The 144179-nt window shown below is 42.2% G+C and overlaps 1 protein-coding gene and 2 pseudogenes across 5 annotated transcripts; all 3 read left to right on the top strand.

Moving 5' to 3' along the window:
- The first annotated feature begins 38790 nt into the window (after positions 1–38790).
- LOC101698913 (phosphatidylcholine transfer protein pseudogene) lies at positions 38791–39429 on the top strand (annotated as a pseudogene).
- A 40566-nt stretch (positions 39430–79995) lies between these two features.
- Positions 79996–80086, top strand: LOC147825700 (U2 spliceosomal RNA; annotated as a pseudogene).
- Positions 80087–88100: 8014 nt separating this feature from the next.
- On the top strand, positions 88101–135903 carry Ppp2r2d (protein phosphatase 2 regulatory subunit Bdelta). Of its 5 annotated transcripts, XM_087185138.1 has the most exons (10): positions 88238–88378; positions 88462–88554; positions 89325–89457; positions 115076–115173; positions 120265–120430; positions 120904–121016; positions 123785–123962; positions 125700–125864; positions 127515–127776; positions 134119–135903. In XM_087185138.1, exons 7-10 carry the CDS (start codon positions 123803–123805, stop codon positions 134396–134398), a joined length of 867 nt encoding a protein of 288 aa, XP_087041264.1. In that variant the 5' UTR covers positions 88238–88378; positions 88462–88554; positions 89325–89457; positions 115076–115173; positions 120265–120430; positions 120904–121016; positions 123785–123802; the 3' UTR covers positions 134399–135903. The 5 variants fall into 5 exon arrangements, with proteins under 5 accessions (XP_004838774.1, XP_087041264.1, XP_087041265.1 ...); XM_004838717.4 differs by lacking the exon at positions 89325–89457 and having other exon boundaries at positions 88101–88378; XM_021253254.2 differs by lacking the exons at positions 88238–88378; positions 88462–88554; positions 89325–89457 and adding exons at positions 88639–88833; positions 112521–112622.
- Positions 135904–144179: the final 8276 nt, after the last annotated feature.

Below are 144179 nucleotides of genomic sequence, written 5' to 3'. Positions count from 1 at the left end.
TTCTTGTCTCTTTACAAAGTACTTGGATCCTTTTCAATGTTAATCTTTTCAGCAAACATGCTCTCCTTTGCCCCAGAATTGCAGATACTTCATTTCTGATGAAACTGAAAACTTTTTACATCTGCATTTTGCTCTTACTTCTCACTGTAGATCTGGCTAAAAGCAGCCATCCATACCCATGCCATAACCTGAACACGGGGCTACCTTGAAATTTCTTCCTAGAGGTTAATTAGTCAGTCCACTGCCATTAATCTCAGTATCCCACAGCCTCAGGATATGGGCAAAATGTAATACATATGGTCTCTAGTCCAGTTTACACATGGTCTCTAGTCCAGTTTTCAATACAGTCCTTGTTCCCAACTAAAGCTTCCCAAGCCCAGGCCCTACTGTCTGCATTTCTGTCAACATATTGGTCTTCTGAGCTCCAACCATAATCTCCCATCAGGCTCTATTTATATCAATTTAGGACTTCTGTAGCCTGTTTCTCTGAACATTTCCAAACTCCTTCCACAAACAAGTTCCAAAGGCTTTTGAATCACATGTTCAGGTACAGTCATAGCAACACCCTCACTCCTGGTACTGACTCTCTATATTATTTTTCCTGTTGCTGGGACAAAATATACAACACCTGTGACTCAAACGAGGAGAGATTTATTTTAGCCCACAGTTTCACTGGATTCAATCCATGATTGGCTAGCTCCAAGGCAGAACAGCATGACAGAACAGCACGGTGAGGGAAAACTATTCACTGCATGACAGCTAGGAAGCAGAAAGAAGGGAGGTGCCAGGGACAAGAATACACCCTCCCAAGTCATGTCTCCAATGACAGTCTTTCTGACCATGCCCAACCTCTGAACAGGAGACTTTGGGGGGATATTTTAGATCTAAACCTCAACATCTCCCAAGGCACATGTGTTGAGGGCTTGGTCATAGAAGCAGCAGTGTTCAGAGATGGGGACTGTATCATGAGAGTTTTAAATTCATCAATGGACCTCATAACTCAATGGGCTTATTAGGAGATGTGGTTTAGTTGAATGAATCAGGTCACTGGGGGTACTCTTAAAGTGTATTCTTTCTCCTAGCACCTTCCTTGTTCTCTCTCTCTCTCTCCCCTCTCCTCTCCTCTCCCTTCCTCCCTCCCTCTCTTTTTCTCTCTTTCTGTCTCTTTCCTAACTGTGATGAGCTGAGTGAGCAGTTTTCTTCTGCCATGTCTTCCTACCTTGATGCTTCTGCCTCACCACACACTTAAAAGCAATGGAGCCAGATAACCATGGAATGAAATCTCTAAAACCATGAGTCAAAATAAGCCTTTCCTCTTCAAGTTTATTTTCTCAGGTATTTTGTCACAGTGATGGAAAGATGACTAAAACAGATATTGATCCAAAATATAATAATAAATGTTTTGAGATATGAACTAGACAGGTCAGCACCTGGTACACAAACTGGACTATGAATAGCACACATGGGACAGAATACTGCAAAAGCTATGAAATCTGAACTGACTTTAACACTACAGCTGCAGGATGTGGGTCAGTACATATAGCCTGAACCTAACAGGGCCAATTTACCCCTATAACAAACAGAAATGAACATTCCCCAGAAGATTTTAATAGCACTCAGACAATACTCATGACAATACTCAAAGTGGCCAGGATACAATAAAAAATTAATTAAGATACAAAAAAGACAGTAAAATATTAGCAACTTGAAAAAGAAAAATACTATCAATAGACACCACTCCTAAAATGTTAGAACTATTGAAGAATTTACACAGCTAATATATCCATTCTTCTATGAAGTAAGGATTAACTATCATAAAAAGAATGGGGAGAAATTTTCAATAGAAAATATTGAAGCATATTGAAGAATCAAATGCAAATTTTAGAACTTAAAAATGTAATCACTGAAATAAAGAATTCAGTGGATCAAAAGATAACAGAATGGCAATGATAGAGGAAATTATTGGAAAATGTGAAAACACATCAACAAAAACTATACAATCTGAGCAACAAAGGAAAAGTGAAAAGAAAAATAAACAAAATCTCAATTAACTCTGGAAAAAATATCAAAAGGTCTAACACATCATTGAAGTTTATCAATGATGAAATATTGGTATATATGTGGCATATAATGAATATATATAGTAAATCAATGAAATGATAATGAAAACTTCCCAAATTGGACGAAAGAAAAAAGAGAGATTCAAGAGTCTCAGTAAATAGTGGAATAGAAAAACTCAAAAACATCCCAGACACACCATAATCAAATTACCAAAAACCAAGGATAAGAAAAAAATATTCTAAAGTACAGAAAAATGACAGATTACATTTAGGGAATAGCAAGATGAATAACTGCACATTTCTCATCAGAAACCACAAAGGCCAGAAGATAGTGGCATATTTTAAAGTGCTAAAAGAAAAGAAAAGGCTAGAGATATAGCTTAGTGGGGCCGCACCTGTCTGGCAAGTGCAAGGTCCTGAGTTCGATCCCCAGTACAAAAAAGAAACAAACAATCAATTTAGAGTTCTATATCCAGATAAAACACCCTCAGGAATGAAAAAAATAAAAACATATTCACATGGAGGAAAACAAAAAAAATTGATCACCAGGAGACCTGCTCTAAAAGAAATGATAAAGGAAGTTTTTCAGGTAGAAGGGAAATGAGACCACAGGGAAAAGTGAACTTTTAAGAATTAATAAAGATGGGGCTGGGGATTTAGCTCAGTGGTTCCGCTGTCTGCCTCGCAAGCGCAAGGACCCGAGTTCGATCCCCGGTACCAAAAAAAAAAGGAGAATTAATAAAGACAACAACAGATGTGAAATGCATATAAGTAGATATTTTAAGATGTTTTCTCCTCTCATATTTCAAAATATATAATATATATGCTTAAAGTGAATATATGTGATTAGAACATTGCTCTGTGGGGAATGTAGCTGTACTATATAGTATAACTATAAGACAAAAGAGGAAGAGTGAAAGGCCTCATGTGGCTGTACAATTTCTACATGTCACCTGGAGCAGTAAAATATTAATTTTCAGTGAACTTTGAAGACATAAGTATGTATATTGTAATCCCTAAACCAATCACTTAAAAAACTGTACAAGCACACATAATTAAAAAGCAGGGCTGGGGATTTAGCTCAGTGGTTTTGGCGCCTGCTGCACAAGTGCAAGGACCCAAGTTCGATCGCCGGTACCAAAAAAAAAAATTAAATATAATTCTTAAAACTTTTAACCCAAAAGAAGGCAGAAAATGGAAAGAGGAAAAAGGAGAAGAAATAAATAGAACATAAATTATAACAGCAAACCTAAACAAAACCATAACAATAATGATAGTAAGTTAAAACTTTCAAAAATAACAATTAAAAAACAAATATTGTCAAATTGTTAAAAAAAAGATTTGACTACATGCTATCTAGAAGTCCACTCTAAAATATACTCATAGGTTAAGAGAAATGGATAATAAAAGATGTATGATTAAAACATTAATCCAATGAAAATTGGAATGGCTACCTTAATTTCAGATAAAATAGAATTTGAACAATGAACATTACTAGACATAATGAGGGATATCACCTGATCATCAAAGTTTAAGAAGACATAGCAATACTAAATGTATACGCATCTAATAACAGAGCTGTAAAATACATTAAACAAAGCCTTACTGAACTGAAGGAAGAAATAGACAAATCCAAAATTATATTTGGAAATTTAGAGAAAATCAGCAAAGATACAGAAAACTTGACCAAACTGACATTTACAAAACGCTCCACCCACAAAAAGCAGAATGCAAATTCTTTTAAAATACACAGAAAACATTTGCCAATATAAACTATATTCTGGATCATAAAATACCCTTTATGAATTTAAAAGAATAGAAATCATATAACATATGTTCTCTGACCAAAAGAAAATTACACTAGAAATTAGTACATAGGTATCTGGAAAATCTCTATATACTTCAAAATTAAACAACATAATTCAAAATAAACCATGGTTCAAACAAGAAATCTCAACAAATATTATAAAACATTTTGAATTAAATGAAAATTAATACACAACATATTTAATTTTGTGGAATATAGATAAAACAGTGGTTAGAAGAAATCTTATGCCATTAAAGGAATACATTAGAAAAAAATGCTCAAATTAATAATCTAACTTCTTCTGCACTACAAGAGAAATCACCAACAGAGCTAACAGACAACCAACAATGTGGGAAAAAATTTTTAACAGCTGTACCTCAGACAAAGGATTACTATCTAGAATATATAAAGAACTGAAAAAAATCAGACCCCCCAAATTCAAAGACCCAATCAAAAATGGTCATTTGAAATGAACAGGCATTTCTCATACAAAGAAGTAAAAGCAGCAAATAAACATATGAAAAAATGTTCAACATCACTGGTCATTCGAGAGATGCAGATGAAAACAACATTGAGATTCCACCTCAACCCAGAAAGAGTGGCTGCTATCAAGAAATCAACCAATAACAAAGGCTGGCAGGGGTGTGGGAAGAAAGGAACCCTTCTCCATTGTTGGTGGGAGTGCAGACTGGTGCAACCACTATGGAAATCAGTGTGGAGATACCTCAAAGAACTAGGGCTGGAGGTCCCATCTGACCCAGCTATTCTCCTGCTGGGTATTTTCCCAAAAGAATTAAAAGAATCATACCACAGAGATATATGTGCACCCATGTTTATAGTAGCACAGTTTGTAATAGCTAAAGCTTGGAAACAGCCCAAGGGCCCATCAACTGGAAACTGGATAAAGAAGATGTGGTTTTTTTGCAAAATGGAGTACTACTCAGCCATAAAGAATTAAAAACTAGAGTCACTTATAGCTAAATGGATGCATATTAGGCCATACTCTTAAGTGAAATAAATAGGATACACGTGTAAATACCGAATAGTTTCTCTAGTGTGAGAAACTGAGAGTGTAAATAAGGATTAAAAGTATTAGTAACAAATAATTGATACTTTGAAATAGGAAAAGGTTCAAAGGGGTAGGAGTTGTGGGAGGGGATGGGGAAAGGAAAAAGGGAAAGGAAAAATTATGAGAAAAGAAAAAAAATGCAAATGAAGTCTATGTAAATAGGGAAGGGTGGAGGGGGTGAGGGGCGCACAGGTAATGGGGGAAAAAAATGAAAACCAAAATACATCATGTACAGGTAAAAACACCCAATGATAAATTTAAACATATTGTATACCTAAAATGTACCAATAAAAGAATTTAAGGAAAATAATAATAATAATAATAATCTAGCTTCTATTTTAAGAAATAGAAAAAGAGTGAAATAAAACAACCAGAAAGAAGGAAAAAATGCAGATTAGGAGAGAAAATCAGTGATATCAAAAACAAATAATATTGCAAAAATCTGTAAAACCAAAATCTGATTCTTTGAAGTCAGTAACACTGATAAATTTATAGCCAGTCTGAACAAGAAAATAAATGAGGAAAAACACTAATTGTCATTATTAGAAATGAAAAAGGGTATATCACTGTGAACTCATAGATACTAAATCATAGAATCATAAGAGAAAGCTCAAAAACAACTTAATGTACATAAATTCAATAATGTATATGAAATAAGCACATTCCTTCCAAAGCACAAATTACCAAAACTCACTTAAGGAAAAAAAGGCAATCTGAATCATCCAAGATACATTAAAGAAATTGATATTTAAGAAGTAAGGAGGCAGATCCTCCCAAAAAAAGTAAATTCAGGACCAAATGGTTTCCCTATAGATTTCCACCAAACATTTTAAGAAGAAATAATACCAAAGTCAACCAAGCTTTTCCAGAAAATAGAAGAGGTAACTTTTCCCAACTTATTTTTCTGAGGCCAACATTACCCTGATATCAAAATCAGGCAAAAACAATACAAAAAAATTAAAGACCAATATTCCTCATGAACATAGACAGAAAATCCTTAAAATAATATTGGCAAATTGAATCCAGCAATACATAAAAAGAATACTACATCAAAACCAAGATGTTAAGGGCCAGGCATGGTGGTGCATGCATGTAATCCCAGAATTCAGGAGGCTGAGGCAGGAGGATTGCCACAAGTTCAACATCTGCCTGGGCTATATAGCAAGACCCTGTCTCAAATAAAAGGAAAGAAAAAACAAGATGCTTATGTTAGGAATACAAAGTTGATTCAAAACATGTAAATGAATCAGTGGAGTCTACCATATTAATAGACTTTAAAAAGTAAACTCATATAATTATAGAGACTGAAGCAAAAAATCTTGGCAAAATTCAACACTTGTTTACTCTCAGTGAGAAGAAAAAAGAATTTTATCTGATAAAATAGACAGATAGATAGATAGATAGATAGGCAGGCAGATAGACAGATAGATGATAGGACTATACTTACAGATGAAAGACTAAATAAGTGCTCTTGGTATAAGATTGGAGACAAAACAAGGATGCCTTCCTAACACTTCCCACTCCTCCTCATCATACTGGGTCCTTGCCAATGCAATAAAACAAGAAAAAGAAACAAAAAACATAGATTAGAAAAATTAGAAATAAAACTGTCCCAATCCATGTCTAAGTAAATGTAAATGAATTGAAGTTACCCCTTGTATATTATCAGACCATAGTGCAATAAAATTGGAGATCAATAACATAAAAAACTGCAAAACCCCCACAAACACATGGAAATTGAATAACACCCTCCTGAACAACCAATGAGTCACAGAGGAAATTAAAGAAGAAATTAGACAGTTTCTACAAGTAAATGATAATGCCAGTACAACACAGGAATCTACGGGACACAAGGAAAGAAGTTTTACTTGGGAAATTCATAGCAGTGAATGGCCATACTAGGAAAACAGAGAGAACTCAGATAAATAACCTAATACAGAACCTCAAGCTCCTAGAAAAAGAAGAGCAGTACAAACCCAAAGCTTATACAAGAGAGGAAAATATAAAGATCAGAGCAGAAATCAATCCAATGGAGACTAAGAGAATGATACAAAAAATCAATGAATCAAAGAGTTGGTTTTTCAAAAGAATAAATAAAATCAATGAACCTTTGGCCAACCTTATCAAAAAAAGAAAAGAAAAGACTCAAATCCATGCAATTAAGAACAAAAATGGTGAAGTCACAACAGACCCAGCAGAAATCCAGAGGATCATCAATACCTACTTTGATAACCTATACGCTAACAAAATGGAAAACAGAAATGGACAGATTCCTAGATAAATATGAATTGCCAAAGTTAAATGAAGAAGATATAGAAATTCTAAACACCCCAATTACAATGAGTGAAATTAAAAATGCAATAAAAAATTTCCTAACAAAGAAAAGCCCAGGTCCTGATGGCTTCACTGCTGAATTCTACAAAACATTTAAAGAAGAACTATTGCCACTACTCTGTAAACTGATCGGTGAAATTGAAAGGGAAACAAGGCTTCCAAACTCCTTACTGAAAGCAAGAGTTACTTTGATTCCAAAACCAGAGAAAGACCCAACCAAAAAGAGAACTTCAGGCCAGTCTCCCTAATGAACATAGATGCAAAAATCATCAACAAGATACTGGTAAACAGAATACAGAAGATCATCAAGATCATACACCCTGACCAAGTCAAATTTATCCCAGGGATGCAAGGATGTTTCAACATATCTAAATCAATAAATGTAATACACTATATTAACAGAGTCAAGGACAAAAACCATATGATCATCTCAATAGATGCAGAAAAGGCACTCAACAAAATCTAACACCCATTCATGATAAAAACCCTACAGAAAATTGGAATAGAAGGTCTTTAGCTCAACCTGATTAAGGCTATCTATGAAAATCCAACAGCCAGCATCATACTAGATGGTCAATAATTGAAAACTTTCATGCTAAAATCAGGAACAAGACAAGGATGCCCACTATCACCACTTCTGTTCAATATAGTTCTGGAAACATTAGCCACAGCAATTAGAAAAGAGAAAGAAAAAAAAGAAATAAAGATAGGAAAGGAAGAAGTTAAACTGTCATTATTTGCTAATGATATGATCCTTTACTTAGAAGACCCACAAAATTCAGTCAAAAGTCTTCTAGACCTAACTGACAGATTCAGTAGAGTAGCTGGATATAGGGTCAACACTCAAAAAACAATAGCCTTCTTATACACAAATAGCAGATTTATTGAGAGAGAAATTCAGGAAACAATTCCTTTTACAATAGCATCCCAAAAAATGAAATATCTAGGAATCAACCTAACAAAGGAAGCAAAAGACCTCTACACTGAACACTACAGCACTCTGAAAAAGGAGATCGAGGAGGATATAAGAAAATGGAAAGACATCCCTTGTTCCTGGGTAGGAAGAACCAATATAGTGAAAATCACCATACTTCCAAAACTACTATATAGATTTAATGAAATGCCAATTGAAATTCCAACAATATACTTCACAGAACTAGAGAAAACAATCCAAAAAATTCATTTGGAACCAGAAGAGACCTAGAATAGCAAAAGCAATTCTAGGCAACAGAGACAAGGCATGGGGTGTCACAATCCCCAACTTGAAACTATACTACAAAGCTACTGTGATAAAAACAGCATGGTACTGGCAGAGAAACAGACCCGAGGATCAGTGGAATAGATTACAAGACGCAGAAAAAATTCCAGACATACTCAACCACTTCATCTTTGACAAAGGAGCCAACCACCATCATTGGAGGAAAGATAGCCTATTGAATAAATGGTGTTGGAAAAACTGGATTTCAACCTGCCAAAGATTAAAACTAGACCCATATCTATCACCATACACTCAACTAAGATAAAAGTGGATTAAAGATCTAAATATTAAAACAGAAACACTAAAATTGCTGGAAGATAAGTTAGGTAGAACTCTTGAATACATTGGCCTAGGAAAAGACTTTATGAACAAAACCTCAGTAGCATGGGAACTAGCACAAAGAATCAACAACTGGGATCTCGTCTTATTAAAAAGCTTCTGCACTGCAAGAGAAACCATCAACAGAGCTAAGAGACAAACTACAATGTGGGAAAAAAATTTTAGCAGCTGTACCTAAGACAAAGGACTACTATCTTGAATATATAAAGAACTGAAAAAAATCAGACCCCCAAATTCAAAGACCCAATTCAAAAATGGGCATCTGTTGTGGGATTTTTATTAAATGGAGTACTACTCAGCCATAAAGAATGAGAAACTAGAGACATTTATAGCTAAATGGATGCCTATTGAGGCCATCCTCTTAACTGAAATAAATAGGACACATATGTGTAAATACCTAATAGTTTCTCTAGTGTGAGAAACTGAAAGTGTAATTAAGGATACACATGGATGAAATGGCCGAATAACATATTTCTCGGATTGTGTTTCCATCATGTGTCATATGACTGTATCGAAATTTAAATTAGGGAGCAGTTTGGCTTATATGGAGTCCTCTAACTAATGGGAGTTTTTTTCCAGATCATTATTTGTTCAGTGTTGGTTTTAGGAAACTTTCTGAAATAAATCACACCCTCTGGTGTTTTGCTGGTGCTTGAGATGCTTTTTTAAGTTATATGGGAAAATGTTTAAGTGCTTTTCAGTTTCGGTTTGGTTGAGTTCTACTGTATTTGAATATTACTGTAGTTTTTTTCCCCTTGCGTTGCTCTTCTTTGAATGGTTTTAATTTGTTGTATGTGTGTATGTGTTTGATAATAAAGTTATTTTAAATTTTTTTAAATGGGCATCTGAAATAAACAGACATTTTTCAGACGAAGAAGTAAAAGCAGCAAATAAATATATGAAACAATGTTCAACATCACTGGTCATTCAAGAGATGCAGATGAAAACAACACTGAGATTGCACCTCACCCCAGAAAGAATGGCTGTTATCAAGAAAACAACCAACAACAAATACTGGCAGGGGTGTGGAGAGAAAGGAACTCTTCTCCATTGTTGGTGGGAGTGCAGACTGGTGCAACCACTGTGGAAATCAGTATGGAGATACCTCAAAGAACTAGGGCTAGAGGTCCCATTTGACCCAGCTATTCTCCTCCTGGGTATCTTCCCAAAAGAATTAAAAGAATCATACCACAGTGATATATGTGCACCCATGTTTATAATGGCACAGTTCATAATAGCTAAAGCTTGGAAACAGCCCAAGTGCCCATTAACTGGAAACTGGATAAAGAAGATGTGGTTTTTTTATAAAATGGAGTACCACTCAGCCATAAAGAATGAGAAACTAGAGTCATTTATAGCTAAATGGATGCATATTAGGCCATAATCTTGAGTGAAATAAATAGGACACACATGTGTAAATACCAAATAGTTTCTCTAGTGTGAGAAACTGAAAGTGTAAATAAGGATTAAAATGAATAATTGATCATTTGAAATAGGAAGAAAAGGTCCAAAGGGGTAGGGGAAGTGGGAGGGGAAGGGGAAAGGAAAGAAGGGAAAGGAAAAAGTATGAGAAAAGGAAAAACTGGAAACAAAGTCTATGTAAATAGGGAAGGGTGGAGGGGGTGAAGGGTGCACAGGTAATGGGGAAAAAATAAGAACCAAGATACCTCATGTACAGGTACAAGTACCCAATGATAAATGTGAACATACTGTATACCTAAAATGTACTAATAAAAGAATTTAAGCAAAAAAAAAAAACCTGTCCCAATCTGTAGATGACATGATTTTCCAGATAGAAAATATCAAGCAATCTATCCAAAAAATGAAGTCTTAGAACCAATATAAGAGTTATAAAGTTTCTCACAGAATATAAGTCTAATACACACACACACACACACACACACAAAACTTTTCTATATACTAACAATGAACAATTAGAAAAGAAAATGTCAAACACAAAGCCATTTACTATGACTCAAGAAATGCAATATAGGCATAAATCCAATGAAAAAAGTAAAATAAAACCAAATCTACAAAATTCTTGTGAAAAAAATCAGAGGCCCAGATAAATGGAAAGACATACCTTGTTCATACCTCAGTGCTTAGAGCACTGAATTTAGTTAAGATGACAGTTCTTCCAAAAATGATCTGTAAATTTAACACTATCCCAAATATATTCCTACCAGAATTTCTTCTAGACATATGAATATTACAGACATATAGATGCTGATTCTAAAATTTTTGTGGTAAGGCAAAAGAACCATAACAGCCAAAATATTTTTGAAAAATAATAAAGTTGGCAGGCTCATGCTGCCAGATTTACTTACTACAAAGCTACAATGGTTAAGATGGTATAATATTTGTGATAGACACGCAGATCAATGGAACAGAACAGAGTTCAGAAATAAGCACAAACAACAATAGCCACTTGATCTTTAATAAAAGTGTAAAAACAAGTCAGTGGAGAGAAAAATAGTCTTTTCAACAAATGTTTCTGGACATTCCCAAGCAAAGAAATAGAACTCAACCTACACCTTACACCTTAAACAAAAAATTAACTCAACACAGATCACAGGATTAAATGTAATATGAAAGACTATAATACTCAGAGAACACAGGAGGGAAATCTAATTCATAATCCCTAAAAAAGTGATAAATTAGACTTCATCAAAATTAGTCTTTGGCGCTGTTAATGGAACAAAAAGACAAGTCATAGACTGTCAGTAAATATTTTCAGGGCCAAGGATTTAGCTCAGTGGCACTGTGCCTGCCTTGAAAGTGTAAGGTCCTTTTTTTTCCAAATCATTTATCTGATAAGGAATTTATATTCAGAATATATAACTCTCTATGGCATAGGGATGCATAACAAGCACATGAGCAGTGACGCTTTTCCTGCTTTTTCACTGGAAGCTGCTCTTCTGAGGGCAAATGGGCAGCCATACAGTCTGAGAGTGCCTGCCCTGGGAGCACCTCTGTGCCCCCAGATCCCCCAGTTTTGTCTTTGGGCATCAGTGCTGCCAGGAAGTTCCACAAGAGGACATAAAGGGGAAAAAGTCACAGTGAGTCAGGAGCATGGCCTGTGAGCTAAGCACATTGCTTAAGCACTTTCTTCAATGCCTGAAATGGCATTTCCTGCTTGGCCTTTGATCTGATGAGCTGGATTTATGAGTTTTGGTAAAGTATATCAGCAAGAAGGCCAAGTTTATAAAACACAGTTCCTTTGTTGGAGGACACCAGCCTTCTGGACTCATAACTCTCGCACTACACACACCTGCTGCCTTCCTGGGCTCACATTTTAAACAGAAAGACACCAGCACAACATCCCCCACCGACTCCCTCACTCCCTTCCACTCCTATGCAATGTGGCTCCTCCCTGGAGTGACACACCAAGCCTCCAGCCCAATGCAGTTTCCTGGCAGAAGGACACTTTGCAGCACACATGGGGACCTAAATTATACTGTGTTTTGGCTCAGGCTCCCTGATCCCTTCGAAGACAACTTGGTAGTGGGAAGACAAGGCACAGATAGCTTTCACCTGAACAAGTCAACCAACAGGCAGCAACTGTGCCAAGACCACCAGGCAGGTCGCGGGTTCTCAACACTACCACAGCCCTCAACTATGTGCATACACACACACACACACACACACACACGCTTATACACACAAACATACAGAGCAAACACATTACACATACACATATATACATATACAACATATGTGCATACATACATATATAACAAACACAAAGAGCTATGCACAGCATAGTTCACATACAAACACATACACATGCATGCATGCACACACATAGAAACAAGCATGTGCAAGCACGCAATCACATATACACACACACTGTGGTTCCCCACAGGGGCCCATTCCTTCTTCTGCAATGGGTACTACCCCTCCTGCTAAGAGAAGCTGATGCTCTTCCCACCCTAAGCCCCTTCTTGCTTCCACAAGCTATGGCTTCCAGGCACTGCCCTAAGCAAAGACTAGGCTTGGATGGACACCAAGGTGTTGCCATCATGAAGATCAGAAAAATGTCAGCCTGTGGCTTTCAAGCACGTCTGTTTGGCCAGGACCTGAAGAGGTGGGAATATGGCCTATGTATGCTGTCCCTTTCTGAAAGAGTCCCACTTGGGCATGCTAGGCCCTAGGGATATTTGGTGCAAAGCTCACTTGATCTTTCCCTGGTTGTGCACACAGAAATACATGCTTCTCTTGGATAATCCACCAATCATCCGGGCTCCTCCAGCCGGGCATTGTACTAATGTCACCAGCCATCATGCAGCTTTGCTGCCTCATGCTCTGGTCTCCTCCTCTCCCCACTCCCACCTGTGTAACATCTGCCAACAAAGGCCTGAGGGTCTTGTGGGTGTGCTAGAAGGGAAAGGGTACCTAGACCTCACTCATAGACTCAATACCACTATTAACCAGACAAGACAGCTTTATTTTCCGTGTACATTAGAGATGCAAAACTTTGGGCAAGAGAAGTAATCTCAAACAACCAGGTTTTGTTTTCTTGTGCCAGTGAGGAAAAGCTTTCCTGGTATAAGATAACTGTTCCATGGCTTTCTTCTTCCCCATTCCAACAGAGGAGAGTAAATGGCATTTACCAAACAAGAGTAGCTACTACACCCCTGCTTAACCTGGCTAAGACAGGCATGTGAGCAGCCTGGTTCACCATTGGAATCAAAGACTGTTGTGAATTCAAATTAGTTCACAGGCTTCTGGCAACAATGCAGCCTCCTTCGTGGGTTTCCGAGGATCCCTGATCTTTTTCATCCTCCTTGTCTATGCCTGCCTTAGGCAGTTTTATATTGACAAGCCCAGTCTGCTCCTAAAAGTTATGCCCTAATTCAGTGTGGGGAAGAAGGGGTGTGTGCAGCATTTAGCAGAGCAAGCTTCAGCTGGCTTGTAATTTAGAGAACGTTTATTGCAATAACACACCAAGATATGTTTCGTCAAGGGTGTTTGACAAGCAATCTCTAGAGACCGTCTTCCCACATCATTTTTCCAGCAAAAAAAAGCACAGTATTTATGTCTTTATTCTAGCAGAGGAAGATTTACTTTCTTAATAATGGAAATCTTGATGCGGCCCAGGCTTTGTTGCTTGCTGGAGTTAATGTTTGTGTTTGTGGTGTCGTTCCATTGTAAGAGGGTTTAATTGACAACTTGAGATTTACCATAGTGCAGCCATGAAACATCTGTGAAACTTGAGAGATGCACATTTTTATAGGCTTAAGGCTACTCTCAATTTGATAAACATAAGATATGGATAATTTAAATGTTTAAGCATTTAATTACTAGTAAATGGCGATGCTTTGTTTTATGTTGTGTAGTTTATTCTTTCATAAGTTTTCATTTAAGCATCCGGTAACAGAAGCCAACTTTCTGTCCTTCAGTCTGGCTCAGCAGCCATCCTTTCTCTGAAGGAAGTGCAGGATGCACCCTGGGGAGACCTGGCCAAGGTCCAAGGCAGGATTTCATCCTCTGCCTCCAATGCTTTGAACAAGACTTTCACGGCCTGGCATATCTACCAGTCTTGCCTCTGAGGGCATTCATGTTAGCAGCACTGTCAGCCTTCTCTCTGGTTCCCCTCCATTTGTGAGCCTTCTCATATCTGGCACCTTAAGAATTCTTGAGGCTGCTGCCAATAGTTCAGAGATGACACAGCAGAGGGGAGACCGGACACCCCCTGAGTCTCAGGGAGAAATGTCAGCCTTCCCTCAGCTAGGCACAAGCCTAGGCTTTATACTTGATCAATCAGGACATTAAAATCCAATTTCAACATAAGTTTTTAAATGTCATTATACATTTATCCATAGATGTATAATTTAGCAAAATTGCATCTGTTTGCTTACATCATACAAACTTTATTTTAAAATCCAGTTCTTTTCTCACTGTTTTTCCCACCTCTTCCCTCCCTTCTGATTCCTCCCTCCACCCTCAGCAGCTCTTCCATCTGCTCCCAAGTAACCCAGGTAAAAGTGACATCTTAATTTGTCATATTCATCCAGATATAAATGTATGCCTGGCTGGGCAAATATACATTTAGAGAGGTTTTGTCTTTTCTTGTTTTATAAAAAGAAGAACACGACACACAGGTTTTTTTGAGACTTGCTTTCCCCACACACACATACACAAGCCCTTGGCTGTGTTTCATTCATAGTGTTCGCTGGCTAATCCTCATGCTTGTGCCGGTCTCTGCCTGAGCACTGGTGCAAAGGGCTCCACCTCCATGGGCAGCATCTGGCTTACATCCAGAACCAGATGCCCTTCTACAATCAGTACTTTGCATTGGGTAACACACATTCCCAGTGACCACATTATTGGGCCAAATAATACATGTATTTTTGATGCAGACAGTTGTTGCAAGATAAAGCAATATTCTGAACTGACTGTGAACAGTGATGCTGACATGTAAGGGGATGACAGTGGAGAACTTGGCAATCATTACTGTCTTAGTGACTTTTCTCTTGTTGCTGAGACAAAATAACCAACACTCAAAGTTAAAGGGGGAAAGGTTTATTTGGCTCATAGTGTGTAGAGGTTTCAGTCCATAATCAATCGGCTCCAAGGCACAGTGGCAGAGGGGCAACAGTTCATGGCTGCGGAAGACAGCAAACGCAGCAAGAGACCTTAACAGCATCTTTCTGCCCCTTTTATTTTATTCAGACTATTTAGGGCAGGTAGCACTCAGGCCCTTAATCCTAGTGCCCTCGGGCCTAGCCCCACCATGAATAAATCACATGCTCTAGATTCAGCCACCTCTGAAAAAGCATGAGGCTTTGGGGGGGACATCTAAACACAAGCCACAACAGACACATACCCAGCAGCCTCTGGTACAGTACTACAGTCAACCTCTATTGACTCCTAGTGCCCCTAGCACCTGCATCCATTGAATGTAAAGCATGCTCTAATCCCATCATAAAAGGTGCCTCCTTCAAGTCCTCAGTGAGGTCTGTGAATATTCGGTAGCATCATGAAAATAAAGTAATTCTAAATTCAAGCCAACAGAAAAGGCAGGAAAATCTGAGTGGAGCTCTTGTTCTATGCAGGTAAATAGTTCTCACCAAGCAGGAAAGTGCCAAAGGTGGTTTTTTAGTTTGAATTTCAAATCCTAAGATAAAAGAAACAGCTCTTCTGCATTTTGTAACTTATTTTGTGTCCTTATTGTAACAAATGCTATGGAGGGTAAAATACTAATGCTAAATAACTAATGCTGGCCAGGCACACACCTGTAATCCCAGCACTCAGGAGGCTGAGGCAGGAAGATCACCATGAGTTCAAGGACAGCCTGCATAATATAGTGAGTTCAAGGTCAGCCTGAACTGCATAGTGAGACCCTGTCTCAAAAGAGAAAGAAGGAAAAAAAGAAAGAAAGAAAGAAAGAAAGAAAGCCCTCATAATGCCAAAGCTGCTGTTGAAGATGTTGTGATTTTAGATGATAGAGCCAGGCATCCATTCACCCATGATTTGGAGATGCTCAGCAGTAAGCCACACTTCTCGTTGTGTCTGTGAGGGTGTTTCCAGAGACCATTGGCATGTGGGACATGTGTCATTCAGAGGCCAATGGCTCTCCTGTGGGGTGAAGGAATACAAGTCATGTGCTTTCAGAATGTACATTCCCAAGTCCAGAAGAGAACTGAGCATATGGATCTATGGCCTCTTCACCTTGCTTTAGGTAACTCAACATCTGATGCCAGGTGAAAACTGTGAACAGAAGAGGGTTGTCCATTTGGACTGAGGCTGGAATGAGCTGAGGTGACAGAGTTACTACCTCCCCTCAGCCACTAAGAACAGCAGGAGGATGAGGGCTAGCTCTTTCCAACAAGGCCCATCCCTGGCAGCAGCACGTGGACCTCATGAACCCAGGAGGCTCCTTGCATTCCTGTATAACCCAGGACATGGGGCCACCCTTGCCATCCTTCCCCATCTGGCACCTGGAGACTTGGCAGGCTCCAGGGACCAGTTTGGAAGGCAGGCCTATTTACAGCAGAAAAAAGCCCCACACCTTGAAGAAGCACATGCTATACACAAATGCACAAAACCACAGGGGATGCTCAGTTAGAAATGTGCCTTATGTACGTGAGAAAATGTGGGGGAGGAGGCAGCTGTCACTCTTGTTCCAGACTGAAAGATGCAGAGTGCAGAACCAAGCAGACAATGTTCCTGGAGGGAATAAGAGAAAGGGCAGAGGGCAAATCTGAATGGCCATCCTCCTCGATCTTGCTAGAACCAGGCTGCTGTGTAAGGTCAGGTTGCTTGACCCTTCATCCATCCCTAGAGCTGCACTAGAACAAACAGAAGGATCATTCTTTGTGGCAGCACTCACTCCATGTTGGCCCTGCATGGAGAGTACCTGATATATAAGACAGCTCAGAACATAGTCTGGGTCTGTGTGAATCCCAAAGATGACACCTAGATTTGAGCTGTGGGTTGTAGGCTCAACTTGACAGCCAAAAACAAGCATCTACTCAAGTCAGCTCCAGTGGAAAACCAAAGTTAAGCCTTGTCAGCTGAGACCCCCAGGTCCCAGCTGGGTATTTCTGGTCCTGGGCAGCCTTGGGACCTTTGTGTAAGGGCCAGGTCTCCCACACTCCCTCTCTTGATGTGCCCCTGTTCTCTTTGTGACCTCTGCCTCCTGAGCTCTACCTGCAAGCTTGACTCAGCTCCCCACAGAGCCCCTTACACCAGCTCTCCAGGCAGAGTGCCCAAGGCTGTCTATCCCTCTTACATCAAAGTCACAGAGCTGGAGAGTCTGACAGGCCAGATAGTCTCCACACCAAGCTGGAAGTCAGAGGTAACTGACAACCCTGGGACTGGCCACCCTCCACCAGGTGCCATTAACTCATATCTGTGATCAAGGAGTCCTGGCATGGCAGGTCCTGGCCCTGGTCCTACAGAAGCAGGGAAAGGAGTGGAGCATGGCCAACTTCACACTTCAACATGATCACTCAAGCTGAGTTAGACACTAAAAATGAGAAGCAATGGGGTTCAGTCTCCCAATCCAACCTCACTGTCCACCCTGGAGTATCTGACTGCAGCTTGATCTCATGTGCTACCCTTAAACAGGTGCTTGTGAGAGCTAGCAGGTGCCAAGGCCCAGATAGAGTTACCAGCCAGGGACCAGGGGCTGTGAGAGTCAGCTGCCATTGCCCACCCATCCTCTATTCCTGTTGAGTCACTCACTAGAGAACAACCCTCCGAAGACCACCCCCCCACACACAAGATCCCCGGTCTGCTCTTGAGAGCCCAGCTGCTGTCTCACATTGTTACCAAGATCATCTGCCAGGAAGTCCTAGGAAGGATTTCAGCCCCATGGGCTGGTTCAGGAAAAACCTGAGTGGCTTGCAGCTCTGGGATGGTTTAAAGGACAGACCATAGAGGAAAATGAACCCTTGATTCTACACATTGGCTGCTGTGCAAGTGTAGTTATTCCTCTGGAAAGTGTCAGTTCTGTGTAATCCTGTCAAACAGTGACAAGCAGGAGAACCTCAGCAAGGGACATGCTTCTGTAAACACCTCATCATAAGGCCTTTATCACATGGAAAGGACACTGATTTCATCGCACTGAAATGCCTGTCTGACAAACATCCTGTCCTGATGTATCTCTCATCTGCAATTCAGGAGGAAGGAGCCAACATTTCTGCAGTGCCCCTGTCTGCTGACCTATGCTGGCGATGTTGTCCAGAGACTGAGAGCTGCTGCAGTGGTATACCTGCCAGTGAGGAGCCATGCTGGGTGCATCCCAGACAAGGCAAAGCTCAGAGTCCCCTCCTACTCCCCATGCCAACTGCTCTAAGAATAATAAGAAGTGACTAAAAGCTTCCAGAAATCACACGATACACACACAAAGCAAAAAGAGTTGGAGGAATTGAAATGACATCAAAATTCTTAAGAAAAGCTGTGGAAGCTGAAAGACAGTACAACTATACCTTCATTGTCAACCTGGATTTCCAACAAATAATTCAACAAACAAATGTTCAACAAGTGATTTCTAGCCTAGCTCTGTGCCAGCCAAACTGCATTATGGACTCAATGATAGAAGGATAACAATTGCACGCATGCACGCACACACACACACACACACACACACACACACACACAGCATCCACCAACTCACCTGCCACACATCTTTCTCAAGAAGCTCCTAGAAGATAAGATCCATCAAAACTAGGGCCAAAGCCAGAGACAGAAAAACAGACAGACTGAGACAGAGAGACAGAAAGGAGATCCAGGAAACCAGTGATCCAACACAGCAAAGACACGAAAGGATTTCTCAGGAAGATGGTAGGGAGGAAAGTCCCCAGACCACAGCTGTGTATCTAAAAGCAAGAGCTAAGTTGGACCAGGAGGCCGCAGAGCTCAGAAGGGTTATCTCAACCAAATAAAATTCACATTAGGCCCTGCAGATACATATAAAAGAATCCAAAATACAAAAGTGTTGGTTTCCTAGGGCAGAAGGATAGGAGAAGGGAACTGAGATTTTGTTTGTTGCCTTAGAATACTACTAAGCTTTTCCAAATATGTGCTTGAAATGGTTTGATAAAAATGAAAATCAAATTTAAAAAATAAAATGAATGGCTGGGGATATCAGCTCATGTGGAACATGTGTTGACATGTGCAATGTCCAGGGTTCAATCCCCAGTGCCCTCCCCACTAAAAAGAGTAAAATGAAAGTCACAAAGACAGATCTATAAGAATCTATAACACTGCAGTGATGTTTATCAATCTCTAAAAAGCAGTCTAAATATCCAGCCACAGAAGTAATGCTATGGACAACCTTAAACACACTTATCATTTATTAAATCAGGAGGATTTCAGAATCATTTAAATATCAGGACAAGAAGGAGGGACCCATGAAATGCACCCAGAGGGCTTTCCTTTGTGCCTCCACCCCATCAGACTGTCTTTTTCCCAGAGTCAGCTGTCAGGGTTGATGGCCACTACTCAGCACCAGGCAAGAGCCACAGTATCTGTAGATGACTGAGAGTGATTGTGTCTACAGCAGCACACACTCCAGGAGCCAACTCAGGGCTCCAGAAAGACCAGGAACAGCCTCAATGTACTCAGCACCTTGCATGGTTGGTCATTACACAGTCCGCATTATCCCAGTTGGTGACATAGCCTTGCTCTGTGGCTGCCAGGTGATAGGTGCACCCAAATACCGTGCAAACCATTATTCTCGGTATAGCACCCCTCCTAGCCCCACAGTCCAACTCCTAGAAATTTTCCCCCAGAAATGCTGGGAGGAGTGTGCAAATGTGAATGTGCAAACACAGTTTCCATGCTGGAACACTGGGGCAGTTTAAACATCCACTCCACACACAGCAGGGGTGTTCATCTCTGGGAGACATTGGAGGTGAACATTATAGCTCCCTTGGTATTTTCCTGAATTCCACATTTTTTACAGTTACAACACATGACTTGTGCAACCAAAAGCTATTTCCAAAAATGTGTTCAGTTTATATATTTGAGAGGTCATCCCATGTAAGGTGACATGTAAAGCCCCTCGTCCGCAGGGCCAGCCTGGAGCTTGTCACACGTTAGAGACTTAGTCTGGTCTCGGGGAAGTAGAGAAAATTGTTCGTGGACATTGTCCCTCCCTGTTGAGGATATAAGGAAGAAAAGGTCTGGCCCGCAGCCAGCATCACGGAGCCTTCCTGAGGTGCGCCAAGTACTCCAGGCCCTAGGGCACTCGAGCCTGATCCACACGGAGCCGTGCTTTACACAGGAGCGTCTCGGGGACCTTCTCACCGCTTTCCCAGGACCCGGGGCGCTCCAGCTGGACTACTTTTGATTTCCAGCCTTTGACGAATGGAAGCAGCTACGGGCTCCGCGGTGCCGCTGCCAACTGCGTCCAAACACTTCCCTCTGTCGCCCACTGGGTGAACTGCGCTGCTGTTCCCGGCGCGCGCAACCAGGCTGGCCGGGCCCCTGGGACCCCTCCCGTCTTGTGCACCACGGACCCTCTCGTGCCGCACACTCGCCCGGCCTGAGCCCAAGACAGCCCAGAGCCCCGTCACCGCATTCCCCTCAGGAGCCCCCCACCCTCTCACGAGCGGCCCTGCAAGGCCGAAGCAGGCGAGGTCTCAGCACAGTTCCCAAGCGGCTGTGGCTGGATGCGGAGCCCGCGGCTACCCCACGGATTTCTCACTCACCTCCCGCTTTGACCTGTCCAACGGAGGAGATGTGACCTTGAGCATAGAATCAGTGAATGGATTAGGCAATGACGTATATCTTGTCCCTCCCCAGCCTTCCACCTCAGGGACGTCAGCCATCACAGAAGGCTGCTGAACCCCTTCCTTTTTCCTGGGTCTCTGGGTGAATCTACCTCCTTGGGTATGTGACAGTAAAGTAGATACGAGTTTTAAATTCCATCAAAGCTGAGAAACTAGTGAGAACATCCATGGATCCAGTCCTTCCACTACTCTGAATAAAATCTAAAGGACAGTTATGAAATATTCACCACACTTTAGGCATAAAATGTTCCTTGTACTGATGGGAATAACCTCATGAACAACTGAAGGAATTCAAATATCCTCCTGCCTGGATGGATATTAGTTGTTATAAACAGGAATCCTGGGTCCTGCCACAAAGATTGACTAAACTGTGGTAATTCGGTACTGCACTGTACAGTCAGTAGAAAGAGGTTAAGCCTTTATGTCTACTTCAGTAGAGTTGTCCATAATGTCTTAAGTGAAATACATCGTTTGCAGAACCTTATGTATAAAATGAATAAAAGATACAAAAATAGAGATTGCAAGTGTAGCTTAGTGGTAGAGCACTTGTGGTGTGATCAAAATATGTGGTGAATGTTTAAATTTTTTAAATGTATTGCAGTAAAAGATACCTTGCCAGTTATCCCCCTCAAATACTCCCCCTTTCTTTGAACACACTTATCTGATAATTCTTGCCACTTTTAGAAGCAATTCTGGAAGTCCTCTCTCATGAGTGTCTTTACAAAGTGTGATCAAAAATACAGTGAATGGAAATGTGTCTTTTACTATAATAATTTTTTTTCATTTAAACAAATCATTAACAAGGGCTGGGGGTTTAGCTCAGTGGCACCATGCCTGCCTCACAAACGCAAGGTCCTGAGTTCGATCCCCGGTACCAAAAAAAAAAAATTAAACAAATCATTAACAGTATTTTTCTATCAAATCTCACATATATAATTTTTAAAATGGGGAATATAAAATAGTACACATATTTAATTACAAATATATTAAAATTATATAAGAAAATAAACTGGTTCTTTTAGGAAAGCGTGATAGTAGTTTTTCCTCCTTTCACCTGGCTTCCCAACTGCTATAGTAATCTACACATAGAAATATATGAATTTTTACTGTTGATAAACTGATACCTTTAAAGCTTCTGTCCAAAGAAGTCACTTGGACTGACTTCATGGAAAAGGTCTCAGCCAGAGGCCCTTCGGGAGCTGCTCAGGCTGGAAGGCAGCAGAAAGGGGGCCATTGACAATCAGCATAGAAGGCACCTATCCTGGCCCTCAGGTGAGATGCACAGGAAACTCTACCATCTGAAGCCAGGCCCCATCTCAGAAGCCCTCAGAAAGTGCACATCCAGGATATGATGAACACTTGTGATATGGACCCAGTAAGATACCAGCAAGACCTGGGGAACTCACCCAACAACTGCCAGGGTCCTGCAGCAGCCCCCCGGCAATCCAAGAGCCTCTCTCTGATCTCACACACCTCCCTCATGGGGCTTCCTTCTGAGAAAACAGAAAGTACATACAAAAGGCCATTTGAGTGCTACCAGGGAAGGCAGTGATGAGGGACCCACAGCCAACAAGTGACACTCAGTTAGCTGGGAAGCAGCAAGGCCAGAGCTGGTAGCCTCCCTAGCAGCAACTTGGCCCAATAGCTGTGCCCATTCTAGAGAGGTTGCAGAGGGACAGTCCTCAGTGTCCCCAATGAGGCTGAGCTGCCTGTGAGTCACTAAAAGTGATGGCCACTCTGTAGGTGCTCCCAACACGAGATGGTCACTGTGGCCTTGTGCTCAGAGGCTGAAGGGGACCAACTGGTGGGACCCTGGCTGTGTGAAGCCCACACAGAGGGTACATTCATTATCTGTCACTGCATAACAAAACACCTTGAGCTTGGAAGCTGGGCATTAGTCATTTGTTGGCTTGCAGTGCTGTGACTAGCAGTGCTCACACAAAGCTTGGATCATCAAAGCCTGAGTCAGGGGTTGCAGGCTGACTGGGACCTGCTTCCTCCGGCTTGCTCCACCAGCTTGCCACCAGGACAGGGTGAGAAGGAGCCCCCCCACCGGCACGCCCATGAGCTGACAGCTTGGTCGCACAGGCGCCTCCAAAAACAGGGCTCTCCCTGCTGGCCTCTGGCCTTTTGGTTGTGCAGCTACTTGGTTACACACTGCAGAGGCACAGGGAGACATAAAAGCCATTGTCCTGAGTGGCAGAAGTGAACAACAGAGAGAGGGCCTGTCTCAGGCTCCCTGATGAAAACAAGTCCACTAGAAAAGTGAAGGGAATCTCTGCAATAAAGGCACACCACACCACCATGATTGATAAGTTGGAGGGATCATCAGCTCCCATCAAAACCTGGACTTTCTTCAGGGGAAAAGCAGCTGAAACCTGCAGTAGAACCTTGCAGAGTACAACCCTGCAGGAGGACAGGGAGCTCAACTTGGGTCTTGCAACCAGAAATCTGCCTGAATCTCACAGGTCTGGGAATAGCTTACTGAGACTCATTGACTTATAATTGCACACTGCTGCCCACATTGTCTATTGTGACAGCAGAGACATTCCCTGAAGGAGCCCCTTCATTTTTAAAGGTGATAGATTAATAACTATCACAAATTGTCATTCTCTAAGATGTATTTGATGCTATGGTGTTGCTCATTGTATCACTTGGGCTAAGGTGTTCTGATTGATCTAAACAGTTGTCCTTCCTGGTATAATGAAAATGAGATAGCCTCAGAGTCATTAGAGACTCAAAACCTAAAGACCAGCTATACCTGGAAGACACCTCTGAGAAGCAATCATTCCATAAGGGTTTTAAATACATCAACAAAGATACTTACAATAAACAACTTCAAAATATCAACCCGAGAACTAAACCAAGGACAGTATCAAAAACAAAAATGAGAAGACATTTAAGCAAGTCACAAACCCAGACTTCCACCCCACAAAAGGCAATTTCTGGGGGAAATAAGGTGGAAAAGTCTGATAATCTACCACCTGGACACCCTGAACTGATAGCACAGGAAGTAACAAAATAGATGAATGAGGCTCTAGAAAAATTCAAAGCAGAAATAATCTCCCAGATAACTACAGAGATGGTGAGCAGAGGGAAAGACATGATTAGAGACTCTGAAACAGAAACTGATAAAAAAAAAAAAAAATAGGTGAGCTCAGAAACATGCTGGAAGCCATGAATGCCCAACATAAGAAAGAAATGGAAACCATGATCACCCAACATAAGAAAGAAATGGAATCCATGAAACAGATTCAAACAAGGGATTAAAAATTCCATTGAAAGCAAGTAGTGCAGATTAAGAGAATCTGAAGATAGAATATCAGATACAGAAGACAGGATTGTGGTTAAGGACCATGAAAACAGAGATTTCTTAAAAATAGTAAGGGATCATGAGAAATCAATTCAGCAGCTGCTAGATGATGCAAAGGAGAATAACATAAGACTGATAGGAGTCCACAAAAAAAACAGGAGAAAGTACAATTGACATAAAAAAACAGTTCAAAGAAGTAATAGTAGAAAACTTCCCAGACAGAGGTGGAGAATTGGACACACAGATAAGTGAGGCATATAGAACTCCACCCAGCCACGATCAAAAAAAATCTACACCTAGACATATAATAGTCAATGAAGGACCCTAGTTAGCAAGACAGACTCCATATTGCTGCTTGACCCACCTCCCTGCCCTTTAGATGAACTCAGAAGGAGGAAGCTTAGAAACCTCCTCCCCTTAGAGAGTCTCTTAGAAACAACAATTAATCAACTATTGTTTTACAAATGTTCTAACAGCAGGACGTTACGCTTCTGTACCTTTTGCTTGCTTTACTAGTTCTATCCCATAGGGGGCCTAGAAACTGTTGGCCTCAAAGGTGTATAAAACATGTTTGTCTCCCCCCAGTCGATGCTCAAGTCCGATGCTCGGCTCAGGTCCTGGCCGGTAATAAACTCCTGTGTGGATTTAATATCGGTCTCTGGTTGGTTCTTTCTCACTGGGTGCAACAGTCAAGATCCCAGAAACCCAACAGAAGAACAAAATCCTACAGGCAGTTAGAGAAAAGAAACAAATCACCTATAAAGGAAAACCCATCAGAATCACAGCAGACTTCTCAACACAAACCCTCAAATCAAGGAGAGCCTGCAGTGAAGTATTTCAAGCCCTAAAAGAAAATAACTTCCAACATAGACTGTTGTATCCTGCAAAATTATTTTTCAAAATCGATTGGGAAATTAGATACTTCCATGACAAAGAACACCTGAGAAATTTCATGAACACCAAACCAGCACTCCAAACAATTCTAAACAATATCCTAGAAAAAGGCAACGAAGGTCACAACTCCATGAGGCTCAACAGAGGGAAGCCACCAGACAAGGTAAGAAACTAAAGGGAAAGGGGGAAAAAGAAATAAGAGCCAAAAACAGTAAAACATCATGACAAGGATGAGTCAATATCTCTCAATTATAACCCTCAATGTTAATGGCCTCAATTCACCAATCAAAAGAAGTAGGCTGACAGAATGGATTAAGAAGCAAAATCCAGCAATATGCTGTATACAAGAAACACACCTAACTCAAAAAGAAATTCATAGACTGAAAGTAATGGCTCTCCATGCGACAGGAACCCAGAAAAAAGTAGAGGTAGCAATCTTATTTGCAGACAAAGTAGATTTCAAACCAAAACTAATTAAGAGAGACAAAGAGGGTCACTACATCCTTGTGAAGGGAACAATCCAAGAGGAAGAGATGACAATCTTAAATACATATACACCAAATATGAATGCACCCAACTATACAAAACAAATATTAATGAACATGAAAAATCAAATAAGCACTAATACAATTGTAGTGGGGGACCTCAATACCCCACTATCACAAATAAACAGATCATCTAGACCAAAAAAACAATGAAATTCTAGAACTGAAGCAAGCTATTCAACAAATGGACTTAATAGATATTTACAGAGTGCTCTACCCCACAAAATCAGAATACACATTCTTTTCAGCTGCACATGGGTCATTCTCCAAAATAGACTGCATGCTAGCTCACAGGACATGTCTAAGTTAATGTAAAAGAATTGAAATTACCCCCTGTATATTATCAGACCATAGTGCAATAAAATTGGAGATCAATAACATGAGAAACCACAAAACTTGCACAAACACATGAAAATTGAATAACACCCTCCTGAACAATCAATGGGTCACAGAGGAAATTAAAGAAGAAATTAGACAGTTTCTACAAGTAAATGATAATGCCAGTACAACATACAGGAATCTATGGGACACAATGAAAGCAGTTTTACTTGGGAAATTCATAGCAGTCAATGCCCATATTAGGAAAACAGAGAAAACTCAGATAAATAACCTAATGCAGAACCTCAAACTCCTAGAAAAAGAAGAAAATAACAAACCCAAAGCTTGCACAAGACAGGAAATTATAAAGATCAGAGCAAAAAATCAATGCAATGGAGACTAAGAGAACGACACAAAAAAATTAATGAATCAAAGAGTTCGTTTTTTGAAAGAATAAACAAAATCGATAAACCTTTAGCCAACCTTATCAAAAAAAGGAAAGAAAAGGCTCAAATTCATGCAATTAAGAATGAAAAAGTGGAAGTCACAACAGAACCAGCAGAAATCCAGAAGATCATCAATACCTACTTCAAGAACCTGTACTCTAATAAAATGGAAAACACAGAAGAAATGGACAGATTCCTAGATACATATGAATTGCCAAAGTTAAATGAAGAAGATACAGAAATTCTAAACAGCCCAATTACAATGAGTGAAATTGAAAATGTAATAAAATTTGCCAACAAAGAAAAGCTCAGGTCCTGATGGCTTCACTGCTGAATTCTACAAGACATTTAAAGAAGAACTAATGCCATTATTCTTTAAACTCATCAAGGAAATTGAAAGGGAAGCAAGACTTCCAAACTAATTCCTGGAAGCAGTGTTGCTTTGATTCCAAAACCAGGGAAGACCCAACCCAAAAAGAGAACTACAGACCAATCTCCCTAATGAACATAGATGCAAAAATCCTCAACAAGATACTGGCAAACAGAATACAGAGGATCATCAAGAAGATCATACACCCTGCCCAAGTTGGATTTACCCAGGGATGCAAGAATGGTTCACCATTCATAAATCAATAAATGTAATACACTATATTAACAGAGTCAAGGACAAAAACCATATGATCATCTCAATAGATGCAGAAAAGGCATTCGACAAAATCCAACATCCATTCATGATAAAAAAAAAACGCTACAGAAAATTGGAATTTAAGATCTTTAGCTCAACCTGATTAAGGCTATCTATGAAAATCCAACAGCCAGCATCATACTAAATGGTCAATAATTGAAAACTTTGACGCTAAAATGAGGAACAAGACAAGGATGCACACTATCACCACTCCTGTTCAATACAGTTCTGGAAACATTAGCCACAGCAATTAGAAAAGAGAAAGAAATAAAAGGAATAAAGACAGGAAAGGAAGGGCCAGGGATTTAGTTCAGTGGTTTCACTGCCTGCCACACAAGCACAAGGACTTGAGTTTGATCCCTGGTACCAAAAAAAAGAAGAAAAAAAAAAGATAGGAAAGGAAGAAGTTAAACTGTCATTATTTGCTGATGATATGATCCTTTACATAGAAGACTCGAAAAACTCTATCAAAAAACTTCTAGACTTAATTGACAGATTCAGTAGAGTAGCTGGATACAAGGTCAACACTCAAAAAACAATAGCCTTCTTATACACAAATACCAGATTCACTGAGAGAGAAATTAGGGAAATAATTCTTTTTACAAAAGCATCCAAAAAATGAAATATCTAGGAATCAATCTAACAAAGGAAGCAAAAGACCTCTACACTGAAAACTACAGCACCATGAAAAAGGAGATCGAGGAGGATATAAGAAAATGGAAAGACATCCCTTGTTCCTGGGTAGGAAGAACCAATATAGTGAAAATGGCCATACTTCCAAAACTGCTATATAGATTTAATGCAATTCCAATTGAAATTCCAACAATATTCTTCACAGAACTAGAGAAAACAACCCAAAAATTCATTTGGAACAAGAAGAGACCTAGAATACCAAAAGCAATTCTGGGCAACAGAGACATGGCAGGGGGTATCACAATACTCAACTTGAAGGTATACTACAAAGCTACTGTGATAAAAACAGCATGGTACTGGCAAAGAAACAGACCCAAGAATCAATGGAATAGATTGCAAGATGCAGAAACAACTTCAGACATACTCAGCCACCTCATCTTTGACAAAGGAGCCAACCACCCTCATTGGAGGAAAGATAGCCTATTTAATAAATGGTGTTGGAAAAACTGGATTTTAACCTGTCAGAGATTAAAACTAGACCCATATCTATCACCATGCAATAAACTAAGATTGAAGTGGATTAAAGATCTAAATATTAAGACAGAAACACTAAACTTGCTGGAAGATAAGTTAGGTAGAACTCTTGAAGACATTGGCCTAGGAAAAGACTTTATGAACAAAACCTCAGTAGCACTGGAACTAGCACAAGGAATCAACAACTGGGATCTCATCATATTAAAAAGCTTCTGCACTGAGAGAAAGCACCAACAGAGCTAACAGACAACCTACAATGTGGGAAAAAAACTTTAGCAGCTGTACCTCAGACAAAGGACTACTATCTAGAATATATAAAGAACTGAAAAAAATCAGACCCCTCAAAATCAAAGACCCAATTCAAAAATGGGCATCTGAAATGAACAGACATTTCTCAGACAAACAAGTAAAAGTAGCAAATACACATATGAAAAAATGTTCAACATCACTGGTCATTCAAGAGATGCAGATGAAAACAACACTGAGATTCCACCTCAACCCAGAAAGAATGGCTGCTATCAAGAAATCAACAAATGCTGGTGGGGTGTGGAGAGAAAGGAACCCTTCTCCATTGTTGGTGGGAGTGTAGACTGGTACAACCACTATGGAAATCAGTGTGGAGATACCTCAAAGAGCTAGGGCTAGAGGTCCCATTTGACCCAGCTATTCCCCTGCTGGGTATTTTCTCAAAAGAATTAAAAGAATCATACCACAGAGATATATATGTACCCATGTTTATTGTGGCACTGTTTGTAATAGCTAAAGCTTGGAAACAGCCCAAGTGTCCATCAACTGGAAACTGGATAAAGAAGATGTGGGTTTTTTATAAAATGGAGTACTACTCAGCCGTAAAGAATGAGAAACTAGAGTCATTTATAGCTAAATGGATGCATATTGAGGCCATACTCTACAGTGAAATAAATAAGACACACATGTGTAAATACCTAACAGTTTCTCTAGTGTGAGAAGCTGAGAGTGTAAATAAGGATTAAAAGGATTAATAACTAATAATTGATACTTTGAAATAGGAAAAGGTCCAAAGGGGCAGGGGTGGTAGGAGGAGATGGGGAAACAAAAGAATGGAAAGGAAAAATTATGAGAAAAGAAAAAAATGGAAATGAAGTATGTAAATAGGGAAAGGTGGAGGGGTGAAGGGCGCACAGGTAATGGGGAAAAAATAAGAACCAAGATACATCATTTACAGGTACAAGCACCCAATGATAAATGTAAATGTATTGTATACCTAAAATGTACCAATAAAAGAATTTAAGCAGAAAAAAAAAAAAAGAAGATGTATAGGATATAAGATGGTAAAAGCAGAAACACAAAATGTTAAAATACTGGGAGATCTGTTAACATTTACTTAGCATTCTAAAATATAAACTAAGAAATTAATAATGAGCATTTCATTTGATTTTCACAAAGAGCTGACATTACCCTTATATTAAAGATGAAGGAAGCAACGTTCTAGAGCTGGGATATAACTATCAAACTTATGAAATAGGAAGAAAAGGGGCAAAGGAGAAGGGGAAGTGGGCGGGGTAGAGGAAACGAAAGAAGGGAATGGAATTAACATGAGAAAATGAAAAAAATCGAAACAAAGTCTTTGTAAATAGGGAGGGATGGAGGGGTTGAAGGGAGACCAGAAGAATGGGGAAAAAATAAGAACCAAGAGAGATTATGTGAAGGTACAAATTTCCAATGATGAATGTCATTATATTGTACACTTAAAATGTACCAATAAGGGCCGAGGATTTAGCTCAGTGGTTTCGGCTGACTGCTGCGCAAGCTCAAGGACCCGAGTTCGATCCTCGGTACCAAAAAAAAAAAGAAATTCAATTCTGGCCCAGGGATTTAGCTCAGTGGTTCTGCTGCCTACCTTGCAAGCGCAAGGTCCCAAGTTCAATCCCCGATACAAAAAAAAAAAAAAGTGCCAATAAAACTAATTTTTTTTAAAAAAAGAAGCCTGAGTCGGGGGACAGTACAAGCTTTTGTCTGTAGCTCAATCAGGGTGTCAGGGACCAACCATGGGCAGAACCTGAGCCTTGGAACAAGCCATGCTTGGGCCAGCTTGGTTTCCAAGAAGAGGCCTTTCCCTCAGGGCCCTGTCACCAAGAAGGGATCAATGTGGCCCTTGCACTGACATCCTATTTCCAACAGTGTCACTTCCAGAGGAAGGTGCAGAAGAGAAGCTATGTCACATACAGCACCACCCCTTCGCACTGGAGGATCCTCCAGAATGCAACAGAATAAACGCTATGTTTTTAAAGTCCTAATTGTGGTTTTGTGCTTTTTTTACAGCAGCCATGGGAGACCAATGCACAGCCTCAGGGGCTCAAAGCTCTCTTTGTGCTGCATGTAGTCTGCTCTGTGCAGCCTGGGCAACACCTGCCCCAAGCACTTGAGGCCTAGAGTATCCTCCTGTCCATCTGGACCAGCATCCCTGCAACTGACAGAACTATGACAGCAGTGACCTAGGGGTAGGAGTGCAGGGGACAGTGCCACTTCTGGCTCCTTCATTCCACAACTAACCTGCCAGGTATGGAGCAAGGAGGAGGGGGACAGCCTCCTTCCAGCTCTAGAAGAGGCCCATCACTGGCTCCGACTCCTTCGTCTATCTCAACAGTGACTCCAGTCTAAATAAACAAGATAAAGACAGAGACAAGAATCACTGTTGTAATTGGTTTCTCCCTGAACTCATTGAAAAAGTACTTGTGTGTTTCCATTCACAATCCAGAGTTTCCAGAAGTCACTGATAAGATCTGATCCTGTAAAAAATAAACTCCCTTCCTGAGGTGGTAGAAAGGTCTTCTCAGATGAAGTCTATGCTCTCAAGATTCACCTTTCTGGGAAGCGGCACTGGGGGGTCTGGTTGAACAGTGATTGCGCACCAACACTGTCACTGCAAGGGGGTTCCTTCAATCTTGGGAGGAAAGGGACAAGCTTTCATATAGGCCAATGGTTGTATAGGCTTTCAAGAGGCATACAAAATGAGTCAAGGGGCTTCCTGGTGAAGGCTCCCTGGTCACTGGGTGTCACTAAAGTGGAGAGAACACTCTTAGCCATGGAAGCCAGGATCAGCCACAGCCCTACAAAATTGCTGCCGCAGGACAATGAAGGAACAAGGAAGCAGGAGTGGGGCCCAGAATGAGGACAGCACAGCACAGCCACACAGAGCAAGCAGGCAGATGACTTGCAAATGACAGGAAGGACACTAATGCTCCATGTAGGCAATAGTAGCTGCTAGGACTCAGAGGATAGGAGGCTCCAACCCCTCCAGGACTGCTCTGCTACAATCGCAAAGCACTCTGGGGCCAGGGATTTAGCTCAGTGGTTCTGCTGCCTACCTCGCAAGCGCAAGAACCCGAGTTCGATCACTGGTACCAAAAAAAAAAAAAAAACACATAGCACTCTGGAACTACACACACCCTAACTCACAAAGGCAGCTGTGAGGATAAGCTGAGGGGTACATGTATGATTGTTTAGAAGGCTCCCCCAAATTCACATGTTGGAAGCTTGGATCCCAAGGCAGTGGTTTTGGGAAGGGTGGCCTAGTAAGAAGTGACTGGGTCATGAGGATAGAGCCTTTGTAATAAACCAATGTCGCTGTGGCAAACACGGCTGTTAGAAAACTGAGTGTGTGCCTCCTCCCTGGCACATAGTTGCCTGCTCTTTCACCTCCACCATGTTCTGACACACATGAAGGCCCTCACCAGGTGCTGTGATGACGCCCTTGCACTTTCCAGCCTCCAGAACCATGTCTTAAATAAATTTCTTTATAAATTACCCATGGACTAAGGCAAGATGAAAGGTGTCTGCCCTTCGGTCTTATCCACCAAGCCATTTGGGAGCCTCCTGCAGGTCACACCCCGCTCCAGGATTGAATGAAGGAAAGAGAACAGTAGATTCAAACATCTCTTTCCTTGAAGTTTATGTTCCAATGGGAAGGAGAGGAGAACCCAAGTTAAATAAGGAGAGTAGAAGATACCAGACATGATAAGAAGTTTACCAAAAGATTAATTACTGAAGAGGGAGGGGAGGGAGCAAGAGGTGAAGAATGTGCAAGGTAGATGGGATGGCCATGCTGAGCAAGGTGTCAGAGAAGCATGAGGGCTCAGCTTCCAGGAAGCTGGAGGAAGATTTTCCAGGCGGGGAAGCAGGTGCTAAGGTCCTGGGGCCCCGGGGCCCTGGGTCCTAGCAGATAGCAGGAACTGCCTGCAAGCTGGTATAGTGGAAGAGAAGAAAATGAAGGTAAAAGGGAAGTCAGAAGAACAGGGAATAAGGGGCCTTACTGGCACAAAGGACTGGCTTTGGCTGAGTTTGAGATGAGACGCATCAGAGGGTTTTCTGTGTACAGTGGCCTGGGGCAGAGGTGTATATTGCATATTGGTCAGTCACTGATCCCTAGAATGATGATCACAGCCCAGGCAGAAGGAGGAAACAAAAGAATCAAGAAATGAAAGCTCAGGCTCCCAGAGCACTGGGTGACAAGGGATCAGTGTCCAGAGGCAGGAATAGATCAAACCTTCGAGGAAAAAAATGGAACCTGAGGTCCAGGTCTGAAGGCAAAGGCTGCTTGACCAGAAACTATTCAGAGCAGGTGTGAAGCCATGATGGAGGGTTTGCGTGGAAAGGGAAGTCAGCAGGAAGGTGCAGAGCGGAACGGGGTGGGGTCAGTAGTCCCAGATGCTGCCAGACACAGCAGAGTGAAGAACACCATTCTCTTGGATTCTAACCTGATAAGAGTTTTACAGAAAGATTTGTTACAGAAGAGGCGGGGGGAGGGAACAAGAGGTGGCCAGAGCAAGCCCCTGGCAGTTTGCTCACTGGTGCCTGCATGAGTTTCCCGTAGCCGCTGTAACAAATCACCACACAAGTATTTTAAATAGCACAAATCCATCTCTTTACAGCCAGAGGTCAGAAGTCTCAAGCCAGTCTCACTGAGCTAAAGTCAACACATAAGCAGGGCTGGTTCCTTCTGGATGCTCCAGGGGAGGATCCATTCCTCGCCTTCTCTCACTTCTCCTTGTCTCAGGACCCTTCTTCCACCTTCAAGGTCAGCAGTGTCCAGCTGAGTCTTTCTCATGCTGCATTGCTCTGGTTCTGACTTTACCACCTCTCTCTTCCCCATTTATCTACTTTTGTGGCCCACCTGCATGATCCAATCTCCTCTCCCTGTGTCAAGGTCAGTTTCCCCTTTGCAATCTCACATGCTCACAGGTCCCAGGGCAGAACAAGGATGTTATTGGAACCATTATTCTGCCAATCCCTGAGCCACTCTCCAGTCTGCCATGGAGGGAAGGGATGGGGGCAAGGACTACACAGAGGCCTGCTCATGGGCACAGTACAGACCTGCATAGTTAGATGCAGAAAACCAAAATGTTCTAAGCACCTAACAAGGGTGAGAAGTCAGGAGGTACTAAGTAGGGAGGTGCTGGGAGTCTTTTCTGAGAAGTCTGTGCAGATCTAAAAATGGAGATTCATCCAGCACCTTGGCCCCACTCAGGTCTGTTGGGGCATTTGGCATGGCTGTAGAAACAGCCAGGAGCTCTCCAGTGAGTAGGCACAGCTGGTGACAACCCAGGCCCAGGTTGGCCCAGGGAGGAGATCTAGCAGCCTTACAAGTCTGTCAGGTCCATTGGCTGCACCAGGTGACCTCAAGTAGAAGCAGAACACCTCTGCATCACTGGTGCCCATCCAGCCACAGCCCTCTCCAAGGATAGCACCACAATCTAGGATGCCCTGGGGAGGGGAAGCCAGCTTCAGTCACCCCCACACCACATCTAAATAGGAAAGAGACAAGGGATCACACCCAGACAAAGGATGCAAACATTGGTGTGGGTAGAACAAGCAAGAGGGTAGAAAAAGCCATCTTTACTGAAGTAGCTGTGAGCCCATTGCTCCACCCCAGGGGCCTGAACTGACCTCAAAGAACCAATATATGACGTCAAGGGCAGCAGGGATGCTACAAAACTCAGAGGGCTTTATTACAGCCATGTAAAAGAATGTTTCTGAAATGTGTTGACTTTGTACACCAACCACTGAGTGATTACAGGAGGAACAATGGGCATTAGAAATACTGGCAGCATGGCAGCAGCACCTGCACAGTGCTGTTTCCGGGTGGCCTGGACAAAGAAGAGAGGGAGTAGATGAGACATCCAGATACAGGCAGAAGAGACCAAACATTTGCTCCTCCAGGGCAGGAAAGCGGCTATGGAAGAGAGCTATGGAAGTGTTGGATACTAAAATACTCACAGATTTCTGATCTTTAGACTGTGGGGCTCATTAGTCAGGGTTCCCCAGCAGCCTCCCCACCATCCCCACAGAGAGACACCACATGGGGGGCGGTGAGGTGTACCAGGTGTTACTTGCCTGAAGCCTGCACAAAATAGTGTCACTCGGCAAACCCTTATTTAACACTGGATATTAATGTCATTGTGATGTCCTTGTCCCTGACTTCAAAAGTTGTTTTGTTTTTCTCAAAATCTGCATTTTTATCGTAAGTGGGCTAAAAGGAACTGTTTCTTCCTGTGCGAGCCCATGCAGACTTCAAGAGGAGTCAGCCCTGTGTTTCTTAAAGCCTGTTTTAATGTCACTTCTGGCCCTTCAGCCATGCTTCTGTCAAGCAAGGTGAATGAAAAACCGGCAGTACCCATACTGCTCAGCAGCTCTGCCTCTGAGACAGGAAAGTGGGGCACAAGAAGGCCATAGGATTTCTCAGGGTTCCACTGCTGGATGGTAGAAGAGAGTTTGTAGGCCCTAAAAGCAAGTAGGAGATCGATGACAACAAAAAAGCTAGCTCTGTCTGAAGGAGGCCACAGAACTCATTACTGTGAGCTCCTTTCTCAGGGTATTAGAAATGAGATTAAGCAAGTGGAGGAAAAAGATGAGCCAGTCACAGAGCATCCAAGCCCAAGCCATCAGGCAGGTTCCAAAATTGGCTCCAGGCTCTTATGACGGCTTCTGTACCTCAGCACTGGTTTCTTTGTAGACGGTTGACTGTACCACATGAAGAGGTGTTCAGAACTGCCTTCAGAATGCTGTGCCAGGAGAGAGCTCAATTTGCCATTAGGAATTACTGCAGACAAGCCCCATCCAAGATGTGATTTGACCATTTGTCATCCAGCCCTGGTGTAGCACCAGAGGTTCACAGATACTTGTCTTTTTTCATCATGTAATTAACTTTGAAGGGGTGTCATGAGCAGCCCCTTCCTGGGCCCAGATTGGGCACCAAATTGTTTCCTAAGAAAGCTAGAGCCTGAGGACCCTGACACTTGCACTTTTCACCACTATGATGTTACAGCCAGACACACCTGTGTGGTTCCAGAATGATATGTCCAGTGGAGTCAGTGAAGTGGTTTTGCCGAAGAGCTCCAGCCCCTGAGTTCTAGTTACTTTTGCTGGGCCTAATTTGCGGTCTCCAACTCTAGGCACTTACTGAGCACTGGGAGAATGAACCTCTCATTATCTCTTTACTAGCCAGTGTGTCCCACTGTCTGTGAAATGCCTTTGTGTATTCTATTTATAATTGTGCCTTTTATTTGTATGTAGAAATTGTGCTCGCTTCAGCAGCACATATACTAAAATTGTATGTAGAAATTCTTTACTATATAGGATATTTACTTTTTGTTTAAACTTTCTGTTTAAATGTTACAAAATACACCAGAAGCAAATAATAGAGAAGAGGGAAATGTTGAAACTTACTGCAGAAAGTCTAATTTTCCTTATGCTCCACAGATATCCCATCTTACGGGAGAAGCTTGCTCGCATCCCAAGCATATAGAATGGAATTTTTCAGTTATCTTTTAATATTTTACATTTTAATGCTTTACATTCAAATCTTCATTCCATATTAAGACCATTTTTATGGCTGGCATTGTGAAAGATTCTGGATTCCTTCATAACCAATTATGCCAGCACCTTATGATAAACAAGCCACTGGTTCCTTCCAGCCTGCTTTGAGTTCCCATCGGGACTTGGACCAGCTTCTGGCACCAGTGATCCAGCTGTTCTATTGAGTGTCCCTGAGCTACACCATACAATCACAATTCCATTGGCTGTGTCAGAATTTGAAACACCTGATAATGTGTGACTCCTGGATCACTATTCTTTAAATTTTTTTCAACGATTTTCAGATATTATTCTTCCATATGAATTCAAACAGTTTTATTTCAAAAAAGAAAGTAGAAAAGATCTCTTTAGGATTCCAGTTTAGATGGCATCATATTCACACATTCTTTTGGAAGTACTGATATTTTTAACTATATATATATTTTATATAAAGTCAGAAAAGGAGTAAATAAAGAAAAAATGAAATCTTTTATTTTTCTTATTCTTAATTAACCTAAAAGATAGCTTCTCAAAATACCAGGTGAATCAGATGATTATAATATATGGATAAGTGAAATAAATAAAAGTATTGCCACAGGGATGGGAGAGAGGAATTTAGAATTGTATATTATAAAGTGACAGCACTGTGTGTAAAGTGGTATAGCATCATTTAAGGGTAAACTTGGATTAGTTACAGGTGCATATTGCAAATCCTGTGGAAACCACAAAAAAAAAATTTAAAGAGGTATTATTGATATTCTAAGAGAAGAGATAAAATAGGATCACATATGTTCAATTAAAACCAGGAAAGATAGAAACAATATGAAAGAAAAAAGACAAAGAATAGTTCGGTGAAAATAAAATCATTTCAAACGTGATAGATATTAATTCCACAATGTCAATAATCACTTTAAATCTGAATGGTATAAATATGCCAATTAAAAGACAGAGACTATCTAAATGGTAAAACAAGTGAGACTAGAATAAGTTTAAAGAGAAAGGGTGGAGAAAGTTATACCCAAAAGTAGTGACCAAAACAAAGCTAGATTCATTTTACTGTATTAATTTCAGATTCCTGAAAAAAGTATATTTTTAGGAATAAAAAGAGGGATTCCAATGAGACTATTCTCCAGAAGACACGAAACCCTAAACTTGTATACCCCTGATAACAGTATGTGGTCACACATGAGCAAATATTAATACAACTGAAAGGAGAAGTAGCAAACCTACTATTACAGTTGAAAACTCCAACACCACTCAGTAATTGACAGGCACAGCAGACTGAAAATCGGTGATGATAGAGTGGAACTGACCAGCACCATCCATCAAATGGATCTAATTGATATCTGTAGCACACTTTATCCAACAGCAGCAAAGTACACACTCTCCTTATACCAAAATAAAGACAAAAGCCAGTTATTCTCCAATTCACCAACACTGAGAAAGTAGAATTTGAAATTTTAAACATATACCATTTATAATAACTCCAAAAACTATAATACTTAACCACATGCTTAGGTGTGAAAATATTTGATGATCTTTATGCAGGAAACTATGATGCAGTAGTAAAAGAAATCAAAGAAAATCTAACTGAACAGAGAAATATTTTCAATCATAGATTGGAAGTTCTCATATTGTTAAGATGTCAGCTCTTCCCAACTTGACCTATAGATACAATATAATTCCAGTCAAAATCAGAGCAAACCATTTTGCAGATATTGACAAACTGATTCTAGAGTTTGTGGGGGAAAGACCTAGAATAGGCAATTTTGAAAAAGAGGGGCAAATATGGTAGACTCACTCTACCTTGTTTCAGGAGTTGTTAGAAAGCTACAGTAATCAAAACAGTATGATGTTGGCCAAAGAATAGACACATAGAGGGTGTGAGAGCGATCTGGCTGCAACATCTGTCACCCCATTGATCTCCAGGGTTGATTCGGCTGATCTGGCTGGCTAGGTGGGTGTCCCCTTCCTCCCTCACCATTCCATGCGTGTCGCTCCAGAAGCTGCGTGCTGGGTCGAAGAGGATGACCACCCCTGATAGAGGAGGACCGTTTCCTCGGTCAAGGGTATAGGAGCAGCTGCGTTCCCCTACTAGAACCTCCAATCAAGCTCTCAAGAATAAACACATAGATCAATGAAATGGGATAAAAGTCCCTAAGATACACTGTTTAAATATAGTCCACTAATTGTTAACAAGGTTCAAGGGTAATTCAAAAGAGAAATAATAGTCTTTTGGTGCTGGAATAATTAAATGCCTGTAGGTGAAAAAAAAAAAACTGAAGATCTTAACACATTTCACCAAAAAAATGAGCTCAAAGTAAGTTACTTCTAACAAGGTTTCATTTTGAGGTGATATAAATGTTCTGGAATTAGTAGTGATAGTTGCATAGACCTATGAATTTACTAAGAAAAAGCAGGTTGAACACTTTAAAGAGTGAATTTGTAGTCTCAGCCTACGCTCCAGCTGGAGGATCCCTGGGTGAGGCAGGATGGCAAGCTGCTTCTCTGAGAAGCAGTTCCGGGAGGCCTGTGCCAAGCTCCAGCAGCCTGCTCTGGCCAGGGCCAAGTGGCAGCTGCTGGTGGAGACCTTGGGCATCAGTATCTACCAGCTGCTGGACAAGCAGACTAGACTTTATGAGTATAAAGTCTTTGGTATTTTAAAGGACTGCTCACCAGCTCTGCTCACAGAGGTCTATGTGGATTTAGACTACAGAAAACAGTATGTTAAAAAAATATATATGAAAAAGAATGCGATGGAGAGACTATGATGTGCTGGAAAGTGAAACCCCTTTCCCATGTCCAACAGAGACTATGTCTACATCTGGCAGTGGCGAGACCTGGATGTAGAAAGGAGGAAGATCCACCTGGTCCTGGCCCCAAGCATCTCTCTGCCTCAGTTTCCTGAGAAGTCTGGTGTGATCCAGGTTAATCAGTACAAGCAGAGCCTGGCAAGTGAGAGTGATGGCAAGGAGGAGAGCAAAGTTTTCATGTATCACTTCCATAACCCAGGAGGCCAAATTCCACCCTGGCTCCTTAACTGAGCTGCCAAGAATGGTGTTCCGAACTTCCTGAAAGATATGGTAAAAGCCTGTCAGAACTACCTGAACAAAACCTAAGTAAGACAGCTGGGTTTAGTGGGACATGCCCATAATCCCAGCACTCTGAGATGCTGAGGCAGGCAAATTACAAGTTTGAGCCCAACCTGCGAAACTTAGCAACTTGGTGAGACCCTGTCTCAAAATAAAATATTAAAAGAAGTGCTGGGATATAGCTCAGTGCCCATGCAGTGAGTTCAATCCCCAGTAACACACGCACACACACACACCCAAAAACAAACAAAAAAACCTAAGAAAGAAAACTGGGACCATGCATCCATGGAATGACATTTCTGGAAGTGCCACAGTCCACCGAAGCTCAGCCTTCCTTTCACATTTCCATCTCCAGAGGCCTGCATGCCCTACAGCACATATCCTGAAGCCTGCTTGCCTGGAGCCTTGCTAATCCACCTGCTTCCTTTCCCACTCGCCCTGCCCCACTGTCAGCTGCCTCCTTCTACTACTGAATAAGATGCAGATTAAGGGGGAAATGAAGGAGTGAAATTTGTGATATATGATTATATCACAATAAAATAAAAGTGACTCAAAATGGCTGGTTCATAGACATAAATTTAATATGCAAAACTGTAAAACTTCTATAGGAAAGCAGAGGAGAAATTTATATGGCCTTATTATTAATGAATTTTAGATACAATATTAAGAGCTCAGTCCATGAAAGAAAAAAATGATAAATTGGATTTTATTAAGTGTAAAATTTTCTGTTCTATGAAAAAATCTATAAAGAAAATGAAAAAGTCACAGATTGGGGGAAACTTGTTAAACATGTAAAACATGTTAAAGGCCTTTGTCACAGTTAATTTCATGGTTCTGTCTGGATGTTCCATGGGGTGCCCACAGTCAACATCATTCCTGGGTGTGTCGGTGAAGGTGATTCCAGGTGAGATTATCACTGAATCAATGGACTCAGAAAAGCATATTGTCTTAGCCAGTGTGGGTGCATCATCCAAGCCATTGTGAGATGGATGGAGCAAAAGGTAGAAGAAGAAGGAATTTTCCCCCTTTTTCTTCCTGTCACCCTAAAAATCTACTCCTACCCTTGGGATGGACTTAACACTATCAGATCCTTTGGATCTGTTTACTTGGAGAACAATGACTGATATAGATCTGTACAAAAAGCATCAAAGAATGTTTAAAATTCAAAAATATGAAATCAGCCAGGTGTGGTAGCCCACAGCCATAATCCTAGCACTCAGGGGACTGAGGCAGAAGGCTAGCCTGGGCTTCACAGTGAGTTCAAGGCCAGCCTGACCCTGTCTCAAAAAAACAAGAGGGAGGGAGGAAGGGAGAGAGACAGAGAGAACCAAGTTTAAAATTATCAAAGAATGAAACCCACTAGTCTGTATAACTAATACATACTAATAGAAAAATATTAATGAGCAAAATATCTGAAATGAGACTTCACCAAAGAAGACAAACGGCAAATAAGCACGTGGAAATATGCTAGTATCACTTGTTATTGGGGAACTTCAAATTAAAACAAGATACCACCACACACTTATTAGAATAGATAAACATTGAAAATGAAACTGAAAGCATCAAATGCTACTGGGATGTAGAGCAACTGGAACTCTCCCTCATTGCTGGGGGAAATGGTGCAGCCACTCTAGGAGATAGTTTGATGCTGGGTATGATGGTGCACACCTATAATCCCAGCACTTGGGTGGCTAAGCTCGATTTATCTTCCACATGTAACACTGGCCAAGAGGGCTGGCAGGGGCCATTCAGGAGAGTGATGGGAAGGAAGCTCACTGAAGCCTCACTCGGCCCTCAGGCTCGAGGTCCTGGGCAAGCCTCTCTGACCAGGAAGCCCATGATATCCACCCAAGGGGATTGGCAAGGAACCAATCAAGTGTGCAAGAGGGCTTTGTCAATCTCCAAGAATTAAATAAGTGCTAGGGTTATTATTATTTCTTATCAAATTAACTACCCATATACTATAATTGCAAAGTGCTTCCAAGCAGAATGGATCAGGATATCAGGGCTCATTAGAAATTCCAGGCAACTGCACATCTTTTGCTGACCTTTGCATTAATTCTTGCCTTTTCTCTCCTCATTAAATCTTATTCCTGGAGCTGTTATTAGATCCCCAGTCTCTCCCCTGATTAAATAATGACCTGGAATCACTCGCTTAGGCGTTCCCCATTTCATTACACTGCCAGCCCAAGGCACCCCCACTTTGGATGTGTCTGCACTTGCTGCGGGCAATGGCTGGTGAGGCAGACATCACTAAATCACCCTCGATTTGTGTGCAAGGAGAATTTCTCTCACACCAATTATTAAAAGCTTGCAATTTTCCAGGGGGGAAAAACTGTACTTTTACAAATAATTAGATTGGGACTTGATCTTCCCTGCAGTAAAAGGACACTAATGAATCCCATTCTATCAGCCAAAGTCTCATCTTGAAGTTTGGGACAGTGCAAGGGGTTATTCCTGCTGACAGCCAGGAAGAGGCCCCTCTATTGGTTTCTTCTGCTGAACTGGCTGAGACCCCTCATTAGCGCACAGCTAAGCATCCAAACAAGGCTTCAGCATCTCCCAAAGAAGCATTGCCCTGCACAGCCCCCAGCCCCTGCTTCCTTGAGATTTACTGACCTCAATTAGAAACTCTGGCCCTGATTTCTTGTGGGTACAGATATTAAAGTATAGGTTTTAGAATGAGTTTGAAGTTCAAGGAGGGTCAACAATAAAAATAAACCAATTCAGAAGGCTTGAATAGATCTCTTGACAAAGGAAATATACAAATGGTCAATAAGCCCATAGAAGATGCTGCACATCAGTAATCATCAAGGAAAGTCAAATCAAAAGCACAAGGAGATACTGCCTCAGACCATGTAGGATGACTCCTGTCAAAAAGTGGGAAATAAGGTGTTGGTGAGGATATGGAAAAACGGGAACCCTTGTGTACCTTGTATTGGTAAGAAAATAAAATGGTACAGATCCCATGGAGAACAATATACCAATCAAAAGATTAAAAGTAGAATTGCTATATGATCTGGTATATATGTCCCTACATGCACATCCAAGCACATAGTAGCATTATTCACAATAGCCAAAAGGTGGAAGCAATCCAAATGTCTATTAACACATGAATGGATAAACAAAGTTGTTTATCTTAGTGCATTAAGGGTGCTATAATAATATATCATAAATTAGCTTATAAATAACAGAAAAGTATTACTCACAGTTCCAGCGGCTGGTAAGTCCAAGACCAAGCTCCAGTGTTTCAGTGTCTGGTGAGGATCCGCTGTTGGCTTCATAGGTGGTGTCTTTTACCTGTGCCTCCCATGGTGGAAAGAGCAAACAAGCTTCATGGGAGGGAAGGTGCTTCTTTTATAAGGATAGTAGCCCCATTTGTGAGAGTTTTGCCTGGTGACCTAATCACTTCAAGAAGGGCCTATATGTCTGAAGACTATTGTTTTGAGGATTAAGTTTCAGTACATGAATTGTAAGGGGACACAAACATTCAGACTACAGCAATGGTATATACATACAGTGTTGTATTATTCAACTTTACTAATGAATTCTGATACATGTCACAACATGAATGAACTTGGAAGACATTGCACTAGCTAAAATAAGACAATCGTGAAAGGTCAAACAATGTATGACTAATCAAACTCATCGAGACAGAAAATAGAATGGTGGTGGCTAGTAGCTGGGAAGGAGGAAAGGGAAGTTGTTTAATGGGGATAGGATCTCAGTTTTGTAAGATGAAAAGAGTTTTAGAGATGGTGATGATGATTGTACACCAATATAAATCTACCTAATGCAACTGAATTGTATGCTTGAAAATGGTATATGTATATTTTATTACAATAAAAAGGTAAGAATGAAAATAAATATTCATAAATAGGGGGGAAAGTTCAAGGTAGATCCCTCAAATATCCTTAGACAAAGCCTGGGCACACAGCAGGACTGATTACAAGCCAAACATGTAGCCTCCAGGTTCCATACGGAGCTCTGGCCCTCCACCACCAAACAGTGTTGGAAGAGATGACACCTGTGGCCAAGGTCACCATCATTCCTGCCCAGACCCTTCTGAAGTGTGTACTTGGGTTCAACTTCAAGCAAACACCATAATAGCTATCTCCATGAGGCTGGCCAGTAAGCCTCAACTCATTGAAAAAAGACACATAAAAACTGGGAGACTGGAGAGAAACAAGAACAAAGTGGGCCCTAAGAAGCAAAAGAACAGGGGAAGCAGTCACTGTATGAAATGATGTCCAGAGTACTGGCTAATTTTGTGTGTGTGTGTGTTGTGTGTGTGTGTTTGATGTTTGTTTAAAGATGAAACTTGAGAGAAGCTCAGCCTGTCCCAGAACCCGGAAGGAATCTCCCCACCTCCATCCCAGGCTCCAAGGGCAGAGAAGCTCAGTCGGTCCCAGCACCTGAAAGGAAGCTCCCCCACTGCCATCACAAGCTCCTAGGGCAGAGAAGGTGAGCCGTGTGGGTGCCAGAAGCACCCCCTCCCGTGGAAATGAGAAGACACATAAACAAGTCTCAAAAACAGACTTCTGGATCACCTACAGCAACCCCAAAGGGAAACGAGATGGAACAATCTGATATTCAACCACCTGGACTCTCTGAACTGGCAACAAAAGAGGATCTGGGAAAAATGAAATCAGAAATAATTACTCAGATAACAGCAAAGATTGTGCTCATGGTGCAAGACATGATTAATAAATCTAGAGAGGACACAGATTAAAAAAAAAATAGAGGATCTGAGGAACATGATGGAATCCCAACATAGGAAACAAATGGAATCCATAAAACAGATACAAACAGATTTCCAAGAGATTAAAAACTCCATCAAAAGTCTGCACAGCAGAATGAACCAATGTGAGGATAGAATTTCACATATAGAAGATAAGATTGCAATTAGTGAGGAGGAAAAGTAAAATTGCTTTAAAATTGTAAGGGAACACGAGAAATCAATCCAGCAGCTGCTAGACGATGCAAAGAAGAATAACATAAGACTGATTGGAGTCAATGAAGAAAGAGGAGAGAGTGCAGATGACATAAAAAAACTCTTCACGGAAGTGATGGCAGAAAACTTCCCAAGGAGGGGAAAAGAACTTGACATACAGATAAGTGAGGCATATAGGACTCCAGCTAGCCTTAATCAAAAAAAATCTACACATAGGCATATAATAGTTAGGATTCCAGAAATCCAACAGAAGGGTAAAATTCTACAAGCAGTGAGAGAAAAGAAACAAATCACAGACAAAGGAAAGCCCATCAGAATCACAGCAGACTTCTCAATGCAAACCCTCAAGGAAAGAAGAGCTTGGAGTGATGTATTTCAAGCCCTAAAGGAAAACAGCTTCCAACCCAGATTGATGTACCCTGCAAAACTATATTTCAAAATTGATGGAGAAATAAGATACTTTCATGACAAAGAGCATCTCAGGAACTTCATGAATACCAAACCAGCACTCCAAAAAATTTTAGACAATACCCTAGGAAAAGACAATGAGGATCACAACCCCAGGAAACCCAGCAGAATGAATCCATTGGGCATGACAAATTAAACACAAAGGGGGAAAATCCAACAAAAAGAAAAAGTCATGACAAGGCTTTTAAAACTTTCAACTTCATCTCCCTTATGAGTGTATAATTCAATCTTATTATTGTACTAATTAGTATTTTTCTGATTCTAGAGTTGCACACCATTCCTTGTGCTATACTGGCTATTTATCATCTTCTTATGTCTACATTTTAATTGGGTTGTCTATTAATGAGCTCTAAGAATTCTTTATATATTCTGGTCATAGGTTAGAGGTATTGTAAATATGGTCTGTTTAAGGACTACTTTTCATTTTAATGATGTCATTTAAAGTTCTAAATTTTGATGGAATCCCATTTATCAATTTTTTTCTTTTATACATCATGTTTTTTGTATCCTAGGTAGTTCTTGCCTACCCTGAATTCATAAATATTTTCCCTTATAATTTCTTCTTAAAGTTTTATACTTTTAGGCTTTCTTATTTAGGTTCATAGATCCCTTCAAGTTATTTTCATGTATGGAAAAAAAGGGTTGAGGTTAATTTTTTATATACGGATACCAGGTGTTCTAGTGCTGTTTGCTGCAAACACTATCTCTTCCTCAGCTCTTGAATTGAGTTTATATTCTATAAAATGCTAATGTTAAATAATCTTTCAAAACTCAGTGGACCATATATGTGTGGTTCTATTTCTAGATTCTCTGTTTTATTCCAATGATCTATATGTCTTTCCTTACACCAACACTGCCTTGATTACTGTAGCTTTAGAAGAAGTCTTAAATTTAGGTACTAAACGTCTTCCAACACTTTTTGTTTTTGTTTTTGTTTTTAACTTTTCTAGGTCCTTTGTACTCCTATATAACTTTTAAATTCAATATCCAATTCTTCATTTATAGCAAGTATACACAGACCTGAATTTTTATATATACCTTGTGTTTTCTAATCCTGCTAAATTCAAGTACAAGTTCTAGGGGCTCCTAGAGATTTCTTAGTATTTTCTCTGTGGATGATCATTTCATCTACATACAAAGATTTTGCTTCTGCTGTGCCAATCCTATCCTAGTTGTGTCATTTTATTGTCAGACTATTTTGGTGGGGCCTAGGTTTCAAAGTTTAAAGGACAGATAAAGAGTAAGCATATCTGCCCTTGTTCCCCACCTTAAGGAGAAAGTATTGTATCTTCTCCATTTATATAAGGCATTCTCGCTGGAAGTATGGAGTACATGTCTTTAATCTGTTGAGAAGTTTCTGTTCTACTTCTAGTCTCCTGATAGCTTTTACCATGAACAGCTGTAGAATTTAGTCCAATACTCTTTCTCCAACTAGTGACAGGATCATATGGCTTTTTCCTTTCCTCTGTTAAAATGATGACTTTTGGGGGTGGATCTTCCAATGCTGAACCAACACTGCCATCCCTATAACAAAAACACTTTCTACATCCTGCCAGATCTGACTTCCAATAGTTTGTTTTGTTAAACAAATTTCTATCTATGTTCATACTTTTTTCTTCTATTATCTTTATCCAGTTTTAGGATTAGCACAATGTTGAGTTCCTAAAATGAGGGGAGAAGTGTTTCTTCTTTTTTCTGCTTTAATTGTTTGATATAATTTATCAGTTAAAATGTTTATGAGCCTGCTGTTGTCATATAGGTAGGTTTTCAAGCTAGGTATATACTTTCTTTAATAGGTGCTATTCAAATTTTATATTTCCTCCAGAGTTAGTTTCATTAATTTGTCTTCCAAGGTACTTCTTAGAAGGTGTCAAATTTATTTCAAAAAAGATTTTTGTAATATGCTTTCTATATCCTTTTAAATTCTGTAAAATCTGTGGTAATGTCTTCTAGATCTTAATATTGTAATTTTAAAAATGTATAACTGATATTGTGTAACAGGAAGAAAAGGTCTAAAAGAGCAGGGGAATTGTGAGGGGTAGGGGAAGGGAAAAAAGGGAAAGGAAAAAATATGAAAAGAGGAAAAAAATGGAAACAAGGTCTTTGCAAATAGGGAAGGGTGGGCAAGGGAAGGGGAAAAAAATAAGAACCAAGATACTCATGTAAAGGTACAAGATCCCAATGATGAATGTAACTGTATTTTATACCGAAAATGTACCAATAAACTTAATGGGAAAAAAAAAGATGAAACTCAATGCTGCACAATATAAAAAAAGAAAAGAAGGAAGTAGGCAGCAGCCAGAGATGTGGAATGGATGGCCCCATGCACCATAGTCCTTGTAAGGCTCCTGGAACCAATAAGGAAGGAACATGGGTAAGAGGGGGCTGAAGACCTTGTTTCTGCACGATGTTGACCATCATAGAGAAACCACTGTACCATCTGGCCACAAGAAAGAACAACTACTGTTTTATGTTCTAGTAATGGTAAACTAATAATTTTAACTTGATTAGTTTGAAACTATCTTGTATTTACAACCAAACACATTTTTATCCCATAGCAAAATAGACTCGTAAGAGCTTTTGACATGTGACTCAACAGATTATGCGTCTCTTCATACCCCCAGTCATCCTGGAGCATCCTTCCTGGAGTCCAGGGCAAGGCATAGCAGGGTGGTTCATGGTCTAGCTCTAAAAATGTCTGATTTGGCCAAATGAAGGAGATTCTATTCCCACAGGAAGCCTATGGACTCTTCAACTAAGGCCTTTGTTGTTAAAAATAATAATAGATTGATACCACCTAAAAGCCTCAGAGCAGAACTTTGAGTCCTAAAACATCACATCCAGGGGTTTAAAGTGGTGTCCAACAGAGATGCCATTGCTGAGTAGGGGCCTTGAAAAGAGATGGCTCAGGGTTTCTTAAAAAGCTGAGAGCAAATGGGGTTATAAGTCATGAAGTAATAATTGAAGTGAATTTCATCCTAAATGTACATTAATGGAGATAAGGGAAAACAGATTCATTTGAAGAAAAAGTAAGGGCTGGGGATTTAGCTCAGTGGTTCCACCGCCTGCCTGGCAAGCGCAAGGGCCCAAGTTCGATCTCTGGTACCAAAAAAATAAATAAATATATAAATAAAATTGCTTAAAAAAAAAGTAAAGAGAGGGAGGGTCAAAGAAGGATCCACTTGTCATGAATGTATTGGTCATCCATAGTCTTAGCTTCCTCTGGCCCTTCAAGGCAGCTCAATCCTCCCAGCATGCACAGAAGTGGCCTGGAATTCTTCCAGCATGCATAGCTATGGCCTGAACAACCCCCTCTCTTGATCCTGGGATTCTCTCAGCATGCACAGTGGTAACTTGGACCTTCACTGGAGGGAGAAATACAGGCCAGCTGCCCTAGAGCCTCCTTGCTTTTGTAAAGAGAGATACACGCTCCACACTAGAACTGTGCTTTCCCAACAGTGACCACTAACCATATGAGGCTGTTACATTTCCATTCAAATGAATTACAATTAAATAAAATTTAATGTTCAGCTCTTAGCCATGAGAGCCACATTTGAAGTGCTCAGTTGCTCTGTGTGTTGAGCACCCACTGTATTGGGCAGCAAAAACCTAGAACATTCTATCTTAGAAGGAAGTTCCATTTGTAGAGCTCTCCTGATTCTGACCTGGGGGCCACATGCTCCCTGCCTGGGAATTGAGGCCATTTGGAGAATCAATAGTTTCACGTCTCCTCAGTGGCCCTGAGGCCCTGAGCAATTCCAGCAGCAGAAGGCACTTGGAAGGGTCATCCTTCCTGCTCAGATGCTCAGTGGAAGTCCTGGGATGCTTCCTGTGTTTAAGCAGCAAATTAAGCTGCAGCCATGCTGGTCTCCCAGGAAAATGGAGAGCAACTTCAAAAGGCTGGCTTGAGGAAATAGTATTGTTGTCCCCTACTGGTGAGTAATCTCAGATAACACAAATCCACGTTTACTAATTAAATCTCCAGAATCATCCATTTAAGAAGTAGAGTTGACTTTTCACCTTCTAAAGCCTACATAATTGCTTCTATTATTATGACAGAATTTTATCTCAGTTGAAATTTCCTTTTTTGCATCCTATTAAAAGTGTTAATAAACTGTATTTAAGATCTTACCTCACAGTTATGTCGAGCAGACTAAATAAATCAGCAATGGCTCTTAGTTCATTGAAGGGGGGAAAACTGAGCTGCTGTGAATTTAAATATTTTAAAAGTCAGAGCTGATAAGCATTTTAATCCTGTCCAAAATGAGCATGTTTAATTTATGCTGATAAACGTGTGAGGTTGTTACCTGCAAAGCTGTGAGTGGGAGAGAGCCCAGGAGGGTGGAACAAGAAAGAAAAATCATTTGACTGGATGAGTCTTTCGAGAGTTTAAGATCTTGCTAGTCTATTGTGTCTCTTTCTTACTTACACACGTGAATTTGTCTGAGAAGCAGCATTTTGAAAGCCTCTGACAGGTGCTTGTGTGGATGAGCTTTTTAAGAGCCCCTCAGGTCTCCAGGATGCAACCTGCCAAGCACTTTGCAAAACTCAATTCATTCCTGACAGTACTGCCTCTTTCTCCCCCACCCCCACATGGTCAAATGTGCCATGAGACTAAAATCTAAATTGACTCCCAGATAAAAACTCCCACACACTGAGACTGTCACATCTTGAATACAGAGCAGAAGGTGGTTGAGATCAAAAAGCCAGAATGACTAAAGCAGGGCCTCTCCAGCCAGGCTAAGGGAGTGAACTGCAAGGACAAGTTTCCCCGGGACAAGCATGCACCTTGTCTGTTAGAATCTCACTTACTGGAGGCAACCTAAAAACTAAGGCTGTAGGACACTAAGTTACACTCCCAAGATGACCCAGTGAGTCCACACAGGGTCTGACTCCAAGCCAGGGAGAATCACACCTCCCAGGGCTGCCAGAGCCTCCCAGAGTCAGAGGCAAGTGCATTCCCTAGAGCAGGGATTGGGGATGTGGCCTGGAGAAAATATCCTGCAAGTTTTATTCACTTTTTTAAATGCCAATATTTTCCCATCTTTAATACATTCATTCTTTCCAATATAGAAAATAGTGCTAAAACGAGTTATCTAGAGTAAGATCAGTGTCCTCGGAAGAGGTATCACTTTTCTCCAGATACATGATGTGCTCCCAGAACACCCAGGATAGAGGAGACCCAGAAAGAGAGGTTTGGACTAAGCTCTGCCCAGCAGGTGAAGATTTAGACAAAGACACAGAGAGATGAGAGAAGGCTATCTGTCTTATCAGCACAGATCACACCATAGGAATGAGATAATGACAGCTTCTACAGGACTGCCTACTTTCTCACCTTCACAGCTGCACTCAGAGGCAGACACCTGTGCTGCCTCCAAGTCACAGCAGGGTCGGGGCCTTCGCAGTCTCAGTACAGGTCATCACACATCCTTTATTGCCAAATAATGACACTAACAGGCATCACTTTAGACCAGCAGTTGAGTCCTCCATATTCTGTAAATTATTCATTTATTGTTATTTACGTTATTTACGAAGTCTCCTTTCTCTAGGTAAATTAGTCTCCCTGACTCTGATGTATTGGCTTGAAATGACAAGTGTTAAAATATTGAACAGGAAATGAGCTCCAAATTAAACAGAAATGAATCTCCAGGTGTGGGGATAGAACTTTCTAGAAACCTATTTGAAATCTGTGTATTTATAATATCATATAATCACAAGTGGTAGTAGAATTTAATGAGTTATGGCCTCGTGCTCCTTAAAATAATTCACCATAGGAGCTCTGCTTTCATTATAAAGCACTGGGGACTTCAGGTATTATAACTTGGGGCACTCACTATTTTCAGCTGTGGGTCTGTAAACTCCTCACAAGCCAAGTCTAAATGAGGGCAAGTCAAGTGGACTGCTGTTCAGCCAAGAAAAGAGTCTCCCAGCTCATAGCACAGTGCTCATAGCACAGTCCCTGGGCCCAGGGCCCCAGCAGAGTCTTGTTGTGACCAGCCACTGTGTCCCAATCCCAGGGGAGACTTGAGGGCTCCAGGGCTCATAGCCAGGACCAGGGGGCACAAGAAAGGTGACATTCACACCATGACCCAGCACTCTCATCAGAGACCTGAATGGCCTGGGAGTGCAGAGAGCTCTAGGAAGTCTCCCTGGGATAGGGGCCTAAATTGAGTTAATCAATCCATGATCAGAGGAATCAGAAATCCTCACTGGCTCAGGACCTCATCATGACCAGGTGTGGAGAGGACTCTTGGGAGAGAAAGATACACAATCTTTTGATCTCTAGTGTTAAAAGCGGAACATTTATTCTTTAACTCAACAGATGTGCATCTAATGCCACAGATGGGCACAGTGCACCAAGGGACACAGCACTTGACACTTTGTTTCCAAGCAGCCAGATCCAACAACAAATCCTGGGGAAGCCCAGGGATATCTGCATGCCCAGAGCCCTGTCTGACCCTAAGTCAACTCCCCCAGGCTCATGTAGAGTCCTCTGCACACACACATTTCCATGGTGAGCATCAGGCACTGTCAGAGAAGTCCAGACCCATCTGGCCCTCAAGGTACTCATCGTCTGCAGGAGAAAACTAGACTGAGAGCTTTGCACTCAAAGGTAATCACCATCCCTTTCCTTTTTCTTTTCCAAATAATGACTTCCCAGAAGCCCCTGAAGAAGCCTTCCATCCCCTCCTTCAGAATGTCAGGAACTGCTGTGAGTTCGTTTCTACGTCCAGCCACTATTGTTCTTGCTGCTCCCACCCCTATGTCACTGTTGGAGCAAGACCCTCTGCAAGGCTTTCTCTCTCCACAACTTCTAGGGTGTCTGGTCCTTGAAGGTTCACCACAGTGCCCTTGGACTCTGGGCTGAGAGCTTTTTCAACTCATACTGTGACCATAAGCCATCAGCCCAGACACCCTGAGCAGGTTGGCAACCATGGGGCCCCACGTGTCCTCACACCGCCAATATCAGCCTTTTATGCTCAGCCAGACACCCAGACTCTCCCTTCCCTCCAGCACCTCTGACACCTCCCAGATTCTTCACTGCCTGGGGGCTCTAAATCAGGACCCTTCTATTCCATCAGAAAAGTGGCATAAACCAAATGATCCCTGTCCTCTGAGGGACTTCCAGACTTTATGCCAATCTCAGGGGGCAGTGTTGGCCAGCCTTGGCAGTCCCATTACTGCCCTTTGTGATTCATAGGAAGCCATGAGGGACTAGTGGTGACACTCCTAAGCTCTGTAATGTCCACTCTTACAACCCAGAGGGGGATAGCAGGTCTTGCCTCAACCTCACACACCACATGGAGCAGCCAGGAGAAGAACCCATCATGCCCAAGATTGCCAGTGCACACAGAGCACAGGTCCAATGTCTGTGTCTGGGGACCCTGACTTAGGGTGCCGTCCCAGTTGAGAGCTTTTGCCTGAGCACTGGATGGGACCCATCGTGGTGGGCTGATGATGTGATGCAGGTAAGGTAGCAGATCTGGATACTGACATTAGAGGGGCTAGGTTTGCTCCTCATTGTTCCAAACTCCTGACAACACTGAGCGGAGGCCAGAAAGGACTGGGCTTCTTCTGAGCCAGTGCCCATTTCCTGCTGTGGCTTGGCTGTCTCTTGTCTCCACCTTGCAAGTGCTCCCCACAGGGCTCCCTTTGAAGTCAGAGGTTGCTCCAGGCTCAGATCCACTCAGCAGGCTGCCTAAATGTACTAGGAAACCTGTTACTATAAACAGAGCTTCCTAGAGTCCAGGAGCTCAGTGCGGCCTGAAGGACGGGGCAAAGATGAAGACCAGGTGGCTAAGCGAGGCCTATCACAGGGGTCAGAGAGACCCAGCAGCTCTGACCAAACACTCCATGAGAAAGAAGAGGGGCCCTACCACCCCAGCCCAAAGGAAACCAGCTCAACTGGCTACTCCTACCAGTTCTTCAGGAGCTCTCCTCTGTATGAATAATGGCTTCATTCCCCTGGAGCACTGCAGCCTAGGTAGAATGGAAGCCTGTTGCCCGTCCTCCCCAGAAATGGTCACTTGCTGCTTTATCAGGTTGCAAATTGTGCTGGGCCTTTGGATCACTGTCATATCCACATCTTAATTTATGGACAGGGTTCACAGCATGCTCCATCAATGACACCAAGCTGAGAGACCTCGGAAAACAGTGGGGGTGTCTGTGAGATCAAAATCATATGTGCAATTAGATGATTTGGCGAACTTGCTTCTTTTTTCTCCGTTTAACCCGCCCAATTTTGAAACACGAATGTGAAAGAAAATTTCTAGACCTGTCATCGCAAGACCTTTTTGAAGTTTCACTAATGACGAATTTTTCTTGGTAGTCTAGATGAAATTGAGTTCATATTAAAAATGAAAGAGTGAGCGGAATATTTTCATAACGTTTCCTTAGAGATCAGAACTCTGTTCCCCTTTCACTAACTCAGCAGAAAGATTCAGTATCCAACTCCTGAGAGGCGAGCATTTTCTTCATTTTTTTTCTTTCCTTTAGAGGAAGATCAGAAAGTACCTCAGTTCATTCCCCTTCTCTAAGGCGGTGAACCCTAAAAGAGAATCAGGATGGGAAGGGAGAATGATGAACAGGATAATAATGATGCATTTCCGCAACACTGTCTCTCATTTTAGATGTCCCCTTGTTTATTTTGCTGACAAATTAGCAAAAGTCAAACAAAAATTAAAGCTATCTTGAGCAGATCCCATGGGCTCCACAGCCCTCCAAACAACGGACAGGGCCGCCACCTTGTGGCAAGCCTCCGTTGTCGGTGCTGTCTGCATTTGGTCTAAGTGCCTGTTTCCTTCTGAGTGGGAACAACTGAGGTGGCCAGCACACAGCGCCCAGCTTTCTGACAGGGAAGGCGCTGGACCAAATGCAGGCGCTTCCCAGGGACTCCTACAGCTTGGAATACTGTAGCAACCCTAGATACTGACATTGGCAGGACTAGCTTTGCTCTTCGTTGTTCCAAGGATCCCCTGTGACCAGACTCCTGCCCCGACCCCCTTTACCCCCACCCCACCCCATCCACACACCCCCACCCCCTGCCAAGGAAGCTTGGTGAGTATGAAGTGTCTTTCAAAGCTGGACTCTCTCCAGCCCAGAATGGAGTCTCCAGGCCAGGACGTGGGGTTTTCTCCCCAGTTCCCAGCATAGGAATGTGCCAAGATCTCTCCTGAGTATGCCCAGCCACTCCCACTTCAGGAAGATTAGAAGTGAAGCTCCAAGGGTCCCCAAGTCGATTGCCTGATGTGAGGTCACCAACAGCATCCACTAAAAAGCAAAACCTGCATCAGGGAGAGTATTTGGTTGTTTTGTTTTGTTTTCTTCTCAGCACTGGGAATTAAACCAAAGTCTTCACACTGAGCTACATTCCCAGCCCCTTTGTTTGTTTGTTTGTTGAGACAGGGTCTCACTAAATTGCTAAATTGCCTAAACCTGGGATTATAGGTGTGTGCTTCTTTGCTGACTTTTTAGATGTGTCACAAATCTCAATGATTTAGGGCTTATCTTCACAACCTGCCTCAAAGGTATTTGGGCCCTGCCTGGCCCTCCCCAAGGAGAAAGCAATGGAGTGAGAAGGGCAGATCCTCACCCTCCAATGGGGCCTTATGGGAAACTGAGTCACAGTTCACCATCCCTTCCCCCAGTGCCTTTAGCTATGACTACATTGAGGAAAGCTGCCATCTGCTTCTGCACATTTTATATGTCTGGGGGCCAAGACCAGGCTTAATGCCTGATGCAGGGTCTGCTTCCCAGTCCATGGCTGTAGGCAGCCCCATATCAGGCAATCGGCAGGGGGACCCTTAGAGCCCCATGTTGGGCACACTCAGGCATTAAAATACTGTCCCTAGGAGCCACTCAGGACCTATGTACACAACACATACCTCATGTACTTGAGAAACCAACCAACATGGCCAGGAAACTGCATGAGCAGCAAAGACCCCTGCCCAGGCTCCTGTGGTCACCTCCAGTGCCCTTCCTCTTGGGTAGGATGGGCCCTCAGAACAGTGCTTTCAGCAGAAGCTCTGGAAAGACGAGTGGTTTGACTCACCTGGGTGTTGGACAATGAGGACGTTGTCCCCTCCCCGAGCCCCAGTGTCGATGATGACCAGGAAATGAGACAGCAAAGATCGCAGGCCAGGGCAGGCTGGGGAGCACCCTCCCCTCTCCTCCCTCTACAAAGAAGGTCCCAGGGAAGTTGATCCTGGGCTGGGGTCCTGGACCCAGGCTCAGGAGTAGAGGTCTGTGCTAAAGTGGACCTTCACTTCCCTGCAGTTAGAGAAGACTCAAGCTCCTCAATCCCTCCCCACACTCCACCCCTTTCTCTTCTTGGCCCCCTGCCCTTGCCCTTATGGCCACTCACCTGGCAGTGGTCACTGTAGACACACCCTGCCCCTCTCCCAGCTGACCCAGCCTCCGTCCCCGGAGGGGCAGGGCTACCAGCGGTAACAGTCTTGACAGGAGATGGGAAAGCACTTTTGCCTGCTCTGACTCGAGTTTTCAGGCTTAAGGCCTGGATCGGCTACATATTAGTTGTGTGATTTGGGGGAAGTTACTCTTCCTCTTGCAGTACCTCAGTTTCCTCATCTGTAAGCAGGAATAGTAAGAGTCTAAATCCCACTAGGCCCTCTACTCCTCCACAAGAAATGTTGCTGGATCTCTTCCTGGCCTGTCTTCCTTTGTCTACTGATCCACCACTCTGGAGAGAGGCGGGGTGAGGGGAGGGGACAGGTGTCACTGAGTTCTGGCCAGACACGTGAGTCTAGTTGTCCTTTAAGATGCCCTTTAAGCAGCCAAGTCCGAAAAGGTATTACATGAAACTTAACTTCATTAAGACCTGCTTCAAATGGGCAAAGTTTCCTATTAAAGCAGTTGATTAAACCCAGCTGTGCCACTTCAGTGGTCTGGCAATTTTTCCAGAATGAAGGAAAGGCCCAGAAACTGTTTAAGTGTCAGAGAGAACTGGGCAATTGAGGCCACAGAGAAAAAGGGCTTCTGTGTAAGGCAGGGCTGGAAGTGGGCAGGCAGGAGACAGCGGGTCTGGCTGGAACAAGGAAGGTGCTGGAGCAGAGTGGTACAGAAAGGATGTCTGCCAGAAGTGATGTGGAGAGATGCTTCTAGAAACGTTCCCACCACTAATTCCAGTAAAATAATGTTTTTAATTGATTTTGAAAGAAAGGAACTTAACTCTTAATAGAGTGGAACTTCCTCAAATTGATAAAGAGCATTTAAAAAAAAATACAGCTAGCATCTTACTTAATGGGGAGAAAGTAGATGCTTTCCAATTAAGTTTGGGAAGAAAAGGCAAGGATGTGCCCTCTCACCACTCTTATCCAACATCACACTGGAGGTCCTAGGTTGCGCAAAAGACAAGAAAAAAGAAATAATGGTATACAGATTGGAACAGAAGAAATAAAACTCTATTTACAGATGACATGATTGTCTATGTAGAAAATCCCACCAGGCATGGTGGTGCATGCCTGTAATCCCAGCACTCAGCAGGCTGAGGCAGGAGAACCACCTCAAGTTCAAGGCCAGCCTGAACTACATAGTGAGACCCTGCTTCAAAAAAAAAAAAAATATTTCCCTATAAAGTGGAATCCTCAGCTACCTGATCAGGACCCCTCCTGCCGGCCTCTCAGGAGATATCCTCTTAATAAATATTTTCCTACTCCTAACCTCCATTGTTCCTAGAATTCATTCTTCAGTTTTAGAGAACATGAACTCTGTGTCAGGCATCTAACAGGTTGGGAGATATAATATATTCATCTCCTGGGCCGGGGATTTAGCTCATTGTTTCCGGTGCCTGCGTCGCAAGCACAAGGTCACAAGTTCGATCCCCGGTACCCAAAAAAAAAAAAAAATATATATATATATATATATTCATCTCCTGTATCAGTATTAACCTAACAAAATATACACAAGATCTGTATGAGAAAAACTATGAAACTCTAAAGAAAGATATCAAAGCCTGAAATAGCCCATAGTCATGGATGGAAAAACTTAATATTTTCAAGATAGAATTATTCCCACCTTTATTTATGGATTCAGTGCAATCCCAATTAAAATTTTGGCAAGTTATCTTGTGAATTCTGACAAACCAATTTAAACTTAATGCAGAAAATCAAACTTTCCAAAATTGACAACAAAAGAGAAAAACAAAGTCAGAGTATTGACACTACCCAACTTCAAGTCTTATGATAAAGTGACAGTAATCAAGACAGCATTGTACTAAAAGAAATGGATAGAATAGAATAGAAGAGCCCAGAAACAGGCCAACATAAATATCAACCGATCTTTGACAAAGGCACAAAGATAATACAATAGAGCAAAGGCAGTTTTTTCAACAAATTGCTGAAACAAATAGATATCCATATGCAGAAAAACCTAACTTTAGACCCACAGATCTTCCCTTCACAAAAAAATCAAATCAAAATGGATTATACACCTAAAAGTAAAACTTAGACTAAGATTTCTGAAAGAAAACATAGAAAAAAATATATGTGCCGTTGGTTTTCAAAATGAATTTTTAGACATAACACCAAAAGCATGATCCAGGAAACAAAAATTAAGCTGGATTTCATTAAACTATAAGACCTCTACTCCTTGAAAGACTCTATCAAGTAAATAAGACAAGTTACAGATTAAATGGAAAGAGTTTCAAAACACATATCTGATAAGAGGGCTTCATAATAGACAAGGAAACGCAGAGTTGTGTATTCCTGTGGCTGCTATAAGGGTGACTTGGAACAACAGAAAAGTATTCCCTTTCGGTTCTGGAGAACAGAAATCCACACTTAGCATCACTGGCCAGAAATCAAGGGATGCACAGGGCTACACTCTCTCCAGAGGGTCCTGGGGTTCCTTGCTTTTCTCTTCCATCCGTGGGGCTGCATCATTCCAAACCTTTCCTGGTCTCCAGGTTGCCTCTTCCTCCAAGTCTCTATCCCTCTGCCCACTGTAATAAGGGCACTTACGACAGCATCTGGGGCTGACCAGGATGATCCAGAGTGACCTCATGGCACTTAACTCAAGTTAACTCAAGACACTTAACTCAATCCACTGAAAAGCCCTTTGTCCAGGTTCTGGGAATTCAGATATGAACACATCTCTGGGAGTCGTTATCAGCCTGCACCACTGCATTTGAAAAGATCAATACTGAAGAGGAATGGCACATTCAGACACACAGGGAGGAGCCAGGAAGGGACCCTGGGGAGGGAAGCAATCCACCCTTTTTGAGACAGGATCTCACTAAGTTACTAAATTGCCTGAGCTGGGCTCAAACCTGTAATCCTCTCGCCTCAGCCTCCCAGGATGCTAGGGTTATAGGCCTGCACCCCCAGGCTTGACTCTTTGGCTGCTTTTTATGCCCTTCAGTTGTCAGTCCTGATTCTCCTCTGCATCCCTCTCAGTGTAAAGACAGACATTTTAAGGTTGAAGATGTATTTGGAAATTTTCCACTTGAAAAGATCAACATTGGCCAGTTCAAGATGTCGCCAGTTCAAGCAACTTGTAAGTTAAGTCATATCAGTATGATTGTGATCTCATGCCACACACATACCACACATGTATTTGTACACGTGGTATCCAGTGGTTGTAGTTGTACATGTTTGTGGTGTGTGTGTGCATATGTGTGTGATGTGTAGTGTGGGTGTATAACCATGTCTACACTAATACAATTCAACTTAAAGATTCTATTTAGCTTCCTGGGTTTATCATTGCATCTCTCCTATTGAGTACCTAGACTTTTACTTACAGCATCAAATTTAAATGACTCATCTGATTTCTCCTATGAGAAAGACTATGGAAAATTCTGGCTTCTCACGGGCTCCTTGCTGATGGTCCCAGGAATAGGCCTGGTGGTCAGCTGGAGAAAGGGTCAGCCAGTACCACTGGCATAGTACAGAAACCCCAGGGCAGAAGCCTCCCAGAAGGGCCCTGCCCTAAGGAGGAAGCTTCCCACCTCTGGTTTTTGCCTCCCTCAGGGTATGGGACAGCAGAGGCCCCAGGGAAGGCTCGGCTACTTTCCCAGACAAGAGGCCTTGATCAGCCTGCACCCCAAGCTTCACACAGGTCAGGGGACCACCCCCCCGCCAGGGGTAGGAACCCATCCTGCTTTACCAAAATGCCTTCTCTGTGTCTAGACTTGATTTTCCAAATAAAAATAAATCACAAGGAGAACGTATGATGTATTTCCTTCAGAATGACCATGTTTATGAAAACCCTATGTTCACAAATGTGCTACTGTGCAAGATGCCTGGCCACGGAGCCAGTCCAGTCTCCCCCAGTGGAGGCCAGGGTCCATGCGCCCTGCCATTGGACCGGCACATGACAGCCAGCGCACCTCCCAGGGAAGGGTCCAGAGACAGCAGTGCTGCTGTCCATGGACACCCAAGGGGTAGGTATCTGTCCTGCTTTGCCAGGATGGCTGGCTGCTGGGCAGCTATTAGAGGTGCCCCTCCTTCCCTGTCCCCCTGTTCCTCCTCCCTTCTTCCATCTTTCACCACCAGCAGGTAAGCACTGGGACTAAGGGAGGTAAGGGAGGGAGTCCAGGGCACACGTGATATACCCTAAAAGGGCTCTCACCTATTCAAAGGCAGAGATAAAATGTTTCTGTACAGGGACCCTGCTCCAAGGGTCCTTAGGATGTGGGAAAGATGCTTCCATCATGTTTCAAGAATGTCCATAATTGGCCTGCATAGGATTTCTGCTTCCAGGATGTTTTTGTGGGCCCAGAAGTGACAACTACCTCTCTGGTCCAACCATAAGCAGCCACTGAGCTGCTTCCTCGGAGTCAGCCAGTAGAGAGCAGCAGCGCCCTGATGAGGAAAGTGCCAACAACCAGCCTTGGGGTGACAGGCAGTCAGCAGGCACAGGGCTGAATCAGTTAACTATTGGGTGCGCTTTACGGCTATTTTTACTTCAGCAGTAAGGACTGGGGATGGTAGAATGATTTCCCACATCCTTGACGCTCAACAGTAAAAATAGTTCACCTTTAGGCCATACATACCTGTTTGGAGAGAGCTTGAATTTCTTTTTCTTTGACCTCAACTCCTCAAGGTAGGCAGACCAGGAATAGGTACTCCTCATTATCAAGGATGAAGAAACCGACTCAGAGAGGCCACAAGTGCACTTTCAGTTCTCCAGTTTGGAGCAGCAGAGGCTGCAATACCAGTCCTGTGCCTCAGAGTCCCAGTGTCCTGGCCTTGCACCCATACGAGCTTGGCTGGTGCTCTGTTCACCAAGCTCCTGCATGGGTTGCCAGGCACTGTCTCCAGTCACACACTCATTGTAGAGAAAGTCTGAAGAGTCTGTGTTGAGCTTATAACCCCAAGCTTGCAGACACACACTCAACTTGTTCTTAGGGTTCTGAGGAAGTGAACCAAGACCCTTAGGGTCAAGCTGGGAAGAGCTCGTTCCTGCATTTACTGTTGCTGCTGATTTTACCAGTCCTTTCCTTTATCGACATGAGATTCAGAAATAGGCCTCCTTGCCAGGGATTTAGCTCAGTGATTTTGGCACCTGCTGCGCAAGTGCAAGGACTCGAGTTCAATCCCTGGTACCAAGAAAGAAAAAAAAGAAATAGGTCTCCTGTTAAAACGAGTCACTCTGGCTTAGTGTGAGTTTTGAACCTGGTTGTGATATGTCTCTGAAAGAGATTCACAGGGCAGAGAGCAGGTACTAACAGTGAAGGGCTGCCTCTAAGGGGTTCCCATGGAGCAGGCACATCTGAGCAGAAGACACAAGAGGCGAGGGTGCTTCGGGGAGCATCTCTGGCTGGGAGCGGCTCTTTCTTCCTGGAACAGACAGCCGTGCACAGCATCTAAGTCATCATATCAATCAAGCTGACACTTCCTCCCACGAGAAGATAAGACGGCTCACATTGTTAAGGAGCTCTGATGTACAAAGAGCTTTTTTCAATATACAGAATTCCTAAGTTACTAAGATAAATGGGGGAAGACTTGACATTTATTGCGTATAATTTAAATTCAAATAGGCTTCCAGGGAAGGAAAATCACAAGACACCAAACTGGGTCTGTGTCTTCAATTCCATGCCTTTTGCTGACATGCCAGCTCTGTACTGCTGTAGATCTGCTTTAATTTTTATAATTTAGAGAACAAAGCCATATTGTGGAATATTGTGAAGCAGTATTTTTATTTTTGAAATGAAGTTATCCCCATCTGTGTATTATTTCTTTTTTAAAAAAGACTTAAAGTGAGCAAGTGTTCTTCTCACTTTTAAATATCTGATTTTAAAATAAGAAACATCAAATAGCTGCCAGTGTTCCAAAAATATAGACAAATGTGCAGGTGCAGGTGCACACCAAATTTAGAGAAGAAAGGTCTATGCACTGGTGCTTGTAGACCCAAGTATTCATGGATGTGTAGTGCCGTAGGCTCAGCTCCTTTGAGGCCCATGACATTACTCCCTTGATCCAGAGCAACAGAGAATCCCCAAGTAACCCTGTGTGCAATTGTGTAGAAGTCACTGCCACTGCCTGCCCATGAGCTCCAGCATCCCTCCATCCTCAGCCCAGAAGGTTTGGATGGGCCACACTACCCCTAGAAATGACAGGCAGGGCAGCAGAGTACAGCCCTCTACTTCTGCCCTCTGCCTTCACTTCAGAAATGGGAGGGTAAGCACCACAGGAGCCTGAGGGAAGTGGAGAGCATCAGCACATTCCTGCAAGGGCAACGGGCTAGACAGAGCTTGTGGACTGTTCCAAGTGACCATGCTAGTATTTTTTCTTGAACATTGCTTGTTCTCCTGGAAGAGTTCAGAACCAGCTAAAGATGAAGTTTTAATCTCCATGGTGGGCAGGTTGCTGTAGGGTATGGTGAAGAGGAGAGGTCAGCAGTGATCCTTGAGCTCAGAGGAAAGTCACTCTCTCAGCTCTTTGGTGACCTCTGACCTGCCAATGACATGTGAGTCTATGAGGAGCATCTACGGGGTCCAAACAGCACATATTATGTAACATACTTCGCACTCGCACCTGATGCCCTGGGTGACCCTCTGAAGATTCCAGAAGTATCGTTAGAGGCTGACCAAAAGAAGACTCAGAGCTTCTGGGCAGGAAGAACACACATCCAAAGGCGAGGGGAGGGCAGGGAGGCTGGCAACAGCACTTGTATTCCTGGCCCAAGCAGAGTACCCAATGTCTGCTCCAGGGCTCCTGTCCCTGCTCTGCTCCCAAGGTTTTACTTGCACTTATCTGCCCCCACCCCCTGTTCCCACCAGCTCCCAACCAGGCAGGGGTGCTCAGAAGCCTAAGAGGATTGGCACATGGGATTTGGGGCAATTGTCAGCACTACTACGTGGATACATGAGCCAAACAGACTTCTGAGGACCAGCCTGGCACGTAACCGTGGTTTACAGTACTGCTTCTCCCAGAAACAAGCCCTCCAAGTCCAATCAACTGACTCACTAAAATGCTTCAGAAAGATCTCTCAAAAACCAGGGACTTCTTGCACCAATGCTTGTATTGGCCTTTCTGCACTGGCCACAGGACTGCCGAACATGGCAGGGACTCATGGTCTGCTCTGCAGCCTAGGGAAGCACCAGCCATGGACACCACACTCTGGTCTGCCTAAAAAGTCTGGTGCTTTCTACCTTTGCAAGCCCAGATGTCCTCAGGCTGTAGACATGTTTAGGCTTCTAGTGGGAGCTTCCATGGAGGCCTAGGACTGCCTCTTCCCATCAGGAGTATCCCTGGCCCTCAGATCCTTTGGTTGCATGTGCCCATCATGCAAGAGATGCTCATGCGGATTGAGCTGGGGATTTAGCTCAGTGGCACCGTGCCTGCCTTGCAAGCACAAGGTCCTGAGTTCAATTCCCGGTAATGGAAAAAAAACAAAAAACAAACGAACAAACAAAGAGATGCTTATGCAAAGATGTGGAGACAAGAAAACCAGAATGCAATACAACTTTTTGTGAGGGTCTGTTTCCCTACAGAGCAACACATCCACATCAAGTGTGTTGCATTGCGTCAAGGGACAGAGCCAATTGCCAGCAGGCTCCCAGGCTGCTCAGGGTGGCATGCAGGACAAAATTTGCCCACCAGGTCGGTGGATGACAGGAACTTATGAGTGGCCAGGGGAGGGTTTGGGCCAGACCTAGATCCACAGGCACACCACAAGATGAAGGGAGAGAGGCATGCTGCAGCCCGTGGGGAAATACCCTTGGGTGAGCTCTCCTTCCTGCAGTGTTAGCTGTAACATGGAAAGGTGGGGGCAGTTACCCAGTCCTCAGCAGGAAATGCCCTGCCCAGCACAAGTGAGTCAGAATGACCTGGTATTATTTGTGAATCCCACCCCATGGAAGTCTTGTAGGAGCAGCTGGACAATAGGATTTCCTCTAGCATGAGCTCAACCCCAGGGGTCCAGGTGAAAGCTTTCAGGGGTCCCTGCAGGTGGCCCTGACTCCCACTCCCCCTTGCCGCTCAGTGCTGATTGGCAAAGGGCTTGCCTACATCTGTGCTGGTCCATGCTGCTCCCCACTAAAGGTACTTTCTCTCAGGATCACACCAACTCACTCCTCCTTCAAAGCCACCTTGCTCTTTGTCCCTTGGGCTAGAAATTTGCATCATCTCCAGCCCTCCTGAACCCTCCTTGACTCCGAATCATCCGCCTAGTCAGCTGACTCTCCTGGGAGCTTCAGCACCCACCTTTCTGCATCCTTCCCACAGCCTCCTTCACCATCTCCCTACTTGCACAGCACACATAGAGAAACGGCATGAAGGTGACTGCCTGCTGCACCGTGAGCTCCATGTGCACAGGGACTGGATCTGTTTCACTCACCATTATTAACTTGGCACCAGACACATAGTATTTGCTTCTTGAATTACTCACAGTTGCCACAGCAACATTGTAGCCAGAGAACTAAAATCCTAGTCTGGGGACAGCCCAGGTACCCGAGGCTGCTGAGAAATATGGCAGAGAGGCAGAGAGGAGACAGAATTCCAGGAAAAAGAGAAAAGTAATAAAGTCAAGAAGCACATGGGAGATTGTGGAAGGACAAGTACAGCTCAGACCACCCACTGTGGGACATGAGAGGAGAGGGCAGGGCTCCCAGGAGCCCCATGAACCATAAAAGGAGAACAAACTCAGGTAGTGTTCAGATGAGAAGTCACAAGGGCCTTGACTTTCAGATGCACCATGTTTACTAAGTTTGTGGTTCTCAATCTCTATTGTCTATAAAATCACCTGGGAAATTAGGGCTCTACTCTGAGCCATTCCCTGGTGGCTACAGAGAGGAATTTGTACTGTGGGCAGCAAGAGCATCACAAAGATGCTAAAGGCCTTGGCAGCTGGGCCTCCTGTCCCAAAGAAGCACAAGGTACCAGGCTGAGAACTTCATGAAGGGCTATATTAACCTCTGATGGATCAGTACATCCTTCAGCCTCCACTCTTCCCATAAGAACAGCCCCTTCTCGGGGTGGAAGGATTGTACTGCACAGTGTTTCATCACAGAGGACCCTTACAAAGACACACCTGCCTCTGCCCATTGGGCCAGGTGTGGTGTCCAATTCCAGAAAATCCGGCGGCTGCCAGTGACCTCTGACCTGGCCTAGGACAGATGAGCCCACTCAGAATAATCTCAAAGTAATCATGAGAGAGAACAGTGGAACAGGGTGGAGGGAGGCCTGAACTAAATCCACAAGGAGACAAGACATAACCATGAGAGCAGAAAGGCAGCATTCACTACAGGAGTCAGTGAGAGTCAGAGTTCAGAAAGCAGGCCCTCAGGAATCAGAAGAGATGGCTGTGGGAGATGGAGAGGAAAACCCAGGCCCTGAGGAGAATGACACTGCACCAGTACAAGAAAAGGTGGAAGATAACTGCAGCACTGGAGCAAACAGCAGAGTGAAGATGGAGGCCAATAGTGGGGACACTGGCAAGAAGAAAGTAGCGGGGGAGACTTAGTCTTCGGACCGCTCTCTGACCCTGTATTAAAACAAACAAAGAACCATCCAGAGGACCATAATATTGATTATGCCCAAGGCAGGCTGTAAAGAGTTAGCACCACAACCGGCTTGTTTCTAGAAGTGAGTCTGTTCATGGCCATACCACCTTGAACACACCTGATCTCAGAAGCTAAGCAGGGTCAGGCCTGGTTAGTACTTGGATGGGAGAAGTGAGTCTGGCTGAAGCCTACATGCCAAGGTCAGTGTAACTCACACCCAAATTCCATTCCCACAACTAAAACCTCCTGACTAGAAGGACAATGTTCTAATTACAACCATATATTTTGTCTATTCTATTCCTAATTTGAGAATGCTTTGTCTTGTCCTTTATGAGCCTTGTTTACATTAATTTCCATAGAAACCATATGTTGCCTTTACCCCAATTGATTGCCAATAAAACTCAGTGCCTGGGATGGGCCCGGGCCTTTGTTGGTTGCACTGGCATTGGTCATCCTGGCACCCCACTTTCTCTCTCTTAGTTCTGTCTCTTAGTGTGTTTTTTCTCAGGCCTACCTTGCACACTGGGCAGGTGGGGACTAGAGACTTACTGCAAGAATCTCTGGGAGACCCACACTGAGAGACCAAAAACCCATAAACAACATTTACAATAAAACTGGGTTGGACACAAACTTCTGCAGTTCTAAAGCTATAAGCCAGTGGGGACAGCTAGCATCACTCTGGAAACCAGTTGGTTCAGCAGCTGTATGGGAAGAAGCAGAGGAGAGCAACAGGGACCGCAAAGACCTGAGAAAAGAGAACCCAAATGATGGGAGTGTACCCACTTGAAAGCACAGAGGACCACTCTGGGAACAGCACAGAAGCTGGGGAGGGTTGTGGCCTGACCCAAAGAGAGAGGGCTCCATGGCAGACCACTGCAAGGACAAAGGAGCTGGAGCACTATGGCCCAGGTCCTCTGGAAGTGTCCCACACGGCTTCCTGTCAATATGGGGACACATACTTAGGAGAAAGTGCCAGGAATAAAGGACAGCAGAGACAAAAGAGGAAGTCCTGATAACAGAGAAAGAAAGCAAAGGCAGGAACACTGTCTGAAAAGGGCAGGGCGCTATCCTAGTGCCCAGCTCCTAAAAGTTCAGGAAAACTTATTTCACATTAAAATAAACAATAGAGGTTGAAGGTATAGGTCAGTGGTAGAGCACTTGTTTAGCACGTTCAAAATAAAATAAAATAGCTGGATATTGTTCACTTCAAAATAAAATAGCTGGTGTAGTGCACACCTGTAATCTCAGCTACTCAAGAGGCTGAGGCAGGGAAGATTACAATTTTGAGGCCAGCCTGGGCAACTTAACAAGACCCTGTCTCAAAAAAAATAAAAAGGGCTGAGGATGCAACTTAGTACTAAAGTACTTGCCTAGCCTGCACAAGACCCTGGATTTAACCTCCATACTGCAATAATAATAATAATATAAGCAATAGAAAGCTATCATGGTCAAGTCCTATCTAAAGTTATTATAAGAAAAAAAGAATAAAGACAAGAATTACAGCCCCACTCGTGATGAAAGCATTCCAGAAAGACTAGGTCATTGAAGAGTCAAACTACAACCTACTACTTCAAGACTCTAAAAAAATTATTAAGGGGTCGGGGATTTAGCTCAGTGGTTCTGCCACCTGCCTCATAAGCGAAAGGTCCTGAGTTTGATCCGCAGTACAAAATAAAAAAATTACTAAGACATGAAAGAACACCATAAATCAGTCAGAAAAACTCAGAAATGAGCTAACAGGACTTAGAAGAGAATTAGAAATAAAATTTAAAACTCATTTCATAAATGAAAACTAAATTAGAAAAAACATAAGAATAACTGTAACAGGTAATGCCTGGACAGGAAAAAGAGGTTAAATTGAGTAGAACTTTTTTAAATCACAATAAAAGCAGAGGAAAGAAGGAAGAAAGGAAGGAAGGAAAGAAGGAAGGAAGGAAGGAAAGAAGGAAGGAAGGAAAGAAGGAAGGGAGAAAGGAAAGAAGGAAGAGGAAGGAAATTAAATTCAGGAGAAAATGCTGGCAAGTAAGATAGGGAAAGAAGATACAACATAAGATCATGGGATTCTCTGAAGAAGAAAAACAAAGCAAGGATGGATATAGAACAAACACAAAAAATTATAATTCAAGACAAACTTCCTGAAATGAAAAAAGACTTGAAATTACATTGATAATATTATTCCTGATGATACTGATCCAGAATGACTGATACAAAGACATGTTCTAGTAAAATTACTGAACTTAAATTTTTTTAAAAACACAATCTTTTGGCATATAGACAAAAAAACCCCAACAGATTTATAAGGGAATGAAACTTAGATTATTATCAGACTTTTCAACTTCAACACGTTGTGCCAGAGGAAGATGGAGTAGCCCGTTTAAGATATGGGGAGGGCCAGGGCTGTAGCTCAGTGGCACTGCACCTGCCTTGCAAGCACAAGCTCTTGAGTTTGATCCCTGGTACCGGAAGAAGGAAAGGAGAGAGAGAGAGAGAGAGAGAGAGAGAGAGAGAGAGAGAGAGAGAGGGAGGGAGGGAGAAAGGGAGGAGCTGGGCATGATGGCCTGTAATCCCAGGACTCAGGAAGCTGAGACAAGAGGATTGTTATGAGTTCAAGGCCAGACTTGGAATCTCACAGAGAGAAATGGGACACCAAGGCTTTTTCCAGGAAGTAGCACTTATCTGTGCCAGCACGGGGCTCAATGGGTTAATACCCAAAACCCTGAGCCCTGAACATGGTGGGTTTTGCCTTTTATACAATTTTTGTATCTTTATCTCCCATAAATGGACACATTAATATACTACAGCTTGATTGGGTACTATCTATGTTACAGAATAGTACTAGAACTACACAAACCTATTAATAACTAACTGGGCCATGTTGTCTTTCTTTGTTCTCTCTCTACCGCCTTCCTTCAGGAAGGGCTCAGTCATACTCCTCTGGGGAAGGGTCCTGTCTCAAACCTCCTTCCACCAAAAATAAAAAGAAACTGGCAAGAAACATGAATTAAGAACTTTACATACAGCAGAGCCAATTTCAAGCATTAAAGACCAAACACTTTTCAACATGCAAGAGCTCAAGAAATATTGTTTCCCTGAAGCCTCCCTGAAATATCTATTTGAGACCAAGCTTCTGGAATCAAAGTAATTGGAATACGAAGACTTGAGATGAGTACAGAATGTATTGCTGTGTCAAACTAAGGTGAGTGGGGTTGGAAAGAACAGGAGAGAAATCAACAAAGCAATGTCGGTGGTTGTTAACTGACATTACAATGATTGGCATTATTACTAATGGTTGGCACCATTAGTATTGCATATCCCAAGACCACATGGGTGCAGCATGGGAACAAGTAAATGAGTGACAATGACAGATAAAAGTAAATAACTCTAGGCCTATCATCCCCTCAGTCCCTGAGAACCAAGATTTGAGTATGGAACAAAGGCAAAATGAATGTAAGAGAGAAGAGGCTTGATTCAAGTTGGAAGAATCAGCATGACCTCAAGGAGTAGTTTATCTTAAGTATATCCCATCTCTGTCTACCAAAAAGGCCCAGATCCAGTGACAAGACCAGAACAATTAGCACCCATTTCATCCACATCATGGTCTTGAAAGGCCATTTCCCACTGAAATAGATCAAGTGTTCTCCAAGAAGTAGCTGGTTCCAGGACTAGGTCAGAAAAGAAACAAAATGAGCTTGGGGCTTCTTGTCATACCAGATGGCATCCAAAACTGTCAGGACCAGGTCAGAAGGATATGAAAGCCACCCACTCTGAGCCTCAGTAAACAGACAATGGCAATGAATTGAACATGAGCAAATGGGCTTGAATCTATCCATTCATAATGATACATATTTTAAAAGTTGGTCACCCTTACAGGATAATAGGTGTTATGATTTAGGTCTAAAATGTCCTGCATAAAGCTCAGGTATTTAGAGAATGGGCTTCTGGAAGTTGATTGGATCATGAGGCCTCTAACTTTATCAGTGAATTAATCCACTGATGGAACCATAATTTAATGACACTATTAGGAGGCGATGAAAACAGGAGATGGAGCCCCCTGAAGGGGGTGGGTAATGGGGGTGTGACCTTGGGGACTATATCTGGTCACCAGCCCCTACCTCTCTGCCTCTTTCTCTCTCTGCTTCCTGACTGCCATGGGGTGAGGCTTTGCTCTTACACCATGAACTTCTGCCTCACCTAAGCCCACAGCAGTGGAATCAGCTGACAGTGAACTGCAACCTCTGAAACTATGAACCCAAATAAATCTTTGGGCCTTCAAGTTGTTTATTTCGGTATTTGATCTCAGTGACAGAAAGCTGATGAACACAATAGGGAAAAATTTATTAGCTTGAAAATTGGCAAATAAAGAACCAAGCATTTACCCCTCCATTTCTGTGAACTGGACCACCAAGCAACCCAATTACAATGAGGGGAGCATCTTCAGTAAGACTGTTTCAGTTGAATTGAGGATATAGCTCAGTGGCAGAAAAATTGCCTAGTATGCACAAGGGTCTGGGTTCCATTCCCAGAATTGCAACAGAATAAAATAATAAAAAATAAATAAAACCTTCTGAGCTAATATATAAAAATGAATGGCAGGACCTGTCACTTTTCAATCTAGAGATGGGCAACCCTGGGTCCTGGGCCCCCAGCTGCTCACATCAAAGAAAGGGTGGTGGCCAGACACAAGGAGCCTCCTGCAGGATGGTCGTCAGCCACCTCAAGTCCAGCTAAAGAGACTAGTGGCATCTGATGGAGTCTCTGGACCTGGCTGTCATTTGTCAGGAGACAGAGGAGTATGTGCACTGTCCTGTGAATCTGCTTCTGAGGATGCCCACTGTGCTCCCTTGACCAAGGATGATGTGACGAAAGTTTTTGCCTAAATAACTCAGTAAACTACACATTTGTCTTGTGTGGTTCTCTGTGCCTCTGTTTTATTTAATAAAAATAGGTTAATTAAAGAAAAAGAAAAACATAAAACACTTCCCACACTGGGAGCCCTGGAGGTACTTCCCAGATCCAGCCTCCTGTGGCCACCCCACTGCAGCTGGACTACTAAGAGCATCTAGCTGGTTAGCTGCTGGACCTGTGCCCTTACAATGATGGCTCCTCCTGGGTGACTAAGGGCTGAGTGCTGAGGGGGACAACAGGCAAATCCAGGGAGGACATCCTGCATCATAGCTGTCCCAACAGCTTGTGCCAGACCCGCCCTACAGGTTCAGCTGCCTTCTCCAATTTCCAGTGTAATAAGCACATTGATTATTTCTGTATCTGATGCTGTGACATTGGGGCCTTGCTGACTCCAAAGGAACAGCTCCTCCCAGAGCTAGCCAATTCCTTGAAAATTCACTCTCGGAGGACTTTCATATGCAAACCAACTAATCCAGAGCATTCCCAACTACTCTAGGCCACTATTTGCTTTCCCTATTACCTAGGAGCTAGGCAGCCCCCAAGCCTCAGAGCCCCCTGAAATCATTCCAACTAGCTCACCCTAAGCCTCTTGCCTCACCCCACCTGTTCCTTCCCATAGAAGCCACAAGAGACATTTATCCACATGTCCCCCACCTCTGCCTCCTCACTTTCCTAGTATTCCCATGCAGCACTTCATGGTGGTCCTGCCTCCTGTTTCTGGTGATCTGTGAGTATTTTTTAAAGTCTTCCTAAGCAGGTGTGATAGTGCACACCAGTAGTTCCAGCACGCTGGGAGGCTAAGGTAGGAGAATGGCAAATTTGAGCCCACCCAGGGTAACTTAATGACTTAGGGAGATCCTGTCTCAAAATAAAAAATAAAAATAGGGCCAGGATGTAGTTCAGTGTGAAGGCCCCAGATTCAATTCTAAGTACCAAAAAAAAAAAAAAAAAAAAGTCTTCCCTGTAATAGTCATCTCTGAACCTGTGTTTTATGTAGATGTCTGATTAAAACAAATTGGGACACCATTCAAACCATTAGCAGCAGCTCCCACCAACCCAGAACTCCCAGCCCTAGTACAGGGGCTAGAAATATACTTTCCCATAAGCTTAGCCAAACACAGAAGAACTTTGCAAAGAATCTTCCCAGAACACTGAAATGGAAGCTGGAGGAAGGGAAAGCCACAGCTGAACATTTGCAGAGTTACAGCACCACCCCCTTAGCCTAGGATGGAATATACCCTGCCGGAGGCTTGCCTGGCCCAGACCTTCCTTCACCTCCCCCAACAATCACCCATCTCTAGTCCCCAGCACTAACCTCATGCCTATGGAACAAAATCACCCAGAAAGCTTCCTTAAAGACCCAATCCCTTTCATCCCCTGATCAGAATATTATGGGAATAGTGCCCAGAATCTATTTTTTAAGCTCCAAGTAAGTGAGAGATGGCCAGATTTGGGTGTGAACAAAAAGACTAGAAAAGGGATCAGCAGAAAACAGCATTGTTGCAGTCAGAAGATCCCCTGTCTTTGTCATTCATGAGCAGTGTGACCATGTCAAGTCACCAAACCTCTCTGAGCCTCTGCAAGAGGAGTAGAGTAATCCTTACCCTACCCAACTAACTGGGTGGTCAAGAACCCCTGCCTGCTAGCCCACCCCTGGCCTAAGTTCTCTCACATACCCTGAGCACATGGTCTCAAAGGCAGCACTGCCCTCCAAGGAACCTATACCTTGATGTACCACCCAGGCTGGTCAGCAGGCCCTGGCCTCCTACCTCTCCCAACCCAAGGCCCTGGCTCTTACCAGGTGTCTGCTCCTGGTGTGGAAGACAGCTCTGCTGCCAGATCAGTGTTCAAGGGCAATGGATAGCCAGACCCTCCACTGTCCCCTAAGATCCAGTCTCAACAACTCAGGAGACCCCTCCTCCCATAGAGAAAGGTCTCTGAATTCTGCCCACCAGCTGTGCCCCACCCATCTTTCTCTGTTTACTGGCACAAACAGATGGAAGCAGGAAAGTGAGCTCTGGTAAGAGGTCTGTAGTCTTGGACTTGACTCTCAAACTTACCAAGCCTCATTCCTGTACTGCATAAGCTATCTCAGGCCATCTCAAGTTACCACAGGTTACCCAAACTACCCCCAGATTATCCTAAAACACATGTTATCCCAAGTTCTCCCCAGAAATCCCAAACCATCCCAAGGTATTTCATGCCATTCTAAGTTATCCTAGGTCATCTCCAATTATAACACCGTCATTCCAAGTTATCTCAAACTATGTTAAGTCAACACAAATTATTCCAGGTTACCCCAAGCAATCACTAACTATCCCAATCAATCCAAATACATTTCAGGTTATTTCAAGTAATCCCAATGCATCCCAAATTATTCCAAGTCATCCTAATCCTTCCCAAGCCATCGCAAGTTATCCCTAACTATTCAAGACATCTCAGTTCATTCCAAGTTACTCCAAATTATCCCAAACTAGCCCAAGTTGTCCCAAGCTATTCTGCCATCTTAAATTGTCTAAATCCCTAATTTGGCAGATGAAGAATGTAAAGCCCAAGAAGCAGTAGGTGCCCAGAGTCACTGACTGGCTGATTCTTCCAGCCCAAAACCCATGTTACTCAAGCCCCCACCACAGCCCTGACCAGCCTGGGACCCTGTCAGCATCATGGCTTGGGTAGCAGAGAGAACAAATATCAGGAATTATACGTGGGCTTTACACCATGCTCCTTCATGTCTCAGGGTCAGGCCACATGCTAGACACTCACATGAGCCAGTGTGGCAAGAGACAAAGACCATGGATAGAAGCCACATGGAGTGCACATGAGTTTTTCTCTGCCAAGGACTTGCAGAGGGCCTTGGAAAGCTCATTCCCCATGGGGATCATTGTTTCAGTGGCTGTGTGAGTTTGTACATGCAAAGACATCTATGTGGAAGTAACTGCCACAGCCACAGCTGTGACAGGAGATACCAAACAGAGGTAGCCAAGCACCTAATATAGAGAGAGCTCTTGGGGACCCCCAGTTCTCTCAGCACCACCTCACACCTCGCAGCCCTTCCTTCCTGTTTACTGGGTAGGTCTGTGCATGAAAAGCTCTCCAAAGGCTTTGTTGCATCAGCCTAAGCAGCAGGCAGGAGCAAACTACTCCATGGTGTGGGATACCAGGCAACTGTAAAGAAGAGCATGCCATGAAGAAAGACACACAGAAAGTGCTAGGCTGCTCTAGAATTACTGATCCTGGAATCAAGAACTAGTGGCACAGTACAGGGTGCCAAAACAACCCCGGGCATGTGGGTATGACCATGAAACACAGGTCCACTTGCATGGAGCACTGAAGGGTCAAACAGAGGGCCAGGAGTGATTTCTGGAAGTTGTTATGTAGTGGCACTACCTTACCCAAGTGTAGACTTCCCAGCTGTCATTAAATGTGAGCTGGAGCTCACATTGGCTGGGCAGGGCTGGTTGGTCCCAGGTGGAGGCAAGCACATGTCACAAAGGTAGTCTACACCCAGAGGGAGCCTGCTGCATAGGCATGGCATCAAGGAGTGCTCCCAGTCTGAGACTTGCAGCCAAGACCAGCTTGCCCTGTAGCCAGCACAGGCAGCCTTGGTTTGTCTGGCCTAGTTCATCTGTACACAGAATCTACTTTGTCTCACATACAGGCTTGGGGCGAAGCTGCCCAACCCCACTACCACCACAGCAGGGGTCCTCCTCCCAGATAGCCTTCTTCACACATCACTCCCTGCAGCCTGGCATCCCCAGTAGAGAGGCACTCCAAGCTCCAAATGTCAGGATGATCTGTAGTACAGGAGGAATGAGGTGAAAGAAGAGCCTGAAGGCCAGGGTGAAGTCACAGCTGTCGAACCAGGTCAGTATATGAGAAGGTCTTCCAATTTAACTGAGTGAGGTGGGCAGAATGATAGTCCCAAAGGTTCATTGGCAGAACCTGTGACAATACTACCTGAAGGGATAGGGACTTTGCAGGTGAGGTTAAGGATTTGAAATGGAGAAATTGTCCTGGAATATCCAGATTGGTCCTTAATAAAAGGAGGCATGAGCTCTGAGTCTCAAGAAGAGATGTGAGGATGGAAGCAGAAGTCCATTGGAGTGGAAGCTCATGTGGATCATGAGCTAAGGCACACCACAGCCACTCAAAGCTGGAAAAGTAAGGAAATGAATTGCAGTGAGGCCTCCAGAAGGAACCAGAAATGCTGACAGCTTGACTTTGCACCTCTGACCTCCCAAATTGCAAGACAGTGAATTTGTGCTACACATGTAAATGCTGTTACAGAGCTTGCCTGGATGCAGAGGAACAGGTATACCTGGTCTGGGTCCCCAGGTACTTGCTTGTTTGGGCAAGCATATTCAGGGCATATTGTGTAAGCTATAAGGGAGGGGATAGTCACCATGCCTTACTGAGGACCCCATGCATTTCCCTGGAGTATCCCTGCCACTGTCCCACCAGGGGAGGAGGGCCTCATCATTGATGAACAGACAAGGAAATAGAGACAGAGAGGTTAGCAAGCTGCCTGAAGTACCTCCCTGTTCATTTCATGGCAGAGCTGGGGCCAGAGCCACCCCAGAACCTGTTGCCAGTAGCTGAGAACAGACATTTCCAGTGGACACGCCTCTACTTGAACTTCTAAAACCTAAAGGCTCTTCTAGGTTCTAATTTGAGAATATGAATTTGGGGTGTCATTCTGCCCCTACTGACCTCTCAAGCCCTATTTATGCTTTCCTTGTGTCTGAAAGTAATTTTACTATAGACACAACCTCTCCATCCATAACTGGGAAGTCTGAGGACCATGCATGTGCACACAAATGTGTGTGTGTATGTGTGTGTGTGTTTGTGAATATATACATGAAATGTGAATAAGTATCATCTATGAAAAAGGAGAAGGAATTCCCACACAACTATCCACAGAGACCACTCAAGTAGAGGGTGGGAAATAGGAGTGCCAGAAGGCATAACCACCCTGCGTTTGGTTCATAATGTAATAAAAATCTTCATAAGATATTAGACTGCCTTTTTTCTGCTTAGTTGGCATTGGTGGTGGGCACTGTGGGACCCTGTGGGAGCTTGAAATGCCTCAGCATGGTCAGAACAGATGTCATGATGGCCCTGCCTTGATGGCACTCCTAGAGGCGGCCCAAGGTGCCACTCACCCTGGATGATAGATGGGAAGGGCAGTGCGTGACCACCCTGATGCCCTTTTTCAATGTCCTCTAAACCAACAGGGGACTCTGACTAGAACTCAGGCCCCTGAAGCCACCCCAGGCCTTTCTAGGACCTATCTACATCCTTTTCCAGGAAAGGCAAATATCAGGTAATTTGTAGACAGTTGCACATTCACATGCTCCCTTGACTTTGTTTTCCTGTGCATTAAGATCCTCACCTTCCAGTGAAGGGTTTTGGTATAGCCCAGGACCTCATGCCTTGGAAAGGAGCCCTGGTCCAGTCCAGGAGCCACACTGCCAAGGATACTGTACCTGAGGGACCACTGTGTTCCAGGTGGTGAGAGGGATTCCGAGGAGTTATCCTGACTACCTCTGCAGGGCCTTGGGTGCTAGGCAGCAGAGGAGCCCAGTAATGCAGCACTTTAGGAAGGTGGGTGGAAAGGGAGATGGGCACAGACTGGTTCACTGCACTGCTCTGGATGTAGTGATGCCTGGACTTCCCAAGGGTTGGGACATGGCATCTTTCTCCCCGACTTGGGAAGACTCCCACAGAGGTCCCACTGTCCCCCCCACCACCACCAACTCTCACCCCCTGCCAACTCAGGGGCCTGAGCTTCCCTAATTTCGGGGGGGGGGTGCAGTTTCATGGGAGCCATGGACCAGGACAAGGTGCCCCCTTGGCTCCTTTCCATTCTAGAGCTGGAGAACTTCTGCACTCTCTCCCCAAGTCCCAGGTCAGCTCCCTGCTGCCCTGTGCTTCTGCTGGCAGCCTGCTTTGGCTTTCTTTCCAGTGTGGGGGCACTAGCCTCCAGGCCCCCAGGCCTTGCACCCATACCTACTGGCAATATCTGCAGGGAAGAAAGTGGAATGGCTACTGGAGCAAAACACCTTAAACAAATGCTTCCTAAAGCATAGCAAGGCTTTTCCATGTGGGTTATGTAAATAAACTCTTTGAAAAGAGAAAAATCAAAATTCAAACTCAGACCAAAAAAGGAAAAGCTGCCTCTAGTGCCACTGTGGGCACAGGGAACCCTGCCCATCCTGACAGTAGCATTCCACCTGATTTCATGTCACCCAATAAAGTCCTGGTTCACACCCACCTGGGATGCTTCCCTGAAAATGCAGAATGCCTCCAAAAGCCTAGCATGTTTTAAAACCCATCCTCAGTTCCAACCATTTTTCTTAACCTTGAAGCACCATTCGCTCTACCTAGGAGGCAGCCCAAGGAAGCCCAAGAGCCAGGACCCCATGTGCTTTTAGTGGGCTCTGCTTTTGGAGGTTGCCTACAACCTGGGGTGAGCCATGGAGATAGGAGCCAATTTCACTCCCCAAAACAAGAGGCTCCCACCAGCCTTACAGTGGGATGTGGAGCCTAGATTTTTCAATTCATGTGTCAACCCTTCCCAGAGCCTTAGCATCCAATGTGTGGGCCTCGGGCCTCTCTGCCCAGGCACCTGCTGGACACTGGGAGAAGAGTGCTGGTTCCCTGGAGAGAGGATTTTGCCACAGGTTTCAAAAGGTGAGTGAAGAAAAGTTGCCAGAAGAACAATGAATAGAAGGCAGGCACCACCTCATGGCAGACAACACTTGCCACCTGTGTTTATGAGGACAGCGTTGAGTGACTCCGCTTCTCAGAAGGAGGGTCTGGATCCACCTGGCACACAACATAGTCCTCACTAATACCACACTTCTGTGTGATAGGAGGGTTACTCAAGGAATCCTAAAAACGAGAAAAGTTTATTTCCTTGCCAATTGTCAACTTCTCCAAATCTCTGCTCCAGGTGTCATTTTGAGTATCTCAGAAATGCAGCCATTATCTCTGTTGCTGTTCTATAGGAAACTGTGGGAGCCAGCCAGCCTTCAGTTCTATTCTTCAATGCTGATACCGTGAATAGAAATAGTACAGATACATATTGAGGGCTCACAACCACCGTGGGAGCCTATTTTAGAGACGAGTAAATTGAGGCTCTGTGAGAATGGAATGGAGCCAGAGCCCAACCATCTAGCTCCTAAGTCTGTGTTCACAGCCACGGCACTGTGTCTAAGACAGAGCTCCTGCTAGACAGGGATGTGCAGATCAGTAAGATTCCTTTCCTGGTGCTTAGAAGCAGGGTATTCTGGAGCTTTGTGTACCAGCCTATGACAGTCACTTGTGGATGGTGCCCTGCTTCCTCCCTGCACATTCAATGATGTCACTTTGATAGCCTGAACTTGGCCATGGTGTAGATTTCTATACTGTGGTACTCAGTAAACACTAAAAACCAGAACCTTTTATTTTTTCCTATGGAAGATGTTTTCCCAGCATACGCTGCATATAACTATAGGTGTAGGGAAACTATTTACAAAATTATATCCATTCTATTTGTGTTGTCTTTATGCAAAAATACATCATTGGGAACACATACACCATAGCAGTTAGAAGTAGTTTATTTTTTTAGAAGTAGTTTTAATCACAGCTCTCTACCTAAATATTTACAGTATGCAGCTACCATTTTGCAGAAAGGAATACAAAGATGATGTTATATGGAATCCCCATATCCCTCAGAGGTCTTGTTAAAGTTGGCCTAGACTCCGGTTCTGCAGTCTTAGAACTCTCCTTCCAGGTTTTAGAGCTCCGTCCTCATATCTCCTTGGCCACCAACCCCCAGCACCCTATGAAGTTCATCCTCACAGGGTTTGTACAAGGTGTTCATTAACTTTCCTGTGGCTCTGAGGAACTACCTGGCACATTTTCCTACCGTCACACTGCCACTTTCCTCTCCTCCTCTCATTCTTTTCCGGAAGTTTTCATAAACCAAGACCCTGCAGCTCACCTTCACCTTTCTGGCACTTGTTACCTTCCCCGAAAACACAATTTCCTTCCAAGAAGCAAATGAGTTGGCTGATAATGGGATACACTATCCTACCTTATTACAACTGCACTGTTCTCCCTCTTGGCTTCCTCAATTTATAGTTCAGAAAATAATAATTCGCAAGGTGGAAGACCTCTTGGATGGACATAACTACAGCATGAAATCTAACAGGCTCTGAAATTTTCCAAATCTTGCTAGGGAGATTTGAAACGTTCCTATAGAGAGTTCTAAAAGGATCTTGGCCACAGCCTGAGGACCATGATGCCCCTCAGGCCCTGAGGCAGGGGGGAGCTCATGGTTTCAGCTCTAACACAAAAAACACTCAGCTGCCTGCCCTGAGCTGAGAGCCATGAGCTAAAATTAAACATTCCTGACTCACAGGCAAGTTGCAGGAAAGCACTGACTCCACAGTTCTGACTCAAGGAGGGAGGCACAGTCGAGAATCAGGAGGGGCAGCGAGGCTCCCGAGGAGGGGGAGAAAAGAAAAAAGGAATTAAAAATCTGAGAAGTCATTGCCAAAACACAGGTAGCAGTAACACTGAAAGCAAAGAGGGGAGAGCAGCCAGAGCATGCAGCCACTCCTGTCAGTGGGAAAGTTAGTAAAAGGAAAAAATTAAAATTTCAAAATACTTCCATCATAGATAAGCCTATAATATTGAAATGCATCAGTTTTTTCTTTCAAAGTGACATTATGAAAATACAACTGACAATATAACTTTAAAATGTATGAGAATTGAGGAGGCTGTGTTATGAGTTACAAAAAGTACCCACATACCTAGAACTAAAAATGCTCCCCGTGGTCACTGCACAGGGACCACCACATGCACTGGCCAAGATGCTGGGAAATGGGGTGGCCCCGCAGCAATCAGCCCTCTGCTCGACAAGAGGCTCCTGTGTGCTTGCATGCTTGATTGGGTCTGCAGGACACACACACTCCAGTCTCTCAAACTAGAAAGTTCATGGTTTACTGAGCATGTGACATTAGCAAAACACTCTTGGGGTACAGGATAAATATAATGAACTGGAAATTCCTGTTTGTCTGGAACACTATTCTGAGCTTTTGATCTATGATCTTAATATTTATTTGGTAGAACACTGGGTAGAAGTCTAATGTCCAGGCTTGGTTGGGTGTCCTCCTAGACTTGGTTGGGCATCCAAACAAAGGTGCCTATCAGTGTAGGAGCTGGTGCCCCAACATTTCAGGGAAATCACTGTAGGCAATGCACCTGGGCTATGTGGCTGGGCATATGGCCTCAGTGGGCCAAGTGCGCAGAGCTGGGAAGACCTGGCATTGTTTGTGCTAAGATACATTGTTCAAAAGAGACAGGGTCCCCACTCGGCTCCTAATTTACCACCTACTGGAAATAACTTATCTAATCATGGAATGATAACTAGGAATATGTTGGCAGAGTGGAAAGGGTACATTGTCATGAACAAGTGGGATGGAACACATGGTAAGAACAGTCTTGAGTGGTAAACAGGTATGAGGTTTGCTCTCTAGCTCCAGTACTCAGGCAATATTTGACTTTCTTCTCTATTTGTAAAATGGAGACAAAGAATGTGAGTTAAACCCATCCTGGGTCTCAATGGCATGAAATTACGTGAGGATTCTCCATGGACCAAGCCCAGCAGTCTACCAAGTTGGTTCCTACCTGCCCAGGAATTATGGAAAGAACATCTAAGAGTAGGTGGAATGGGGTTCAAACACACACAGTAATTATGCCTAGTGATACAAAGTGAAGTTCAAATAAATCTTTTTTTTTTTTTGGTACTGGGGATGGAACTCAGGATCTTGCAGGCGGTGGCACCACTGAGCTAAATCTCCAGCCTGCTCAAACAAATCTTGACAGGTAAAAAGCAATTAGGACAAGGATAATAGTAACATCAGACCTCCCCTTCTGAACCACATAACCAAGATGAGTGTGGAGTGAAATTTTTATAGTACTGATGAGAAAAACCCTACCGACATAAAGCTCTGTACCCTGCACAATTATGCTTTTTAAATTATTAGTACTACATATTTGTGGCACACAATGATTACATTCATCACAGGAGGTTGGTACATGTACATAACATATCCTAATTCTTTTTACATAAACTTTCCCTTCCCCTCCCCCCCCCCAAGGGGAAAGAGAAATAAAGTCTTTTTCAGATAAACAAAAACTGAGGGAATTTATCACTGGCAGACCTGGTTTGCAATAAATATTGAAATTCTTCAGAGACAGGGAAAATGATATAAATCAGAAAATCAAATCTACGTAAAGAAAGGAATAATATATCGCTTCTTGGCCTTTTGGCTAAGATCAAGTGTAGGAATAATATTACAGAAGGAACAAAAGGTAAAATTTTTTTATATTTTTCATCCCTAAATGACCTAATAGAGTTATTCATTTAAAATACTAACAACAGGGCTGGGGATTTAGTTCAGTGGTGCCGCCGCCTGCCCCGCAAGCGCAAAGACCCAAGTTCAATCCCCGGTATCAAAAAAAAAAGACATAAAATACTAACAACAACAATGTAATCAGAGATTATAGCTTTTGGATAATGAATCCCAGGAATGTCATAAGAAACGGAAGAGAAATTGGAATTACTCTAAGACATACACACTGCTTAGAAAGTACTACAGTGCTATTTGAAAGATGACTTAGATTAGTTTTAAGTGTATATTATAAATTCAAGGGCAACCACTTAAAAAGTAAAAAAAAAAAAAAAAAAACTAATGTGCTAAGAAAGGAGAAAAAACTAGAATTATGTAAAGTGCCCAATTAAAACTAGAAGCCAGGGATGGTGGCACATGCCTGTAATACCAGCACTTGAGAGGCTGAGGCAGGAGGATTGCCATGAGTTCAAAGCCATCCTGGGCTACATAGTGAGTTCAAGGCCAGCCTGCACTATAAAGTGAGATTTTGTCTCAAAAAACAAAAAATGAAAACAAAACAAAAAACTAGAGAAGGCTGAAAAAAAGTGGAAGATTTTTTTTTAAAGGAAACAATAAGAGCAACAAGTAGAAAATGATAATATGGTAGATAGTAAAACAAGTATATTAACAAGCACTTTATTTTTTTTTTTGCTTAAATTCTTTTATTGGTACATTTTAGGTATACAATACATTTACATTTATCATTGGGTGCTTGTACCTGTACCTGTCGTATCTTGGTTCTTACTTTTTCCCCATTATCTGTGCACCCTTCCCTATTTACAAAGACTGTTTCCATTTTTTCCTTTTCTCATAATTTTTCCTTTCCCTTCTGTCCTTTCCCCTTCCCCTCCCACTTCTCCTACCTCTTTGGACCTTTTCTTCATATTTCAAATTATCAATTATTTGTATTAATCATTTTAATCCTTATTTACACTTTCAGTTTCTCACACTAGAGAAACTATTTGGTATTTACAAGTGTGTCCTATTTATTTCACTTAAGAGTATGGCCTAATATGCATCCATTTAGCTATAAATGTCTCTAGTTTCTCATTCTTTATGGCTGAGTAGTACTCCATTTTATTTTTTAAAAACCCCACATCTTCTTTATCCAGTTTCCAGTTGATGGGCACTTGGGCTGTTTCCAAGCTTTAGCTATTACGGACTGTGCCGCTAAAAACATGGGTGCACATATATCTCTGTGGTATGATTCTTTTAATTCTTTTGGGAAATACCCAGCAGGGGAATACCTGGGTCAAATGGGACCTCTAGCCCTAGTTCTTTGAGGTATCGCCATACTGATTTCCACAGTGATTGCACCAGTCCGCACTCCCACCAACAATGCAGAAGGGTTCCTTTCTCCCCACAGCCCCACCAGCATTTGCTATTGGTTGAATTTTTTTTTTTTTTTTTTTCAGTACCGGGTATCAAACTGGGATCCTTGCGCTTGTGCAGCAGGTGGTGAAACCACTGAGCTAAATCCCCGGCCCCTATTGGTTGATTTCTTGATAGAAGCCATTCTTTCTGGGATGAGGTGCAATCTCAGTGTTGTTTTTATCTGCATCTCTTGAATGATCTGTGATGTTAAACATTTTTTCACATGTTTATTTGCTGCTTTTACTTGTCTGAGAAATGTCTGTTCATTTCAAATGCCCATTTTTGAATTGGGTTTTTGAATTTGGGGGGTCTGATTTTTTTCAGTTCTTCAGATATTCTAGACAGTAGTCTTTTGTCTGAGGTACAGCTGCTAAAATTTTTTCCCAGATTGTAGGTTGTCTCTTAGCTCTGTTGGTGGTTTCTCTTGCAGTACAGAAGCTTTTTAGTGAGATCCCAGTTGTTGATTCTTTGTGCTAGTTCCTGTGCTACTGAGGTTTTGTTCATAAAGTCTTTTCCTAGGCCAATGTCTTCAAGAGTTCTACCTAACTTATCTTCCAGCAAAGTGTTTCTGTTTTAATATTTAGATCTTTAATCCACTTTGACCTTAGTTTAGTGCATGGTGATAGATATGGGTCTAGTTTTAATCTTCGGCAGCTTGAAATCCAGTTTTTCCAACACCATTTATTAAATAGGCTATCTTTCCTCCAATGAGGGTGGTTGGCTCCTTTGTCAAAGATGAGGGGGCTGAATATGTCTGGAATTGTTTCTGCATCTTCTAATCTATTCCAGTGATCCTTGGGTCTGTTTCTTTGCCAGTACTATGATGCTTTTATCACAGTGGCTTTGCAGTATAGTTTCAAGTTGGGGATTGTGATACCCCCTGCCATGTCTCTGTTGCCTAGAATTGCTTTTGCTATTCTAGGTTTCTTCTGGTTCCAAATGAATTTTTGGATTGTCTTCTCTAGTTCTGTGAAATATATTGTTGGGATTTCAATTGGGATTGCATTAAATCTATATAGCAGGTTTGGAAGTATGACCATTTTCACTATACTGGTTCTTCCTACCCAGGAACAAGGGATGTCTTTCCATTTTCTTATATCCTCTTTGATCTCTTTTTTCAGAGTGCTGTAGCTTTCAGTGTAGAGGTCTTTTGCTTCCTTTTTAACAAGCACTTTAAACATCAATAGTAGCCAGGTGTGGTGGTACACATCTGTAATCCCAGTACTCAGTAGTGAGGTGGGAGAATGACAAGTTTGAGGCCAGCCTGGGCTACATAACAAGTTTGAAGCCAGCTCTGAACTATATAACAAGGCCCTGCCTCAGAAAAAAAAAAAAATCAATGTCTATATCAATTAAAAGACAGAGACTTACAGGATGGATAAAATAAACAAGACCCAAGTACATATTTAAAAGAAATTAACTTTATTCTTCTAGTGCTGGAGACCAAACCTAGGGCTTTACACATGTTAGGGAACCATTTTACAGCTGAGGGTCAGGATTTAGCTCAATGGTTCCGCCATCTGCCTTACAAGCGCAAGATCCCAAGTTCGATCCCCCCCACAAAACAAAGAATGAAGCATTTTACAGCTGAGTTATACCTTAGCCCAAGAAATCTATTCTAAATATAAAGACACAAAAAGTATTTCATAAGAGAGAAAGTCAAGAAACACTTCCAAACTCATTCTATGAAGCCAGTGTTACTGTTACCAAAACCTGTCAAAAATACAACAAAAAGATAACTACATGATTATTAGATATTGGTCACTACAGACCAACAGATAACCACAGATGCAAAAATTTTCAATAAAATATTTGCAAATCAAATTCAGCAGCACATTAAAAAGATTACTCACCATGATTAAGCTGTTTCATTCTAGGGTTATAAGGATGGTTCAAAATATGCAAATTAATAAACATAAAACAGTACATAAATAGAATGAAGGATAAAAATCATATCATCAAGAATGGTGGTGCACACCTGTAATCTCAGCACTTGGGAGGCTGAGGCAGGAGGACTGCCACGAGTTCAAGGCCAGCCTGAGCTACATAGCAAGACCCTGTCTCAAAAAATGAAAACAACCCCCACCAAAAAAATCATATCATCGTCATAATAGATGCAGAAAAAGTCTTTGATAAAACTTAACATTCCTTCATAATAAAATCCCTGAATAAATTAGATGTAGAAGGATCATATCTCAATATACTATATATGACAAACTTATACCCAGCATCACACTACATAGAGGAAAAAATTGAAATCACCTCTTATAAGATCAGGAACAGGACAAAGAGGTCTGCTTTCACTACTCTTACTCAATATAGTACCAGAAATTTTAAAGCAATTAGGCAAGAGAAAGAAATAAAAGGTATACAAACAGAAAAGGAGGAAGTCATAATACCCCTGGTTGCTGAAAATATAATTTTTTTTTCCAATGCCAGGGATCAAACTCAGGACCTTGTGCTTGCAAGGCAGGTGCGTTGCCACTGAGCTTAATCCTCAGCAACTGATAATTTCATGCATAAAAAATTCAGACTCCACCAAAAGGCTTTTAGATCTGATTAGGTAGTTCAGTAAATGAACAAGGAAAAAATCAGGATATAAAAATCAGTAGCATTTCTAGGCATTAATAACAAACTTTCCAAGAAAGAAATCAGAAAAGAAATCCCATTCACAATAGCCCCAAATGAACAAACAAAACATGCAGAAATAAATCTAAGGATGCAAAATACATCTACAATGAAAATTATAAAACACTAAAGAAAAAACCGAAAAAAGTAAGCAGACCTTCCATATTCATAGCTTGGGAGAATCAATGTTGTTAAGTAGCCATACTAACCAACATGATCTACAGGTTCAATGCATCCTCATCAAAATACCAATGACATTTTTTTTACAGAACTGGGGGGAAAAATCCTAAAATTCATATGGAAATACAAAAGATCCTGAATAACCAAAGCAATCCTGAGCAAAAACAGCAATTTTGAAGAGATCATAATACCTGATTTCAAAGAGGCATTGTTTAAAAAAAAAAAAACTGCATGGTACTGACATAAAAATAGACATATAGACCAACGCAACACAACAGAAGACTTGGAAATAAATCCATGCATCTTCAGCCAAAACGTACATTGGAGAAAGGACAGATTCCTCAACAAATGGTGCTGGTAAAACTGGTGTTATGGTTTGGATATGTTAAGTCCCCCAACACTCATGTGTTAGGGGCTTGGTCCCCAGTGCAGCAATGGTCAGGTCCATGGCTTCTACGAAGTGATTGGCTCGTGAGAGCTCTAATTTTATCAATGGATTCATCCATTGGTGAGTTCATAATTCAATGGGTTTATTAGGATTGAGTAAAAACTAGATAAAGCAGGTTGGTGGAGGCATGACTATGAAGGGTATATTTTGTTCCTGGCCCCTTCCTTGTTGTTTTTTTCCCTTTCTCTCTGCTTCCTAGCTGCCATAAGTTGAGCACCTTTGCTTCACCATGCCTTTCCTCCATGACGTTTTGCCTCACTTCAGTCCCACAGCAATGGAACCAGGCAACCATGGACTAAAATCTCTGAAACAGTGAACCAAAATACGCCTTTCCTTCTTTAGTTGACTTTAGCAGATATTTTGTCACAGTGACAAAAAATTAACTAACACAACTGGCTGGATATCCACATGCATAAGATTGAAACTAGACCCCTATTTCTTTTCTCCCCCTGCTTTTCTGAGACAAGGTTTCACTATTTCAAGATATTGGCACAAACAACAATTCCCTCAATAGAATTCTAATAGCTCAGAAAACAAAACCAAGAACTGACAAATGGGATTACCTCAAATGAAAGTTTCTGCATAGCTATGGAAATAATGAACAGAATGAAGACAACCTATGGAGTGGAATAAAATATTTTCCAGGCATTCATCTGACTGAATATTCAGAATTTATAAAGAACTAAAAAAAAAAAAATGCCATGCATGGTGGCGCACACCTGTAATCCCAGCCTTCAGAAGGCAGGAAGATCACTGTGACTTTGAGGCCAATCTGGGCTACATAGTGAGTTCAAGGCCAGTTTGGACTGCATAGTAAGACCCCGTCTCAAAAAACCAAAAATAACAACAAAAACAACAAAATTAACATCTCACTCTAGTTTTAAATAGCTATTGTCAAAAAATTAAACAAACACTAACAAAACAAAAAAATGCTGATGAGGATGTGTAGAGAAAAGATCACTCACCCTTTGTTGGTGGGAAAACAGTATGGGGAGCCCTCAAAAAACTAAAAATAGAACTGCTGCATGTTCTAGTATCTGAAGGAAGTGAAGTCAGCATACAAAAATGACACCTGCACACCTATGTTTACTTTGGCACTATCCACAATAGCCAAGATATGGAACCAGCCAGGTGCCTGTCAACAGAAGAATGGATAAAGAAAATATAGCATATATACACAATGGAAAAGTGTTCAGCCATAAGAGTAACAAAATCCTAACATCTTCAAGAAAATGGATGGAACTGGAGGACATCATGTTGAGTAAAGTAAATCAGACACAGAAAGACAAGTATCATGTTTTCTCTCATATGCAGAAAACAAGAAAGACTTAAATGTAAAAGAGAGACTGTTAGGGCCTGGGAAGGGAACCAGGGGAGTGAGGAGAGAAGGGAGGGCAAAAGAGAGTAGAAGGGAAGTAGACATGATCAATGCATGATATATGCAGGCATGGATATTTCACAGCTAAGTCTATTAATTGGAACAATTATGTTAATAAAAATATGAAGGAAGAAATTAACAGCAAATGGATGGAGAAAGGTATGCCACACTAAAACTAATCAAAAGAAAGTAGGACAGCTATGGATGTAGTTCAAGGATATAGTGCTTGCCTGGCATGCACAAGGCACTGGGTTCAATCCCCAGCACTGAGAAAGAAAAGAAAGAAGTTATACTAATTTCAGATACAGCAGACTTTAAATGAGGGAAGATGAAGAATTAAACTGGGCATTTTACAGTATAATGATACAAGTATCAATTATCCAAGAAGATGTAACAATCCTAAAATATGTGTGCCTAACAACAGGACATTAAACTACATGAAGCAAAAACTTATAGACCCACAAGGACTAGAGGAATCTACTACTATAGATGGGAATTTCAACACCTTCTATCAGAAACAGATACAGCAGGAAGAAAAATCAAAAAGGACATCAATCAAATGGATCTGTCATTTATAGAATAATTCATTCGTCTTGGGGCCTGAAAATCCATTTGCCTAGGTGCTCCAATCATGACAGTGCAGTGGTTTGAGTTCTCTTTCTCTCACATTGCATCGATTCCACCCACAAATGCTGAAGGCCCTGCCTTTGAAGTAGCAGAGGTGCCACAGTGGCCCAGTTAAAACTCAAGTGTATCATGACCCTGCCTTGCTCATGCCCCATAGCGAGCCATCTCACCTGGAGTACAAGTCCTGGAAATGGCATACCTATGTGTCCTCCCGTTCTTAGCTCCCCGCCTTTCCTCCTATCCCTAATTTCCCCTTCATGCAGTCTGCCCCCACCGCCGCCGCCACCACCACCGCCGCCACCGCCGCCGCCACCGCCACCGCCACCGCCACCGCCACCGCCACCGCCACCGCCACCGCCACCATCACCACCACCACCCTATTTCTTGCTGCCTGTCAAACACATCAGGTGCAGTCCTGTCTCCTGCCTTTGCACCGGCTATCTCTACTTCCTGGCACAACCTTTCCCAGATGCCTGCCCGTATGGCTTCTGCCCTTGTCTTCTTGAGGTCTTCTCTAATCAACCCGTTTAAAACCTCAGGTGTCCTTTTACACATCCTCTTCCTTCTTCCTTACTTTATATTTTTCTCCGTTCCACGTGACGTATTTTTTTCCTTATTGCCTCTCCTCTACTGAAAGGAAAGTTCCACCAGGGCAGACCATTTCTTGGCTCTGTTCAACGCTGCATCCCAAGGGTTATAACAGTGTGTGGTACGTTCCAGGAGCTGATCAATAAATATTTGAGTGGAGAAATTTCTTGCTTTGAACCAAATGTCTTCTAGTGGTACAACACGATAAGTTCACATCCCTGGAAGAAGCTGTGATTTCGGATACATCAAACCCGTAAGGGAAGGATATCTCCGTATGCCACAGAAATACATTCACAAGTGAAACGGTCGGCCACGTTTCCCTAGGACTATACGGTGCGCTCCGGGCAGGAGTCTGGAACCAAAGGTGTACTTCGAACTCTTGGGCTCCAATGGGCAGGAGGCAGCCCAGCCGGTGGAACAACGCGCTCAGGCGCTTTGAGCTCAGGTGAGGCCTAACCCGGATACCCCGCCCGCCTGCCTCCAAGCTTCTCCCTTTGGCGGATAGCGAAGGACCCGCTCCCCACTGGTTTAAAAGAGAAGAGGCGGGGATGGCCCGGAGGGGAGTGACTACTAGGGGAGGCCAGTGTGGTGCACCTCTGAGAGGAGGACTATCAACTTGGCTGATCCTAAAGGGTGCGCCAGGCACACGCCTAAACAGCCGAGGGTCAAGAGTCAGTCAGCGCTTGGTCACACTCCCCCACCGCCCCCGGGCGTCCCCACCGCCCCCAGGCGTCCCCATCGCGGCTGTGCCTTGCGGAGGTCAAAGCAGCTGACGCAGACTCAGTCGGCGCACCCCCGGCAGCCCCCGCGGCATGGGCTGTCCGAGGAGGCGGAGGGGGATGACGTCATCCGGCGGGGCGACGGGCATTGGGCGCCATTTTGAAAAGGGAAAAAAAAAAAATCCCTCTGCGGCGGCGGCGGCGGCGGCGGCGGCAGCCGGAGCTGAGCGCTCGGCGGGGCGCCTCCGGTCGGGAGCGCTCGGCTGGGCAGGCCCCGTCCCGCGCTGCTGCCATGGCAGGTGAGGGCAATGGGCTCGCGGGAGGGATGGCAGGGAGGATGGCGGGTCGGGCGCGGCCGGCCTGACTGCTCGTTGTGTTGCAGGAGCCGGAGGCGGTGGCTGCCCAGCGGGCAGTAACGACTTCCAGTGGTGCTTCTCGCAGGTGAAGGGCGCCGTCGACGAGGACGTGGCGGAAGGTGAGGCCACCCGGACGTCGGGTGCAAGGTCATGCGGAGCGGGCGCCGGGACGTGGCCACCTCCGCCCACGTTTCCCCTCGCGGCGCTGTGCGTCTTCGCGGGCAGGGACCCGGGGCGGCCTGTCTGGGCGGCGGGGGCGGCCTCGGGGCATCCGAGGAGTTTAGACCCGGTGCCTGTGGACGCCGGTCTCGGTGTGCCATGAAGGATGTTCTCGGGGCCCAGGCAGAGAGGTCTCCGGCTACTCACTCATGCAGAGTGGTGTGGGGTGCCCAGTGAAGGTGATCTTGGGGCTCGTGCAGGGTGGCCGAGGCTCTCGGTCTGGCCCTTTCCTGGTCACCTGCGAGACCCTGGCCAGCTGTCGGCCTCTGTGTTGCCTTCAACAGGAGGCGGGGACTGCTTGATTCCAGGGTCTCTGAGGCTCCAGAGTTCTTGCTTTTCACTATGAATGCTTTCTTCTCCACTGTTCGTTTTAAAGGTCCTCCATATTTTAGTCTTGAACTCTGAGATGCCTGTCCGTTGTCCGGTCTTTTCCCCTCAATCCCAGCTTTGAGTGGGCCAGGGTGCGAAGTTGTAAGGTGGTGGACAGAGAGCCAGGAGAGCCTTGAAGTTATGCGTAATGGAATGTGAAACTAAGCTAACTCTTAGAGACGTGGAGTTTGGTATTTCATAGAGAGATGATGACTTTTTGTTGTTCAAGCATCTTAGAGTTTGAATCTTTCACTTTGTCTTGAAAGTGATGCCTGCACTAAACACATCTTTCCTGCCCCAGATTGCTGAGTTTCTGATATCTGGACCTGGTTCTTTGACCGCGGCCCCTTATGACCTTTTGCTGCCTCCTCCTTCACCCTGTCCCTCTCCCAGGATGTGTCTGGCCTGGCATATGACCCTTGAGGATATTTGAGGTCTGTGCCCCCATTGGTCAAACCGTACCCATTTTATTAAGCACAGTAAACTATGGTTTGAGATTGAAACTAGGTGATTTTTAATATAACCTAAATTATTTATCGATTGTTTCTTCTATACTGATTTAAACTATATTATTCTTTTGTTTCACTTTGTGTGTGCCAAATGGGTGACAGTTCAGCCACATGCAAGTGTGATTTCTATGAGAATAAAAACAAAGCTTGTTTGTGTAAGCATAGGCACGTGGGAATACTTAATATCAGTCTTAATTTCTAGTTTCTTTACCTTTGTTTTGGAGTTTTTGTTGATATACTGAGTGAATTAAAATTTAAATCTAACGTGTATTTTAAGTGTGATTTCTGAAAATCATTGTTTCCCTTTAAAAAAAAAACTTGCAAATAATTTATTGCCCGAATCTAATCTGCTTTGATTGGAACTTTTTGCAGGTTTAAGCCTTTAAGTAAAATTTTGAATACATCTGTAAGTTTGGTGTTGCAGTTGTAATTTTTTTAATAACATTACTGTGTGTGTGTGATTGTATATATTCGGAGCTATTTTAATTGACCTGTGCCTTGGATGTAGTAACTTAGCTAGATTAACATATTTATACGTCACCATTTGTCAAGTAGTTATGATAGTGTTCATTTGAATTGTGTCAGCATCATACAGCCACTAGTAAAGAAGGAAGCTATAACTAAAGACTGTTAAAAGAACAAGAATCGGGCCGGGGATTTAGCTCAGTGGTTCTGCCACCTGCAGCTCAAGGTCCTGAGTTCAATCCCCAGTACCAGAAAAAACACCCAGTAAGAATCAAAAAGCTAGCAAGCCCTTGTAATTCCAGCTACTCAGGAGGGTGAGGAAGAAGGATTGCAAGCACTGGGCCAGCCTTGATAGTTTAGTTAGACCCTGTTTCAAAATAACTTTTCAAAGGGGCTAGAAATACAGTGCAGTGACAGAGCACTTGCTAGCTATGTGCCCTACCCGCTAAAAAAAGCTATTCTGCCCAAACTCAACCTTGGAGGAAAAGGGTTGGTGAAAGTTACTTAGGAGATAGGTACTGATGCTTAGACTGTAGAACTTAATGTATTATAAGATTATCTGCTTAAACTTACAGGTTGTGAATCTTTTTGTTCTTTAAGGTTTTATTCTGGTCTACCTCTGGCTACCTCTGCAGAGTTCCACGTAACGGTGTACAGTACTTTGGTCTGTTTTCCTGCTTTCCCTGTGATAGCAGTCAAAAATTCCTTAGAGATTGAGACTGGGACTCTCCTGACTTACGTGGGGGTAATGGTCCAGTGAGCAGGGATGGTACCAGAGCAGAAGTAGGCAGGCCTTTTTGAAAGTCATGAAGTAAAATGAAACAATACTTTGCTTTTTTTTTTTTTTAAAGTAAGTTCATGGGGTGGGAGTTCAGTCATAATTCCTGATACAAATATTGAACAATATACAGTGTAATTTTTTTTTCCTTTAAGATTTGAGATTGGCTGTGGATCAGGTTACCTGCAGTGCTAAGAGTCATTTTTCCATTGTTCCATCAGTTATTTACATGCAAATAGGAGTGAACTGGACTCACAAGGAAATTAGTAATTACCCTGCTGGTGGCCAGATGCAAAGGCAGCCAGCAGTGGTAGCTTGTTTTTCCTGCCTTTGTGGAAGGTGAGCTAAGTGAGCCAGAATCAAAATAGTAAAGCCAGGGTGGCTTCTACAGGGAAGTGAGAAGAAAAGCTCTTTGCTATCTTGTGTCTCCAAATACTTGGTCTTGAATGGCGACTGCTTTGGGGGGGTTGTTGAGTGTCGGTGCAGATTTTGCATGTGTGCTGTTTGTCACCTTCACCCAGTCCCTACTACCTCTGCTTCAACATGAAGGCTACACATGATTATCACATGATGTTACCATCTTAGCTTGCCTGTCTCTGGTAGAGTATAAACACCTTAAGCTTGAAGGCTGGTTGTTACCTCCCCACGCTGGCACCTTATAGAGGACCAAGCCTGGTGGTAATGATACTTAACAGTTGTTGAATGCTTATTGTGTGCCAGAGAGGTTTTTTAAGGGTTCTACCTGTGTCCTAAGTTGATTGATTTAATCTTCACATAACCAGAGAGGTAGAAATCATTGTCCCACTTTCAGATTCTGAAACAAAGGCACAGAGAGCAGTTACTTAGTCATCCAGCCACTATGTGGCAGGGCCAGGGTTTGAAGACATGCTGACTGGCTCTAGAGCCTGCTTGTCCTATACTGCTCCATTGACCATTTGCAGCCAGTACTCATGGAACCCATTATGGCATCTTGTTGTCCTTCTAAATGCTCAGTAGAGAGCATACAACCAGAAGTACTACTAAAATGCCTATGAAAATGAGATAACTTTTAAAAGATGAACTTATCAAAATAATACAAGATTAGTAACAAAGGCTCCAAATGGTGTCATTTTTCTAACAATTCTCAGACTGAAGAGTAGATATCACAGAGACAAGGAGTAACTGAGATCTTGCATGTTAAACACTTACTGTTTTTGGACATGATTGCAGTAGGCTTACTTGTAAGAAACAGTGGGTCTTGCTACTTTCATACATTTATTGCTGTTGGGGAGAGTGTCGTGTTGAGCCTGGTTGAGCTTGGTATAGCTTGATAACATCTGGTTGCTTTCATGTCACAATTTGTAGTTTTGAGTGCCTTGACTTTTTGTTAGATGATTTTGTTTTCGTAATTTTCTTCATTCATGAGTCAATCCATTGCTTTCAGTTAGACTTTAACCTTTTTCTGAAGAAATAATACCACACAAAACTAAAGGTTTGTCTGCTCACCTGAAGGGTGATTCTAGGAATGGACATAATGCTGGGTAATCAGGTAGTATGCGCCTTCCTAAGATGTTACAAAGATGTTTCAATGAAACATTTTAAGTTGGGGAAGGTAACAGAAATTAGAAAAATTTGGGCATCAGTCAGGAAGTTACTGTGTTTCACTGAATATAAGATAAATCTAATTATAAAGATAAAATATGGGAAAAGATACTTAGAGTCAGTGAAATATGGTGTATTGGTGAATGCAGCACTTTTTAGTCATTATTTTATAATATTGTGTGGGCATTCAGTATTTATCATTGGTCTTTGTGGAACACAGTGTTTGCTTGAGTTATTCCTAGTCCTAGTCTGATTGTGAAATTTTTAAATTTCCACTTAATATCTACATTGTGGGGTTGAAAAGGATTTCAGGAAAGCAACATGGGAAGGCTTTCCAGCAAGCAAGCAATAGATCTAGTAGCATCTTTGCAGTTTAACTCGAGAGCTTCGTAAGGGAAATCAGATGTGTGCCTTTTGTGAGATCAGTGCATTCACTGTAGTAAGCAATGTTTAACATATTTTTAACGTGTTTGAAGTCAGGTTGGTGAACAAGAAGTTCATAGAAGGTCGTAATAAGTTGGAAAGATTGATGGTATATTAAGTCATACCCTTGATGTTTTCGTTCCTGATTCTGAAAATCTGTTGTCTCATAGGAGGTTAGGGTTCAGTGTGTGTGTGCCAGTTTCCAGTTCTGAAGGTCTCTGCTGAGCCTTAACTTGCTTACCTAGAAATCCAAAAGATTTTTGAGATCATACAATGTGTGGTTTTGTAACGTGTAAAGTACCATTCCAATTGTTAATTTATTTCAAAGTGTTTGGATTTAGTTTTTAGTATATTTAAACACAAAAATAGCAGTTTCTAGGTTTTTCCTGACCCTCTTCATTCTCTGCTCTTATCCCATATGCCATCTGCTTGGTCTAGTCTCTTGATTTTTCCATTATTCTGTGACTCTTATCCCTTTACCTTGATCCTGTTTCTTTCTCAAGTTAGTTTTTTTCTTCCTTCCTAGTTTCTGTCCCCCTCCCCCATCCTTCTAATTCCATCTCAAATTCCACATTGTTTATGGGTCTCTGCTTCAGCCACTCTTCACATTGGGTATTCTGTCTTGGACTCTGGACTTTCCGTTCACTTTGCACTAGTTGCTTGGCAGTTGGTTATGTCCTGCTTCATAGATTAAGCTTGTCTCTTCAGCTTGATGTCAGTCAGGGTGGAAAGTTGTGGTGGGTGGGAAAACATTGTGCAAAGGGATTTGGGTACAAACCCATTTCTGCCCTCTTAACTAGCCTTGTGTCGACTTGGCAAGGTACTTACCTTTTATTTCCCTATCTGGAGAACAGGGGTGCTATTACCTGTGACCATTATAGAGTAGTTGGTAGTCCAGGAAATGTATGGAAAGCACTGGCAGGAAAAATGGGGACTGGTAACTGTTTGAATGCTGTTCAGATTGACTCTGGCATAAAAGAGCTGATACTGTGCTGCTTCAGGAAGCTAAGCCAAGAAAAAGGAAGGGTGTTGCTGGGCTGAAGAAGTAACAGCAATACACTGAAGGGCTGCCAGTGCTGGGTGTTGAAAGTGGAGAAACGGAGTTTAGATAGAGACACGGTATTGTACCACAGCTGGAACCAGAGCATATTGAGGGAAAATGATAGAAGTGCCCAGTACACCAACCTGGATAGGGTTGGAAGGAAGGAGGTCAGGGTATAAGAAGAGTGAGGAAGGGAAGGAAGAAGAATGTTGAAGGTGGAGAGAGCTTGGAAAAATGCAGTGGATTCTGGGAAATGAGAGTGCTTGGGCCTTGTCCTCTCCCAGACAGGGAAGAGCCCTGATGGGACAGAAGGCTGGCCTGGCTAAAGGTGATGTGTGAAGGCTTTGAATACCATTCTGAAGTGTTGCATTGTACTTTGAGTGATTGTGAACCTGGAAGATCCTAAGCAGAGGAGTGATGTCAGCACTGTGGTTTTAGGAAGCTCACTCTGACCTTTGGAGAATGGATGGTGATAGAGTAAGAAAGGAGACAGGGACTCATAACTTCCCAGTTTCTGTAATAATAAAAGCTGGAAACTGACCTTGCTCTATGTCAGGGGTCAGCAAACTTTTGTAAAAGGCCAAATAGTAAAATTTTAGACTTTGCAGGCCAGACTACCCCTGTTGGAACTGCTGAACTCAACTGTGCCTTCACAGCAGGAAAGCAGCTGCAGACCTGGCAGAATGGGTGGGCCTGGCTGCAAGCCATCATGCCTGTTTTCGGAAGCAGGCAGCTGACCAGATTTTGCATTCAGGTTATAGTTTGCTGACCCTTGCTCTAAATTATTGGTTCTCAGAGCTTCTTGGTTTCAGGATAGTTTCATACTGTTAATAATTATTGAAAATGAAGAGAGCTTTTGTCTGTGTCAGTTATATTTATATTTACTATTCTTGAAATTTGAATAGCATAAAATATTTATTATTTCCTTTTAAAATAATAAATCTATGTTAAAATTATTAATGAAAGACCACTTTTCTAAAAGATTTAGCAAAAAGAGTGCCATTGTTTTAAAATTTTGCAAACCCTTAAAATAAATAGTTTACCAGAAGACAGCTGGATTCTCAGATCTGCTTCCATATTCAATCTATTGCAATTGCTTTGTTGAAATATATAAAGAAAATTTGGCCTCATACATACATGTACTTAGAGAAGGGAAAGTGATTAACAGTTTTTCCAATAATTGTGGATACCTGTGGTTTATTCAAGTGTATTGTACTTTGGAATCTGAAACCCCGTGGTTACATTCGAATCCATAAAATCCATGTCATTTACTTTAAATGGTTCTTTGCTCATGTGCCTGCTTTGGTAACGTCATGCCTTGGTCATTTGGAAGTATGGGGACACTGAGTTATTTTGAGCTTCTAAATGTTAGCACATTGCATTACATTACAACAAAGTTACTTTTATTAATATCACTACTAATCTCATCAGAGATGTCTTAAAAGTAGGAAGCTGTCAAATTAGTAGTAGTAGATACAAGTTTCTCAAAATTCTAATTTGCTCTTGAAAGCCTGATTTTTATCATTGACAATCAGTACTATCAGTTATTTTCTGTGAAGAAGTCACTTTGTTCATTTTCAAGAAAATTTCTGCCACATACCCATCAGTGCCTAGATGCCCAAAGTTGTTCAGCTGTTCTTTGAAGTAAAAACAACTTTCTAGCTGGGCGTGATGGTGCATGCCTGTAATCCCAGCACTCGGGAGGCTGAGGTAGGATGGTCGAAGTTCAGTGCCAGCTTGGGCTACATAGTGAGTTCAAGACCAGCCTAAACTATGTAGGGAGACCCTGTCTCAAGAAAACAAACAACAGTGACTTTCTGTGAAAAAAATGACTTTCAGCTTGCAACACAAACAACTGTGCATATGCTTTTCCTGGAGACAGTTGTACTTGGGGATACCGCAGAAGTCCTTTATAAATACTGCCTATTTTACAACAAAGAATACTGAAAAGAATCATAATAAAGAATTGGGATTGAATCACCACCACCAGCCCCCAAGCAGGGATCAAACTCAAGACCTTGCGCTTGCCAGGCAGACATAGTGCCACTGAGCTGCATCCCCAGCCCGGATTGAATAAAATTATTTGTGAAGGACATTCCTAAGTAAAATTGTCTTTTTTTTCCCCCTCTCTGCAAATGACATGAAGACTGGCAACTTCAGTTTGGTGCTGCCACCATGATTTGTGCTGAGGCACCAGCAGTTTTACTTGCCATTGCTTTTACTCATCTGTGCAAATGACAACACAGTGAAAATGGCTGATCGTGTGTTTATTATGAAAATGGTTTTGACTTCTTGGTGGTCTAAGAAGTTCTGGGGATCCCCTAGGATGCCACAGACCTCACTTTAAGCTGTTAGTAGTACCAGTGACATGATCAACAGGACAGATTTCGAGATTGACCACACCTCTCTCATTGTTACTAGATTTTATTATTTTGCATGGTCTCGATATGAAGAATATTATTTATAGAAAATCAAATGATATACATGTATTGAGAATACAGAATCAAAACCACTTTTCATTCTTCTGCTGGAATGCCTGTCAGAGGTGCCCACGCTTAACAGTATGTGCTCTTCTAGGGCATCATTCTCTATGCATTTGTCTATTTATATTTTACATTTTACAATTTAGTTTGTGTATAAGCAGCAGGTTTTCTTAATTCCTTTGAATCATGGCATCAGTTCTAAGTATAATTTTGTAGCTTGCTTTTTCACTAATAGCTTGTGATTTGAAATGTGATGGTGAACTAGACTGTATGTTTATTAGCTCCTTGGAACCTGGACTTAGTCCCTTAAGCTGTAAGTGCTATGGTATTGTCATTTTACAAGTGAGAAAAGTAAATCCCAGGAAGACTAAGTGACTTGCTAAGGTCCCATTGCTGGTGGGTGCTCCAGTCAGGATTTCAGTTTAGGTATTCTGCATGTTTAGACATGTTTAGACATGTTCAACTAGAATTCCTTTGTAGGTAGCTGCTGTTCATCCTTTTTGATGGCTGCATGGTATTTCATGTGCAGGTGACCTCAGTCATCAAACTGGCCGTGTTTGCTATTGCTAATGATGCTATAGTAGAGCATGGTCTGTCCATCTGCCCATGTGCAGATGTCCAGCCAGGCATGGGCACATTGTGTCAGATGTGTGTGCCTCCATATGGCCCTCCAAATGAGGTTGCCAACTAACACCCTCCACTCTTGCTGAGAATAGCAGCCTTTTACTTGAGCTGCTTCAATGGCAAATCTGAGGCTGCAATTTGCATTTCCTTACCACTTTTATAATTGAGAGTCTTGGGCCAGGGATTTAGCTCAGTGGTTCTCCTACCTGCCTCGCAAGCACAAGGTCCAGAGTTCAATCCCCAATACCAAAAAAATAATAATGATAATGATAATTGAGAGTCTTAAAAATTGTTTCATTAACAGTTTTTATTCTATGACTTATTTTGGCATATTTTTGCCTGTTTTTCTACTAAACTTAAAAAATCAATTTGTAAAAGTTCTTTATACATCATAGATACTAACATGAGAATTTCTTTTTGAGGGGTTGAGATGGGGTCTCGCTGTGTACTAGTTCAGGCTGCCTTTGAACTCACTATGTAGTCCAGGCTGGCCTCAAACTCACAGTGATCCTCCTGCCTCAGCCTCCCAAACACTGGGATTACAGGCGTGCGCCATTACACCTGGCTGAGTATTTCTTATAGTATCCTGAATTTAATTTCTCTGCTCCCATCCCCTGCTTTCCTCACCAAAGTTCGGTTGAGTCTACTCTGTATGTGTCTGTTACTTGTGGACTTTGTTGTTTCTGTTGCTGCTTTAAAAATTTAAAAAGAGCTCCCTACTTGTATGCCAGTAAATAAATAAATAAGCTGGGATCCATGATGGGTCAGTAGTGGTATAGAAGAGAAAAGATGCACAAGACTAAAAGCAACTCATAAGTTCAGCTTAATAGGATCAGAAGCTCAGGACAGGGATATGAGGAAAACAGTCCTGGAGAATTCACACAGATCTTGAACTTACATTTCCACGTGAAACAGACTTGAGCTCATTTTATCTTGATCTCCAGAGATGATAAAATCCACAAGTGAAAGAGGAATGCAGTTGTATGAAAACACAGGCTATGTTTATCTTTTGCCATATCATGCATTTCATCTAACACAGTACTGGCACATAGGAGGTGTTCCAATAACTACTGATTCTTTGACAACTCAGTATACCTATCTCAGAAGTAGCAAATTCCCTTGTAATTAGGAACTTTTGGGTGACAAAAAACAGATGACAGCTCCACTTATTTAACAACACCTATAAGTTTATTTTTCCTTTAAAAGGGGGGAGGTAAGCAAAAGAGTTAATATAAATTGTTGAAGAAATGTTGTTAATGAGCAAAACCAGTCTAAAGCAATGTTAAGTTTCCATTTTTTCTTGACATTTATGGAAAGAGTGTCTCTACACTCATGTTTTGGAGGGCAGTTAGGCATTTGTCAAACATTAAGCAAGGGTTAAGACCTGGAGGTTCCACTCTAGGAATCCTGCTGGAATGTGCCAGCATTTCATAAACACGTTCTTAGAATGTACATTGCACCAGTAAAATGTGGAAAATCCTAAATGCCTTAAAGTAACAGAGCAATGACATGTTATAGTACACGTTTTGTAGATGGAAGTGGTTCTGTACCCATTGGAAAGTAGTTTGACACACTGGGTGACAGTCAGCACTTGCAGAACAGTGAGCCTATGTAAACCCTAAGTGCGTATACATGCACAGGTTGGGAAGGCAGCACCTAGGAGTTAACACTGGGGTGTCTGTGGAAGTGAGGAAATGAGGTTGGGACTGAAGAGAGTCTTTTGCTTTTGTTCTGTACATCTCTGTGTGGTCTCTGTTACACACCAGTGATGCTCCTCTTTTCTAGTAGTAAAGAGGAAGAAGAAGGTTAAGAGGAAGCAAAGACTGGCTTGGTAACAACTGATAAGAGGAAGATTTCTGCAGACCATGGTGGCACACTCCTGTAATCCCAGAAGTTGGAGGCTGAGTCAGGAGGATTGCCATGAGTTCCAGACCAGCCTAGACTACATAGTACTTGATCAGTCTGGACTACACAGCAAGACCCTGTCTCAAAAAACTTTAAAAAACAAGATTTCTTTTGCTCCTGCTGTGAACATATAGTGGTGACTCAGAACAGATCATTCCACTCTCTCTGGAATGGCTTTCTTAAACTGAGGCTACCGTTTTTTTCCCCTTTGGTTGTAATTATTCTGCTTTAGTTACCTAGAATGACAAAATAGCCATCCATAACAGTATATTCATTACACATGTTCTAGTACCATAACTAGATTTGGGGGGAAGAGGGGTTGAGACAGGGTCTCACTGTGTAGGCTGGTCTTGAATTCACTGTATGGCACAGGCTGGCCTTAAACTCACAGTGATCCTCCTGCCTCAGCCTTCTGAGTGCTGAAATTACAGGCATGTGCCACCATGCTGGGATCCATAACTAGATTTAAAATAAAGCCTCAGCTAAATACTATTACTGAAGTATAGGGATTAGTATGTTATGTGTATCAGTGCAGTTATAAACGTTCCTAACTTTAATCGAACAATGGTGGCTACTGATTAGCTTTGTTTCTGCTGGTTTTATTTTTACTTACTTATTTATTTATTTTTGGTGCCAGGGATCGAACTCAGGATCTTGCACTTGCGAGGCAGGCACAGTGCCACTGAGCTAAATCCTCAGCCCAATGTTTCTGCTGTTTTTAAAAACCTGTGTGCCGAAATTTCAGTTATTTGCCACCTCACATTTTGATAAACCCTATACTCTACTTTTCTTTAACAGTAAAGATGCACACATGTTATTAGTTGCTAGCATTACCACATAAATAATAACAAATGCCCATATTCTCAGTACCTAACCACCGTCCACATTTGGTCTTACTTGTTTAGATTTCTTTAGGAAGTAGAAACTACAGTTAAGTCCTCCATTTTTAATTCTCCATTTCCGTTGCATGTGCTTCCCTCACCCGTGGCAGCTTCGTCTGTGGTGTTGGTACACAGCCATCCCTGCTTTTGAGTTTTTATCAGAATCGGTGCTCACATTGCCTCTCATCGAGCAAAAATTGGCATTGATCACCTTCATAGCACCTGCTGCTGCATCCTCCTCCTTCACTTCTTTGGACCCTGCATGATTTGTTTGATATCGGAGCTTACACTTCAGTTGTCCCTTTATACATGATACATTAATCAGTAGTTGAAGGCATCTGATATATCAGACATAATCCTTATAGTAGTACTGACTGCCCAAAATTACTTCATTTCCTCTGCTCTAGAACCCTGGCTAAGTCCAGGCGTGAAATAGCAATCTTCATTTTAAACTGAGAATGAGAAAAAAATTTAACCATTTTTAGTTTACTTATTGCTCATTAAAGAACACAAAATTAAAGGTAGGCCTGGTAGTGAAGGCCTATCATCCCAGCATTCAGAGGCTGAGACAGGAGAATCTAAAATTTGAACTCAGCCTGAGTGATTTAGCAAGATCTGTCTCAGAATAAAAAATGGGCTGGTCATGTAGCTCAAAGCCAAGGCTCTGGGTTCAATTCCCAATAGTGTGTGTGGGGAGGTATAATTCAGTAGTAAAGAGAGTAATTAATTTGTATCATGAGATTATCTGTTTGCGAGACTTTTTGTGTACTCTGCATTGTTCAGAGTTTAGTCAGTAGGTAAAAGTAGTCGTATAAATTGTCACTTTGGAAAGCCATTGAAAGTTACTGCTGGAGTTACAAAAAAGTCGATGGAGCCTCTGTCTCAGCCATTTGCTCTGATCCCCTGTCCCCACAGACAGTGCAGTTTGGGGGTGGGAGAGCATGTGTCCCCACGCTGGAAGACTCAGCCCAAGTTTCTGTCTGTGCCTCAGTAACGCAGTTCAGATGTCTTCTTAACCTATAGAGAAAAGTGTATGATACTTGGACTGGTATGGATTTGGATTTATTTTTAGGTCTAGAAATACTTTTTAAATTGTGATTAAAATATACACAGCATTTTTTTAGCACTGTAACTACTTGTGAGTGTAAAGTTCAGTGGTGTTAAATGCATTCAGTGTTGTGTAACCATCACCATTATTAAACCCAAAACTTTCATCATCCTCAACAGGAAACTTCGTATCCATTGAACAGTAATTCCCCCTTTCTCTTCTGTCCTTAGCCCTTGCCAACCCCCACTACTTTCTGCCTGTCGGAATTTGCTTTTTTGAGGACCTCACACCAATAGACCCATTCAATATTCATCCTTCTGTATTTGCTGCTTAATTCACTGCAATGTTTTCAATGTCCATCCATGTTTTTGCAGGGGTTTTTTTATGGTTTTTGTTTGTTTTAGTACAAGAGATTGAACCCAGGGCCTTATGCATCCTAGTAAGTGCTCTGCCTCTGAGCTACATCACCAGTCCTTTTAAAATTTAAGAAAGGGCTCACTACATTGTCCAGGTTGGCCATAAACTTGTGATCCTCCCCCTCAGGCTGCCAAGTAGCTGAGAGTATAGGCATGTGCCACCATGCCTTTTGTTTTTATTTATATTGCATTTAGTTATTGGATGTACTGCTTAGTTTTTATTCTTCAACAATATGTTCCTGAGAAGCTATATGGAAGTTGAATTATTTATATGCTTGGAGTGAACTTGCCTAGTCTAAAAGAGCTTGTTATTTTTTCAAAAGTAAATAATAAACCGAGGATGGTAATTGTTTGCAGAAAGTTTGCTAAAACTTGTTTATCATTTTTTGATAAGTTTATCACATACCTAATAAGCTTACCCATTGTTGAGTTTCTGTAGTTTAGTTCTTTGAGTTCTTACTTGCATGTTTAAATATACAGTACTTATTATTTAATAGAAAGATGAATCTCAGAGTCATGTGTGCTCTTTATAAATGGTAATAAAAAATGGAGTTTAAGGAGCAAGTTATTGGGAAGAAACATTAACATCCTTATTTTATTAGTATGATGGACTAGGTTTAAAAGTTATTTCTCAAATTTTGAGATATATCCTTCCCCAATTGGTACCAGTTCTCAAAATGGTGATCTTTCTCGCAGACTAGGAAATACTTATCACTGTCTTTGTGCTAGCCTGAGTTTGAAATAGCCTAAGAGTAGTTGTGTGTGATGTTGCATGTCTAGATATGCAGCAGAGGAGAAGAACTGGAAGGGTCTTTGCCCACAAGAAATGAGCCAACTGTTGAACTCCTCACTCTGCAAGTGTTGGTTGAGAAGGCACCTAGAACACTATGCTACAGCACAAGTGGTTCTAAGAATTCAGTAATTAACAATTGGTAATTAACAAATCTCACTTTGATGGGGCTTGGCAGGGTTGAGGGATAGAGGTGCAGGGAGAGGTAGAGAATGTAGGAGGCTTGAAACGGAAAGAACCAAAATGAGGTCTGGGGGTGGGCCAGAGAAGGCAAAGGGGAGAATAAAATGAAGATTGAAGTCTTTTCTCAGGAGGAAGGTTCAGAATCACCTGATCAGATTTATATTGAAAGACCCAGGGATTGAGCTTAGTGGTTTCGCTGCCTGTTGCGCAAGCACAAGGACCCAAGTTTGATCCCCGGTACCAAAAAAATACAGATTTATATTGAAAGAGTAGAAAATAGCTCTGCTGCAACGTGCCAGTGCATACCAAACAGAGTCAGTCTCGGGCAAGATGTTACTCAGTTGGAAAGTGTGTTTTTAATTTTCCAAAGAGCCTAGAACAAAATGTATTTGATGATTTTTATATTGCAGAGACACTGAACTATTGTCAATAGTTGTAAAGTGCTTTGATTTGCCTGTAAATCAGATTCTGCCATAGCTCACCACAGTCCTTATTTACTGAATTTCTAAGCATGAAACCAAGCATAAAATCTCTTAGCTGTAATTCAACTTCTTTAATGTTTGAGAGAAAGGTTAATATTTGTATAATATTCATCCAGACAGCCGTTTGGATAAAGACTTTGTCATTTTTCAGCATGGGGTGGCTGGAAATATTGTAGAATGTTTTGTATAAATGAGATTTTTCTTGACAATAGTGGTTAAATCTCTGGTGAACTTTAATGGCATAGGATAAATGTGGTTTCCTAAATTTTGAAGTCTACTGACATTGGTCAAACAGAAGTTTGAGTTATGGAATGATAGCATTAATTTTCCTAATAAAAGATTCATCATCTCCTGCTGTCATCATCTCCTTAGGAACACGCTTGAACAAGGTGACTAAAGAGAAGATAAAGATTCTTTTGGTTTAAAGAGAAAAGTAAATTTAAAATAGCATTTTGTTGAAAACAAAAAGTTGTAGATTTTTGTGTAGGAGAAACTTGAAATGACCCAATCAACTTTTAGAATACTATATATTTGAGAAAGTTAATGAGTTGTGAGAGCCTTTTAATGACTTGACTCGTTTCTATGGTATACTTTTGTTTATAACAGGTTTAAATATTTAATCTGCTGAAAGATAAAATAGAAACAACTCTTGATGACATAGGCATAGGCAAGGACTTTATCAACAGAACCCCAGTGGCACAAGAAGTAACACCAAGAGTCAACAAATGGGATCATATCAAATTAAAAGCTTCTGTACAGCAAAGGAAACAACCGAGTGAAGAGACAAACTAAATAATGGGAAAAATTTTTTGCCAGTTATTCTTCAGAGGACTAATATCTAATAACTCTTTTTTTTGGGCGGGGGGCCGGGTACCCAGGATTGAACTCAGGTCCTTGTGCTTGTGCAGCAGGCAACGAAACCACTGAGCTAAATCCCCAGCTCTAATAACTCTTTAGAAAAATAGATTCCCCAAAATAAAGCTCAATCGAAAAATGCACAGCAGGCCGGGGATTTAGCTCAGTGGTTTCGCCGTCTGCTGCGCAAGCACAAGGACCGGAGTTCAATTCCCGGTACCAAAAAAAAAAAGTGAAAAAATGCACAGCCAAAAATGAATAGATGCTTCTTAAATGAAGTATAGATGGCCAATAGATACATGAAAAAATGTTCAGCATCTCTGGCCATTAGAGAAATGAAAATTAACACCACAATTCTATCTTACTCCAAAAATTTAAAAATAACAAATGCTGGTTAGGATATAGGGAAAAAGGAACTCTTGTTATGTTGTTGGTAGGAATGTAAACTAGTACAACCACTATGTGAAGGTTCCTCATAAAAATCAAATCAGATGAAAAAATAGAAATTCCATTTGATCCAGCTATCCCCCTTCTAGGTATCTTGCTGTTGTGGCTTGTGTTTAGATGGCCCTCATGCAGTCACAGGTGGGGCTTTTTCTGGAATTGATTCTTGGTGCAATGCTAGACTCAAGGGCACTAGGACTAAGGGTGTGTGTGCTACCCATCCTAAGTAGTCTGCATAAAATAAGAGCAGAAAGACTGTTGAGGGCCCCTCCATTGCTCTCTTGTTGCTTTTGCTGTCTTCTGCCACCATGAACTGTTGCCACTCTGCCTTGGGATTGTGGACTAAAATCTCTATGAACTAAATAAATAAATAAACCCTTTCCTCCTTTACTTTGGATGTCAGCTATTGTGTCTCAGCAACAAGAGAAAAGTAAGACACTTCCCAAAAGAGTTAAAATCATCATATTATGTCCTGTATATATGTATGTATGTATTGTCAGTAATACATGCATACTAATGTTTATAGCAGTACAATTTATAATACTTGATAGAGCTTGAAAACAGCATACTTCATGTGTCCATCAACAGATGAACAGATAAGAAAAATGTATTTATACCCAATGGAGTACTACTCTGCCATAAAGAAAGGTAAACTTGAGGCATTGGTAGGTAAATGTATGCAACTGGAGAACACAATGTTAAGTGAAATAAATCAAATACACAAGTTTAAATATCACATGATTTCTTTTTGTGAGAAAGTCAAAATATATATATGGGGGGCAAAATAGATAAATAGGAGTAGGGAAAAGTTCAAATAATTCCTCAAATTACCTATCCTGTTCCTTCAAAATTATTTTAATATATAAGCTGATTTGTTTCATTTATGCTACCAGTTTCTCTTTCATTGAAAAGAACGTTTTGTGCTATTTGTTTTTCTTACAAGTTTTTTTATCTGTTTTGTACTCTAACTGCTTTTAAGATTATGATAGTGTATTAACTATTGTTATTATGTTGTTATGAAACTTTTTTCATAAAGTATACAGTTGAGCAGGGTGTGGTGGCACACACCTATAATCCCAGCTCTCTAGGAAGCTGAGGCAGGAGGAGTATGACGAGTTTGAGCCCAGCCTTGAAAACCATATCTCAAAATAAAGAACGTAAAAAAAGAACTGGGCAGGCATGTGGCTCAGTGTGAAAGCCCTCGGTCCTGGCTCCAGTCCCCTGTACTGCAAGAAAAAAAAAAGTATGCAATTGAATGGCTTTTTAAGTATGTTCACAGAGTTGTACAGCCATGAAAACTAATTTTGGAACATTTTCATCATCCCCTCCGCCAAAACCCATTAGTAAGCACTCTTATTCTCTCCTCCCTCCACTCCCAGCAACCACTAATCTACTTCCTGTTTCTATAGATTTGCCTATTTTGATCTTTTTGTGTAAATGGAATTATATAAGATGTGGCCGTAATGTCTGGCTTTTTCCACTTAATATCATGTTTTCAAGTTTCTTCTGTGTTGTAGCATGTATTAGTGCTTTGATTCTTTTTTGGATAAATGCTATTTCATTGTATGGATATATACCACATTTTATTTACCTGTTCATCTATTGATGGATTGTTTTCACTTAGCTATTACGAATAATGCTACTATGAACATTGCTCAACAAGTTTTTGGGTAGCCCTGTGTTTTCAGTTCTCTGGTATATACCTAGGCATGGAATTGCTTGGTCATGTGGTGGCTAGATCTTACCTTTTTCTTGTTTTTGGTACTGAGGATTAAACCAAGACCTTTTCACTGAGCTTCATTCCCAGGCCTTTTTTTTTTTTTATTATTCTGAGACAAGGTCTTGCTAAGATTGCCGGAATTGCTAAGGTGCACCACCATGCCTGGCTTACAATCAGCATTTTTGAGGACCTGCCCAACTGTTTCACAGAGATCCTGTATCATTTTACATTCCCACTAACAAGATATCTATTTCTCCACATCCTCATCAATCCTTGTTATTGTCTGTTTAATTTTAGCCATTCTAATAGTTGAGAAATAGTAAGCTCATGGTTTTGATTTGAGTTTCTATAATGATTAATAGTGTTGAACATTATTTTCTGTGTTCATTGGACATTTGTATTAACTAGAATATTGCTCAAATCCTTTGCCCACTTACAAACTAACTGGCTTATCTTTCTGTGATAGAGTTTTTGAGTTCTTTGTGTTTTCTGGGTATAAGTCCCTTATACACATGATTCACAAATATTTTTCCCATTCTGTAAATTGTCTTCTCTTGATTATGTCCTTAAATCACATGAATTTCAGATTCTGTGATTGCCAGGTTTTTTTCTTTTCTTGTGCTTTTAGTGTCATATTTCAGAAGCCATTGCCTAATTCAAGATCACAAAAATTTGCTTCTGGTTTAAGACTTTTATAGCTTTATCTATGTTTAGGAATTTATACATTTTTAAATCTATTGTTATATAAAATTATATGTATAATTTATATGTAAAACATTATATTTGTATATAATTGTTATATGTGTTATAAATAAGGGCCTAACTTCTTTTTTTTTGCATGCAGATACATTTAGTTGTCCAAGCCCATTTGTTGAAATACTATTTTCCCATTGAATTGACAGTTGAAAATAGATTGACCTATTTTCAACCTTCTGGTGATCCCAGCACTCAGGGAAGATAGAGCAAGAGGATCCCAAGTTTGAGCCCTCCTGGGGAACTTACCAACAGCCTGTCTCCCCACCCCTCAAAAAAGAAAAGATTGACCATAGATGTGAGACTAACCTTAATCCTGTCCACACTGTGTTGATTGCTCTAGTTTTATTTGGTTCCTGTAGCTTTGTCTTAAGTTTTGAAATGAAGAAATGTGAATTCTCCAATTCTGTTTTTTATTTCCATGTGCATTTTAGGATTAACTTGCCAATTTATGCAAAAAAGGGAGGGAAGGGCACCTGGGACTTATTACCTTGAATTTGTGAATAAATTTGGAGAATATTGCCAACTTAACATTAAGCCTTACAGTCCATGAAGATGGGCTGCCCTTCCATTTATTCATCTTTTCTTTAATTTTTTTTAGCAGTACTTAGTAGCTTTCCATGTGTAAACCCTGCAATTCTTTGATTAAATTTATTCTTTAGTATATTATTTTTTTATATTGTAAATAGAATTTTTTCTTGATAGTTTTCTTGAATTTTTTATTGATAGTTTATAAACTAAAATTGATTTGTGTATTGACCTTGTATCCTACTTTGCTGAACTCATTATTAGCTCTGCTGTGGGTTTGGTTTTGTTTTTGTTCCATCCCACGGTCTCACTATGCAGTTCAGGCTGGTCTTCAACTCAGCTGTAGCCCAGACTGGCCTTGAACTCATGGTGATCCTCCTGCCTTAGCCTCCTGAGTGCTAGGATTGCAGGCTTGCTGGTTTTAAGATAATATCATCTGTGAATGGTGATTTTATTTCTTTTCCTTGCCTAATTGCCTTGGCTAGATTCTCTAGTAGAATGTTTACTAGAAGTTGCCAGTGCAAACATACTTGTGTTTCTGAATGTGGAGGAAAAAGCATTCAGACTTTATCAGTAAGTGTGATATTAGCTGTGGTTTTGGAAGTATCCCTTATCAAGTTGAAGAAGTTCCAGTGTGTTCTTAGTGTATTGTTTTTATCATGAAACTGTGTTGGATATGTCAAATGCTTTGTCTATGTTTGTTGAGATGATGGAGTGGTTTTTATCCTTTAATTCTATTAATGTGGTGCATTACATTCATTTATTTTGTGTGTTAAACCAACTTTGCATTCCTACTGTGTTATACTTTTTATTAAAATATTGTTTCTTCCTTGGTAGACAAATTGAGGTTTAGTTATCTTCTATGATTTTCCCATTTTGGAGTAATTTCTCAGAAACCTTTTTTATTTTCAGTGATTAGCTGATAAGAAAATCATTCAAAGCTGATTCTACCCTTACAAAAAATAACATTCAGACTTTTCTGCTTTGTCATGTTCTATCCTGTCTAGTCATAATTTGGAAAAACTCAGTCTTGGGAACCTTGAGATCAGAGTTCCTATGTTAAGCCTTAACAGTAGCTCATACGTGCTTTGCCATTTTTATAGTTGGGTTGTGTCAGTTTATGTTTGGCCTCTGAACAGAGATGACTTTTGCTTTTGGATAATCTGCTTTAAAGGCATATTTAGAAGTTTTGTGTGAGTGTGTACATGTGTGGGCTGGCAGAACATTTTTTCACTTTTCTTTATGTAAATATGTACTAACCCAGTGTACTCTGTGATCGTAGTCATGAGTGTACGTGGAAGTTCCCCGACATACCTGACACTTTCAGTAAACTTCATGTTCCAGGAAAGCAGGTCCTTATTCTGGATAAGTTCCTGTTAAAAATTTTTGTGAGGGAGTTGTGATCTCAAATTTCCTTTCAGTGGATTTTTTAGAATTGTTGTGTTACTGTTTGAGTCCCTCCAGTATGCATATATTCTGATATGGGCTGCAGAGTGTGAAGTGAATTCCCTCGCCCTCAGTCCTCCTGTTACAGATTCACAACAAAGGGAGATGGTCGATTTGGTAGTGGTTACCAGAGTAACCACTGAAGGTGAGCTTGCTGAGTTGTGCACAAAGAATACTCAATTAAAATGAATTCAGGATAGTCTGGAAGCATCCAAGGGAACAAGGAAGAAATCTCATAGGTGAATTGGGTTGAGGGAAGCAGATGGCATGGGTTGCCAGTTTTCATAGCAGAAAGACAGGGGGAGTGTTGGAGGAAAGGGAAGTTGCAGTAGAGAGGTTTGGAGGGTAGGAGCCAGAGTCAGATTAGGGAGAGTAGAGCCCAGCGCAGATGAATTCAGATGGAGATGGATGACTGACATCAAAGTGACGGTAGGGAAGATGCAGCTCCTTACAGAAGTGTGATAGATGCACAAATGGACATGGACCCCAAACATGCAATAGTGGTCATCATAAAGCAAAAATATCTGTGCAGTCATTCTTACTGCATGGCGGGGTGTGCAGTCCCTCAGTATCTTAGGCCCTTCAAGGTAACTGCCACCCCAATTCTGACCTTGTAGATTCTCTGTTCTTCTACTCCTGGGGCTTAGACCACAGTTTGCCACAGTGCTATGAACTTAAAGCATCTCCTAAAACTCCAGTGTGGGAAACTAAATTGCTAGTGCAGTAGTATTGGGAGATGTTTGGGTCAGGAGCACCTTCCCTATGAGTGGGTTGCTGCCATTATACAAAGGCTGGATGGGGAGTTTTGTCCCTCTTTGCTCCTGCACCTTCCCTCATGTGAGGATGCAGCAAGAGACCCCTCACCAGACAGCAAGTGCTTGGTCTTGGACTTTCTGACCTCTAGAACTATGAGAAATAATTTTCCATTCTCCACAAATTACTAGTCTCAAATATTCTGTTATAACAGACAGACTAGGACAGGGCAGTCACCCCCTGCCACACCCCAGCCAGGTTTAACCAACCAGCAGCCTCCCCCAAGCCACTGAACTACTGAATGGTCATGTTTTACACCTGTACTTCATTCACTCAAGGGTAAATCCCATGAAGGCAGGATATGTCCCCAGAGCAGTGTTTGTTGGATTAAGAGATGAACAGTACCTTAAATCCCAAGTGGGTGTGATAGTGGGAGGTAACCTGCTTGCCTTTGGTTTTTTTTGTGACAAGGTCTCACTGTGCAGTTCAGGCTGGCCTTGAGCTCACTGTGTGGTCCAGGCTGGCCTCCAATTCACAGTGATCCTTCTGCATCAGCCTCCCACGTGCTGGGTTACAGGCATATGCCACCATACCTGACTCTAGGTGACCTGCATGTCTGTGATGTAGTCACCCTTCTCTCCTGTAAGAAGACTTCCTGCATATGTTCCCCCAAGTCATCTACCTCTCCCTTTCACTCCTAACAAATCATCTTTTCTCATGCCTCATGGAAAAAATACACTTCGCTGAGCTATGGGGTTCACATCGTGGTCCTTCTGGGCTGTGCATACACTCTGACTTCTGCCAGGAGGGGGCACCATCTAACTTCATGCAGCTCACCTGGTTCTGCATCTCCACTCTTGCCTGGTTTTTCACTCCTTATACCTGGTCCCAGATATGACTTAATATTATCTTGGTTTTTTTAGAGATGGAGTCTTGCTGTATTGTCCAGTTTGGCCTCCAGCTTGGGATTCTCCTGCCTCAACCTCCTGAGGAATAGCTGATTACAAGAGTGTCCCACCACACCTGAGTTCCATCTTTTAATAACCCTGGGGACTTTACTTCCCTCTTCACTTCATTTTGCATCCTCCCTCCCATCCACATGATCTTATTTCTATTTCCTTGCCACCTGTCCCTCCATGCCCACCTCCTGGCTTTGAAGCATCCTCAGCAGCCCCTACTTCTAAGCAGTGTGCTTATGCTCTAACTCAGTGCTGGTGAACTGACGGGTATACATGCCGCAGCGGCAGCGGGCACACAGAGCCCTCTCTGTGGGCATGCAAGCCAAGTGTATGAGTTGTTTTCTCTAAACTGAAACCTCATTGTTCAGGTTTAATTGCATTGTTGACACTGGTTTTTTTTTGGTACGGGGGATCAAACTCAGGACCTTGTACTTTTTGATAAATAAGTGGGTTTGGGGTTGCAGTTTGGGCTCAGTCTTTAAAAGGTTTGCCATCACTGCACTAACTGATCTGATTTTGAAAAGTATTAGCTTCCTATTATGGTAACTGATGACTTAGCTTTTTTTTTTTTTAAACTATTATCACCTTTGGCCCACATGTACTGTCCCAAAGTAGAGAATTCTATTACAAGAGTTTGTCACATCAGTATTGTGTTATTGTTTGTTATAGAACTATTGCATATCTTTTCTTTTTCATTAGCTCTTTCCTTGAGCTAATGATTCCTGATCTTTTGCCTTGAGATTAGTCGTCAGTGTCTTTAGTGCCCTTTTTAAAAGTCAGGTGATCTTGTAGCTCTTCATCCTCAGAGATGAATTTTGTAGCCACAATCTCCAGCACTAATTGCTAATCTCAGGGTCTCTTGGCTACATGGCTCTTACCTTGGGACTTTCTTCATCATTTTCTTAGAAGTCAGTTCCCTGTTCTTCCTTTTTCTGGTTTTTTTTCTCTCATTTTGCCAAATCATGCCTTCCTAAAGAAGGGGTTTTGTTTGTTTTGGCTCTTTGCCTGTTTGAAAACATTTTTACTCCTTCCTCAACTTGGATTGAAAATTTGCCTATGTATAGAATCCTAGTTGAAATTATTTCTTCTTAAAATTTTGAGGGTGGTTGATATTTCCTCTACCATTTTTCTGTAAACTGTGTGACACTGTCTGATTCCCTTCCTTCTATGGATGACCTGTGTTTGCTCTGGGAATCCTAAGAATCTTCTGTCATTGTTGTGTAAATATCCTTGGCCTGCTTCTCTTCATTAATTGTGCTGATGCCCATTGGTCCCCAGGCTCATGAGGCTCTCCTAAAATTTATCTTTCTCTTCCTGTTGTCTGTCTCTTTTCACTTGGTCTTGAGGCTTTATTGTTGCTCAGTTTCCATTTCAGATAGCACTTCTTCCTGTATCCTTTCTCACAGCCTTGAAGACCTGGTTGGATGTTGTGGCTGAGACAAGCCCAGGGACAGTTGGTGCCATGCTGGCATCCATCTTCTCCACCAGGCAAGAGTGATAGAGGGATTGTGCTACCAGGAGGCACTCAGCCAGATGCTGGTGTGCTGGTGATGTGAGCTCTGTGACGAGGTAGCAGCTCCCTGGACCCTGATGCTCAGTTTTGACACATTTAACACACCGCCTCTCTCTTTCCTTTGTTTTGGTGACTTCTCTCGCATGTCTGCAGATCTGAGCTCTAGCTTTCTGTTTGAGAGTGAAGCCAGCAGGCAGTAGGTGGACTTTGAGAACCCCAAATATTTGCATGTTGAGGCCTTTTCTCCCAGGCTTTGGCATTTCAGAGAAGAATCCTGGGAGAAGTGGGTTGCTGAGCTCCTGGTAGCCAGTGTCTGAGGAACAAGAATTGGGAATAGTGATCCTAACAGGGTGGGGTGGAGTCTTGTGCACCCAGCAGTTCTGTCATCAAACTTCCTGCATCTCCAGGCCAGCACCTGGCTTGAGCATGGCACCACAAGGCTTGGCACATGTGTGCACTTAGGCTATAAGTCTGCACCCACTTCTCCTGTGCAGTCCTCCACGGTGTTTGTCAGAGCCACCGTACACAGGTTCTTCAACACAGCTCATACAGCATCCTTCTCACCCCTTGTTAGGGAAGGAACATGAGTACGTGTGCAGTCCACCACATTCAACAGGGAAGTCTGAGATGGACTCTCCTGGCTGCTGGTGATGGCTAGGTTTTGATGTGATCTAAACATTTAGCAGGGTGTTATGAATCCATATGACAGCCACCTTCTAGCTAAGTGCCTCAGAACAGTTTGTGGAACCACTGTGGCTGAGTAGAGACCCCGTACCACCACGGGACAGCGAGGGGGTGTCAGGCTGTGCTGTGTACAGGCACTCTAGTAGGAAAGTGGAGGTAGAATCGAATCTCCTCTATGTGGTAATTTTGAAATACCCAGTACCTTGTGTCAATACTGTATTTATGCTTTTAGCATCAGTCTTGTTGTGTAAAACAGTATCTATGAGGGCCGGGGATTTAGCTCAGTGGTTTCGCTGCCTGCTGCACAAGCGCAAGGACCCGAGTTGGATCTCAGGTACCAAAAAAACAAAAGAAGTGGAAAAACAGTATCTATCAAATAAATTGATGTTGATAATTTAAATTTTATTGCTTTTGTATTTATTTTGGGTTCAGAGCTTATTTAAACTTTACAAAGATTTTTTTTCTGATTTTTTTTTTTAAGAGTTTTTCTAAGCCCATACATATTTATGTGACTTAATGAAGGTTATTTCTCAGCACTGCCAATTTTGGGTGTTTCTTTTTTAAAAGATTCAGTCCCAGCTGGACCTGATTGCTGCACATCTGTAATCTCAGTGTTATGGGAAGCTGAGGCAGGTAGATACAAACCCAGGCTAGGAAACTTAGCAAGACTCTGTCTCAAAATAAAAATCAATCCCTGGTACCCCAAAAAATAAAAAAAAAAAGTCAGTCGGTCTATCAAACAAACTAGCTGGGGATTTAGCTTAGTACAAAGATCCTGGGTTGAATTGCCAGTACAAAAAGCAAAAACAAAAATCTCAGCCCATTTTAATTAAATTTGAAAATCATTGATAGCTAGAATAGCATTAATTATATAATATTGTATATCTTCTGGGTATAAATAACATAAGTTTAGTCTCTTTTATTCCAATATAGAAAATGTTAGTTTCATTTAAGCACATTAGGTTATTTTGAGTAATTTAAGAATGATGGAGCCGGGCGTGGTGGCGCATCCCTGTAGTCCCAGCACTCAGGAGGCTGAGGGAGTAGAATGGCCATGAATTCGAGGCCAGCCTGGGCTACATAATGAGTTCAAGGCCAGACTGAACAACATAGCAAGAACCTGTCTCACACACACCAAAAGAATGATGGAGTGGATGTATAGTTTAGTAGTAGAGCACTTGCCTAGTATGCAGAAAGCCCTGGGTTCAATATCCAGCACTACAAAAACAGATTGAAAGAGAAGTTTCTAATAAAAAGTAGCTTAATCCTTTCCTGGAAATTTTGTTTTGTTTTGTTTTGGTTTGGTTTGGTTTTTGCTTTTGTCTTTTGTTTTTAAGAAAGCAATCTCAGCAGTGGAATTCAGATACAGAATCAGTGAACAGTGCCAAATATCATCAAGTTCATTCTGCAGATGTTAGCAGGAAACTGTAGTTAACGACTAATTTGATTAAAATGTTTCTGTAGACCTTTAAGAATTGCATTCTCCTCTTGCCATTTTTATGAGAGGGTTTTCAAGTATTCTCAACCTTTAGGTTCATTTCTTAGTAGTAGACACGTTGTTTACAATAGCTGTGTAGTTTTGTCTTTGAAAACTTCCGTTAGTGGTGCTTCAGGCCTTGGTGCGTAGAGTGGCCATTTTGCTTGCCTGTGCATTGGTGCCTGGCAGCAGAGATGAGTTAGTTTCTGGTTGATCAGCTGTTCTTGAAACTGCTGCACTTCAGACTGAGGTGAAGTATCTAATTGTGGTCACAGGATTCGCCCAGACCAGCCCTCAGTACCCAGAACTAGGGCCCAACCTACTTCTCATTCAGGCAGTATGACACAGCTGAGCTGCAGAGCAGGTTCCTCCAGAGTCTATCACAGAGCCTTTTCTTGAAAATATAAGATCTTTTTTCAAGGCGAAGACCTGGGATAGTTTTCTTTTTTTATTTTTTGTTGGTACCAGGGATCGAACTCGGGTCCTTGCACTTGCAAGGCAAGCAACGGAACCACTGAGCTAAATCCCCAGCCCTAGTTTTCTTGACTTAATAATCTGTGTTGCCCAAGTGTAATGGTACACACCTATATTATCAGCAGCCTGAGAGGTTTAAACAAGAGAATTTCAAACTTGAACCCAACCCGAGCAACTTAGTGAGACCTTGTCTCAGAATTTAAAAAAAGAAAAGAAAGAAAAAGGCTAGAGATGTAGCTCAGTGTGAAGGCCCTAGGTTTAGTCCTCAGAATTGAGGGGAGCAAAAAAGTCATAAATTCCCGATCTGTCCCCTCTAAACCAAAGGATTTGCCTCAGAGAACCAAAGGACTTTTCCAGTGATTGTTTTGTTCTTTGAACCCCATGGTTTTTATTTCTGGATGAGCCATGTCCAAGATCTTTGTGTTGTGGGCCAGAAATCGCAAGTATCTTACTGTCTCGCTTTGTAATGATGTCATTATCAAAGGGACATTAATTTTATCCAGATATAGATATAGGATGTGTACTATCTATACTATTTTGTATAGATGCAAACAAAAGTTACTGTGTAGAATATTAAACATTTACTAGATAGCTCAGTCTAGATAAATGCTAGTGTGCCAGGGGACCAGGCACTGATCAGTGGAGTCAAACTCAAACATGCTGATTTGCTCTCTATCCTAGAGACAAGAAACAACCACCTGGTAATAAAAAATTCACCATGGAAGTTTCTCTTTGATCAGAGAGAATGTTTTGTGTGTTCATCTTTTGGTTTTTGATATTCCTTCTGACTCCTCCCAAAAATATAGTCTGTAATTGCTTCTGTATTTTATTGACAGCTGACATCATTTCAACTGTTGAATTTAATTACTCTGGAGACCTTCTTGCAACAGGAGACAAGGGTGGCAGAGTTGTTATTTTTCAACGGGAACAAGAGGTCAGTAATTTACAATCCACAAATCAAATGAAATAATTCAACTCTTTGCATGTCACTAACAAGAAAGGAAGCAAAACTATTTCCTGTGTCTTTTGCTTCACATCCATCCTATTGTATTGACCTTGTAGAATCTGCTTTCATACCTTTCCTAAAGGATAAGCAAGAAGATCTGTGTCTCACTGCCAGGCTCCCTTGAGTCCCTGGTGCCTTCATCTAAAGTAGGGGAGAATCCTTTCCATACCCAAAGGTTGGTGAGGACTCAAGGAAGGAGGAATGGAGGTGGTGGTATTTGGAATGTGTGTGCTTTCGTTTAGTGATTAACTGAAGAGGCTGCCTGGAAATCTCTTGCTGCAGAGAAATGGGGTGGGGCATAGATCCTCTTTGTAGAGACTAGTACTCACTTCTTTACACTCCTGAAGGTTTTCCTGTCCTTATGGAAAAGAGTTCACAGGTGAATTCACTCATAAGAGAAACCCTTACCACTGACACTGCACCCCCATTTCTGGTAAGGCTCATCAGAGCTCTTAGTGATGATTAAGGAACAAGATTGTTATCTGTGTCAGGTACAGTGGCCCTTACCTGTAATTCCAGCTATCCAAGAGGCTGAAGCAGGAAGATTGTGAGTTTGAGCAGCCTGGGCAGCTTAGACCTTGTCTTTAAAAAAAGTTTTGAAGAGGGCTAGAGATTTAGCTCAGTGATTCCACCACCTGCCTCCCAAGCACAAGGTCCCAGCATTTGATCTCCGGTACCAAATAAATGAATGGGGGGGGGGGGGGAGAAAAGAAAAGAGAAAAGAAAGTTAGTTAGTTTTTAAGAGCTGGGGAAATGTAGTTCAGTGTAGAGCAGTTGCCTGGCATGAGTAAGTCCTTAAACTTAAGAAGGAGGGCAGAGTCTGAGGGAGTATCTGTGGTAGAATACTTGCCCAACATGTGTTAGGCCAATTCCTAACATCACCAAACACACACACACACACAATTGTTTTGTAAGAACAAGATGAGGGAACCATGGTGCACCAAGCCCAGGGCCTCTGCAAAACACTCGTCTTGCTTTTTTTCAGGACCTTGAGCTTGAGAGGCAGGTGTGGTGCCACCAAGCTAAATCCCCAGCCCCTGGTCTTGCTTTTTGTCTAAGCAAGCTCATCCTCTTCTTATCAATTCCAAATTCTAGTCTATGCATTATTGTAAAAATTTGATTCAGAAATCAGTGGGCCCTTTTCCTTTCCATGTGGATCAGCTGTGTGTAGGACGTGGTGGTTCAGTGCCATTCCCTGCAGCTGGCAAGGGGAGCTTTCAAAAGTGGGTAGGACAGCCAGGGATTTAGCTTAGTGGTTCTACCGCCTGCCTTGCAAGCGCAAGGACCCAAGTTCGATCCCCGGTACCAAAAAAAACAAAAACAAAAGTGGGTAGGACAACCCCTGGGCAACCAGTGGGCCCAAAGGATTGCTTGATTAAATGGGAAAGGTGGGTAAAGCTAATAAGTCGCACCAAAATATAGTATGCCTGGATGGGTTGGTAACACACACTTGTAATCCCAGCACTCAGGAGACTGAGGCAGGAGGATTGCCACAAGTTCAAGGCCAGCCTGAGGAACATGCCAAGTCCCTGTCTCAGAAAACCAACCAAACAAAAAGAGCCAGTTGCAACTACCGTTTTTATTGTGTCATGAAAGATTTTTTTATGTTTTGTTTTTTGTTTTGGGTTCTTTTTTTAACTTTATATTTTTTATTAGTACATGTTTGTCTCATATTGATTGCATTCTCTTTTTGTTTTTTATTTTTTAACTATATTTTTTATTAGTACATAGTTGTCATACATATTGATCACATTCTCTTTGTTTAGTTCATGAAAGATTTTTAGAAGTTCTCTTTTCTGTGACTTGGGCTGGTGAGAAATCCTTTTGTAAATAATATGTATATTATCTTTAGTCTTTCTAAATCTATATAGGCAATTTGATGAATTTATAATTTTATACTCTTATCTCAAAGGTAGATTATCACACAGTACTACTTAAAAACCATATATCTTACCTTTTAACAGCACAATTATTGAACAGGTTGTTAAATTCAAGACTTCACTTTAGTTCTTTAAAAAGATTTGCTGTTGATATCTATACGGAAGATATAATGTCTCTTACCCTTGATAGATCCTAGGATAGAAAATGAAAATTTTCATTTCTTCAAAATTTCCTTGTTTTCTTGTTGCTTAAACTTTTAAAATACTAGCTTTAATCTGGGTGTGGTGACACTCCCCTGTAATCCCAGCACTTGGAAGACAGAGGCAGGAGGATCACTGGGAATTTGAGGCCAGCTGGGGGTACATAGTGAGTTCCAGCCATCGTGAACTACATAGTGAGTCTCTGTCTCAACAAACACACACCCCAAAAAATGTACTATCTTCAGATATAAAAGAAACTATGATAAAAAGTCAAGTGTCTTGTTCTAAATATATTGGATATTGCAGAGTTTTAGTATTTAGTTAAGGAATGTTAAGTCAGGGCATGAAAAGACAGACTTGTACAAGAGCAGGTTCCTAAGGTGTTTGCAGTAATCCTGATCAATTGCAACTTGATAAACTGTAAACCATTTGTTTTTATCTTTGTATTCTTTTTTTTTTTTAACACAAAAGCTTCCTGTCTCCTTTTTGGATACTTCCTAACTGCCATGTATAAGGCATTCTGTGGGCCCGAGGTTTCCCAGTGTTGTTGGGGAATGTGGACTTCTGTTTTCACCAACAGTCAAAGCCACTCTTGGTGTTAGTGCACACTGAGCAGGCCCACTGTGTAGTTATGCACCACAGGCCCCAGGCTCAGACATGTCAGATGTACATATTAGAATTGTGGAAGCTAGAGGATTGCTGAAGGATAGTGTCCCAGTGGTGTGGAAGGGGAAGGGGCGAACTGGTAGAATAGGGAGTTAGGTTGCTAGGAACCTGTTAGGAAGCTCTGGCTGGGTAGAATACAGCAGGTAAGTAGAAAGCATGGTTAGTAGTGTGATCGGAGCTTTGCACTTTTTTAAACTAGGCATTAAACCTAGGGCCTTTGCACTGAGTTACACCCTCAGCCCTTTTTATTTTCAGACCGCGTGTCTCACTGAGATGCTAAGTTGCCCAGACTGGGCTCAAGCTTGCAGTCTTTCTGCCTCAGCTGCCCACAGTGCTGGGATTACAGGTGTGTGTCACCACACCCTGCTTGAGCTATTTCTTTCCTTAGTAGCAGAGCCATTATCCATGTTAAATCCTAAGTGAAGTTATGTGTAAAATGAAAGAATACAGTTTATGGGCATGACCCTACTCTAGAACTCAACTCTAGTCTGCTCAGCACTAGTCTCTTACAAGTGTACAGCTTCACCCCGACAGAGTCAGGTCATCCAGTTAAAGCAGGTATCAGCACGCACAGAAACAAAGTGAGCCTTCTGTCGGTTCCCTTTCCTATTTGTTGTCCTGTCCTAGCAGCTATGCTTCGCAGACCCTCCATCCACCCTAGTCCCTATAAGGCTTCCTTCAGAATTCCTTTCCTCATATAGAGTGGGATAGTCTCTCTATGCACACTAGGGACTGATGAGTCCTTCTTAGTTGGCAAAGGCTGAGGGGAACTTGGGCTTGAGGAATTTGGGTGGGAGTTTTGAGAGTAGTTATAGTGAGAGTTTGCATTTCTCTGACTTCTGGGCAAAGTGTCCAGGGCAGCAGGTAGCACTGATTTATTTGTATCCCACCAGTTTCCTCAGCAAGTGAATGTCTTGGGCATGAGACTAAATTCCACAAATATTTCTTTTGAAACAGTTCAATTTTGTTTTTCTCCTTTCCAAGTTAGAAGTGTGTTCATGAATTTTGCTTCTTTGTGAGAGGAGTGGGGCATGCTCAGGGGGATAAGTAGCTTAACACCATTAACCCTCTAATATAGCATACCTAAGGAAACCACTTGGTGAGGGGATTTCCACTTCCTTCTGGTGAGTGCTGAATTCAAGAAACATGCAATGTGTAGAAATCTTCTCATGATATTTCATCTTAATTCAGAAATATAAAGCACAGATTTTGAAAAGATTTGATCAGTTTCCTTGGCATACATACTAAAGTGCTAAAAATGTAAGATTTTAGATATTGGTTACATAGCAAGAATTAAGATATAAAAGGAAAGAAAATACCCAGGATACAGATGATATGCCCACTATGCCCCTCACTCATTCTCCTACTTTCTTCATCTCACTTGATTACACCTCTACCCTCCCAGAATTGCCCATTACTTGAAAGATGGTATATATTTTTCCAAGCATGTTTTTCTACTTTACTGTTAAATTTAGAATTATTTGTGTGTGCTAAATTTATATAAGCTGCACCTTACCATTGATAACTGTGCAGCTTCTTCTCCTACATGAATTTGTAGGACCTATTGTTGCCAGTCCATGAACTTACTTGCTGTGTGGTTTGTATGTATGTGTGGCTCTGCCACTGACCATCTGTCCCTTCTGCTTGGCACTGTCTGGGTAACCATCAAAGAGGCTGGTGTGACCCTGTGGCTCCTCTTAAGCTGTCTTAGGAGGTGGTCTGTCCCCAGGGCAAGGTTGCAAGCATCGGTGCCTCTTCAAGCCCTGAACCTCCTTCACAGTCATGTGACTGCCTGGGTAGGGCAGAAGCTGTCAGATGCAGCACATCCAAACCAAATCTGATCATGTTCCCATAAAACTGCATATGTACAGTAGCCCACAAATGGTAAGCCCTGCCTTAAATAGATACCTAGACATGAAATAGAATTGTTTTGTTTTTTTGTTTGGGGGAGTTGTTTTTGTTTTTCTTTTTTGGTACGGGAATCAAACTCAGGACCTCGCACTTGCCAGGCAGGCGCTGTGCCGCCTAGCTACATCCCTGGCCCGAATTGTTAGAAAATACTCTTTATTTTTTCTGAATACATTAACTCTGAGTTTCATCCATTTGAGATTTTCCTTTGAACTTTTACACTTGGTCTTAGCCAAAAGGCCGAGAAGCAATTTTCTTTGAACTTTTAAAAATGTATGTGATCATTTGATATTTAAAGTGGTAGTACTAAAATTTTCTTTTATTATACTTTATTCATTGAAATATCTGTTACATTTCCTTGCAGAGTAAAAGCCGTCCTCATTCTAGGGGAGAATATAATGTTTACAGTACCTTTCAAAGTCATGAACCAGAGTTTGACTATTTGAAAAGTCTAGAAATTGAAGAAAAAATTAATAAAATTAGATGGTTGCCACAACAGAATGCTGCTCATTTTCTACTCTCTACAAATGGTAAGAATTTTTCCTATAAGTGACTGTTTGACTTAGTATCATATTTTAAATTTCCTGTATGAGTGGATTTCATTTTAAGCCATTCGAGAAGTTGATTTTCCTTTAAACTTTGGGTAGGGGGTAAATTACCAGCTGAAATGACAAGTAATAGGTTGAAAATTCAAAACATAGGGCCAGGGATTTAGCTTAGTGGTTCCACCGCCTGCCTCACAAGTGCAAGGACCAGAGTTCCATCCCCAGTACCAAAAAAAAAATTCAAAACATACCCCAAAAAACCCCAGTATTACATCGTCTACTTTGCATGTGTGTTTGCATTTTTATTTTTGTGAAACAAGATATTTATAATTGGAAGTGTTAAACATCACCAAGTTTAGATACCAATGTAGAGCCACCAAGTCTTCTAATACTCAAATAATAGTGATGCATGTTATGATATTTTCTTTTAATATGAAGATTGAGGTTTTTAATTTCAGATAAAACTATTAAATTATGGAAAATAAGTGAACGGGATAAAAGAGCGGAAGGTTATAACTTGAAAGATGAAGATGGACGACTTCGAGATCCATTTAGAATTACAGCACTACGGGTATACACTATATCTTCTTTAAACTTTCCAGCCCTTTCCAAATATTAATCAAGAACAGTGTAACATCAGTTATTTGAAGAATGCTGTTAAGTGAAATATCACGAGCCCATTCATCATAATAGTAACCATGTTTGTGTATGTGTGTTTTAAAGTGGGAGTCTTCAAGTTTTAACCAAAGCAAAAAGTCACACATTATCCTCAGGAAATACAGCTAAGGGTGCTAATCCCATGACAGACCTCTTTCTGAGCAGCACCTGGAATTCAGAGCACTTCCCTGGTGAAATAGCTCAGGTTGCAGATTGGAAGATGAACTATGGACTAGCAAGGTAACATGAATGACAGTGCTAATGGAGTTTCCTCTCAGGTAGCTAAGGCACATTCTGTTTCAGAATTCTTCACCTCTCTATGAACATTGTTAGCTTTAATTATTAAATTCTCTCCCTTCCTGGGACCCCTGGGTCCAATATGAGGTGATCATATTTCATTTCTAATAACTAAGTTATTTTGCATTTTTGCATCAGTTGAGTAAAAATTAAAATCTGAGTGTCGTATAATTAGTGCACACATCAGTGGTTTCTTGGATGAAATATGGTAAAGGGTTTAAAAAAACTTGACTCCTACCCAGATAGGTCTGGTGAGTCACAGGAAGTGCTGCCAGGGTCAGAGTCCAACAAAAAGACCAGCACCCACTTAGAGGCACTCTGGAGAAAGTCACCTAGTCCCAGAGGGTATAGGTGGTATCTGGAAATGTTTGGTCATCTGATTTTTCAGTGAGGTTTGAGTACCACCACACAAAGATTCCTTATCTAGGACATTTCACAACAGTGGGTTAGGGTGCTACCAGAAAGGGTGCTGTACACAGAGCTCTTTCCCTGACACATGCCAATAGCAATGTGGCAGGCCTGCCTGCATAGTAGGCATGATCTGTTCTGATGCCATTCCTTAATCCATATTGGGAGGGTAGTGACAGCTCATTGAGGGCCATTTCCATCCCTACTGGCTATAGACAGTGGCTTATAGACCAAGGAGGACAGTTTTTCTCTGATCTCTTTGACATTATCACCAGGTTTCCTATGACTTCATTAAGACTGAGAAAGGCAGTGTTTAATACTAAACTATCAGCCTCATGAAATGGAAAGTATCTTGGTGGTGAGGGCTGCACTGGTACCTGTTCCAGTGCTGTCCCTCTCTTTCACTGCCAGTAGGGTCTCCACCCAGAAGTGCACAAGTAGTCCTCTCTCAGGAGCCCAGGCCTCCCCATAGGACCCCTGCACAGCTCTGTGGGTTGACATGCTTATTTCGGAAAAACTATAGGTCTTGTTGGGCCCAATGTTAGTTTTATTCCAGGCATATGAGAAGCATAATTTCTATATTGGCTACACTGTGAAGGTAGAGGGTTACAGGCTAGGTAACTTAGGTCTGCATTTGAGTTCCTGATTCTCTTAAAGTTCAAAGTGAACTTTTAAATTGTCTGACTTTACCTGGGCAAGAGTCAGAAATGTTGCTGTTTTAAATTTTTTTCTCTGAAGTTATTTTAGTGCCAGAGAAGGGTTTAGTTAAAAGAAGTATTCTATTAGGAGTATTACAGTTGTCATGCGGTTTGATTAATTAAAGACTTGTTAGAGAGTCATGGCAGGGTGTGTGTGTGTTTTAAGGAGAAGTTTAATTCAGCTCACAGGCAGGCATGTGTTTCAATCCTGTAGTGGTAGAACTGACCCTCTGTGTTCTAGGGACACTAGGGGTTTGGTCTGCACTGGCTGAGTTAAAATGAGAGCTGTATCTCTCTATATATTTTTTCAAGGTCATTTTTACAGAATTTAGCCAGAGAGGACTCTGGAGATATTTCTTACCAGCCTTCAAGGCTCCCTTCTGGTGTCTAATTACAATTTAAGAGGGAATACTATCTCTATTTTGTTTTTATTTTGAAGCTCCTGCTTCCCTTACAGCCAGACATTAGTGAGGTACAGGTCTTTTCCTCTTTTCCCGTGTGGGACACTGTTCCTCATGACCATACTCTCGCCTTTGTGTTTGGTACACATGTTCTCTGGTCAGTTACTTCATCTCCATCTCTGCCCTTTCCATATAGCAGTGTGTTACCCAGAAGCCTCCCTTGCCATATACTCATCACAGAGATGGAAGGAGTGGAGTGCCATTTTTGCTTTTTTTGTTGGTTTTTTTTTTTAGCATTTGATGAAGTACAATATACATACCCAGACATGCATCTACCATGTAAGTGACCGTGAATGTTCAGACTGGACATGCCTATATAGCTAGCTGCAGATAAGCAATGCAGCATCCTTAGCTCCCCAGAACCCTAACCCCCTGGTCCTTTCACATGCATACGGCCTCATCACTGAGGCCCATGTTGTTGGCACAGAAAAGTAGATGCCATGAAAGAAGAGGTTTGTGCATCCAGCTGCAAGGAGAAAGGCCAAAGGGAGTGTCGCCACTGCACCTTCCAAGATGTTGCTGTCCAGTGTCTGGGTTGTGGCCACCAGAGGACAGAGGAAAGTGAAGCCTCAGTTCTCTGGAGGCAGTTAGGGTCCGTTTATCTTCCTTTCTTCAACAACAATGTGTCTGCACCAGTGATGGAGACAAGGAGAAAAAACTTTCAATAGATAACTATTCCATTTTGTACCTGTTATCACAGCTCTCCCAAGTGGTTATTTGGGTGTGTTGCCTATACAGAAATTGCATTTGTCCCTTTTTGTTACCTGTTCTATGTGCTGTGACCTTTGTTTTGAATGCCTATTTCCTTCCATTTTTAGGTTCCTATATTGAAGCCCATGGACCTCATGGTAGAAGCAAGTCCACGGCGAATATTTGCAAATGCTCACACATATCATATAAATTCCATTTCAGTAAATAGTGATCATGAAACATATCTTTCTGCAGATGACCTGAGAATAAACCTATGGCATTTAGAAATCACAGATAGAAGCTTTAGTATCCTTCACCAGATGGTTGTCTCTGCATTTTTCTTAGGATTATTGTTCAGTTATATCTCATTAACATTTGTAGTCTTACATGTCAGAGTCTATAATCTTTTGAGTATAGTTGGCTACTTAGCCTATAATGTACGTTCTCTGTGATTTAGTATCCTTAAAAATACAGACTCCTTTCTGCCTTGGGGAAAGTTCTCTGTAAGAGGATTGACCTGAAGCTTATGGCCTACATGATTCAGAGATAGTCTTTAAGTAGTGATATTTGGAAAATCAGCATTGCGTGTTTTTTCTTCTAAATTTGCAAATAGGGCCGGGGATTTAGCTCAGTGGTTTTGCTGCCTGCTGTGCAAGCACAAGGACCCGAGTTTGATCCCCGGTACCAAAAATAAATAAATAAAAAAGAAGTATTCCTTGGGCCGGGCATTTAGCTCAGTGGTTCCGCTGCCTGCCTTGCAAGTCCAAGGATCCGAGTTTGATCCCCGGTACCAAAATAAAAAATAAATAAATAAATTTACAAATAGGCAATAAAATAGAAAATATGGCTTATATTATAATGGTGTTTGGTTACATATGAGAACTCTGTTCTTGTTGTGGCTCAGCCACTGTCTTGCCTTGGGCACCTGAAATGGCCATTCCCTGTTTACACCTCCTACCCTCCAGTGAACTATACAGACCCTGTCCAACTGTGCCGTTTGGAACTCTGGTGGGAGATGGAGGCACCCAGTCACAGTGGGCCTCTCCCAGCCCTGAGGCACTGCCTTAGTGCCCGTGGTCCTCAACCCTCGTCCAGGTCCTCCTGGGTGGTCACAGGATTATGGCTCCTAGGAGCTTTTCCAGTATTCCATCCTGTGAGCTCTTACCGCCACATCTCCCAGATCCCAGTTGTCTTTTTTTCTTTCTTTTGAGACAGGGTCTTGCTATGCAGTTCGGGCTGACCTTGAACTTACTCTCAGTGATCTTCCTGCCTCAGCCTCCCAAGTTCTGGGATTATAGGAGTGCGCCACCATGCCCAGTTCCACCTGTCTCCTTAAGAGTCATCAGGCTCTGACTCGTCCCCTCTCCTGCTACAGCCTGCATGCTCAACAGCCTGACCCTGGGCAGCTATAAAGCTCTCCAGTCTCTAGGTCACTGTCCCTTGCTCTGGTGTCTGGTGATTTGAGCTGTGGATTTAGTTTGTTGGTTTTCTCAGTTGGAAGTTATATCTCCCTATTGCAAATTAGCCCACAGCTGAATTCTTTCCTTTGTTGTTATTTTGATTGACTGATTTCTGTGTTTGACAGTTTTTGTTGGATTATTCTCATGACTCAGAACAAGTTTTTACCTAATATAAGATAATTAGAAAAATAGTATCTTTTAGAATTTGGCAGTATTCTTGTGTTTGTAATTATTTGTGTATAGGAGTGAGATTTTGCATAGGTAGCACTCAGTTACCTTTCTTTCATATGTCATTCAGTGTGCACTGTCTTGCGATTAGAGACTTCATAGGACAGTCATAACAGCATAATGAAAGCAGGGCTCATGTCAGATCTACCCCTGTCAGCTACACCCTGTGATCTCTTTGCTGCATCTGTCCAAAGCCTGCCAATTGTGTGATCCCTTAGAATAAGTGTGTTTGGTCAGCCCCCTTAATGTCTGGTCTCTTAAACTCACTGCATGCTTCCTCCATGTCTTACTCACTTGGTTGGGTATAGTAGCTAACCCAATCAGCTAAGCACTGTGCCTTAACACTGTGCTCCAGACATCGTGGATATCAAGCCTGCTAACATGGAAGAGCTGACGGAAGTCATCACCGCTGCTGAATTCCATCCACACCAGTGCAATGTGTTTGTCTACAGCAGCAGCAAAGGAACCATCCGGCTATGTGACATGCGTTCCTCTGCCCTGTGTGACAGACATTCTAAGTGTAAGTACCTGGTGCCTCTTAATGGTATCATTTAAATTCTTCTGTTTTCCAGACAGTAACCCATTTGCACAAATAGAAGTTTCTCTTGCCCTTCCCACATCCAGGCAAGTATAGGGGCCTCTGCCTTTGAAAAGCCCAAAGGCAGCTCTGTTGTTAGTCATTGCTAATGGGAAGTGGAACTTACAGTCTTGTTCTTGCAGGTGACCACCCTAAATTGACTATTGTGAGGCAAGGGCTTTTGGTGCCAGTGGTTTACTTCTGCCTCGGATCTCAGGGCCTCATCTGAGCGCTTCCCAATCTGGGGCCAGATGAAAAACATTTGTGATCTCTATCTTTGTGTATTGGGACCCAGGCTGAGACTGCCGCTATGCATTTCACCTGTGACCATTCTCAGCGCTCATGTGACCTGTGTTCATATTAAGCTTTGCTAGATTCAAAGCCAGTTCCAGGGGGAGAAATTCTACAATTTAATTTGCTGAGCCTTGAAATTCCTTCTAGTTGATGAAAGTAGATTTTGTTTATAGTCATAAAAAATAGGTTTGCCGGGCAGAGTGACACATTCTTGTAGTTCCAGCTACTCCAGAGACTGAGGTAGGAGGGTCAGTGACCAAGGAGTTCTAGACCTCAACTGAAAAAATGTAGAATAGGCTCGGATGTATGGAAAATCATAGCCCATGTTGTGTTATGCAACGTGCATCCCGGAAATCTTGCTGACCTTTCCCAGTACCGATAGGGGTAACTATCTGCTAAAGTGTGCCAGCACCAACAATACCTTGATGAAATACCCTTGCTAGTTCTCAACAACTTTCTGCCTTCTCTTCCCTGAGGCTGAAGTTTTTTTAAGAATTCCATGCACCTTTTAGAATTACTCCAATGAAGAAGAAATATTATAAACATTTACCCTTTGTCTTCAAGATAACATTATTAAGAAAACGGTTTTAGATTTTAAGAGTAGTTTTTGTCAGCAAATTAATTTAGTTGAATAAATGCTAAATGTTATACTACCTGGCTTCAGGTTAACTTCCCATGTAGAGCCAACAAGCAGTATAGGTTCATTTAAGTCACAATAGAACATGACTATTCAATATGTAAAACAGAGCCTTTTTTGCTGACTGGCTTTGGCCAGTGGGTCCACTTGGATGTTAATAGTGAACCTCCACATTGCCAGGTTAAGAGATCAGACATCGTCCAGCAGACCTACAAGCTGACCCTTTCTGAGAGGTGCTGTCTATCAGGTATCATTTTCCTGTGATGGACATGGATGGAGCAGAACATTGTATGGTCAGGCCTGGTGCCATGAGGACACGGGCATCCATGCAGTAATGTGACCGTCTCATGCCACAGTCCTGAAACTAGTATATATCAGGATGCTCTAATGGCCTTGCCCATCTTATTTTGGTTCCAAATCTGTAGGAAATTTGGATGTCTGTGCTTCGGGTGTTCACCCTCTGTCAGGCCTGGTGGTAGAGTATCCACACTTCTTACCTACAGAATTGGAGAAAATCAGAAAATTTAGAGAAGGCCAAAAGGTCAGGAGATTTAGCAGTGAGTTCTCCAGAGTCAGTGAAGGTCCAAAATCTCCTTGAGTTTTAAAATGATCTGTTCTCTGATTTGAAACAGAAGCTGGAAATATTTTGTTTTGTTTTTCAGTCTTTGAAGAGCCTGAAGATCCCAGCAGTAGGTCCTTTTTCTCAGAAATAATTTCATCCATCTCTGATGTCAAATTCAGCCACAGTGGTCGATACATGATGACGAGAGACTACCTGTCAGTGAAGGTATGGGACCTTAACATGGAGAGCAGGCCTGTGGAGACCCATCAGGTGCATGAGTACCTGCGAAGCAAGCTCTGTTCCCTGTACGAGAATGACTGCATCTTTGACAAGTTTGAATGCTGCTGGAATGGTTCAGACAGGTGAGCCTGCATCATTTCAAAAGTCACTGAATGACTGCAGATTCCTTAGGATCTCCAGTAAGGCTTTCGGACTAGGACTCATACCCAGTTGTCATAAGGGGCTGGGGATTGCCGCTCTCCAGAGGAGCAGAAGAGGAAAGTAATCTTTTGGTTTTGTTTTTTGTTTTTTTGGTACTGGGGATCAAACTTGGGACCTTGCGCTTTTGAGGCAGGCGACAGAAGCACTGAGCTTAAATCCCCGGCCCCAAGGAAAGCTAATGGGATTGTGTTCTCTAGGCCTTTTGTTTGTTTGCCGATGATACCAATTAGAGAAAAAGGACAAATTTCTCATCTTATAGCCCAACTACATTTAGACAGAAGCAAAGCACAACATGCGTAGTATATAATTGATTACAGTTGTTTATTACACCTAACTGAAAAGGAAGGGGTAGGAAAGTCCTTTGCCTCGTTGGGATGGCCACAGTTAGCTTTCACATTTAGAGAGATGTGGAGAAGAACACCATCAGAGCTCACTGCCCATTGTGCTGTTCTGAAGTGCTGATTTACTGTATAGTGTGGGAGTTACAGGGCCTCCATGATTTATTTTTTGTACATTTAAGCACTATTTCCATTGCTGCTGAGAGTTAGGTCTTTAATATACCAAAACAAAAACAAACCACACATATCAGATAATGGAAGGAGATTATCTTACTTTATGTAGAATATTGGTTTAGAATTTAAGTGAACAAGAGTTCAGTTACTGGTCACAAGTGGCTAGGCATTCAAAACACTTCAGCATAAGTACATAGAAATGCTAGCTATGCCAGGCATTGGTGGCCCACACCAGTAATTGCAGCACTCGGGAGGCTGAGGCAGGAAGATTGCCACGCGTTCAAGGCCAGCCTGGGCTACATAGTGAGTTCAGGGCCAGCCTGAACTACAAAGGGAGACCCTGCCTCAAATACCACCACCACCAAAAAAAATGACTCCAAAGCCCTACCATGGCCTCAGGGACACTAGCGGATATCAGGAGACTGTACCTCAGTCTCCACAGCTCAGTGGTGTGGCTTGGACCCACACAAAGTATGGGACCCTCAAGGTTTTATGAGGAAAGACATCCATCTAAGTAGGCATAATTTATCTAAGACCTTGGATTTGGGTGGCTAGAAATCTCCTGAGGTGTGTCCCCATAGCCTGTATTAGCAAGCCACTCAATACGGAAAAACTTTACACTGAAGAGTTTAATGTCAGCCGGGTGTGGTGGTACACACCTGCTTATGTGGGTCTGGGGCCACCATTCAGATGTGGAGACTTGAAGCAGTAGCTGGTACTCCTGAGGCCAGCCCAGGGCTTTTGAGCCATTCTCCATTCTGAGTTCAACTCCTTCTTCATATCTTTTCTACACTGAAAAGTTAAGTACCTCCATGTGGCAAATGTTCTGGGCATCAGGGGACAGACCTGTCCAGATCTGTTGATAGACTCACTTGCTATCCTGGAGTGTTTCCCAGAGAGGCCAAGGACTGTATTTCTCAGGTCACACAAAGCAGCATGAGCTTTGTGCTGGCATAGGTTCCCACAAGGCAGAAGCTGTGTAGGCAGTGGGGTTGTATAGCAGCTCTTGAAAGATCCTCTGCCTTTATGGTAGGTAATAAACAAGCCTCACTTTGACCTCCCACCTAAAGGTGGGAGCACTCAGGAACCATGGTAAATCCAGTGAGAACACTAGGGCTCTTGTACCTGTAATAGAGATTACCCTGGCCAGCACCTTCAGGCCTCCTAGGATTCCCACAGATTAGAACCACCAAAATGGCACACAGCAAAAAATTACAAACACATGTAGGAAAAAGCCACCATGTGCAATAGAGGCAACAGAATTTCTAGGTATTGAAGTGTTGAAATTATCATTACGGTTTATAAAATAAGAATGCTTGAAATAGTTATCAGACTAATGGAGGAAAACAAAAATCTGAACAAAGAACCCAGATTATTAAAAATGACCTAGGAGACTTGAAAATGAATCAAACAGAACTTCTGGAAATGAAAAATTAGCAGATGAAAATCCATGTATGGGTTTAGCAGCAAATCTAGTTTAGCTAAAGAGACCTTGAATTGGTGAGCTAAAAGGAAGATAAGAAGTTATTCATAATAAAGCCCAGAGAGACAGCATGAAAGGTAGGTTCCTCCTGGCTTCTCCAAACTTCTGAGGTCTCCGCCGCACCTTTGGCTTCACACATCCTGCCCTCTCAGGCACACTGCCTGGCCTCCCAGGCCTTCTGAAATCTGGGTGGAAGCCTTCCTGACCCTACAACTCTTCCATTCTACATGCACCTAAAACCAGCGCCACTCAGGTGATACCAAGGTTTGCCGCCAGCTCGAACAGTAGCCAGGCTTCCTTCTCTCTTGGCTGTAGGGATTAAGTGCCTGGATCACTGAGCACTCTGAATCCAATTCCAAGGAACAAATTCTCTAGGCCATCACCATTCTGGAACATGGTGCTCTGGGGCTTTCTTCTCAAAGCAAAGTCTTTCACTTTTGCAATTTTGAGCCTGCAAAGGATGGATTCCTGCTGCTTCTTGTGATGCCCTCAGACCATCTTTTCTATTTTCCTGTCCCCCTCTCAGCAGTCAAGATCTCCTCTGCTCTGTCTTTGCAGTCCACAGCTTTACTGGTGCTTCCTTTCTGGCCAAACTCAAAACATTTTAAATCATTCTCCTGGGCTCTTTGCTCTTGATTCTCAACATAGATCTGACTAAAAGCCCCCAGCAGTAGCCATGCCATGGCCTCAACACTGGACTGCCTTGAAATTTCTTCTGGGAGATTAATTAGTCCCCCACCCTTAATCTCAGTCTCAGGCAGTCTCTGGACATGAGCAAAATGCAAACAAACTTTCTGCGAGCCATAGCACCCTTTGGCTGGAGTCCAGCAACCAGTGCAGTCCTTCTTCCCAACAGAAACCTTCTGAACCAGGTCTTTACTGGCTTCTGGGTCTTCTGAGCTCTAATGAGAATCTCCCATACAGAGCAGCCTAAGGCGTTCCAGCTGTACTTCAGCCAGCATCTCTGAACCTTTCCTAACTCTTGCCCTTCTCACAAGCCAGTTCCAAAGGCTCTTGAGCCACATAGCCAGGTATTGTCACCACACCAACCCCAGTTCTCTGGTACCAAATTTCTGTGTAAATTGCTTTTCTCTCGTTGCTGAGACAAAATACCCAAAACCCAAAGTTAAAGGGGAAAGGATTTATTTAGCTCACAGGTCATAGAGGTTTCAATCCATAATCGGCTGGCTCCAAGACAGGGATGGCAGACAGGCTTCACAGGAGAAAAAACATAGCATGCACAAGGTAGCAAAGGTAACAAGGGACCTTAACAACATCACCCTACCCCTTTTATTCAGACTACTTAGGGCCAGTAGCAGTCACGCCCTTAATCCTAGTGCCCTTGGGCCTAGCCCCACCATGAATCAATCGCACACTAGATTCAGCCACCTCCAAAATAGCCTAAGACCACATGAGGCTTTGTGGGGACATCTAGACACAAACCATAACAACACCAAACACCTGGTAAAAGCCCCACTACCTTGGTCCTATTGCATTGGGGAGTTAAGCCTCAGTGTGACCTTTTCTGGGGGCAGTCACACTCTAACCATCGCAGAGCCAGAAGCTACTGTGATAACAGTATATTGTAAGTTTCTAACTATTTTCAGTGTGCTGAGTGAAAACTCCTATCAGCTTAGAAGTGTGCATTGAAATAAATGATCATTTAAAATCATAGAAGATAAAGGTATTTTCAGACAAAAACACAGATCTGAAGGAAGTCACTTCACTGCAGTATATGCAGTATATGCTTCCAGCATGAGAGGGCTTCCAGAAAGAAGATCTGTGACTTAGCCAACAGATGAGCCTAACAGCCACCAAAGATGTGAGCAGAGTTAACACCTCATGGCCATACAGATCTGTGTTGACCTGTCCCAACTGGTTAGCTGTGCTGGGGGGACAAAACTATAACTGTACAGTGAATAAGCTCTGAGTTTTCAAAGACGTAAGAAATTTTAGGGGAGGATGTTTAGATTTGGAGACTGAAGGGCTTCTGAAATAAGGCCCTAAAAACCCAGGCTAGGAAAAAAAAAATACTACACAATTCATCTACATTAAGATTTAAACTTAGCCAGGCATGGTGTCACATGCCTGTAATCCCAGCACTCTGAAAGGCTGGGCCAGAAAGACCAAGGAAGAGCCCAGCCCAGGCAATTTAGCAAGACCTTGTATCAAAATTGTTTTTAAAGGCTGGGTGATGTTGCTCAGTGCAGAGGCCTTGGGTTCAATCCCCAGTAGCAGCAAAAAAAAAAAAAAGTACACAGGGTTAAAAGATCCACTTTAATGAGTGGCCACCCTCTTGGGGACAGGATGGAGAATAACCCTTCTAAAGGTACACAGTGAGATTGAACTCTTTCGGTGACAGCACATGGGGACATGGATATTCACTGTACTGTTCTTCATTCCTCTTGATGTATGTGAAATACTATAAAATGTTCCAGTCACACATTTCCAAGAACATCTGGAAGATTTCCCAATATTTGCTAAATCTTCCAAATACTCCCTTACCTTCTTGGCTAGATCTTTCCTGTGGAGGGGAAGGATGAAAGGGGCAAGTTCTTCTCTGCTGTATTTGTCACTACCTCCGTTCATGCTATGGTGTGGCACTGCCTTATTGTACCATAGGTTATCTAACAGGAAGATGTAGCTGCTTGCTCGTGAGTATGCTTACATCTGTTTGGCCCTCTTCCCTTCTTTGAGGGGACAGGACTGTTACAGAGCTAGGTGTTCTTGCAGGTGGTTGCCAGGTGAGCTAGGGCAATGCCCACCTCCAGTGCAGGCATCGTGTGTTAAGAATTTTTAAGTAGCCATAAAATTGTATACTAGTTGCTCTGCTTTTTATTGTTACAGGACACAGAAATGTGTTATAATACTTCTTCCTGAAAAATATCTTGTTGGTCTGTGTTCTAAATAATTGTTGCAGTTGCTGTTGAGTTTTAATAACAAATGTAAGCTGCAGATTAATACATTTTTATTCTACTTTTGTAAGCATTGAATTCTGCATGGGAATGAATTTAGAGGACTCCAGTTACAGTGTGCCCTAGCAAGCAGACTGTCAAGCACACTCGTTTTGGAACTAAGTTCTTAGTGCTGTTTCTTTTTTTTTTTTTTTTTTTTTGTACCAGGGATCGAATTCGGGTCCTTGCACTTGCGCAGCAGGTGGTGAAACCACTGAGCTAAATCCCTGGCCCCTTAGTGCTGTTTCTGTAGTGCCCTTAAACATAGTTCACATCTCCAGCCCTTCTGCTACTACATACCCCTGTGTTTTAACAATAGATTTGAAACAATCAAGGAGCTTGCGGTTTCCTTTTCAAGTGTCTGTCTGTCTGTGTGTGTGTGTGTGTGTGTGTCTGTGTCTGTGTGTCTGTGTGTGTGTGTGTGTGTGTGTGTGTGTGTGTGTGTCTAGTTTTAGATGAGATTAACCAGACGTGAAAGTATTTACAAACGGCTGGGAAAAGCCTTGAACCATGTATATCAGATAGTGACCTTGATATTAGTAGCACCTAGATAGTATAAAGACTACTCACCAGTGAAAATATGGGGAGGTGTGGATGTCAAATAGAAAAAAACCGCAAGTTTAGAGACCTGCCAGGGCAATGACTGAATTGGATTATGGCAGCATTTGCTATTATTAAGCCATTTTTCTCATCTTTGTAGAAAAAAGTTTTTTACCCAGTGTAAGCCAGATGTGGGGGTATAGCTCAGTTTGAAGGCCCAGGGTTCAATCTCCAGAACCACAGGGGTTGAGGGGGGTTACATACCAGTTTAATAAAATGGTCATAAGCATGTATGTTTTAATGGAGTTTTTCAGCTGCAGACATTAGAATTGATCCTGAAGAAATAAAAACACGGACAGTATTATATCAAGCTTATTGGGAAATGGAGTTCTAAATTTCTTCCACACTTATCCCCTATTTAAGACTTTTATTAGGGTACCACAGTATTTATATATGTTACTTCATGTGAAAGAAACTTTAAAAATTAATAAAGCATTGTTGGATCAACTACTGTTTTAGTAAAACACTGACAAATCTGACTGATGTGTACGTGACTATACATAAAATTGAGCAGGAAATCATTACTGTATTTTTTCTGACTGTTATTATTTCATTTTTGTTTCTGAAAGTTACTTGATGCTGTGGAGGGAGTGGCCCGTGAAAAATGTACATACTGCATACAGGTACCGGCCACACTATGGAAGGAGTGGGCTGGTTGCTTCCTGCATTTAGTGCCAGGCACTCACAGTGATGCTCCTTTCTTGTTTTTAACAGTGCTATCATGACGGGGTCCTACAACAACTTCTTTAGAATGTTTGATAGAAATACTCGGAGGGATGTTACACTGGAAGCTTCAAGAGAGAACAGCAAACCCCGAGCCAGCTTAAAACCCCGAAAAGTATGTACAGGTGGTAAAAGGAAGAAAGATGAGATTAGTGTGGACAGTCTGGACTTCAATAAGAAGATCCTTCACACAGCCTGGCACCCCATGGAGAACATTATTGCCGTAGCTGCCACCAATAATTTGTATATATTCCAGGACAAAATCAACTAAAGAAGCTAACTGAAGGACCAAGTCTTGTCTTGCATAGTTAAGCCGGTTGTTTTTCTGTCAAAGAAAAGGCATTGTCCTCTCCATTAAGAACAGAGATCCACTTCCTACTTCCCTTCATAACAGAGAAAAGAAGCAACCTTGGCTGGAATCCTGGCATTGCTCTGCCTTTAGCCTAGGGAGAGATGCTTGGTGCTGCAAGGGGAAAACCCACTTGAAGCAGAATTGGTGGACATTGCTCAATAAAGGCCATTACTCAAAATAAATGTATTTATTTAAGTCTGAGCCTTCCTTTCCAGTTTATAGACCAAAAAACTAACTTCCAAGAGAAAAAGTGTTGTCAAATATATTTCTGTCTCCAGCTCTCTATCTCTGCCATCCTAGGGCCCTCTGGACATGGTGTGGCCATTGTCCATGTTCCTTGCTGGCCTTTCTGAGCCAAGTGGGCATACCTACCCTTGGTACCCAAGGAGAGCCAGGCAGGTTTACTCACTAATTCCATCGACCATCACACCTTCTGGTGTAACCACTCAATAAACAACACACTGTAAAGTGTTCTTAAATCTAAACATAAGTATTGTCTTTTTATTTGTCTCAATTGCATATAATAAAATTATGCAAAATTCTTTGGAATAATTTGAGAAACTTTTGTCCTTTGGCAGAAGGGTGGAATGTGTATAGTACTTCAAATTCTAAATATAACTATCTGCAAGCTGCCATAACTTTTTTTTGTTTCTGTAGAAACAGTCCATCCATTACACCAGGTAAGGTCTGGGAAAAGCCATAGCTGAGTCCACCTCTGAGAAAAAAATTACAAGAGTAATGAAATTGCTGCTATAAAATTAAAATTTGGCTTAAAATAGGCCTCAAATTCACTACAATTGAAAACTTATGTGCTTTCTTTTAAAATCTTTTTTAAAAGTACTTTGGGAGGGAAATGTAGTTTTTAAATACTGCTAAAATTATGTGCATGCTAAATTTCATATCCCATTTCAAGCCAGCAGAATTAAAGCTTTAATTATGTGATGCCTCCAGTACCTTGGTTTATTTCAAAGATCTCTGATACCAGAAATCAAGACTTCCCAACACAAAGAGGTATACCAGCACTCAGTGACTGGAACTTGCTTCCATGGGATTTAACCCATGAGCTTGATCAGTGTCCTCCAGGGGGATGTAGAGCCGGGGCTCACATGCCGTTGCCGAAGTTAAGGTGTATTTTGATTACTAATGATATGAAAGGATAAAATATCCTTACCCAGAATTAATGTTAGAATGCCACTTTAGTTCACATTAAGTTAGGAATTTGACAACCTAAAGTACCTTTATTTTATTTAAAAATAATTATACTGTATCTTGGTGACACAATTTATGTCTGAGATGTGGAACAGAGTTGTTCAAGCATTAACCCTGGTCCATAAGGAAGAACAGTTCTAGTAAAACAAGATTGTATATATTTGTTCCAACTATTTTGACCAAAAAGTTTAATAAATTTTAAATGTTTAACTGGATTGCACTGTGTATTTGAAAACCTTTTTTGCTATCTTTACAATTATTTTTCACTGACTAACCAGCCTGTGACCCCAGAGGGGATGAAATGAAGGTAAATGTGCAGACTCGTGTATTTCAGGTGGCTGCCTGGGGCTTGTGTGGTCTGGGTATGCTCATCCCTGGGAGCAGCCAGCAGCCGTACCCCCATTTGTGTGGGTTTCCCTCAATATTGTGTCAACATTTTCAGATCTGTTCTTCATGACAGTTACAAGTGTTGGCAAAAAGGATTCATTTCTGAGAAATATTAAGTTTCTACCTTTGCCTTTTATGTCTATTTAAGACTTACATTGTCTTATTTTCAGACTTACATTGTCTTGTTTATATTTAAGATTATGAAATACTGCGCCTATCATTTTTCTTCTAAAACTTTCCTGTTTACAGGTAGATAGATATCTGTTACTGAAAGTTAATTCTGTGAATTGCTTTATTGCTTAGAATTTTTGCTCCTGTTAATATGTGGGATTTAATGCTCTCTGGTCTGATGACCTGGATTTAGATGAATAAGCTTTATTCACATCTCCATTTTGCAGTTTTCTGGTCCTACGCCCGCCCCTTGCTAAGGGTTAACACATTCTGACTAGCTTTAAACACCAGTGGTATATGACACAAATGACTGTTCCATCAGGCAGCTGTACCAACTGATGGGATTGTCTCATGCCAACTGATGGGCTATGCGTGTACCACCGGTGGTTCAGGCCCATCCAGCAGCGAGACATGTGAATTATGGCCCCATCATGAACGTGTTAAACCCAAGACCTTGCATGGGCAAGGTAAGCACTTCTACCACTGAGCTACACGCTACATTGAGCTGAAAATAGATTTTAAAAATCATATTAAGAGGTTTATTTTAAGAATCTATTTTAAGAGATTTTAAAAATCTCTTTTTAAAAGAAAAGTTATAAATAGTGCCATTACAATGCAAGACTCAAAGTCTAGTCATTGGCATTGGTGAGCTGAACAGTACAGCAGATGCCAAGTAGAGACTGTGCCACACTACCTGTGTGGAGCTAATTAGCAGTCAGCTTTCTCACCAAATGCCATCCCTAGAGCTGAATGTCTACCAGAGTGAGTCTAGTTCCCAGCATGGCTGAGGTGGGACCCACCAAGCCCAGAGGGCTCTGTTGCTGTGTTGCTTTCTTAAGAGGAATTTTTGTTTGTTTGTTTGTTTTTGCAGTACTGGGGATCAAACTCAACCTTCCCCTTGGGAGGCAGGCGTGGTGCCACTGAGCTAAATCCTTGGCCCAAGAGGAATTGTTTTAAAGGGAATAAGACAGACATCAGGATTGGCACTTAGATTTTTTTCCTTTAAAGATGTCAGTGGACCAGGAGCTTTGGCATCAGCAAGGGACTGAAGAGAATGAGGTCAGGGCCAGTGAGAGTCCAGATTGTACAAGGCCCTGGTAGTACCTCATCACAGACAGTTAAGTGAAGAAAGTAAGTGCCTGTTGTATACAGAATGTTATTCTGTGCTCAGTCAAGCCTTTGAGGCAGGCCTTTGCCCTAACACTGGGCTATGAGTGGTCAGCAGAGATGGGGTGCATTTCCATCATGACCTGTCCCAGAGGTCCTGTACCCAGGATGATGGATCAGTTTACAGAACTTTCTATAAACTGGTGACAACTAACCAGGCCTACGGCATTGTAGATGAAGAAAACCCTGGAGGACAGCCCCTAAAACACACCAGGCTTGGGCATGTGCCTACAGCCACAGTTGAGAGGCTCCTCACTTGAGGGGCCTGTCTGACCCAGCTGCCAGGCCTTTGGGTTCTATCCTCATCATACCAGCCTCCTGACAATGAGCGAGGCAGTACACCACACCAGGCTTCTCAATACAGGCTTTGTGGGTGGGGAGGTGACCAGATATGTAGAAGGGCAACACCTCCAACCTCCACAGGGTGATCATAGGTGACGCATGGTAGGGTTTGCCTGGTGAGGGTGATGGCCCCTTCTGGGTGCTTGCTGCACATAGGCACTGGGCAAATGCTTTCCCTAACCCAAGCTGCCCTTGGTTACAGTGGACACACCACACATTTGGTTAACTAGTACCAGGCTCAGATTCAAACTCAGTGCATCTGTGTCCCACAGTGCACTTCTCTGTGGAGTGCTAAAGATGCTTGGAGCTACAGACAGAATGTAGAGGATTCTTGCAGGCTGCAGAGCTTGGCCTTGAACTTTTAGGAACCATGGCACCCATGAAATGAGAAAGGGAAAAATGAGACTGTGCAGAGATTGGTGTCATTCAAGGCCTGTCTCAGTGTTGTGTATCTCTGGCTCTAGCAGCTTATGCTAAGCTCACTTAGAGCTCAGAGGAGCTGTTACTTCACATCTGTGGTCACAATGTGGTGGTACTGTCACTGGGCAGGATACACATGATAGGAACCTGCCCTTGGATGACCTTTTGGGTTTTTTAAGTTAAGACTGGCAAACTTGCCCATTCTGTTCACACTTGTCTATAATTTCATCTGCTCTGCTTCAAATCCCATACATTTCCTCAATAAACACATGTGCACTCAGAGGACCAGTAGGAGGGTCTTTAGAAGAGACAGAAGCAGCAAGGGACTGACCAGAAGGCTAGTACTGCTCTCCACCTAAGGAGAGCTGTGGGTGTCTGCAACTTTGCCCCTGAAGTTGTCCTGCATATTGATTTTGTGTAAATCCCTTCAATTAGAACTTACTCCTTTATTGCAGTACTGGGGATTGAACCCAGGGTCTCACACAAGCACTTTACCTTTGAGCTACACCCCAACCATCTTTTTTTTTTTTAATTTTTTAATATTTAGAGACAGGGTCCAAGTTGCCTCAACTATTGTCAAACTTGGGATCCTCCTGCCTTATCCTCCTGAGTAGCTGGTATTACAGTCATACACCACTGTGCTGGTTTAATGCTGGATATATATTTATATACGGAAGACCAGTACTTTATAATATGGAAACTTAAAATACAACCATCTACCTGTCAAATGGTACATCCTAAGTCATAGAAAGTGACTCACAATAGACAGGAGCCCTTGATAGCAGAATGATGAGGTGAGAACTCCTGAACAGGGTATCAGGAACTGAAAGTATCATAGTGGAGAAGCCAAGCTCTTTGGGCACAGACACATTCTAGAAAAGCTCAACTCCATGCTGTTTCAACCTATGATTTCTTTAACAAGTCTATAAATGAGTGAAGGTGGCATGTTCAGTTTTCATTTTCCATTCGGTTGTTTGAAAATACAATAATAGGGGGGCCGGGAATTTAGCTCAGTGGTTCTGCCACTTGCCTTGCAAATGCAAGGTCCTGAGTTTGATCCCCAGTACCAACCAAAAAAAAAAGAAAGAAAATACAATAATAGGTATTGATTTTTGCAAATCTCATGGTCTTAGGTTCCATAGCTCTCCTTGAGATATGTCACCATCTCTAACAGAGGAGCCTAGATCTCTTGCACATTTTCAGGGGCCCAGGGGTGCAGATAGGAAACACAGGAACCACCAGCCAGAACTGATGCCATGGTGAGAACAGCGTGGCTTCTGGCTGGAGGGTACGGCACAGGTGGTTGGGCTCAGGCCAAGCAAGCTGCCTGCCAGCCTCAGTCACAATTGCAGAGTCACTTGGCAAGAACATAGCCCAGGCCAAGAGGTGGCAGCATCTCTACAGACTAGAGATTCAATATAATGCCATTACTTGGAGTGCCAATTATGTGGCATCAAATGTCATCAAAGTGGTACATATTTTTAACTATAGCTTTTAAGAAGACTTGGTGACTTTACACAATTCTCTTGTTTGCCTTGGAGTTAACTGTTAGATTATCTTGGTGAAATTTGGAACATCTTTAAAAATGCCTCTGTTCTATAAGGATGAAAAGCAATCAAGTTACTCCAAGAACTTTTTTTTTTTTTTTTGGACAAGGCCTCACTTTGTAGCACAGGCAGGCCTTGAGCTCAATTATGTAGTCCAGGCTGGTGTCAAACTTGGACCAATCCTGCCTCAGCCTCCTGAATGCTGGGATCACAGGTGTCCACCATCACACCCAGAACTCCAAGAACTTTCAAGGGGAAATTTGTTCTCTAAAATTGAAATATCTGAATGCAGTATAACTCTATGGCTCTATTACCTTGAAGCCAAGCATGGTGGTGCACACTTCTCTTAGCTATTTGAAAGGCTGAGGCCAGAGAATCTATTCAAAGCAAGCCTAGTCAACACACACATAATTTTTTTTTTTTTGAGACAGGTTCTTGCTATATAGTTCAGACTGGCCTTGAACTCACTATGCAGCCCAGGCTAGCCTAGAACTCATGCGATCCCAAATGCTGGGATTACAGGTGTCCATCACCATGCCCAGCTACAAATTTTCTTAATTAAGCTTTGAACTGGTAATATCTATACAAAAATCCTTTAAAAGAATTATGGCAAAGTCTTGCTCCTACCTCATGGGTTAGTTCTTTCTTGAGTGTGCTTTCATTTTTTAGGTAAACACAAATATATTCATATCTTCCTTCACTTTTACAGAAAAGATAGCACAGAGTAGACTCATGCCTCTCTTCACTGTACAGTCTTAAGTACATCTCCATAGGAACTCGCACAAAGCTTCCTCAGTAAGTGCTATACAGAGCAGTCAGCCAGCATGGCAGGAGAACACAGCTGTGACTCCGGTATGACCTGGAGATCTGCCTTTCCAACAGAGCCAGGGACCAGTTTCAGAAAAAGGTACCATCTGTTTACTTCTTAACCTTTTATTTTGGTGTAATTTTAAACAGGTTTCAAAGGTCATACAGGGTTTCTATATAACCTTCATCCAGCATCCCTAATGTTAACATCTTGTGTAACCTAGTAACGTATGGAAAACAGGAAATTAACAGTGATAACAGTACTGTCAATTAATCTTCTGCCACCTTTGGATTTTTACTGGCTCTTACGTGTCTATTTTCTTGTCCAGGATCCAGGGAGCATTAGTTATCACCCTGTCTTCTAGTCTCTTCCTCGAGTCTTTCAAACCTTAACATATTTGAAGAATATTTTGTACAATCTCCAATTCAGGGGTGCCTGATATCTTACTTTCATCATCACTGGGACAAAATACCTGATACCACAGTTTAGAGGATTTATTTTGGCTCACATTTTAGTCCTTAAATGGTCAGCAGCATGGTGGAAGGATCTGGACAAGGAGAGCTGCTCACATCATGAAAGCCAGGGAGAAGCCAGAAAGGGAGACAGATTCTTTCACACCCTCTCTGACCTGCCCCTTCCAACCAGACCCCTCCTAACAGCAAGTTAGCTATACAGCCCCAATGATACAATCACATTTCAGAAGCCCCACCTATGAATGCACAAGGTTGGGGGGGGGGGACTAGATATAAACTGTAACACCTAATAACTTCTCATGATTGAACTGCAATTAGGCATTTTGGCAAAAATTATACAGAAGAGATTCATTTATCTTCTCAGTGCATCCCATCAGGAGGTAGATGGTGTACCTGGTTTCTCCAGTGTAACGTTACTATTTGCCACTTTCTAACTGGCATCTCCTGAAGACAATATCAACCCTTTTCATGATCCCTTCACACTAATTCATTTCCATCGATGAGTCAGCAGTTTTTGTGGTTTGCCTAATAGGGATTTTTCTATTTCCATCATTCTTTCCTTATTTGATAATTTAGATTCTTTTTTTTTTTGGTGGTACCGGGGATCAAACTCAGGACCTTGCGATTTCAAGGCAGGCGTGGCACCACTGAGCTAAATCCCCAGCCCAACTTAATTTAGATTGTTAGGAAAATGTCTCCACTCCTCACTTACTTGGTTATTTATTGTGGTAGATTAACTAATGGTCAAATTAAGAGAGAACGCCCAGCTGAACTGAGTAAACCTGGTTCTGGGCATGGGAGACCCATCTGAGGATTGTTGCCAGCAGCACAAAAGGAGAACTAGAGGGGAAGATGTATGCTATTGGTTTTCCTGGAGAAGCTTGCTGAAGCTAGTCTTTTTTCCCCAGTACCAGGGATCGAACTTGGGACCTTGCACTTTCAAGACAGGTGCAGCCCCACTGAGCTAAATCCCTGGCCTAAAGCTGGTTTTCCTGTTACGAACTCAGCTGTTTTCGTCAGAGGAACTCGGGTCCTCACTGTCAACTGAGATGGCTGCCGTTCTTTCAGGGAAGGTCTTCACCTTGAGCGTTGCTTCCTGGCTCCAGGGAAGACCCCTCTGCCTTCTAGCACAGATCCTTCTAGTTCTCACCGTGGGCTGTTGTGCCTTCTCATGCAGATCCTTGATGCAGACTTGCATGAGACATTGCTTAATTTTTAGTATACACATAAACTAAGTTCAAAATTGCTAGCCCACTGTCTTAAAGTAAACTTAACTAGGGAGACTGCCCCAGTTTTTTACCCTAAGCTTACTATCCAGTCCAAATAGTTTCCAGTTGTTCAGGTGAGTACTTCCCTACCCTAGTCAATGTGGTTTTATTACACATTTGTAACCATTACCTCCCCTTATAGAATATTTTGTTTGGATCCACCCCCGAGTACTTGATTTTAATTGTTTCAGCAGTATGTGAGGCACTGCTACAGTTCTGAGTCAGTTGTCCAAAAACTGTACCTACTACTCCTGCTCCCTCCCTGTCTGCTTATTCGACCTGTTCTTTACTCATCTCTTGTACCCATTGAATATCATTTGTTTCTCTTAGCCATCCCCGATTTTTGCACAGATTACGACCTATTTTCCTTAGCTCTCGTCACATAAAAAATGAACTCTATTTTTAAGGGGTTTTTTTTTTCTTGGTACTGGGGATTGAACTCAGGATCTTGAGCTTGCAAGGGAGGCAGCGGTACCACTGAGGTAAAGCCCCACCCCCAAGGGTTTCTTTTTGAGACAGGCTCTTGCTATGTATGTATAAAGGCCTCGAACTGGTGGCAATCCTACTGCCTCAGCCTCCCCAGTACTGGGATTATAGGCATGCATTACCATGCCTGGATAATTGTTTTGGTTTTAAACAACCATTTTGTATCATCTTAAAAAAAAAAACTGGGCTGGGATTTACCTCAGTGGCACAGCACCTGTCTGGCAAGCGTGAGGTCCTGAGTTCAATCCCTGGTACCAAAAAACAAAAACAGAAAGACAACTGTTTTGTTTATCAGTAAGTTCAGCTTATCTTTACTCCAGATGGTTTCAACTAGGGCAGCCTTCCTGTAGCTGGAAGAGCTACGAAGGTGGGTAACCCAGTTTGGTGACTGGCAGGTTCACTGGGTGCTACCCTTTTCCAGGTAGCCTCTCCACTGGGCACGTTGGGCTTCCTTCGGTTATGGAGGCTGGGGCTCAACGCAAGTGCTTCCAAAGCTCAGAAGTAACAGCTGCCAGCTTCTTAAGACTAGATGGGCCCAGGAACTAGCCACACGTCACTTCCTCCTAATCCTACTGACCAGGAAGGTAGTCCAGAGCCCAAGGGGAGGACAGACCTCTCTCTTTAGGACTGTCAAAAAACCCACCACAGGTTTCTTCAAACATGTCACAAAATTCCTCTTTTGGAAGTGATACATATAGTTTTGCCTCTTGCTTTTTCAACTTAATATATCCTGGAAATCATGTTCATTTAATCTCTTCCCCTTTGTACAGTATTTAGCAGCACACTACCATTGTGATTGCCCCATGGCTCTCTCCTATACAAGCATTTCAGGTATTTCAAAATACTTCAATGTACTTTAATATGCTAATGGAAGTTATATCCTCGTGCATGTATCATTTGAGGTTTATCTTCAAGGTAAATTTGTAGAAGTGGTCTGTAGGTCAAAAGTAAAGTGTCAATGTCTTTTGTTGTTCTGGGTTTTTTTTTTTGTTTTTTTTTCGGAGACAGGGTCTCCCTATGTAGTTCAGGCTGGCTTTGAACTATATAGTCTAGGCCGGCCTCAAACTCATGGTGACACTCCTGACTCAGCCTTCCAAGTGTTGGGATTATAGCTGTGCACCACCAGGCCCAGCTCAATGTCCATATCTTTTGAGACAGGATCTTTTTATGCTGGCCAGGCTGGTCTCAAATTCCTGAGCTCAAGTGATCTTTGTGACAGTGGCTGGGACTAGTGGCATGCACCACCACTGTTGTTTAAGGTACTGGCCAGTTCCTCTCCCAAGCTGAAGCTATCTGTCTCCTCCTTGAGCAGTATCATACTCCTCCGAGCTCAGACACCAAGGCTGATGCACATGTCTACACCAGGAAACTGCTTTTCTTACTAGTCAAAGGCTCATTTTCTTGTCACTATTATTTGAATCT

The sequence above is a fragment of the Heterocephalus glaber genome, unplaced genomic scaffold, assembly GCF_053883595.1.
Source record: "Heterocephalus glaber isolate CG9 unplaced genomic scaffold, H.glaber_assembly_v1.0 deba00001497, whole genome shotgun sequence".
In the NCBI taxonomy this organism is placed as follows: Eukaryota; Metazoa; Chordata; class Mammalia; order Rodentia; family Bathyergidae; genus Heterocephalus; species Heterocephalus glaber.
This window is presented reverse-complemented; position numbering and strand designations above follow the sequence as displayed.

Bases quoted from the DNA above. Each gene is read 5' to 3' on its own strand.
- Ppp2r2d (XM_021253254.2), top strand. From the start codon at position 88,761: ATGTTCTCGGGGCCCAGGCAGAGAGGTCTCCGGCTACTCACTCATGCA. The intron at 123,963-125,699 runs GTATCCTTCACC...ACTGTGCTCCAG, and splicing joins AATCACAGATAGAAGCTTTA to ACATCGTGGATATCAAGCCT. The intron at 125,865-127,514 runs GTAAGTACCTGG...TTTGTTTTTCAG, and splicing joins GTGTGACAGACATTCTAAGT to TCTTTGAAGAGCCTGAAGAT.